Source organism: Aegilops tauschii, chromosome 3 (assembly GCF_002575655.3).
Source record: "Aegilops tauschii subsp. strangulata cultivar AL8/78 chromosome 3, Aet v6.0, whole genome shotgun sequence".
Lineage (NCBI taxonomy): Eukaryota > Viridiplantae > Streptophyta > Magnoliopsida > Poales > Poaceae > Aegilops > Aegilops tauschii.
Window position 1 is genome coordinate 530,068,943 of NC_053037.3, and position 143,250 is coordinate 530,212,192.

Below are 143,250 nucleotides of genomic sequence, written 5' to 3' on the forward strand. Positions count from 1 at the left end.
GATGAATCGAACACCCATTGCGTCCTGGTGTTGATCATGTTTTGCTCTAGGGAGAGGTTTAGTCAACGGATCTGCTACATTCAGGTCCGTATGTACTTTACAAATATCTATGTCTCCATTTTGAACACTTTCACGAATGGAGTTGAAGCGACGCTTGATATGCCTGGTCTTCCTGTGAAACCTGGGCTCCTTCGCAAGGGCAATAGCTCCAGTGTTGTCACAGAAGAGAGTCATCGGGCCCGACGCATTGGGAATCACCCCTAGGTCGGTAATGAACTCCTTCATCTAGACTGCTTCCTGTGCTGCCTCCGAGGCTGCCATGTACTCCGCTTCACATGTAGATCCCGCCACGACGCTTTGCTTGCAACTGCACCAACTTACTGCTCCTCCATTCAAAATATACACGTATCCGGTTTGTGACTTCGAGTCATCCAGATCTGTGTCGAAGCTAGCGTCGACGTAACCCTTTACGACAAGCTCTTCGTCACCTCCATAAACGAGAAACATATCCTTAGTCCTCTTCAGGTACTTCAGGATATTCTTGACCGCTGTCCAGTGTTCCATGCCGGGATTACTTTGGTACCTTCCTACCAAACTTACGGCAAGGTTTACATCAGGTCTGGTACACAGCATGGCATACATAATAGACCCTATGGCTGAGGCATAGGGGATGACACTCATCTTTTCTCTATCTTCTGCCGTGGTCGGGCATTGAGCCGTGCTCAATTGCACACCTTGCAATACAGGCAAGAACCCCTTCTTGGACTGATCCATATTGAACTTCTTCAATATCTTGTCAAGGTATGTACTCTGTGAAAGACCAATGAGGCGTCTTGATCTATCTCTATAGATCTTGATGCCTAATATATAAGCAGCTTCTCCAAGGTCCTTCATTGGAAAACACTTATTCAAATAGGCCTTTATACTTTCCAAGAATTCTATATCATTTCCCATCATTAGTATGTCATCCACATATAATATGAGAAATGCTACAGAGCTCCCACTCACTTTCTTGTAAACACAGGCTTCTCCATAAGTCTGTGTAAACCCAAACGCTTTGATCATCTCATCAAAGCGAATGTTCCAACTCCGAGATGCTTGCACCAGCCCATATATTGAGCGCTGGAGCTTGCATACTTTGTTAGCATTCTTAGGATCGACAAAACCTTCCGGCTGCATCATATACAACTCTTCCTTAAGGAAGCCGTTAAGGAATGCCGTTTCGACGTCCATCTGCCACATCTCATAATCATAGTATGCGGCAATTGCTAACATGATTCAGACGGACTTCAGCTTCGCTACAGGTGAGAAAGTCTCATCGTAGTCAACCCCTTGAACTTGTCGATAACCCTTAGCGACAAGTCGAGCTTTGTAGATGGTCACATTACCATTCGCGTCCGTCTTCTTCTTAAAGATCCATTTGTTTTCTATGGCTCGCCGGTCATCGGGCAAGTCAGTCAAAGTCCATACTTCATTTTCATACATGGATCCTATCTCGGATTTCATGGCTTCTAGCCATTTGTCGGAATCCGGGCCCGCCATCGCTTCTTCATAGTTCGAAGGTTCACCGTTGTCTAACAACATGATTTCCAGGACAGGGTTGCCGTACCACTCTGGTGCGGAACGTGTCCTTGTGGACCTACGAAGTTCAGTAACTTGATCCGAAGCTTCATGATCATCATCATTAACTTCCTCCCCAGTCGGTGTAGGCACCACAGGAACATTTTCCCGCGCTGCGCTACTTTCCGGCACGGAAGGGGTGACTATCACCTCATCAAGTTCCACTTTCCTCCCACTTAATTCTTTCGAGAGAAACTCCTTCTCCAGAAAGGACCCGTTCTTGGCAACAAAGATCTTGCCTTCGGATCTGAGGTAGAAGGTATACCCAATAGTTTCCTTAGGGTATCCTATGAAGACACATTTCTCTGACTTGGGTTCGAGCTTTTCAGGTTGAAGTTTCTTGACATAAGCATCGCATCCCCAAACTTTTAGAAACGACAGCTTAGGTTTCTTCCCAAACCATAATTCATACGGTGTCGTCTCAACGGATTTCGACGGAGCCCTATTTAAAGTGAATGCGGCAGTCTCTAAAGCATAGCCCCAAAATGAAAGCGGTAAATCGGTAAGAGACATCATAGATCGCACCATATCCAATAGAGTGCGATTACGACGTTCGGACACACCGTTTCCCTGAGGTGTTCCAGGCGGCGTGAGTTGTGAAACTATTCCACATTTCCTTAAGTGTGCACCAAATTCGTGACTTAAATATTCTCCACCACGATCTGATCGTAAGAATTTTATTTTCCTGTCACGTTGATTCTCGACCTCACTCTGAAATTCCTTGAACTTTTCAAAGGTTTCAGACTTGTGTTTCATTAGGTAGACATACCCATATCTACTTAAGTCATCAGTGAGAGTGAGAACATAACGATATCCTCCGCGAGCCTCAACACTCATTGGACCGCACACATCGGTATGTATGATTTCCAATAAGTTGGTTGCTCGCTCCATTGTTCCAGAGAACGGAGTCTTGGTCATCTTACCCATGAGGCATGGTTCGCACGTGTCAAATGATTCGTAATCAAGAGACTCCAAAAGTCCATCTGCATGGAGCTTCTTCATGCGCTTGACACCAATGTGACCAAGGCGGCAGTGCCACAAGTATGTGGGACTATCGTTATCAACTTTACATCTTTTGGTATTCACACTATGAACATGTGTAACATCATGTTTGAGATTCATCAAAAATAAACCATTGACCAGCGGGGCATGACCATAAAACATATCTCTCAAATAAATAGAACAACCATTATTCTCGGTTTTAAATGAGTAGCCATCTCGAATTAAACGAGATCCAGATACAATGTTCATGCTCAAAGCTGGCACTAAATAACAATTATTGAGGTTCAAAACTAATCCCGTGGGTAGATGCAGAGGTAGCGTGCCGACGGCGATCACATCGACCTTGGAACCATTCCCGACGCGCATCGTCACCTCGTCCTTCGCCAGTCTCCGTTTATTCTGTAGTTCCTGTTTTGAGTTACAAATATGAGCAACCGCACCGGTATCAAATACCCAGGAGCTACTACGAGTACTGGTAAGGTACACATCAATTACATGTATATCACATATACCTTTGGTGTTGCCGGCCTTCTTTTCCGCTAAGTATTTGGGGCAGTTCCGCTTCCAGTGACCACTTCCCTTGCAATAAAAGCACTCAGTTTCAGGCTTGGGTCCATTCTTTGACTTCTTCCCAGTAACTGGTTTACCAGGCGCGGCAACTCCCTTGCCGTCCTTCTTGAAGTTCTTCTTACCCTTGCCCTTCTTGAACTTAGTGGTTTTATTCACCATCAACACTTGGTGTTCTTTTCTGATCTCCACCTCCGCTGATTTCAACATTGAATATACCTCAGGAATGGTCTTTTCCATCCCCTGCATATTGTAGTTCATCACAAAGCTCTTGAAGCTTGGTGGAAGCGACTGAAGGATTCTGTCAATCACCGCGTCATCCGGGAGATTAACTCCCAGCTGAGTCAAGCGGTTGTGCAACCCAGACATTCTGAGTATGTGCTCACTTACAGAACTATTTTCCTCCATTTTACAGCTGAAGAACTTGTCGGAGACTTCATATCTCTCGACCCGGGCATGAGCTTGGAAAACTAATTTCAGCTCCTCGAACATCTCATATGCTCCATGTTTCTCAAAACGCTTTTGGAGACCCGGTTCTAGGCTGTAAAGCATGCCGCACTGAACGAGGGAGTAATCATCAGCACGCTGCTGCCAAGCGTTCATAACGTCTTGGTTCTGTGGGATTGGTGCATCACCTAGCGGTGCTTCTAAGACATAATCTTTCTTGGCTACTATGAGGATGATCCTCAGGTTCCGGACCCAGTCCGTATAGTTGCTGCCATCATCTTTCAGCTTGGTTTTCTCTAGGAACGCGTTGAAATTGAGGACAACGTTGGCCATTTGATCTACAAGACATAGTGTAAAGATTTTAGACTAAGTTCATGATAATTGAGTTCATCTAATCAAATTATTTAATGAACTCCCACTCAGATAGACATCCCTCTCGTCATCTAAGTGAAACATGATCCGAGTTTAACTAGGCCGTGTCCGATCATCACGTGAGACGGACTAGTCAAGATCGGTGAACATCTCCATGTTGATCGTATCTTCTATACGACTCATGCTCGACCTTTCGGTCCTCCATGTTCCGAGGCCATGTCTGTACATGCTAGGCTCGTCAAGTCAACCTAAGTGTATTGCGTGTGTTCCGAGGCCATGTCTGTACATGCTAGGCTCGTCAACACCCGTTGTATTCGAACGTTAGAATCTATCACACCCGATCATCACGTGGTGCTTCGAAACAACGAACCTTCGCAACGGTGCACAGTTAGGGTGAACACTTTCGTGAAATTATTATAAGGGATCATCTTACTTACTACCGTCGTTCTAAGCAAATAAGATGCAAAAACATGATAAACATCACATGCAATCAAATAGTGACATGATATGGCCAATATCATCATGCTCCTTTGATCTCCATCTTCGGGGCACCATGATCATCTTCGTCACCGGCATGACACCATGATCTCCATCATCATGATCTCCATCATTGTGTCTTCATGAAGTCGTCACGCCAACGATTACTTCTACTTCTATGGCTAACGCGTTTAGCAACAAAGTAAAGTAATTTACATGGCGTTATTCAATGACACGCAGGTCATGCAAAATAATAAAGACAACTCCTATGGCTCCTGCCGGTTGTCATACTCATCGACATGCAAGTCGTGATTCCTATTACAAGAATATGATCAATCTCATACATCACATATATCATTCATCACATCTTCTGGCCATATCACATCACATAGCACTTGCTGCAAAAACAAGTTAGACGTCCTCTAATTGTTGTTGCAAGTTTTTATGTGGTTTGTAGGTTTCTATCAAGAACGTTTCTTACCTACGTATGACCACAACGTGATTTGCCAATTTCTATTTACCCTTCATAAGGACCCTTTTCATCGAATCCGTTCCGACTAAAGTAGGAGAGACAGACACCCGCTAGCCACCTTATGCAACTAGTGCATGTCAGTCGGTGGAACCTGTCTCACGTAAGCGTACGTGTAAGGTCGGTCCGGGCCGCTTCATCCTACAATGCCGCCGAAACAAGAAAAGACTAGTACCGGTAAGAAGAATTGGCAAACTCAACGCCCACAACTGCTTTGTGTTCTACTCGTGCATAGTAACTACGCATAGGCCTGGCTCATGATGCCACTGTTGGGAATCGTAGCATAATTTAAAATTTTCCTACGCTCACCAAGATGCATCTATGGAGTATACTAGCAACGAGGGGAAGGGAGTGCATCTACATACCCTTGTAGATCGCGAGCGGAAGCGTTCCAATGAACGTGGATGACGGAGTCGTACTCGCCGTGATCCAAATCACCGATGACCGAGTGCCGAACGGACGGCACCTCCACGTTCAACACACGTACGGTGCAGCGACGTCTCCTCCTTCTTGATCCAGCAAGGGGGAAGGAGAGGTTGATGGAGATCCAACAGCACGACGGCGTGGTGGTGGATGTAGCGGGTCTCTGGCAGGGCTTCGCCGAGCTTCTGCGAGAGAGAGAGAGAGGTGTTGCAGGGGAGGAGGGAGGCACCCAAGGCTGTGTGTTGCTGCCCTCCCTCCCCCCTTTATATAGGCCCCTGGGGGGCGCCGGCCCAGGGAGATGGGATCTCCAAGGGGGGCGGCGGCCAAAGGGGGGAAGGGGTTGCCTTGCCCCCCAAGGCAAGGGGGACGCTCCCCCCTAGGGTTCCCAACCCTAGGCGCATGGGGGGATGCCCAAGGGGGGCGCCCCAGCCCACTAAGGGCTGGTTCCCTTCCACTTTCAGCCCACGGGGCCCTCCGGGATAGGTGGCCCCACCCGGTGGACCCCCGGGACCCTTCCGGGTGTTGGAAATATGCCCTAGAGGCAATAATAAATGGTTATTATTATATTTCTTTGTTCATGGTAATTGTCTATTGTTCATGCTATAATTGTATTGTCCGGAAATCGTAATACATGTGTGAATACATAGACCACAACGTGTCCCTAGTAAGCCTCTAGTTGACTAGCTCGTTGATCAATAGGGGGTTACCGGTATTGTACCGGGACCACCGGAAGGGTCCCGGGGGTCCACCGGGTGGGGCCACCTATCCCGGAGGGCCCCGTGGGCTGAAGTGGGAAGGGAACCAGCCCCTAGTGGGCTGGGCGCCCCCCCATGGGCCTCCCCCCATGCGCCTAGGGTTGGAAACCCTAGGGTGGGGGGGCTTCCCACTTGCCTTGGGGGGCAAGGCACCCCCCTGGCCGCCGCCCCCCCATCCAGATGGGATCTAGGCCGGCGCCCCCCCTTCCCAGGGGGCCTATATAAAGGGGGGGAGGGAGGGCAGCAATATCTCAGCCTTGGGCGCCTCCCTCCTCCCCTGCAACACCTCTCCCTCTCGCAGAAGCTTGGCGAAGCCCTGCCGAGACCCGCTACATCCACCACCACGCCGTCGTGCTGCTGGATCTCCATCAACCTCTCCTTCCCCCTTGCTGGATCAAGAAGGATGTGACGTCGCTGCACCGTACGTGTGTTGAACGTGGAGGTGCCGTTCGTTCGGCACTCGGTCATCGGTGATTTGGATCACGGCGAGTACGACTCCGTCATCCACGTTCATTGGAACGCTTCCGCTCGCGATCTACAAGGGTATGTAGATGCACTCCTTTCCCCTCGTTGCTAGTATACTCCATAGATGCATCTTGGTGAGCGTAGGAAAATTTTAAAATTATGCTACGATTCCCAACAGTGGCATCATGAGCCAGGCCTATGCATAGTTACTATGCACGAATAGAACACAAAGCAGTTGTGGGCGTTGATGTTGCCAATTCTTCTTGCCGCTACTAGTCTTTTCTTGTTTCGGCGGCATTGTGGGATGAAGCGGCCCGGACCGACCTTACACGTACGCTTACGTGAGACAGGTTCCACCGACTGACATGCACTAGTTGCATAAGGTGGCTAGCGGGTGTCTGTCTCTCCTACTTTAGTCGGAACGGATTCGATGAAAAGGGTCCTTATGAAGGGTAAATAGAAATTGGCAAATCACGTTGTGGTCATACGTAGGTAAGAAACGTTCTTGCTAGAAACCTACAAACCACGTAAAAACTTGCAACAACAATTAGAGGACGTCTAACTTGTTTTTGCAGCATGTGTGATGTGATGTGATATGGCCAGAAGATGTGATGAATGATATATGTGATGTATGAGATTGATCATATTCTTGTAATAGGAATCAGGACTTGCATGTCGATGAGTATGACAACCGGCAGGAGCCATAGGAGTTGTCTTTATTATTTTGTATGACCTGCGTGTCATTGAATAAACGCCATGTAAATTACTTTACTTTATTGCTAAACACGTTAGCCATGTAAGTAGAAGTAATCGTTGGCGTGACAACTTTATGAAGACACAATGATGGAGATCATGATGATGGAGATCATGGTGTCATGCCGGTGACGAAGATGATCATGGTGCCCCGAAGATGGAGATTAAAGGAGCATAATGATATTGGCCATATCATGTCACTATTTGATTGCATGTGATGTTTATCATGTTTTTGCATCTTATTTGCTTAGAACGACGGTAGTAAGTAAGATGATCCCTTATAATAATTTCAAGAAAGTGTTCACCCTAACTGTGCACCGTTGCGAAGGTTCGTTGTTTCGAAGCACCACGTGATGATCGGGTGTGATAGATTCTAACGTTCGCATACAACAGGTGTTGACGAGCCTAGCATGTACAGACATGGCCTCGGAACACACGCAATACACTTAGGTTGACTTGACGAGCCTAGCATGTACAGACATGGCCTCGGAACACGGAGGACCGAAAGGTCGAGCATGAGTCGTATAGAAGATACAATCAACATGGAGATGTTCACCGATCTTGACTAGTCCGTCTCACGTGATGATCGGACATGGCCTAGTTAACTCGGATCATGTTTCACTTAGATGACTAGAGGGATGTCTATCTGAGTGGGAGTTCATTGAGTAATTTGATTAGATGAACTTAATTATCATGAACTTAGTCTAAAATCTTTACACTATGTCTTGTAGATCAAATGGCCAACGTTGTCCTCAATTTCAACGCGTTCCTAGAGAAAACCAAGCTGAAAGATGATGGCAGCAACTATACGGACTGGGTCCGGAACCTGAGGATCATCCTCATAGTAGCCAAGAAAGATTATGTCTTAGAAGCACCGCTAGGTGATGCACCAATCCCACAGAACCAAGACGTTATGAACGCTTGGCAGCAGCGTGCTGATGATTACTCCCTCGTTCAGTGCGGCATGCTTTACAGCCTAGAACCGGGTCTCCAAAAGCGTTTTGAGAAACATGGAGCATATGAGATGTTCGAGGAGCTGAAATTAGTTTTCCAAGCTCATGCCCGGGTCGAGAGATATGAAGTCTCCGACAAGTTCTTCAGCTGTAAAATGGAGGAAAATAGTTCTGTAAGTGAGCACATACTCAGAATGTCTGGGTTGCACAACCGCTTGACTCAGCTGGGAGTTAATCTCCCGGATGACGCGGTGATTGACAGAATCCTTCAGTCGCTTCCACCAAGCTTCAAGAGCTTTGTGATGAACTACAATATGCAGGGGATGGAAAAGACCATTCCTGAGGTATATTCAATGTTGAAATCAGCGGAGGTGGAGATCAGAAAAGAACACCAAGTGTTGATGGTGAATAAAACCACTAAGTTCAAGAAGGGCAAGGGTAAGAAGAACTTCAAGAAGGACGGCAAGGGAGTTGCCGCGCCTGGTAAACCAGTTACTGGGAAGAAGTCAAAGAATGGACCCAAGCCTGAAACTGAGTGCTTTTATTGCAAGGGAAGTGGTCACTGGAAGCGGAACTGCCCCAAATACTTAGCGGAAAAGAAGGCCGGCAACACCAAAGGTATATGTGATATACATGTAATTGATGTGTACCTTACCAGTACTCGTAGTAGCTCCTGGGTATTTGATACCGGTGCGGTTGCTCATATTTGTAACTCAAAACAGGAACTACGGAATAAACGGAGACTGGCAAAGGACGAGGTGACGATGCGCGTCGGGAATGGTTCCAAGGTCGATGTGATCGCCGTCGGCACGCTACCTCTGCATCTACCCACGGGATTAGTTTTAAACCTCAATAATTGTTATTTAGTGCCAGCTTTGAGCATGAACATTGTATCTGGATCTCGTTTAATTCGAGATGGCTACTCATTTAAATCTGAGAATAATGGTTGTTCTATTTATTTGAGAGATATGTTTTATGGTCATGCCCCGCTGGTCAATGGTTTATTTTTGATGAATCTCGAACGTGATGTTACACATGTCCATAGTGTGAATACCAAAAGATGTAAAGTTGATAACGATAGTCCCACATACTTGTGGCACTGCCGCCTTGGTCACATTGGTGTCAAACGCATGAAGAAGCTCCATGCAGATGGACTTTTGGAGTCTCTTGATTACGAATCATTTGACACGTGCGAACCATGCCTCATGGGTAAGATGACCAAGACTCCGTTCTCCGGAACAATGGAGCGAGCAACCAACTTATTGGAAATCATACATACCGATGTGTGTGGTCCAATGAGTGTTGAGGCTCGCGGAGGATATCGTTATGTTCTCACTCTCACTGATGATTTAAGTAGATATGGATATGTCTACCTGATGAAACACAAGTCTGAAACCTTTGAAAAGTTCAAAGAATTTCAGAGTGAGGTTGAGAATCAACGTGACAGGAGAATAAAATTCCTACGATCAGATCGTGGTGGAGAATATTTAAGTCACGAGTTTGGTGCACACTTAAGGAAATGTGGAATAGTTTCAAAACTCACGCCGCCTGGAACACCTCAGAGAAATGGTGTGTCCGAACGTCGTAATCGCACTCTATTGGATATGGTGCGATCTATGATGTCTCTTACCGATTTACCGCTCTCATTTTGGGGTTATGCTTTAGAGACTGCCGCATTCACTTTAAATAGGGCTCCGTCGAAATCCGTTGAGACGACACCGTATGAATTATGGTTTGGGAAGAAACCTAAGCTGTCGTTTCTAAAAGTTTGGGGATGCGATGCTTATGTCAAGAAACTTCAACCTGAAAAGCTCGAACCCAAATCGGAAAAATGCGTCTTCATAGGATACCCCAAGGAAACTATTGGGTATACCTTCTACCTCAGATCCGAAGGCAAGATCTTCGTTGCCAAGAACAGGTCCTTTCTGGAGAAGGAGTTTCTCTCAAAAGAATTAAGTGGGAGGAAACTGGAACTTGATGAGGTGATAGTCACCCCTTCCGAACCGGAAAGTAGCGCAGCGCGGGAAAATGTTCCTGTGGTGCCTACACCGACTGGGGAGGAAGTTAATGATGATGATCATGAAGCTTCGGATCAAGTTACTGAACTTCGTAGGTCCACAAGGACACGTTCCGCACCAGAGTGGTACGGCAACCCTGTCCTGGAAATCATGTTGTTAGACAACGGTGAACCTTTGAACTATGAAGAAGCGATGGCGGGCCCGGATTCCGACAAATGGCTAGAAGCCATGAAATCCGAGATAGGATCCATGTATGAAAACGAAGTATGGACTTTGACTGACTTGCCCGATGATCGGCGAGCCATAGAAAACAAATGGATCTTTAAGAAGAAGACGGACGCGGATGGTAATGTGACCATCTACAAAGCTCGACTCGTCGCTAAGGGTTATCGACAACTTCAAGGGGTTGACTACGATGAGACCTTCTCACCCGTAGCGAAGCTGAAGTCCGTCCGAATCATGTTAGCAATTGCCGCATACTATGATTATGAGATATGGCAGATGGACGTCAAAACGGCATTCCTTAACGGCTTCCTTAAGGAAGAGTTGTATATGATGCAGCCGGAAGGTTTTGTCGATCCTAAGAATGCTAACAAAGTATGCAAGCTCCAGCGCTCAATCTATGGGCTGGTGCAAGCATCTCGGAGTTGGAACATTCGCTTTGATGAGATGATCAAAGCGTTTGGGTTTACACAGACTTATGGAGAAGCCTGTGTTTACAAGAAAGTGAGTGGGAGCTCTATAGCATTTCTCATATTATATGTGGATGACATACTGTTGATGGGAAATGATATAGAATTCTTGGAGAGTATAAAGGCCTATTTGAATAAGTGTTTTTCAATGAAGGACCTTGGAGAAGCTGCTTATATATTAGGCATCAAGATCTATAGAGATAGATCAAGACGCCTCATTGGTCTTTCACAGAGTACATACCTTGACAAGATATTGAAGAAGTTCAATATGGATCAGTCCAAGAAGGGGTTCTTGCCTGTATTGCAAGGTGTGCAATTGAGCACGGCTCAATGCCCGACCACGGCAGAAGATATAGAAAAGATGAGTGTCATCCCCTATGCCTCGGCCATAGGGTCTATTATGTATGCCATGTTGTGTACCAGACCTGATGTAAACCTTGCCGTAAGTTTGGTAGGAAGGTACCAAAGTAATCCCGGCATGGAACACTGGACAGCGGTCAAGAATATCCTGAAGTACCTGAAAAGGACTAAGGATATGTTTCTCGTTTATGGAGGTGACGAAGAGCTCGTCGTAAAGGGTTACGTCGACGCTAGCTTCGACACAGATCTGGATGACTCAAAGTCTCAAACCGGATACGTGTATATTTTGAATGGAGGAGCAGTAAGCTGGTGCAGTTGCAAGCAAAGCGTCGTGGCGGGATCTACATGTGAAGCGGAGTACATGGCAGCCTCGGAGGCAGCACAGGAAGCAGTCTGGATGAAGGAGTTCATTACCGACCTAGGGGTGATTCCCAATGCGTCGGGCCCGATGACTCTCTTCTGTGACAACACTGGAGCCATTGCCCTTGCGAAGGAGCCCAGGTTTCACAGGAAGACCAGGCATATCAAGCGTCGCTTCAACTCCATTCGTGAAAGTGTTCAAAATGGAGACCTAGATATTTGTAAAGTACATACGGACCTGAATGTAGCAGATCCGTTGACTAAACCTCTCCCTAGGGCAAAACATGATCAACACCAGGACGCAATGGGTGTTCGATTCATCACAATGTAACTAGATTATTGACTCTAGTGCAAGTGGGAGACTGTTGGAAATATGCCCTAGAGGCAATAATAAATGGTTATTATTATATTTCTTTGTTCATGGTAATTGTCTATTGTTCATGCTGTAATTGTATTGTCCGGAAATCGTAATAAATGTGTGAATACATAGACCACAACGTGTCCCTAGTAAGCCTCTAGTTGACTAGCTCGTTGATCAACAGATAGTCATGGTTTCCTGACTATGGACATTGGATGTCGTTGATAACGGGATCACATCATTAGGAGAATGATGTGATGGACAAGACCCAATCCTAAGCATAGCATAAAAGATCGTTTAGTTTCGTTTGCTAGAGCTTTTCCAATGTCAAGTATCTTTTCCTTAGACCATGAGATCGTGCAACTCCCGGATACCGTAGGAGTGCTTTGGGTGTGCCAAACGTCACAACGTAACTGGGTGACTACAAAGGTGCACTACGGGTATCTCCGAAAGTGTCTGTTGGGTTGGCACGGATCGAGACTGGGATTTGTCACTCCGTGTGACGGAGAGGTATCTCTGGGCCCACTCGGTAATGCATCATCATAATGAGCTCAATGTGACTAAGGCATTAGTCACGGGATCATGCATTGTGGTACGAGTAAAGAGACTTGCCGGTAACGAGATTGAACAAGGTATTGGGATACCGACGATCGAATCTCGGGCAAGTAACATACCGATTGACAAAGGGAATTGCATACGGGATTGATTGAATCCTCGACACCGTGGTTCATCCAATGAGATCATCGTGGAACATGTGGGAGCCAACATGGGTATCCAGATCCCGCTGTTGGTTATTGACCGGAGAGGCGTCTCGGTCATGTCTGCATGTCTCCCGAACCCGTAGGGTCTACACACTTAAGGTTCGGTGACGCTAGGGTTGTAGAGATATGTGTATGCGGAAACCCAAAAGTTGTTCGGAGTCCCGGATGAGATCCCGGACGTCACGAGAGGTTCCGGAATGGTCCGGAGGTGAAGAATCATATATAGGAAGTCAAGTTTCGGCCACCGGGAAAGTTTCGGGGGTTACCGGTATTGTACCGGGACCACCGGAAGGGTCCCGGGGGTCCACCGGGTGGGGCCACCTATCCCGGAGGGCCCCGTGGGCTGAAAGTGGAAGGGAACCAGCCCTTAGTGGGCTGGGGCGCCCCCCTTGGGCCTCCCCCCATGCGCCTAGGGTTGGGAACCCTAGGGGGAGCTTCCCCCTTGCCTTGGGGGGCAAGGCAACCCCTTCCCCCCTTTGGCCGCCGCCCCCCCTTGGAGATCCCATCTCCCTGGGCCGGCGCCCCCCAGGGGCCTATATAAAGGGGGGGAGGGAGGGCAGCAACACACAGCCTTGGGCGCCTCCCTCCTCCCCTGCAACACCTCTCTCTCTCTCGCAGAAGCTCGGCGAAGCCCTGCCGGAGACCCGCTACATCCACCACCACGCCGTCGTGCTGTTGGATCTCCATCAACCTCTCCTCCCCCCTTGCTGGATCAAGAAGGAGGAGACGTCGCTGCACCGTACGTGTGTTGAACGCGGAGGTGCCGTCCGTTCGGCACTCGGTCATCGGTGATTTGGATCACGGCGAGTACGACTCCGTCATCCACGTTCATTGGAATGCTTCCGCTCGCGATCTACAAGGGTATGTAGATGCACTCCCTTCCCCTCGTTGCTAGTATACTCCATAGATGCATCTTGGTGAGCGTAGGAAAATTTTAAATTATGCTACGATTCCCAACAGCGGGTCCCAGCCGTCAGTGTCTATGCTCGCCGGCTTCTCCGCCGGTCGTTGGGGCCCGCCGGCTGCCGGCCTCTTGGCCGACAGGCCGGCCCCACCGCCTGGGGGCCTTGTCGGCGGCTGGTTACTGTTGCCTCGCCCCTGATGACGAGGGCTTTGTCGAGGTAAGCGTGGCTACAGTGCCGCCGCCTCGCGGGCTCTCACTGTAGCCTCACCTCGTCTTGTCTCCTTAATGATGCACATGTTTTGAGGGAGAGAGGTAGCCGGCTATCGGGAGCCGGCTACGCCCCAGGCCGACTAGGGGAGGCCGGGCCGCCTTCGAGCGTCTCTCTGGCTAAAGGGGCCCGCCGCCCGCGGGCCGTACTGGCGCCTGTCGTGGGTGACGTCGAGGTCAACATGGCTACAGTGCCGCGCCGGACGGGGGATGGCTGGCCCATATGGCGCCCTGTGGCCGTGCATGTTCCGAGATTCGGGGGTGGTAGGCTGTACTGCGGCCACGCCCCGTCTTATCACCGTTATGTGGGTGCAGCCCTGGTGGGTGCAGTCTTGGCCGGCTTCTGGGAGTCGGCCTTCTTCATGGCCGGCTTCTGGGAGTCGGCCCTCTTAGGACCGGCTTTCTGGAGTCGGCCATCTCGTATCTTTCTTCGGGAAGGTTTTTGAGGCCGGGTCGCCTTCTGGTAGTCGGCCCTGGGGATAGCCGGCCAGAGGAAGGCGGCCCCATGCTCTGGATGCTTGAAGGCTCGATTGGCCTGATAATTTTTCGAACAGCCAGGGGGAGTCGGTTAGGCTACCCGTGGCCATTTACTCCGACAAAAGTCCTTGTCTCTATCAGAGAACCTATGAACAATCGGCGCGAGGGTCGCTGCGACAGCGAGTTTAGATAGCATTACCTGATCCAGAAGGAATTGGGTGTGGCCGCACAAGAGTTTGTCATAGTACTTATAGCCCAAGATGTTGTGTCGAGGTTCACCGACATATTTTGTCCTACATGGCATTGCTGTTACGCTGCGTGAGCTGGGACCGCACCCACCCAATGGTGTGTGTTCCTTGGAGGGTGACGAGGTTAGTGTCATTGGGGCCCATGTTTCTGAACTACTCCTATAGCGTCTCCAAAGAGTCAAAAATGATTGTGAGATTATTGGTGCTCTAGACATTGATGGTCATGTCATCACGCCGCTTCAACGACACACTCTAGGGCGGTCCTCCAGCAAGCTCAACGGAGATCAGGGCGACCACGGCTTGGATGTTGGCGCAAGACACAATGCCAGGGGAATGCATTCTCCAACGTGCGCTTGGCGATATCGTCCACCTCAAACCCACAGGTCAATCTGTCATTGACATGGACCTGCTTTTCAATTTCGATCATCAGGAGGTCTTTGTCCCGCTAAAGTGAGCCAACAAAGCCCTTGACAAAGTATTCATGGAAGTGGAGACAGATGAGGCTGGTTGGGATGCGCACGTCGGCGAGGCGGGTGTTCTGGATAATGCATCGACAATGTCACACACACTAGGGCACCTGTCATCATAGAAGGGTGAGCTCAACCTGGCATAGACATCACCATGACTATGGGTTCCGTGACTCGGCGCTAGGACTAGTGTTGCCATGAGCAAGAGGTTGTTGTGAGCAGCTAATGACATGCAAGAGGAAGCGACGTGCACGACCCTTTCTATATAGCGCGTAGGTCGCTGGCAAGCGACATAGCGCATACCCCCTTGCGCGCTGCTATTTCTATGGGCCAGCCCATTTCGGGGTTTACCCCAACCGGTTTTGGGAAGGGAACCGGGTTTTCCAGATTTTTTTTCCTTCTTTCCTTTTTTCATTTCCCTTTTTCCTTTTTACCCCTTTACTGCTTTATTTTCATTTTTTCTTTTCTCTATTTTCATTTTTATTCTTGTCTTTCAATTTGTGAAAATCTTTAAATTCGTGATATTTTTCAAATGATGAATATTTTTTAAATACGTGAACATTTTTGTCGAAATCATGGTTTTGCTTTAACAAATTCGTGAACATTCTCTTAAATCATGAACATTTTTTAAAACTCACGAACATTAATCGTGAAATTGTTTTAATTTTTTTTGAAATCATGAACATTTTTCACAAATTTGTGAACATTTTTTAAATTCAATACATTTTTAGAAATCATGAACATATTTTGAAAATTGATGAACATTTTTTATTTGTGAATATTTTTTACAAATTTGTGAACATTTTTTGAATTCCCGAGCATCTTCTTGAAACCATGAATATTTTTTGAATTCATGATTTTTTATTCAAAATTAGCAACTTTTTCTCAACTTTAGAACCTTTTGATATCCCGAATAATTGAAAAAAGAAAAGAAAAGAAAAAGGAAAAGAAGAAAAAAATAGGCGGCGTCCTGGCCGCAGATGAGCCGGCCCAGAAGGGCGCGAAGGGGGAGTGGGGCTGCACTCGTTTCCTTCAGTTGTCCATGTCCTATTCGGCGCTGTAGGCGCCCGAACCTAGAAATGGCGCCTACAGCGCGCCCACTGTGGGCTTTTTAAGCGCGGCCCAGGAAGAGCTACGGTCGCGAAAAAACAACGCCAAATATGCGCCATCGGGAATAGATCTCACGCCGCACAAGCCTCTCGCTGCTTAGCTTAACCACTAGGCCAACTGAATGCTAGTAAACAAAACCAACGCGAAATGTATTAGAACTACTGCAGCCACGCTATTTATTGTTCAACCATTTACTACACCGCTTAGAAAACAATTTGGAAAATGTCTATTTTATTTAATGAAAAAAGTTCATTAAATTTAAAAAAATTATGAATTTCAAAAAAGTTCATCGATTTTGAAAATAAATTCATCAGTTTTTGAAAAGTTCATTGAATTTGAAAGAAATTCATCGGATTTGAAAAAGTTCACCAATTTTGAAGAAAAGTTCATCAAATTTGAAAAAAGTTCACCAATTCTAAAAAAAGTTCATTCGATTTTAAAAAGTTCATCGATTTTAATAAAAAGTTCATCGGATTTGAAAAAAGTTCACCGATTTTTAAGAAAAGTTCACTTGATTTTGAAAAAAGTTCATTCAATTTGAAAAAAGTTCAGCGGATCTGAAAAAAGTTCATTGTATTTGAAAAAAAAGTGCATCGGTTTGGAAGAAAAGTTCATGAACTGGAAAACCGCGCATTTGAGGGAAAAATAAAAGAAAAAGGAAAAGAAGTGGAAAAAAAGAATAAAACAAACTGGAGAACTAATAAATAGGGGAACGAAGAACTAGTGGTCATGTGAGTTAGTGTTCTAGTGGTTGTTGCATGTCCTTTAGAACGTGCGGGTTGTGAGTTCGATCCCCAAATGGGCAGCATTTTTTTGAATTATATCGGTACACCAACGATGCAGATTGGTAATAATAATGGGCCGAGCCCAGCTAACGCGCTGCAGGTGCCGGTTTGTAGAAATAGTTGTAACCGGCGCCTGCAGCGCCAAATAGGAAATGCCGCTGTCCATGTGCACTACTGCTGAAGCTGCAGGTGCCGGTTTGTAGAAACAGTTGTAACCGGCGCCCGCAGCGCCAAATAGGAAATGCCGCTGTCCATGTGCACTACTCCTGAAGGAGGGGTAGGGAGGTGGTGCACGGGCCCATGCACACACCCCATGGGCCAGAAGGAGAGGGTGTGGTGGGCCAGAAGGAGAGGGTGTGGGCCCACGTGGCTCCTCTCTGGCCCTCCTTTGACAGGTGTGTTGTCTCCAACGTTATTCACTAACCCTCTCAAAAAAAAAATAACGTATTTTATTTTTATTTTAAAAAAGCGAGACCAACCCGAGCTAGACTAGCCTGTTGGCATTTTTTATAGAAGAAAACTTCGTGAGCACCAAACGCTCAAGTCGAGACTTGAACTCTGGTGGGCTGGCTGCGAACTCCCGCGCCTTGCCAACTAAGCTACACTCAGTTCTCTTTATTTTTATTTTCATTTTATTTATTTCTATTTTTCAAAGTCCGGAAAATCCTGAAATCAGAGACACAAAAACTTGCCTCCTTTGTGTCACTTTGTTAATAGGTTAACTAAATAGATACAGTATAAAACTATGCATGTTTTAATAAGGCAATGAAATGAAAACTAAAAAAGACAGATACGTGGTTCCATGACCTGTCATTTTATAGCAGTGGTAAAGTGATATGAATATGTTTATCCAAGAAAATTTATTTGGTATGAAAATAATTGGTTTGCGGCAATCACATGCTGAACACTTACATTTGTTTCCAAAACAAAATAATAAGGGAGCACTTTACAGTTGGAATGAATTAAAAGAATGATTTACACAAAGACAACAAGTTCACAACTCATAACATCAATCGCATTCGTCAATATGGTTTTCTGTTCACCCTCCGACAGTTGTTCCTGATCTCCCCGGCCCTTCCGGTGAGCGGGCTTATGTTCCCCATTTTGATCATCGAGGCCGCGAAATTCTTGAAGAAGTCCTTCTGGCTTTCAGAGAACCTACGAACGATCCGTGCGGTGGTCGCGGCGGCAACGGGATCAGACAACATTACCTGGTCCGACGGGAGAGGGGCGCGACCACGCAAGAGGTTGCCGTAATACTTGTTGTCGAAGACGTCGGGGGTGACTGTGTCGAGATTCACGAGCGTCTCCTCGTCCTGCCCGGCGCTGCAGTTCCGCTGCGTGAACTGGCATTGCGCCCGCCCAAAGGTGTGTGCTCCTTGGAGGGCGACAAGGTCAGTGTCGTCGAGCCCCAAGTTTTTGAACTTCTCCTGGAGCATCTCGAGAGAGTCGAAAGGGCTCGGGAGATTGTTGGCACTCTCGATGTTGGTGGTCGTGCCATCTCGGCGGCCCAGCAGTACACTCCAGCGCGGCCCTCCAGCTAGCTCGACGGATATCTCGGAGGCGAGGGCAAGGATGTCGGCGCAGGACACGATGCCGGGGCATGCTTTCTCCAGCACACGCTTGATGTTGTCAACCACCTTGAACCCGCGTGCTGACCTATCGTTGGCAGGGACCTCCTTCTCGGTCATGATCGCCGGGAGGTCGTTGTCTAACAACAGCGAGCCATCACAGCCCTGAACAAAGCAATCGTGAAAGTGAAGGCGGATGAGGCTGGCTGGGATGCGTGCGTCGGCGATGCGGGCTTTCTGGATGACGCGCCGGACAATGTCGCCCGCTCCGGGGCACGAGTCGTCGTAGAAGGACGAGCTTAACCCGGCACCGGCATCGGCACCTGCATGACCGTGGGCTCCAAGGCTCAGCGCTAGGACCAGCGCTGCCGTGAGCAAGAGGCTGCAGCGAGCAGCTAACGGGAAGCAAGAGGAAGCAGCCATGGATTAATTTGCAAGCTAGCTGCTAGAAGGGAATGAAGGAAATATCGCAGCGATGGATGTGACGGAAACCAGAACGGTATGGAAGCTATATATAGTCTCGCCATTTTGCTTGATGTTGAACTTCTTGGTAGGATTTCGTGGAAGCGTGTTTGATATGTTCCACATGCCGTTGTCAACTTGAGTATTAACGCTGCCGTACGTCGCCTATGGCCTACCGCAGCTTTCCTTTGCTGCACGAGGCTGCTCATATTATTTTACTACTGTATATGATTAGCGCCAACAAATTGGAAGAGGTCGTTCTGATCTAAGAGAAGAGGTCCTTCTCACGAAATATACGAAATATTGTGTTGTACTCCCTCCGTTCTATAATATAAGAACTTATTATATCTGATTTGCCCTGGATAAAGTTTAATTTTCCTTATTCAACATGTGATATGTCGACGACTTTGTATGTAGTTGCCACTTGCCAGGAATGGGCCGATAGACTAAGACCGGATTATCCACGCCGTGTAATCCTTACATTTCTTCTATCCTTCTCCCATTTCTTTATTTTCTTTATACAATGAGAGACCTTTTGCTTCTATTTGTATACACGGGAAGTCTTCAACAAGCAACGCTTTTGGTTTAGAATACTACTAGCCATTCCGCGGAAAGTCTTTTAAGATTTTGTAGAGGGTGGGAAAAGGAAGCATGTGCGCATTTTGTGACTAATTATTCCTGTGGAAAGTCTCCTTTGATTTTGAGTGGTGTGTGTTAAATATAAAAATAGTTTGAAGAGTAAATGATGTAAAAAAAACTGAGTTCTATATCAATTCCACACTTACCGTTTGAAACCCTGATACTCCGTCAGAGAGTGTTCGGTTTGTACACGAAGTGCATTCGGTTTTTCTCGTAATACTCTCAAATTTTTACCACATCCTATGAGGGTCATATCATGACATCATGCCAAGTTTCAACATTTTCTAAGATTAGCTGCATGTTATTTTGAACCAAGGAGTGTTTTTTCTTTTTAATGGTCAGAAAATCAATTAATGCTTTAAGAATAGCAAATCAACCTAGAATAGTCGTAATTTGATCATGAGACTTTTCACTATGTATAATAAACATAAAAAAAAAGTTTGAAAGCGAAATGATGTAAAAAAAATTGAGTTCCATATGAATGATACTTTGTCTCAAAGTGTATAGTTTGTACACAAGGTGCATCAATTTTTCTCCGTAAGAGCATCTCCAACACCGATCCTGAAAACGTCCGCATACGTCCAAACCGCGCTATCCGGATGTGTTCTGCCATCCGACACAGGCCTGTAACTGTCTGCCGAGCGGTCTGTCCGTGTTCTCTCCCGCAAACCGGAGACAAACGTGTGGGGGGGGTGAGGGGGGCTTTGCGGGCTTCCGGACCGCTGCCACACCCGCGTCTGACTGCCCTGGCCCACCCAAACCCCCTCCCTCGCCCGCACGCGCTTCCCATCCAGAACGGTCAACAGCACTGCAGAGCGTCAGTGCGGCATTCATGCCTGGCCAGAGCAGACATGACCTCTCACTAGCGTCGGCATTGAGGTGGCACGCCGACCGAGACAGTGGCATCCGCGCCTCTTCCCGGTGCAGGCAACTGTTCTGCGTTCAAACGACACGCCGACCATCTGTCCGTCCATTTACTGCCAACATTAAAGACACCCGATTGCCGAGGCGGCTACTCCGACACCACCCCTCCGTCCTCTGCCGCCCACCATTGCTATATAAACTAATGCCTCAGTCATAGCCGAGTCATCAACCTCCGATCCCTTTATCATCTCTGCACCACACCCTCCATTGCTTCCTCGCGCTCCAAAGCTCGCTTGGACGGGCTGACGACGAAGCACAAGAAGGAGCTGCCGGCTGGATGGTCGGCAGGTAGCCGGAGGACGATCCCAATGAAGGACATGGTCGATGACGAGCCAGCGCCACCCTCCTCATCCACGCCGCCATCGTCGAGGCATGTGCCCATTACATGGACATGGTGCGGGGCGAGCGGGAGGAGTAGTTCTGGGAGGCGCAGGCCGACGTCGCCTATGACCCTCAGCTCCTCCAAGAGCACCAGCATGCAGAGGAGCAGCTCGCCGCCGGTAGAGGATATCGCCGGCTCGGCCAAGGCCGTGCCCCGCCGCCCCGACCACGAAGCAGACACGTCCACGGGTACCGCCGTCCATGACGAAGAGTAGAGAACGGTAGGTCGCCGCTGCTTGGGTCCCAAGAAGGCCAACGCCCCTCCCCTCCCATTAAAGCCAAGCTTGGTGGGCTCAACATTGTCGGCCGATTAACCGCTTGGTGGCGTTGTGGAGGTAGACAACTTCACTTCCCATGGCTCCGGAGTTGGAGGCTGTGGAGGCGTAGCTTGAGAGCGACGAGGCAGAACTGGAGGCGAAGCTTCAATTTTTAGGGCTCATGGCCAGACACGGGGAACGGGCGCCGAAGATCATAGATTTGGTAAATTAATTATACCTCCAGAGCTAGATGAACACTACTTTTAGTTGAAGTGTGTCCGAAATGTAATCAAATCCTGCATATTTATATGAAATCCGGCCGTGTTTGAACGAATTTTATGTGGTTAGTTTGAATCGTTGTCCTAATGTATGCATGAAGTGTTGGATGGCCGCCCCCGCATCCGTGTCCGCGGACTGGTCCACCTTACCCGCAGGCGGATCCGTGAGGAAATTTGCGGGTTGTCGTTGGAGATGCCCTAAGAATCTCACATTTTTACTACACCCTATAAAGGGCATATGATGACATCATAACAAGTTTCATCCTTTCTTGAGATCGTTTGTATATTATTTTGAACCGAAGAGTGTTTATCCTTTTTAATGGTCAGAAAATCAATTAATAGTTTAAAATAGTTAATCAAACCAGAATAGTCCCCAATTTGATCAAGAGACTTTTAGCAATGCATACTAAACATTGAAAAAGTTTAAACATGAAATGATGTAAATACATTGAGTTCTCTGTGGCAACTCTGATACTTCGTTTGAGAGTGTTCACTTTCTACACGAAGTGCATTAAGTTTTTTTCTCTTAATTTTTTATCACACCCTATAGAGATCATATAGTGAAACCATGCCGAGTTTCATTCTTTCAGAGCTCATTTGCTCATTTTAGTGGCTAGAAATTATTTTAATGCTTTAAAAATAAAAAATAAAACCAATATAGTCCCAAATTTAGGCGACAAGTAGCAAGAAGTTACTTTAAACCCCACAAATAAATGGGAACCAAAATTTATCCCTAAACTAAAAAACCTAAGATTACTACAAATGTAGGAAATATTTGCTCTCGCGGGCGCCCTAGATTGCCCACCACTGTTAATATGCATGACTAGCGGGGCCTCGATGCCGCCTTCCACTACTAAATCTGGGTGTGCATAAGCCTTCGCCATTCTTGAACATTTCCCATCAAATGCCTAGCTACCGGACCGCGTCGTTGCCTCCAAAGCCCGCGCGAATCACCGAATGTGCCGTCGGTACGTAAGCCACCCCGCCCTTTCCCCTCGCTCCTCAACCTTCATCTCTCTAGATGCATGAACCGCGCCGCCGCCAAGGGTAGCGTGTCCAGGCCCATAGCGGTTGCTCGCCGCGCCTCCCCACCTACCCATCCTAACGAAGAAGAAGTCGACTACCACCACGGTCGTTGGGTCCTTACTCGCCACCCCATTCATGGGCACTGCATGTGTTCGTTTATCACATTAGATGTTCACACATTTTACTTTTAGAACCCAGAAGGCCGATGCTTAATTTCCTCACCTTTAGATGTGGGGTCGTCGATGCATAAGTCATGGTGAGGGTTAGGGTCGAAAGCTCGCAGGGACATTTCTGTTACAAGTCGAGTTTAGGGTTCACAGAAATGTTTCTGTTTCATACAAATCAAGTTTGTGTTTGCTCATGTATGTATTGGTTCGTTTAGCAAAGTACGTATAGATTACCTTAATTGACCCCTTTTGATTAAATAGCATAGGTATTCAAAATTCTTCAATTTTTAAAAATTTACAGGGATTCAAGAATGAGTGCCGACGTTTTGGTGAAACGTTGATTAATGTCAGTTTCATCAATTTTCTGGCACTCAATTTGTTCGATTTTCAGCAAAGCTCATGCCGATTTTTCCCGTTGATTTTTAACCCTTTTAAGCCGCCAGCCTCTTCGCTTTGGTGATGAGCTGAGATGTTCTCAAATGTTAATCTGATAAACTAGTATGTCGAATATTTACTATAGGGATGCACTTTCAAAGTCATGTTTGACCTTTCTTGATTGGTGTTTGTGATAATGATTGTATAGAAGTAAATACTTAGAAATTGTGTCAATCTAAGACACATGCGAATGATGATTTTTGATAATGTTTGTTGGGATAAAATGAGTCATGCGCGTAATAGGATGATGCCTTGAATCTGCAAATCTGACTGCACAAACAGCTTTGTTATGTGGAGTGACTTTTGGCTCTACTTGGTGGAGGGATTCAAAAAATCAATGGTAACAATTTTATTTCTTTTAGTTTCTTTACCATTAATTATTTACTGCATTTTCTCTATTGTTGTATAGTGTATCCCATGCAACTTTAGGGTGAAGTTCAATGATGCAACATGTGACATTGTGCTCTTTAAAGATGACACGGAGCGGTCATTAAAAGTTCAAGGTCATAAAGAATAGGAAAGGACCCTCATATGCGGCCGTGTATGCGAGAAGATCTTTTCAAAGAATGAGCTCATCGAGAGAGTATATATGGTTTTTCTTGAAAGGAGTCCCCAGATTAAGGAAAATCTATATAAGCGACCCTTCTGAGGATGATCCATTATATTCTACATATTTCTCTCAAAGAATGAAGATACTAAGGATGAGACAAACAATATCTCTGGTAACCCCTCCCACCCACTGAGGACTACATGGGTGCCTTTTGTGCACTGTTTTAGTTAGCCAAACATGGTCACACACGTTATGGCATGTTTTTTAGTATTCCTTTTTGCGTGCATTATATGGCGATGCCTAATATTTTGTGCTAGTGTGCTCCTTTTGCTTTTAATCTAGGGGATCTTAGAAATTACTTTTTGTAGAACACATTGCACACATAGGCGCTCATATATACACGCGTACACTCATCCCTATGAACACACACAGGTACACCCTATTTTTATGAGCACCTTCGAAAGACTAAGCAGACATATCATCTTGAGATTGACGAAGCCACAGTAGGCGTGTTGTTGCCACCCTAGACTAACTCTCTCTAGTTAACTCACGGACGGAGGTAGACTATGGCAAGATGGACAGTTTTCCGGCGACCAATGCCCCGGCGCCCAAACGCCTTCTTTTGTATTCAGCACAAAACTGCCTCACTACAAACATGATTATAGCCGGCTTTATAGCCCTCGGCGGCGACGCAGCGCCCACGCTTCTAACGCCCACGCACGCACCCTCGCTAACAGCCTCCACGTTCGGCCATGAAAACTAATTCCACCATGCACTAACAACCACGCATGGCTAGCCGAAAGCACTGGCTCTTACGCCTGCCCAGCGACACACACGCACGCCACAGCCTAGCTATTGCCACGAGCCCACACGCGCATGCCACACACGTGAACCCATGGCTTATTCCTAACATTCTCCTCCTTCTCCTAACATTCTCCTCCTAAGCCATGATCTCGTCGTCGCCGGAGTTGTTGCAGCTTCTGTTATTGTCGTCGTCACGGTCGTGACCCAGCCCGCAGACCCGACCCGGCGCATCGACGCCGGTCGCACTGCCATGGACCCGACCTGGCGCACTGACGCCGGTCGGACCGTGCTCCGTTACGACCCCGGCGACAAACGCCGAGCTCCTTCTCCGCCGGCGACAAACACCTGGCGTCCCTCTGTGCCCCGCACGTCCTGCGCGCCCCCGACGAGCCCGACCGCACCAGTGCGTCCCGCACGTCCCGCGCGCATCCGACGCGCCCGACGAGCCCGACTGCATCAGTGCGTCCCGCACGTCCCGCGCGAATCCGTCGCGCCCGACGAGCCCGACCATACACGCCTACACCGCGGTCCCGCCGCGCCTGACACGCCCGGCGCGCGCCCATACACGCGCCCGACCCGTCCGACACTGGCGCCGCGGCTTATTCCGGCCAACACTCACCCCCTAAGCCGTGGCCTCGCCACACGGCCTGCCGACAGGGGCCCTGGCTCGTTGTCGTCGCCATGTACGCCTCCGCTGCGTCTCCGGCACAAGCCACCGCTCGCTGCCGCTGCTGCAGCCCGCAGCCCCGTGCGCCGCCACGCCGCGTCTCTGTGCCACGCGCCTCCACGGTTGTCGCGCCGAGCCGTCGCGACCTCTGCGCCACCACGCAGGTCCTTCGCGACCTCCTCGTCTCCACGACCGCCGTGCCCTTCGTGCGCACGACATCACACCGCACAGCCGTGGACTCGCCGCGCGTTGCCGTTGCCACGCGCTCGCCGCGCGCCGCAGCCGATGCCTCCATGTCGGCCGCGCACGCCGCGCTCGCCGCGGCCGCCACCGCACGGCACGGCCGCCCCTCGAACCTTGTGGCTCTGAATACCAATTGTTGTTGCCGCCCTAGACTAACTCTCTCTGGTTCACTCACGGACGGAGGTAGACTACGGCAAGATGGACAGTTTCCTGGCGACCAACGCCCCGGCGCCCAAACGCCTTCTTTTGTATTCAGCACAAAACTGCCTCACTACAAACATGATTACAGCCGGCTTTGTAGCCCTCGGCGCCGACGCAGTGCCCACGCTTCTAACGCCCACGCACGCACCCTCGCTAACAGCCTCCACGTTCGGCCATGCAAGCTAATTCCACCATGCACTAACAACCACACATGGCTAGCCGAAAGCACTGGCTCTTACGCCTGCCCAGCGACACACACGCACGCCACAGCCTAACTATTGCCACGAGCCCACACACGCATGCCACACACGTGAACGCATGGCTTATTCCTAACAAGGCGCCTCGTAGTTGATAAAAACATCACCTCTCATTAAATGCAAATCGCCGAAAATTCTAAAATAAATCCAGAATAATGCATGCGAGCATTAGAACTTGAACCCAGGTGGGCTGGGATACCATTGGCCTCCTACCTATGATGGTGATTTCTGTTTTGAACATCCCAGAAATAGGCCTTGCTGGAGTACGCCTTGGAGAACGGCCCATCACCATCGTTGAGTACAAGACGGAGAAAGACGGGCACATACCCTTTAATGAGGTCGTTTGGGAGGAGTTCCTCACAGGAAAGGGATTGAAGGTTGGCACACCTGTGTTAATCACAATACGGAACGACAGTAGGAACGACTTGTTACAGATGGGTTGACTTTGACCTCGTTTAGAAATTATCCCAAAGTGGTAGTTTGTTTGTTAAGATGTTAATAAATATATATTGTTGTTTGTTTGTTTGTTTGTTTGTTAAGATGGATGATACACTGTTGTTTTTGTTTGATTCTAGTGGAACAAATATGAAGCTTAGTCGTTTCCATTCAAAATAGATAAAGACTTGTTCAATTATATTAAGAATTACTCCCTCCGTTCCTAAATATAAGTCTTTGAAGAGATTTCACTATGGACTACATACGGAGCAAAATGAGTGAATCATACTCTAAAATGCATCAATATACATCCGTATGTGGTCAATAGTGGAATCTCTACAAAGACTTATATTTAAAAACGGAGGGAGTATATAACTATTTTACTCTTTATAAGTCATGTGTACAAATGTTGTCGTGGCAGCCATATTTTTTTTACCAGGACGTCTATCAATGGCGAGCGCTCTGGTTTGCTCGCCATTGTTACTTTCACCCACCAGTAACGGGTGATCAGTGCTACCCACCATAGGAAACCTAGTTAGCGGTGTTGGGCGCCATGCCCGCCACTGCTGACATATTCGCAGTGGCGGGCTCCCTCCATGGCAACACTCGTCATTAATGGCCTTTTTGGGTCCGTGTCTTGTACCCAATATTATTCTTTAACATATGTTTCTTTTATTTTTCGGAGTCCGAAAACTCCTGAAATCAGAGACATAAAATTGTGCATGCTTTTTGACTTTGTAAATACGTTATTGCAAATAGATATAAAACTATGCATGTTTCGGTAAGTTAATGACATGAAAACTTAAAAAAAATAGATAAGTTCCATAACAGTCATTCTGTAGCACTGATCTTACACAAGATTAGATTGAATGACGGTAGAGTGATATGAATATGTATATTGAAAACAAGTCATCTAGTATGAAAAAAATGGGTTCGCGAGACAATCACGTGTAGTGAAGAAAAAAAGAACATTTACATTTGTTTCCAAAGAAAATAATAAGGAACACTTCACAGTTAGAATGAATTAAATGAATGATTTACACAAGGACAACTATTTCACAACTCATAACGACATCAATCTCATTCCTCAATATGGTTTTCTGTTCACCCTCCAACAGTTGTTCCTAATCTCCCCAGCCCTTCCAGTCAACGGGCTTATGTTTCCCATTTTGACCATCGAGGCCGCGGAATTCTTGAAGAAGTCCTTCTGGCTACTGGAGAACCTGTGAACGATCGACACGGTGGTCGCGGCGACGACGGGCCGGATCGGACAACAATACCTGGTCCAAAGGGAGAGGGGCGCGGCCACGCAAGAGGCTGCCGTAGTACTTGTTGTCGAATACATTAGGGCTGTCTGTGTCGAGAATCACCAGTGTCTCCTTGTCCTGCCTGGCGCTGCAATTCCGCTGCGTCAACTGGCATTGTACCCACCCAAAGGTGTTTGCTCCTTGGAGATCGACATGGTCAGTGTCGTCGAGGCCCAAGTTTTTGAACTTCTCTTGGAGCATCTGTAGAGAGTCGAAGGGGCTCGTGAGATTGTTGGCGCTCTCGATGTTGGCCCAGCGGCAGACTCCAGCGTGGCCCTCCAGCTAGCTCGATGGATATCAGGGCAACCACGGCTTGGATGTTGGCGCAAGACACAATGCCAGGGGAATGCATTCTCTAGCGTGCCATTGGTGATATCGTCCACCTCAAACCCACACGTCGACCTGTCATTGACATGGACCTATTTTTCAATATCGATCATCAGGAGGTCTTTGTCCAGCCAAAGCGAGCCATCAAAGCCCTTGGCAAAGTATTCTTGGAAGTGGAGACAGATGAGGCTGGTTGGGATGCGTGCGTCGGTGAGGCAGGTGTCTGGATAATGCATCGACAATGTCACACACACTAGGGCACCAGCCATCATAGAAGAATGAGCTCAACCTAGCACGAATATCACCATGACCAAAATCCTACACTTACGGAAACTATCTACGAAAAGCAACTCACAGAAATAACTCCACGTTAATCCCCCCCCCCCCCCCCCCCCCCCCCCCCATTTGCAGGGTGGGGCCTTCTCCCCTGGTGTCTCAATCATGCCTTGCCAACTCATCCCGTAACTTCCATTCCATGAAAAGTTGCTCGTAAGTGTAGTAAAGTTCATGACATGCAAAAGGAAGCAGCCATGTGGACTACTACACATTTAGAAGGACGGTAGGGAGGTGGTGCACGGGCCTATGCACACACACCACGGGCCAGAAGGAGGGGGTGTGGGCCCACGTGGCTCCTCTAGGGTCCTCCTTTGGCAGGTGTGTTGTCTCCAACGTTATTCATTAATGTAATTTTCATTTATATTTCAAACTCCAGAAAATCTTGAAATCGGAGACACAAAAACTTGCCTCCTTCCTGTCAATTTGTTAATAGGTTATTCCAAATAGATATAAAACTATGAAAGTTTTGTTAAGGCAATGTCATAAACTTCAAAAGACATAGATATATAGTCCCATGAAATGCCATTTTGTAGCAGTGGTAAAGTGATATGAATATGTTTATCGAAGACAAGTCATTTGATATGCAAATATTTTTTTGCAACAATCACATGCTGAACATTTACATTTGTATCCAAAAAATAATAATAAGGGAACACTTTACAGTTGGAATGAATGAAAAGAATGATTTACACAAAGACAACGAGTTCACAACTCATAACATCAATCTCATTCATCAATAGGGTTTTCTGTTCACCCTCCGACAGTTGTTCCTAATCTCCCCGGCCCTTCCGGTCAGCGGGCTTATGTTCCCCATTTTGACCATCGAGGCCGCGAAATTCTTGAAGAAGTCCTTCTGGCTTCCGGAGAACCTGCGAACGATCCGTGCGGTGGTCGTGGCGGCAACGGGATCAGACAACATTACCTGGTCCGAAGGGAGAGGGGCGCGGCCACGCAAGAGGTTGCCGTAGTACTTGTTGTCGAAGACGTCAGGGGTGACTGTGTCAAGATTCACGAGTGTCTCCTCATCTTGCCCGGCACTGCAGTTCCGCTGCGTGAACTGGCATTGCGCCCGCCCAAAGGTGTGTGCTCCTTGGAGGGCGACAAGGTCAGTGTCGTCGAGCCCCAAGTTTTTGAACTTCTCCTGGAGCATCTCGAGAGAGTCGAAAGGGCTCGGGAGATTGTTGGCGCTCTCGATGTTGGTGGTCGTGCCATCTCGGCGGCCCAGCAGCACACTCCAGCGCGGCCCTCCAGCTAGCTCGACGGAGATCTCGGAGGCGAGGGCAAGGATGTCGGCGCAGGACACGATGCCGGGGCATGCATTCTCCAGCGCACGCTTGATGTCGTCAACCACCTTGAACCCGCGTGCTGACCTATCGTTGGCAGGGACCTCCTTCTCGGTCATGATCGCCGGGAGGTCGTTGTCCAACAAAAGCGAGCCATCACAGCCCTGAACAAAGCAATCGTGGAAGTGAAGGCGGATGAGGCTGGCTGGGATGCGCGCGTCGGCGACGCGGGCTTTCTGGATGACGCGCCGGACAATGTCGCCCGCACCGGGGCACGAGTCGTCGTAGAAGGACGAGCTTAACCCGGCACCCGCATCGGCACCTGCATGACCGTGGGCTCCAGGGCTCAGTGCTAGGACCAGCGCTGCCGTGAGGAAGAGGCTGCAGCGAGCAGCTAACGGGAAGCAAGAGGAAGCAGCCATGTGCACTACTGCACGTTCAGGAGGAGAAGGCTAGAATTAATTTGCAAGCTAGCTGCTAGTAGAAGGGAATGAAGGAATATGGCAGCGATGGATGTGAGGGAAACCAGAACGGTATGGAAGCTATATATAGCCTTAGCCATTTTGCGGCATGTTGAACTTCTTGGTAGGATTTCGTGGAAGCGTGTTTGACATGTTCCACATGCCGTTGTCAATTTGAGTATTAACGCTGCCGTACGTCGCCTATGGCCTACCGCAGCTTTCCTTTGCTGCACGAGGCTGCTCATATTATTTTACTACTGTATATGATTACCGCCAACAAATTGGAAGAGGTCGTTCTGATCTAAGAGAAGAGGTCCTTCTCACGAAGTATACGAAATATTGTGTTGTACTCCATCCGGACCTTATTATATCTGATTTGCCCCGGATAAAGTTTAATTTTCCTTATTCAACATGTGATACGTCGACGACTTTGTATGTAGTTACCACTTGCCAGGAATGGGCCGATAGACTAAGACCGGATTAGCCACACAGTATAAACCTTACATTTCTTCTATCCTTCTCCCATTTCTTTATTTTCTTTATACAATGAGAGACCTTTTGCTTCTATTTGTATAAACGGGAAGTCTTCAACAAGGAACGCTTTTGGTTTAGAATACTACTAGCCATTCCGCGGAAAGCCTTTTAAGATTTTGTAGAAGGTGGGAAAAGGAAGCATGTGCGCATTTTGTTACCAATTATTTATGTGGAAAGTCTCCTTTGATTTTGAGTGGTGTGTGTTAAATATTAAAAAAAAGTTTGAAGAGTAAATGATGTAAAAAAATTGTGTTCTATATCAATTCCACACTTACTGTTCGAAACCCTGATACTCCGCCAGAGAGGGTTCGGTTTGTACACGAAGTGCATTCGGTTTTCCTCGTAATACTCTCTAATTTTTACCACATCCTATCGGGGTCATATTATGAGACCATGCCAAGTTTTATCCTTTTCTAAGATCAATTGCATCTTATTTTGAACCAAGGAGTGTCTTTTTCTTTTTAATGGTTAGAAAATCAATTAATGCTTTAAGAATAGCAAATCAACCCAGAATAGCACCCAATTTGATCATGAGACTTTTCACTATGTATAATAAAAACAGAAAAAGTTTGAATGTGAAGTGATGTAAAAAAATTGAGTTCTCTATGAAGTCCAAGGCTCCTGTTCGTAACCCTCATATTTAATCTCAAAGTGTTCAGTTTGTACACAAGGTGCATCAACTTTTTGCCGTAAGGGCATCTCCAACACCGATCCTCAAAACGTCCACATACGTCCGGACCGCATTGTCCGGATGTGTTCTGTTATCCAACACGGGCCTGTAATTGTCTGCCGAGTGGTCCACACGTGTTCTCTCCCGGAAAACGGAGACAAACGTGTGTGTGTGGGGGGGAGGGGGGCTTTGCGGGCGTCCGGACCGCTGCCACGCCCGCGTCTGACCACCCTGGCCCACCCAAATCACATCCCTCGACTGCATGCGCTTCCCACCCAGAACGTCCAGCGCCGCTGCAGAGCGTCAGTGCCGCATTCGTGCCCGGCCAGATCAGACACAACCTCTCACTAGCGTCAGCATCGAGGCGGCACGCCGGCCGAGACAACACCATCTGCACCTCTTCCTGGTGCAGGCAACTTTTCTACGTTCAAACGGCATGACGGCCATCTGTCCATCCATCTACCGCCCACATTAATGACACGCGGTTGCCGAGGCGGCTACAACGACACCACCCGTCCGTCCCTCTATCGCCCACAATTGCTATACAAACTAATGCCTCGGTCATAGCCGCTGCCATCCGCCTCCGATACCTTTCTCCTCTCTGCACCACTCCCACCATTGCTTCGTCGCGCTCCAATGCTCTCTTCGACGGGCTGACGGCGAAGCAGAAGGAGCTGCCGGCTAGATGATTGGCACACAGCCGAAGGACGATTCCAATGAAGAAATCAGGCGGTGACAAGCCGGTGCCATGCTCCTCGTCCACGCCACCATCGTCGAGGCATGTGCCCATTACATGGACATGGTGCGGGACGAGCAATGCCGGGAGGTGCAGGCCGACGTCGCCTACGACCCCCAGCTCCTCCAAGAGCACCAGCAGTCGGGGGAGCAACTCGCCGCCGCTAGGGCCATCGCGCCGGACACGAACCTCACGGAGCAGGCAGCACTGCTTGAGTCCTACCACTCCGCCCAGAGATCTGCCTCGCCCACTGGTGGTACTTCTAGCATCAAAAGGAACTGGAGACCACCTACAAGGAGTTCGGCGAGGCGGCGGACGAGGTATGGGGAAAGACCGACGAAGAGGCGGAGGATATGGCTGGCTCCGCCAACGCCGTGCCCCGCCGCCCCGACCACGAAGCAGACACGTCCACGGATACCACCGTCCACGAGGAAGAGTAGAGCACTGTAGGTCGCCGCTGCTTGGGTCCCAAGAAAGCCACCGCTCCTCCCCTCCCGTTGAAGGTAAGCTTGGTGGGCTCGGCATTGTCAGCCGGTTAGCCGCTTGGTGGCGATGTGGAGGCGGACAACTTCACCTCCCGTAGCTTGAGAGCGTCGAGGCAGAACTGGAGGCGAAGCTTCAGTTCTCAGGGCTCATGGCCGGAACGGGGAAAGGGCGCCGACAATCATAGATTACGTAAATTAATTATACCTCCAGAGCTGGAGGAGCACCGCTTTTAGTTGAAGTGTGTCCGAAATGTAATGAAATCCAACATGTTTATATGAAATCCGACCATGTTTGAACGGATTTTGCCTGGTTAGTTCGAATTGTTGTCCTAATGTATGCGGAAAGCGTTCGATGGCCGCCCCCGCATCTGTGTCCGCGGACTGGTCCACCCTACCCGTGGACGGATGCGGGAGGAAATTTACGGGTTGTCGTTGGAGATGCCCTAAGACTCTCACATTTTTACTACACCCTATGAGGGTCATATGATGACATCATAACAAGTTTCATCCTTTCTTGAGATCGTTTATATATTATTTTGAAGCAAAGAGTGTTTTCCAATTCAATGGTCAGAAAATCAATTAATATTTTAAAAATAGTTAATCAAACCAGAATAGTCCCCAATTTTATCAAGAGACTTTTAAGAATGCATATTAAACATAGAAAAAGTTTAAACATGAAATGATGTAAATACATTGAGTTCTCTGTGGCAACTCTGATACTTTGTTTGAGAGTGTTCACTTTGTACACAAAGTGCCTTAAGTTTTTCCCTCTTAGTTTTTTATCACACTATATAGAGATCATATAATGAAACCATGCCGAGTCTCATTCTTTCAGAGCTCATTTGCATCTCTTTTCAAATAGAAGAGCATTTTGCTCATTTTAGTGGCTACAAATTATTTTAATGCTTTAAAATAACAAACAAGGCCAATATAGTCCCAAATTTGGGCATGACAGGTAGTAAGAAGTTACTTTAAACCCCACAAATAAATGGGAACCAAAATTTATCCCAAAACTAAAAAAAAAACCTAAGATTACTACAAATGTACTCCCTCTGTTCCCAAATATTTGTCTTTCTAGAAATTCAAATGGACTACAACATACATATGTACGTAGACACATTTTAGAGTGTAGATTCATTAATTTTGCTTCATATGTAGTCACTTGTTGAAATCTTTAGAAAGACAAATATTTAGGAACGAAGGGAGTAGGAAATATTTGCTCTCGGGGCACCCTAGATTGCCCACCATTGTTAATATGCATGACTAGCAGGCCCTTGAGGCCGCCTGCCCCTACTAAATCTGGGTGTGCATAACCCTTCGCGGTTCTTGAACATTTCCCATCAAATGCCTAGCCACCGGACCGCGTCGTTGCCTCCAAAGCCCGCGCCCATCATCGAATGCGTCGTCGCTACGTAAGCCACCCTGCCCTATCCCCTCGCTCATCAACCTTTATCTTTCTAGATGCACGAACCGCGCCGCCGTCAGGGGTAGCGTGTCCAGGCCCATAGCGGTTGCTCACCGTCCCTCCCAGACCTACCCATGCTAACGAAGAAGAAGTCGCCTGCCACCGCGGTCGTTGGGTCCTTGCTCGCCACCCCGTTCATGGGCACTACACGTGTTCGTTTATCACATTAGATGTTCACACATTTTACTTTTGGAACCCTGAAGGCCGATGTTTAATTTCCTCACCTTTAGATTTGGGGTCGTCGATGCATAAGTCTTGGCGAGGGTTAGGGTCGAAAGCTTGCAGGGACATTTTTGTTACAAGTTGAGTTTAGGGTTCACAGAAATGTTTCTGTTATATACAAATCAGGTTTGTGTCTGCTCATGTATGTATTAGTTCGTTTAGCAAAGTACGTATATTATTACCTTAATTGACCCCTTCTGATTAAATAACATATGTATTCAAAATTCTTCCATTTTTTAAAATTTACAGGGATTCAAGAATGAGTGCCGATGTTTTGGTGAAACATTGATTAATGTCAGTTTCATCAATTTTCTGGCACTCAATTTGTTCAATTTTCAGCAAAGCTCATGCTGATTTTTCCCGTTGATTTTTAACACTTTTAAGCCGCCAGCCTCTTCGCTTTGGTGATGAGCTGAGATGTTCTCAAATGTTAATCTGATAAACTAGTATGTCAAATATTTACTATAGGGGTGCACTAGCAAAGTCATGTTTGAGCTTTTCTTGATTGGTGTTTGTGATAATGATTGTATAGAGGCAAAAACTTAGGAATTATGTCATTCTAAGACACATGCGAATGATGATTTTTGATAATGTTTGTTGGGATAAAATGAGTCATGCGCGTAGTAGGATGATGCGCCGAATCTGCAAATCTGGCTGCACAAACAGCTTGTTATGTGGAGTGACTTTTGGCTCTACTCGGAGGAGGGATCCAAGAAATCAGTGGTAACAAAATTTCTTTTAGTTTCTTTACCATTAATTATTTACTGCATTTTCTCTATTGTTGTATAGTGTATCCCATGCAACGTTAGAGCATCTCCAGCCGTTCGGCCCCCCAGGGCGCCGAAAAGGAGCGGCCTGGGGGCGAGCCGGCGCTAGATCGCCCCCTGTGGTTCGGTTCACTCCGAGTCACGCGCCCTCGGTCGCTGCGGGTTCGGCCAAGTTCGTTTCAATTTTTTTGCAAACTCGACGACTTTTGCATGAACTCGGCCAATTTTCGACGAAATTTGTAAAAAAACTTAAAAACATGCATGGACTAACTTAAAAACGAACTAAAAAACCTACTACTGCCGCCACCGTCGCCGCCGCCGCCGTCTACATGCCGAGAAGCCTGTAGAAGCGGGTGTAGTTGCCGCCGACGTCGTCGTCGTCGCCGCGCGCCTCACCTGCGGCGCCCCTGTTGCATCCCTCATCGGGGTCGCCGACAGCACTTGACGGCCCGGCCTCGCCCTCGTCGTTGCTGTCGATGATGATAACGCCGCCCTCCACGGCGACGCGGCGACGCTGCTCGGCGCGGCTACGGGCCTAGGTCTCCAGGTACGCCCGACGCTGGCGGCGCACCTGCTCGCGGACGTAGTCCTCCCTCGCCCATTTGAGGGCGGACTCGTCGTCGGGGGCCACCATGTCGGCGTGCTCCGGCTTCACGGGGAGCATGTCCGGCTCGGGCTTCGGCCGGACCAGGCGGAGGGAGCGCCTCGTCGGTGCCGTCGCAGGCGAGGGCACGTTGATGACGAGGGCGCCGCTGCGAGCACGACGCCCGAGCGGTGTCTCCTCCGGCTCGGGCTTGACGGGGCGGAGGGCCGGCGAGCCAGAGCCCGACGATGAGGACGACCCCGGCTCCATTCATCGCGGCATCCACGAACTGCTGCGGCGGCGAGAGAAGGAGGGTCGCGTCGGGTACTCCAGCCGCGGCACATTGCCGGTCTCGATGTGGTCGAGGACGGCGTCGAATGTGCGGCCGGGGACACCCCACCACTCGCGCCGTCCTTCGGAGTTGAGGCGGCCGCGGGGGATGATGCCGTTGACGGAGGCGATCTGCTCCTCGCGGCGACGCTGGAAGTACAGCGTTTCGCTGTCGGGCGCGTACCTCGGCTCGTTCCGCTGCTCCTCCGTTAACGAGGAGCGGACGCGGGCGATCTCCGCCCGCCGTGCCGCCCCTTCGGGCACCGGCGGCACCGGGACGCCGTCGGCGCTCAGTCTCCACGAGCCAGGCACGCGCATGTCGGGGGGGCGCCGGGTACTCGGCCTCGTACAGAAAGCGCACCTCCGGCTCCTGGAGGTGTCGGCGGCCGAAGCCGTTCGCCGCTGCGCCGTCGCCTGGGTATCTCTCCGCCACGGTTTCGCTCGTCGGCGGGCAGGGGAGTGGTGGGAGAGTTCGCCGGCGGGGAAAAGGCTTTCACTAGAGGTAGAGGGGGAGGCTGTGGCGCTCACCAGCAGGGAGGGGTGGCTTTTATAGCCGAAGCGGGGTGGCCGAGGGGCGGCATGCGGGCGGGACGCGCGTCGGCGGCACCTTCACTACGCCGCCCGTGAGGCATCAATGGAGGGCGACCGGCGCGGCAGCCTTCGCATTGATTCCCGCGGGAACCGAGGCGTTGAGGTCGACGAAGCGGCTGTCTCGCTGACTCGGCGGGCCCGCGGCTGTTTTGTGCCAAAACACTCGCCCCGGCGCCCCTGAGCGCCCCCGGCGCGTCGGGTTCGGCCTGGGTGTGCCGGCGCTGATTTCGGCCCAAGCCGACGAAAAGCGGGCTCCTGGAGGCGCGACTGGGCGGTTTTTTCGACGCCGGCGCAAAAAAATCGCCTTGGGAGGCCGTTCTGGGGGCGCGGCTGAAGATGCTCTTAGGATGGAATTCAATGATGCAACAGGTGACATTGTGCTCTTTAAAGATGACACGGAGCGGTCATTCAAAGTTCAAGGTCATAAAGAACAGGAAAGGACCCTCATATAGTCATATGCCGCTGTGTATGCGAGAAGTTCATTTCAAAGAATGAGCTCATCGAGAGAGTATATATGCTTTTTCTTGTAAGAAGTCCCCAGATTAAGGATAGTCTATATCAGTGCCCCTTCTGAGGATGATTCATTATATTCTGCATATTTCTCTCAAAAAATGAAGATACTTACTAAGGATGAGACCAACAATATCTCTGGTAACCCCTCTCACCCACTAGGACTAGATGGGTACCTTTTGTGCACCGTTTGACTAAGACAAACATTGTCACACACGTCATGATATGTTTTTAGTATTCTTTTTTGTGTGCACTATATGGCGATGCCTAATATTTTGTGCTAGTGTGCTCTTTTTGCTTTTAATTTAGGGGATCTTAGAAATTACCTTCTTTTAGAATACACTACAGACGCAGGGGCTCATATATACGCGTGTACATTCATCCCTATAAACACACACAAGCACACCCTACCCCTATAAGAGCACTTTCAAAAGACTGAGCGGGCACATCATCTTGAGATTGACGAAGTCACCGCAGGCGTCTCGTAGTCAATAGGAACGTCTCCTTCCATTAACCGCGCATCGCCGGAAATCCTGAAATAAATCCAGAATAATGCGAGCACCAGGACTTGAACCCTGGTGGGCTCGGATACCATTGTCCTGTGAAGGTGATTTATGTTTTAAACATCCCAAGGATAGGCCCTGCTGGAGTACGCCTTGGAGAAGGACCCATCAACATCGTTGAGTACAAGACGGAGAAAGACGGGCACATATCCTTTAGTGAGGTCGTTTGGGAGTAGTTCCTCACAGGAAAGGGATTGAGGGTTGGCACACATGTGTTATTCACAATAAGGAACGACGGCAGGAACGACTTGTTAGACACGATGGTTGACTTTGACCTCTTTTAGAAATTATCCCGAAGTGGTAGTTCGTTTGTTAAGATGTTAATAATATACTCCCTCTGTACCGAAATGTAGGTCGCTGGGGCAAATGTTCCGACCAGGTGAAAATGGGCAAATGGACATTTATACCCTTAGTTTAAATTTTGAATCAGGTCGCTGGATCGTCTTCCACCTCCGCCACCGCCCCTGCCCTCCACCTCCGCCTCCGGCCCCGCCCTCCACCTCCGCCTCCGCCCCCGCCCCCGCCTCCGCCTCCGCCTCCGCCTCCGCCTCCGTCCCCGCCCTCCACCTCCGCCTCGGCCCCCGCCTCCACCTCCACCCACGCCGTCCTGGGGCTCCTCCTGGACCGCGCGCGCCCAGGTGATGCTCTGCTGCCGCCTGCTCGTGGAGGCGAGCTGGTGCTCTGCTGCTGTCCGCTGGTGGAGTCGAGCTGCTGCTCTGCTGCCGGCTGCTGGTGAAGGCGAGCTGGTGCCCGCACGCGCCCAGGGGAGCTGCTGCCGCTGAAGCACTCACCGCACACAGGAGCTGCTGCCGCTGAAGTACTCGCCGCTGCACAGGAGCTGCTGGCCTAGGTTCATCTCCTCGCCCAGTACCCGCTCTGCATCAATTTGATGATCATAAGCAATCAGATGATCATAAACTAAGACTTGCTCATACGAGTAAACAATTTGATGATCATAAACAAGAGTAATTCAAAGAAATATTTGTTGCCAATAATTCAAGACAAGAGTAATTCAAGAGATAATTGCTGCCAATGATTCGAGTGAATACTCCATCAGAATTTGTTCAAATTATTGAGATGACGACGGATAGACGACATGTAATTAACCTGGGGAGAAAAGGCCACCAATAACCATGAGTTCATGTATTGGTTTTGATCTCAGGAAGCAAGGTTTTGATTTCTTACAACATGCCACTACTCTAGGAGAAAATTTTGGTATCTCATGAAGAAATTATGAGGTTTACTCTGCCAATAGCCCTGATCTGAATGGCCTTGACCTTGGGTTCTTCAACTCGTTGCAATCTCTAACAGATTGTCTAAGCCCTAGAACGCTTCAAGATCTTATCAAGGGTGTGCTAGATGAATTTGAAAACTATGAGGTTTACAAGCTGAACAGAGTTTTCCTATCTCCACAAGCTTGCATGGTTGAAATCTTGAACCATGCAGGGGGCAATGGGTATAAAATACCCCATGCGAACAAGGAAAGGCTAGAGAACCTTGGGATGCTACCTCCAAGACTTACATGCCCTCCAGAGGTATATGCAAATACCCTGCACAATCTTGGGATAATGGAGAGAGTTGCTTGTTGAGATGCTTGTCGAGATGCTTGAGGAGTTGCTTGTTGAGATGCTTGTCGAGATGCTTGTTGAGATGCTTGAGGAGTTGCTTGTTGAGATGCTTGAGGAGTTGCTTGTTGAGATGCTTGAGGAGTTGCTTGTTGAGTTGCTTGTCGAGATGCTTGTCGAGATGCTTGAGGAGTTGCTTGTTGAGATGCTTGAGGAGTTGCTTGTTGAGTTGCTTGTCGAGATGCTAGTTGAGATGCTTGAGGAGTTGCTTGTTGAGATGCCTATCGAGATGCTTGTTGAGATGCTTGAGGAGTTGCTTGTTGAGATGCTTGTCGAGTTGCTTGTTAAGATGCTTGTGATTATTTGTGTGGAGTATGTGTAACTCCTTGTTTGTGTGGAGTATGCGTAACCCTAGAGATGTGGCTTGTGTGGAGTATATGTAACTCCTTGAGAAGAGACTTGTGTGGAGTGCATCATTTGTATGATCATTTTCGGAAACCCCATGTGAAATTACTCCATATGTTTGCAAAAGGCTTCTATGGACTGGATTTTACTCCATACATATGATCATTTTTGTTTGAAAAGTTTCATTTAATTTTGTGTGGAGTACATCATTTGTGTGATCATTTTTGTTTAATTAAGAGAGAAGAGGAGAGGGCACTGGAAGAGAGAGAGAGAGAGAGAGAGAAGAGAAGAGAGGGAACCGGAAGATAATCCAGTTTCATTTGATTTAGGTCTCATATTGTTGCACTATTGTAAGAACTACTCCTACTCCAAGAACTACTCCTACTCCTATTTTTAATTAAAACTAAACAGCAGGTCCACATGATTCTAATTTTAATTTAAGGAAAATTCCACACGATTTTACTTGTATGGCCTATCGCGATTTTACTGAAACTACTCCTGATTTTACAGAAACTACTCCTATCATGATTTTGCTGTCATTAATATGCAAGCAACAATTAAGTTCACAATATTATGCAAGTTAACAAGCTTCAGTAGCCCAAGTTTCAGTACATAAGTTAACAGAAGCTACAGACGACAACTTTTAAAAGAAGCTACTCTGCACTCTACCTGCAGTAGATAAACAAATTGTATACAGGGAGTATGTACTGAGATTGCAGTGAAAACAAATAAGAAGAACACATTTAGTCTGATTGTGTTATTGACAATTTAAAGCATTTTTTGATACACACATTGTGAATGATGGCATGGTCTTACAGTAGCTGGAGCTTCCAAGACACTCAGGGCATTCCTCTTCAACTTCACCTCCACACCATTCTTCAGAACCTGCTTTTATGATAATATCTCAGGAATTAGAACAAGATACCACATTTGGTTGCTTGACTAGCTAATTTCTGAAAAGAAAAGTGAAGTCAAAAGACATTATTTCTTTCACTCCATTGCAATTGTCAATCATTATAGAGAACCAGCCACTAGCTAAGCAGAGTTTCAGTGGGATGCCCAAATAATAATTGGAAGCAAGAATCACTTTATAAGCAGAGTTTCAGTAGAATCTCAAGATTCATAGCAGAGTGAGAATCCAGCATCTGATATCTGGAGGATTGGTGAACACTGAACATTTGATGCAGTTACATAAATCCAAAGCTATACTAAGTTACCAGCAGTAAGAATCACTTTATAACACAGCAAAAAATTGCAGCACAAGGTAACTATTCCAAGACTGAACTTAGCGCAGTAGGTGAACCTGCCTCAGACATCATAACAGACGGGATATCACTTCAGCAAGGTCGATAACAGCCTGAATTTAGCGCAAGAAAACAAAGGTTCTTGGCACCGAAACAACCAAGACTGGATGTCCTGCTGCAATGGGGATAAGACTGGTTCTTGGCACCAAAACAAGACGAATCGCTCACCTGCAGTAATGGGACAGGAACTCCCTGTAGTCCCCGTAGTCCGGCGCCGCCGCCACGGAATTGTTCGCCACTAGTGGCTCCCTGCGCTCGCCGCGGACTGACGGCATGGGCAGCCCGCCCAAGGACGCGGCGGAGGCCTCCTCCCCCAGTGCCTCCCCCGGGGGCCTCCACCACCAGCAGCAGCTCCGATTCCGCCTCTTCAAGCGCCCGAGCGCCGGCGGGGGCGCCGGCGACGTCGTGCTGGGCCTGGGGATCCGGGAGAGGAGGGAGCTGGGCCGAGTCTTCTTCGCCTTCTGTAGGGGTGGAGGTAGGAGCTAGGGAGGGGTGGATCCACCGGCGCACGTAGATCGAGCGCCCGCGCGCCTCCACCGCATAGAAGCTCGTCACCGGCGGAAAAAAATCAAATTTTTCAGCGGCGCATACAGACTGTGACTGGAGGACGGGTGGTGGAAGAGGCCGGCGACGTCGAGAGGGAGAGGCAGAGGGGAGACCGACGTCGAGGGGGAGTGGCAGAGGGGAGGCTGGCGATGGGGACGCGGGCCGCCGACGAGCGGATCTGGGAGAGTGACTGGGAGAGCGAATGGAGCTAGCGCTGTGAGCGACTGAGCGAGCGAGCGGTGCGGACAGTGAACGAACGATGCGGGAGGGCAAATTGGGAAAGTGAAAGAATTTCGTAACGTGACGAAAATTACAGTACGATCGCTTAAACGACCTACATTTCGGAACAGAGGGAGTATATTGTTGTTTGTTTGTTTGTTAAGACGATGGATGATACACTGTTGTTTTTGTTTGATTCTAGTGGAACAAATATGGAGCTTAGTCGTTTCCATTCAAAATTCATAAAGACTTGTTCAATTATGTTAAGAATTATATAACTATTTTACTTTTTTTTTACCATAGAACAGTAGGGCAAACTACTATTTTACTCTTTACAAGTCATGTGTACAAACGTTGTGTCGCCGCAGCCATATTTTTTCACTAGGGCGTCTATCACTGGCGAGCGCTCTGGTCTGCTTGCCATTATTACTATCACCCACCAGTGTCGGGTGATCAGTGCTACTCGTCAGTGAGCAAGTATAATAAGGCTGACTCAGCTGGCTATAAGCCCTTCCACGTCAGCCAAATCACATTTGGAGGGGAGAGAAAGAGGGAGAGAGAAGCGAACGGGCGCTTCGTCAAGCGCCGGGCTGCAGCACAAGATACGAGAGCTTTGCGCCCGCTTGCAGCCCGTGGCGAGCGCTAGAGCCGGCGCTCTCGATCCCCTGCGCCTCTCCCGCCTCCGGCGCTTCTCCTTCCTCCTTCGCGCGCGAAAATCAGCCCATGCCGTCGCCCCAAATAGCTTCCTCGCGCCAAATCAAGCCTTCCAAATTTCCCCAAATCGCCACCTCTCCCGAACCCTAGAACTTTCGCCGGCGCACATCAAGGAGATGGGTCAGCAGTCCAAACGGACGCGCGCGCCGGCACCTCATGAAGCCCCTCCACCAGCGCCTCTGCTCACCCCGCCGCCAGCGCATCTCCTGGTCCCGCCGCCGGCGCATCTGCTGGTCCCGCCACCGGCGCATCTGTTGGTCTCGCCGGCGCCTAAGTCCGCCCCGCCGCCGGGGATCCCGTCGGCCTTCCCTTCAAAGCAGAGAACAAGCACTTGGATCCCCACAAGACCACAAGAGTCTCTGGCGGCTAGTCTGCGGCAACCAAGTGAATCGGGTCCTACGGCTCAAGGTCCTTGCTGGGCACCGCCTGCTTGCATCGGTGACTCTACATCACCTTGATACATCGCTGGCAATATGGACTACTCTGATCCACAAGTATGGTATGAATTTTCTCCATTGCTTAACTCTGAATCGTGGTGTCATTTCTTAGAGCTGCTGACACACTTGTATGATATGCTAGTTAGATGATACACTATTTTTCCTTTAAATAGTTGCTGTGATCAATTCAGATTTTTCCTTTAAATAGTTGCTGTGATCAATTCAGATTTTTCCTTTAAATAGTTGTTGTGATCAATTCAGATTATTTTTCCTTTAAATAGTTGCTGTGATCAACTAGTATGCATCTCAAATGTATTGTATTCAGATTTTACAAATTTGAGTATATACTTGCATGTAGTTCGGTGTTGATCGCTCTTCGTTTCTTTATGTCGTTGAGCAGGGGAGTGGATTCTCACCCACCTGGTGGTTACCTTAGTTACTTTCAGAACACGGCATTGATTGCTAGGAAGTATTGATTGCATGCATTGGCGATGGGAGAAGTGTCCTCTTGCATGGAGGGGGCAATTCACCCGCGGCGATTATGGAGTACCAACGATGATCCTAGAAGCCGTTGCTTCCCAGGACCTTCGTATTTGGCATGCTTTTTTTGGAGTTGCTGGGTCAAATAATGATCTGAATGTGCTCAATCAATCCCCACTGTTTTTTGATGCACTGAAAGGAGAAGCCCCTCAAGTCCAATTTTCTGTCAATGGGAATGAGTATACCACAGGTTACTACCTTGCTGATGGTATATACCCAGAATGGGCTGCCTTCATGAAGACTATACCACTTCCCCAAATAGAGAAGCACAAGTTGTTTGCCCAGAAGCAAGAAGGGGCAAGGAAAGATGTCGAGCGCGCTTTTGGGGTATTACAGTTCCGTTTTACCATTGTCCGTCGGCCTGCACGTCTATGGAAGAGAAAGAGTGTTGGAAGGATCATGAGGGCTTGTGTGATTCTCCATAATATGATAATCGAAGATGAGACAGAGCAGGCAAAAATTCATATTGACTTGAATGAGATTCCGGGGGCTTCATTTGCTCTACCTCCCGAAGTGAATGTTGGTGGTAATCTATGTTTCGCAGATGTGTTGCGTAGAAAAGCTACTATTCGTGCTCGTCCACAGCATGCCCAACTTAAAAGTGATTTAGTCGAGCATATCTGGCATAAGTTTCAAAACAGCCATCATAATTAATCATGGTGGAATATTGATATCTGCATGTTCATATTCCTTTTTTTACTGTAACCTTGATATCTGACATGCATTTTTATTTCAGGAGTGAGCTGTGATGTGGTGATTGCGGCAGCTGTTACTTATAGGTATGCTTTCTCTGATCTTAAATTGTTCTTTTCGTTAACCAAATAGTTCTGTACTCTATAGTTTAGTCCGTGTGAATGTATTAGTGCTCAAGAAAATTTATTTGATCTGCCAACATGCTTGTATAGAGAGTGAGGTCTTCTTTATAGCTTGTTCCTCTTCCTATTGTTACAGTATTTGTTTTTACTGAACCTGTGTAGCTATACAGGATTTATAGAAGTGATTTTCTCCAGCATTACTACTCAGTGTTACTTCTTGATGTCACATGCTGTAAGTTAGCATTGGCTAAATTTTTAAGCTTGACCCGGTTCCTTTTCCATACAGTGGTTGAAGGTTATTGATGCAAATGAGTGGTTGCTCCTTTCCAGCGAAGTACCCTCCATGCTTTGTGACTTTTGTCATCGTCCAGATCAAAACTATGATTGTTGCTTGTGGTCGTGAACGGCTTGTTTGCCGGAGATGTTATCTATTATGTTTGCTGAATGCTTTCTTAAAGACTTATGTAATCTTAAGTAATTACTCATGATGCTATGGAGTAGTATGATGCTGTGTGACGTGTTTGGAGTACTATGATGCTGTATGACATATGTTTGTTGCCTAAATGCCAGTCAGTCTTCCTATTTCCTGGTTGCATGGATGGCATGTATATGTATGCTCTTTGAAATGGCCACAAAGATGTTGTTTACTATAGATCACAGCAGATCATATGCACCTGCAAGCAATAAATACTTCATATTAAATGGAGCCATGCTAATAGCCAGCCAAAACGCCAGACTACTATATGAGAGAAGGCTTTATGATGACATGGCATTGCTATATAGCCAGCAGCCGGTTGTGCTATTATCTTTGCTCTTGAAACCTAGTTACCGCTGGTGGGCGCCACCACGGCTGACATATTCGTAGTGGTGGGATCCCTCCACAGCAAAACCTGCCACTAATGGCCTTTCTGCCCCCGTCACGGCTAGCTTGTTCTGCTCAAGTGGGCATGGGGCCCACATGAATCCCCTCCGGCCCTCCATTGGCATGTGTCTTGTACCCAATGTTATTCTTTAACATACTTTTTTATTTTTTTAGTCCGGAAAATCCTGAAATCAGAGACATAAAAATGTGCATGATTTTTGATTTTATTAATACGTTATTGAAAATAGATATAAAACTATGAATGTTTCGGTAAGTCAATGACATGAAAACTTCAAAAAATAGGTACGCAGTTCCATGACATGTCATTCTGTAGCAGTGATCTTACACAAGATTAGATTGAATGATGGTAGAGTGATATGAATATGTTTATCGAAAACAAGTCATCTGGTATGCAAAAAATGGGTTCGCGACAATCACGTGTAGTGAAGAAAAAAATTACATTTGTTTCCAAAGAAAATAATAAGGGAACACTTTACAGTTAGAACGAATTAAAGGAATGATTTACACAAGGACAACTATTTCAAAACTCATAACATCAATCTCATTCGTCAATAGGGTTTTCTATTCACCCTTGACAGTTGTTCCTAATCTCCCCGGCCCTCCCGGTCAATGGGGTTATGTTCCCCATTTTGACCATTGAGGCCTCAAAATTCTTGAAGAAGTCCATTACGGTGGCCCACTAGCACACTCTAGTGAGGCCCTCCAGCCGACTCAACTGAGGTCTCGGAGGCAAGGGCGAGGATATCAGCACAGGACACGATGCCATGGCACGCGTTCTCTAGCGCATGCTTGATACTGTCGACCACATCGAACCCGCGTGCTGACCTGTCATTGGCAGGGACCTCCTCCTCAGTCATGATCGGCGGGAGGTCGTTGTCGAGCAAAAGCGAGCCATCACAGCCCTTAACAAAAGCAATTGTGGAAGTGAAGGCGGATGAGGCTGGCTCGGATGCGCGTGTTGGCGAGGCGGGCGTTCTGGATGACGCGTCGGACAATGTCACACGCACTGGGGCACGAGTCGTCGTAGAAGGATGAGCCCAACCCGGCACCGGCATCGCCATAACCGTAGGTTCCGTGGCTCAGCGCTAGGACCAGTGTTGCCATGAGCAACAGACTGTAGCGAGCAGCTAATGGGAAGCAAGAGGAGGCAGCCATGTGCCCTGCTACACGTTCAAAAGGGGGAGGCTAGAATTAAGCTGCTTAATTTGCCACTGATGGATGGATTGGCAAGTTAGCTGCTAGAAGGGAATGAACGAATATTGCAGAGATGGATGTGAGGGAAAACAGAACGGTATGGAAGCTATATATAGTCTAGCTCCACTGTTCAGGGTGTTGAACTTCTTGGTAGGATTTTGTTGAAGCGTGTTCACCACTTTATTAGTTAGAAATAATGATTACAATAAGAAGAGGTACAAATATTCTCCATAGGCTTCTCAAACCAATCTCTAGTTGCAGAAATTTCACTAGCCTAGCAAGTTTATGAGCAACCTTATTAGCTACCCTATTACAATGTTTAAATCTAGTCAAAGGAAAATCACATGCCATGAATTAGCAATCATCGCAGACTGCCGCCGCTCCTGCAGGTTGTCCTTCATTCTTCATTGTGTCAATGACTTTCATATTATTAGAGTTAATAACAAGACGATTACATCTCGTCTTTAGTGCAAGAATAAAGCCAAACCTAAGAGCCATCGCTTCTGCTCTCAGTACATAAGCATACCAATCGATCTCCCAGTTTTTTCCAACAACGAATTTTCCTTTGTCATCTTTGAGGACAACCCCAACCGTGCCCCTGAGCAAATCATGGTCAAAAGAAGCATCATCATTCAACTTAAAAAACCGTAGGTGGTATGCTCCATCCTTCTTTTTTACTAGTCGCACAAGGGGGGTGAGGAAAACATTATGCCGTCATATCACGAACCCCTGTCAAAATTTGGTATACATATTGAGACTTTTCTTCTTAAACCAACATGCGTCTATCCCACCATAAGTACCAAGCGGTTATGCAATTAATTCACGTGCATTCTGGAAACCCAATATAGATAGTTATTGGTGTGGCATATGAAGTAAGAATTCAAGAACTGCCTCACCCTACTATCAATAACACAAATTTTTTTAATCGCCTCGCACATCCCCAACTTACCCCAAACCTCTTTTACCTTCTGCCACAAAAACAATACATGTTTTGTATCTTACCATTCGAGCATGATGGGCAGATGGGTGTGATGTCTACTACGCAACCTTCTTCTTGTAGATGTTGTTGGGCCTCCAAGTGCAGAGGTTTGTAGGACAGTAGCAAATTTCCCTCAAGTGGGTGACCTAAGGTTTATCAATCCGTGGGAGGTGTAGGATGAAGATAGTCTCTCTCAAGCAACCCTGCAACCAAATAACAAAGAGTCTCTTGTGTCCCCAACACACCCAATACAATGGTAAATTGTATAGGTGCACTAGTTCGGCCAAGAGATGGTGATACAAGTGCAATATGGATGGTAGATATAAGTATTTGTAATCTGAATTTATAAAAACAGCAAGGTAGCAAGCGCTAAAAGTGAGCGTAAATGGTATTGCAATGCTAGGAAACAAGGACAAGGGTTCATACTTTCACTAGTGCAAGTTCTCTCAACAATAATAACATAATTGGATCACATAACTATCCCGCAACATGCAACAAAGAGTCACTCCAAAGTCACTAATAGCGGAGAACAAACGAAGAGATTATGGTAGGGTACGAAACCACCTCAAAGTTATCCTTTTTGATCGATCTATTCAAGAGTCCATAGTAAAATAACACGAAGTTATTCTTTCCGTTCGATCTATCATAGAGTTCATACTAGAATAACACCTTAAGACACAAATCAACCAAAACCCTAATGTCACCTAGATACTCCAATGTCACCTCAAGTATCCGTGGGTATGATTATACGATATGCATCACACAATCTCAGATTCATCTATTCAACCAACACAAAGAGCTTCAAAGAGTGCCCCAAAGTTTCTACCGGAGAGTCAAGACGAAAACGTGTGCCAAACCCTATGCATAAGTTCACAAGGTCACGGAACCCGCAAGTTGATCACCAAAACATACATCAAGTGAATCACGTGATATCCCATTGTCACCACAGATAAGCACATGCAAGACATACATCAAGTGTTCTCAAATCCTTAAAGACTCAATCCGATAAGATAATTTCAAAGGGAAAACTGTTGGAAATATGCCCTAGAGGCAATAATAAAATGGTTATTATTATATTTCCTTGTTCATGATAATTGTCTATTGTTCATGCTATAATTGTGTTATCCAGAAATCGTAATACATGTGTGAATACATAGACCACAACATGTCCCTAGTGAGCCTCTAGTTCACTAGCTCGTTGATCAACAAATAGTCATGGTTTCCTGACTATGGACATTGGATGTCATTGATAACGGGATCACATCATTAGGAGAATGATATGATGGACAAGACCCAATCCTAAGCATAGCACAAGATCGTGTTGTTCGTTTGCTAGAGCTTTTCCAAATGTCAAGTATCATTTCCTTAGACCATGAGATTGTGCAACTCCCGGATACCATAGGAGTGCTTTGGGTGTGCCAAACGTCACAACATAACTGGGTGGCTATAAAGGTGCACTACGGGTATCTCCGAAAGTGTCTATTGGGTTGGCACGAATCGAGACTGGGATTTGTCACTCCGTATGACGGAGAGGTATCTCTGGGCCCACTCGGTAATGCATCATCATAATAAGCTCAATGTGACCAAGTGTTTGGTCACGGGATCATGCATTACGGTACGAGTAAAGTGACTTGCCGGTAACGAGATTGAACAAGGTATTGGGATACCGACGATCGAATCTCGGGCAAGTAACGTACCGATTGACAAAGGGAATTGTATACGAGATTGATTGAATCCTCGACATCGTGGTTCATCCGATGAGATCATCGTGGAACATGTGGGAGCCAACATGGGTATCCAGATCCCGCTGTTGGTTATTGACCGGAGAGTCGTCTCGGTCATGTCTGCATGTCTCCCGAACCCGTAGGGTCTACACACTTAAGGTTCGGTGACGCTAGAGTTGTAGAGATATTAGTATGCGGTTAACCGAAAGTTGTTCGGAGTCCCGGATGAGATCCCGGACGTCACGAGGAGTTCCGAAATGGTCCGGAGGTAAAGATTTATATATGGGAAGTCCTATTTTGGCCACCGGAAAATGTTCGGGATTTTTCGGTATTGTACCGGGAAGGTTCTAGAAGGTTCCAAAGTGGGGCCCACCTGCATGGGGGGACCCACATGAACGTGGGTAGTGGGGGCAAGGCCCCACACCCCTGGTCAAGGCGCACCAAGATCCCACCTTAGAAGGAATAAGATCATATCCCGAAGGGATAAGATCAAGATCCCTAAAAAAGGGGGATAACAATCGGTGGGGAAGGGAAATGATGGGATTTCTTTCCCCCACCTTTGCCAACGCCCCAATGGACTTGGAGGGTAAGAAACCAGCCCCCTCCACCCCTATATATAGTGGGGAGGCGCATGGGAGCAGCACCCCAAGCCCTGGCGCCTCCCTCCCTCCCGTGACACCTCTTCCTCCCCGCTTGCGCTTGGCAAAGCCCTGCCGGGATCCCGCTACTTCCACCACCACGCCGTCGTGCTGCTGGATCTCCATCAACTTCTCCTCCCCCCTTGCTGGATCAAGAAGGAGGAGACGTCCCCGCTCCGTACGTGTGTTGAACGCGGAGGTGCCATCCGTTCGGCGCTAGGATCATCGGTGATTTGGATCACGACGAGTACGACTCCATCAACCCCGTTCTCTTGAACGCTTCCGCTCGCCATCTACAAGGGTATGTAGATGCACTCCTTCCCTCTCGTTGCTAGTAAACTCCATAGATTGATCTTGGTGATGCGTAGAAAATTTTAAATTTCTGCTACGATCCCCAACAAAAACTCAATCCATTACAAGAGAGTAGAGGGGGAGAAACATCATAAGATCCAACTATAATAGCAAAGCTTGCGATACATCAAGATCGTATCATCTCAAGAACACGAGAGAGATAGATCAAACACATAGCTACTGGTACATACCCTCAGCCCCGAGGGTGAACTACTCCCTCCTCGTCATGGAGAGCGCCGGGATGATGAAGATGGCCACCGGTGAGGGTTCCCCCCTCCGGCAGGGTGCCGGAAGAGGGTCCCGATTGGTGGCTACAGAGGCTTGCGGCGGCGGAACTTCCGATCTATTCTGTTCTCCGATGTTTTTAGGGTATATGGATATATATATGCGAAAGAAGTCGGTCAGGGGGGCCACGAGGGGCCCACGAGGGTGGGGCGCGCCCAGGGGGCAGGCGCGCCTCCCTGCCTCGTGGCCACCTTGAAACTTCCTTGACTTCAACTCCAAGTATCCTGGATCACGTTCATTCCAAAAATCACACTCCCGAAGGTTTCATTCCGTTTGGACTCCGTTTGATGTTCCTTTTCTGCGAAACACTGAAACAAGGAAAAAAAACAGAAACTGGCACTGGGCTCTGGGTTAATAGGTTAGTCCCAAAAATAATATAAAAGTGTTTAATAAAGCCCTTAAACATCCAAACAGATAATATAATAGCATGGAACAATCGAAAATTATAGATATGTTGGAGACGTATCAGCATCCCCAAGCTTAATTCCTGCTCGTCCTCGAGTAGGTAAATGATAAAAATAGAATTTTTGATGTGGAATGCTACCTAACATATTTATCAATGTAATCTTCTTGAATGTGGCAAGAATATTCAGATCCATAAGATTCAAGACAAAAGTTTAATATTGGCATAAAAATAATAATACTTTAAGCATACTAACTAAGCAATCATGTCTTCTCAAAATAACATGGCCAAAGAAAGTTTATCCCTACAAAATCATATAGTTTGGTCATGCTCCATTTTCGTCACACAAGAATGCTCTCATCATGCACAACCCCGATGACAAGCCAAGCAATTGTTTCATACTTTAGTACTCAAACTTTTTCAACCTTCACGCAATACATGAGCGTGAGCCATGGATATAGCACTATGGATGGAATAGAATATGATGATGGGGGTTGTGTGGAGAAGACAAAAAAAAGTCTCACATTGACGCGGCTAATCAACGGGCTAGGGAGATGCCCATCAATTGATGTCAATGCAAGGAGTAGGGATTGCCATGCAACGGATGCACTAGAGCTATAAATGTATGTAAGCTCAACAAAAGAAACTAAGTGGTGTGCATCCAACTTGCTTGCTCATGAAGACCTAGGGCATTTGAGGAAGCCCATCGTTGGAATATACAAGCCAAGTTCTATAATGAAAAATTCCCACTAGTATATGAAAGTGACGAAACAAGAGACTCTCTATCATGAAGATCATGGTGCTACTTTGAAGCACAAGTGTGGAAAAATGATAGTAGCATTGTCCCTTCTCTTTTTTTTGGCCTTCCTTTTTTTTGGCCTTTCTTTTTTTTATTCTTTTTTTTGCCTTTCCCTTTTTTTGGCCTTTCTTTTTTTTTCTTTTTTTCTTTTTTTGGGACAATGCTCTATTAATGATGATCATCACACTTCTATTTATTTACAACTCGATACTAGAACAAAATATGACTCTATATGAATGCCTTCGGCGGTGTACCGGGATGGGCAATGAATCAAGAGTGACATGTATGAAAAATTATGCATGGTGGCCTTGCCACAAATACGATGTCAACTACATGATCATGCAAGACAATATGACAATGATGAAGCGTGTCATAATAAACGGAACGGTGGAAAGTTGCATGGCAATATATCTCGGAATGGCTATGGAAATGCCATAATAGGTAGGTATGGTGGCTGTTTTGAGGAAGATATAAGGAGGTTTATGTGTCATAGAGCGTATCGTATCACGGGGTTTGGATGCACCGGCGAAGTTGGCACCCACTCTCAAGGTGAGAAAGGTCAATGCACGGTACCGAAGAGGCTAGCAATGGTGGAAGGTTGAGAGTGCGTATAATCCATGGACTCAACATTAGTCATAAAGAACTCACATGCTTATTGCAAAAATCTACAAGTCATCAAAAACCAAGCACTACGCGCATGCTCCTAGGGGGATAGATTGGTAGGAAAAGACCATCGCTCGTCCCCGACCGCCACTCATAAGGATGACAATCAAAGAACACCTCATGTTTCAAATTTGTCACACAACGTTTACCATACGTGCATGCTACGGGACTAGCAAACTTTCAACACAAGTATTTCTCAAATTCACAACTACTCAACTAGCACAACTTTAATATTACCACCTTTATATCTCAAAACAATTATCAAGTATCAAACTTCTCATAGTATTCAATGCACTCTATATGAAAGTTTTTATTATACCCATCTTGGATGCCCATCATATTAGGACTAAATTCATAACCCAAGCAAATTACCATGCTGTTCTAAAGACTCTCAAAATAATATAAGTGAAGCATGAGAGTTCATCTATTTCTTCAAAATAAAACCACCGTCGTGCTCTAAAAGGATATAAGTGAAGCACTAGAGCAAACAACAACCTACTCTGAAAGATATAAGTGAAGATCAATGAGTAGTCGAATAATTATGCAACTATGTGAAGACTCTCTAACATTTAAGAATTTCAGATCTTGGTATTTTATTCGAACAGCAAGCGAAACAAAAGAAAATAAAATGATGCTCCAAGCAAAACACATATCATGTGGTGAATAAAAATATAGCTCCAAGTAAAGTTACCGATGAACGAAGACGAAAGAGGGGATGCCTTCCGGGGCATCCCCAAGCTTAAGCTCTTGGTTGTCCTTGAATATTACCTTGGGGTGCCTTGGGCATCCCCAAGCTTAGGCTCTTGCCACTCCTTATTCCATAGTCCATCGAATCTTTACCCAAAATTTGAAAACTTCACAACACAAAACTTAACAGAAAACTCGTAATCTCCGTTAGTATAAGAAAAATAAAACCACCACTTAGGTACTGTTGTGAAATCATTCTAAATTCATATTGGTGTAATATCTACTGTATTCCAACTTTTTATGGTTCATACCCTCCGATACTACTCATAGATTTATCAAAATAAGCAAACATCACATAGAAAACAGAATCTGTCAAAAACAGAACAGTCTGTAGTAATCTGTATCATTTGAATACTTCTGGAACTCAAAAAATTCTACCAAAATAGGACGACATAGATAATTTGTTTATTGATCTACTGCAATTGGAATCAGTATTTTATCACGTTCTGGTGATTTTAAACAATTGTTTTCGTGAGCAGAAAGTTTCTGTCTTTTTCAGCAAGATCAAATAATTATCATCCAAGAAGATCCTATAGGTCTTACTTGGCACAAACACTAACTAAAACATAAAACCACATCTAACCATAGGCTAGATGATTTATTTATTACTAAACAGGAGCAAAAAGCAAAGAACAAAAATAAAGTTGGGTTGCCTCCCAACAAGCGCTAATGTTTAATGCCCCTAGCTAGGCATGATGATTTCAATGATGCTCACATAAGACATAAGAATTGAAACATAAAGAGAGCATCATGAAATATATGACTAGCACATTTAAGTCTTACCCACTTCCTATGCATAGGGATTTTGTGAGCAAACAACTTATGGGAACAATAATCAACTAGCATAGGAAGGCAAAACAAGCATAACTTCAAAACTTTAAGCACATAGAGAGGAAACTTGATATTATTGCAATTCCTACAAGCATATGTTCCTCCCTCATAATAATTTTCAGTAGCATCATGAACGAATTCAACAATATAACCAGAACCTAAAGCATTCTTTTCATGATCTACAAGCATAGAAATTTTACTACTCTCCACATAGGCAAAATTCTTCTTATGAATAATAGTGGGAGCAAACTCAACAAAATAACTATCATGTGAGGCATAATCCAATTGAAAACTAAAATCATGATGACAAGTTTCATGGTTATCATTATTCTTTATAGCATACATGTCATCACAATAATCATCATAGATAGCAACTTTGTTCTCATAATCAATTGGAACCTCTTCCGAAATAGTGGATTCATCACTAAATAAAGTCATGACCTCTCCAAATCCACTTTCATAATTATCACAATAATATTCAACATCCTCCAAAATAGTGGGATCATTACTTCCTAAAGTTTACACTCTTCCAAACCCACTTTCATAAATATAATCATCATAAATAGGAGGCATGCTTTCATCATAATAAATTTGCTCATCAAAACTTGGGGGGACTAAACATATCATCTTCATCAAACATAGCATCCCCAAGCTTGTGGCTTTGCATATAATTAGCATCATGGGTATTCAAAGAATTCATACTAACAACATTGCAATCATGCTCATCATTCACATATTTTATGCCAAGCATTCTATGTAATTCTACTTCTAGTACTTGAGCACAATTTTCCTTCCCATCGTTTTCACGAAAGACATTAAAAAGATGAAGCATATGAGGCACCCTTAATTCCATTTTTTTGTAGTTTTCTTTTATAAATTAAACTAGTGATAAAAAAAGAAACTAAAAGATTCGATTGCAAGATCTAAAGATATACCTTCAAGCACTCACCTCCCCGGCAACGGCGCCAAAAACTGCTTGATGTCTACTACGCAACCTTCTTCTTGTAGACGTTGTTGGGCCTCCAAGTGCAGAGGTTTGTAGGACAGTAGCAAATTTCCCTCAAGTGGATGACCTAAGGTTTATCAATCCGTGGGAGGTGTAGGATGAAGATAGTCTCTCTCAAGCAACCCTGCAACCAAATAACAAAGAGTCTCTTGTGTCCCCAACACACCCAATACAATGGTAAATTGTATAGGTGCACTAGTTCGGTGAAGAGATGGTGATACAAGTGCAATATGGATGGTAGATATAAGTATTTGTAATCTGAATTTATAAAAACAGCAAGGTAGCAAGCGGTAAAAGTGAGCGTAAATGGTATTGCAATGCTAGGAAACAAGGCCTAGGGTTCATACTTTCACTAGTGCAAGTTCTCTCAACAATAATAACATAATTGGATCACATAACTATCCCTCAACATGCAACAAAGAGTCACTCCAAAGTCACTAATATCGGAGAACAAACGAAGAGATTATGGTAGGGTACGAAACCACCTCAAAGTTATCCTTTTTGATCGATCTATTCAAGAGTCCGTAGTAAAATAACACGAAGTTATTCTTTCCGTTCGATCTATCATAGAGTTCGTACTAGAATAACACCTTAAGACACAAATCAACCAAAACCCTAATGTCACCTAGATACTCCAATGTCACCTCAAGTATCCGTGGGTATGATTATACGATATGCATCACACAATCTCAGATTCATCTATTCAACCAACACAAAGAGCTTCAAAGAGTGCCCCAAAGTTTCTACCGGAGAGTCAAGACGAAAACGTGTGCCAACCCCTATGCATAAGTTCACAAGGTCACGGAACCCGCAAGTTGATCACCAAAACATACATCAAGTGAATCACGTGATATCCCATTGTCACCACAGATAAGCACATGCAAGACATACATCAAGTGTTCTCAAATCCTTAAAGACTCAATCCGATAAGATAACTTCAAAGGGAAAACTCAATCCATTACAAGAGAGTAGAGGGGGAGAAACATCATAAGATCCAACTATAATAGCAAAGCTCGCGATACATCAAGATCGTATCATCTCAAGAACACGAGAGAGAGAGAGAGATCAAACACATAGCTAGTGGTACATACCCTCAGCCTCGAGGGTGAACTACTCCCTCCTCGTCATGGAGAGCGCTGGGATGATGAAGATGGCCACCGGTGAGGGTTCCCCCCTCCGGCAGGGTGCCGGAACAGGGTCCCGATTGGTTTTTGGTGGCTACATAGGCTTGCGGCGGCGGAACTCCCGATCTATTCTGTTCTCCGATGTTTTTAGGGTATATGGATATATATATATATAGGCGAAAGAAGTCGGTCAGGGGAGCCACAAGGGGCCCACGAGGGTGGGGGCGCGCCCAGGGGGGCAGGCGCGCCTCCCTGCCTCGTGGCCACCTCGAAGCTTCCTTGACTTCAACTCCAAGTCTCCTGGATCACGTTCGTTCCAAAAATCACGCTCCCGAAGGTTTCATTCTGTTTGGACTCCGTTTGATATTTCTTTTCTGCGAAACACTGACACAAGGGAAAAAACAGAAACTGGCACTGGGCTCTGGGTTAATAGGTTAGTCCCAAAAATAATATAAAAGTGTTTAATAAAGCCCATAAACATCCAAAACAGATAATATAATAGCATGGAACAATCAAAAATTATAGATACGGTTGAGACCCATCAGGGTGAAACTTTCATGTGTCTATTGGCAAGCGTAATTCGACAAAGTAGAGTTCCATGCAACATACGTCAAATAAAAAACATTACCTTTCCCGGATACGATAATTTCCAAATCTCACCCCAGATAAGATTGACACTGATTCGGCCCATATATCATTAGTATATTGCAATGTCCTCCCATGTTGTTGGTTCCGTTCCTCCAAATAAGTTGATCAAACAGTGAACATATCATTTTTTGTATAGCTCCATGCAATGAAATCCACTATATTATGCGTAGGGAGGGGAACCGCGAGGAACCATTGTGCATTGATACGTCTCCAACGTATCTATAATTTATGAAGTATTCATGCTATTATATTATCCATCTTGGATGTTTAATGAGCTTTACTATGCACTTTTATATTACTTTTGGGACTAACCTATTGACCCAGAGCCCAGTGCCAGTTTCTGTTTTTTCCCTTGTTTCAGTGTTTCGAAGAAATGGAATATCAAACGGAGTCGAAATGGAATGAAACCTTCCGGAGTAGTTATTTTTTGGAAGGAAAGCAACCCGGAAGACTTGGAGTCCACGTCAAGAAAGAAACGAGGGAGGCACGAGGCAGGGGGCGCGCCCTCCACCCTCGTGGGCCCCTCGTGGCTCCCCTGACGTACTTCTTCCGCCTATATATATCCATATACCCTAAAACGATCGGGGAACAGAATAGATCGGGAGTTCCGCCGCCGCAAGCCTCTGTAGCCACCAAAAACCAATTGGGACCCTGTTCCGGCACCCTGCCGGAGGGGGATCCCTCACCTGTGGCCATCTTCATCATCCCGGCGCTCTCCATGACGAGGAGGGAGTAGTTCACCCTCGGGGCTGAGGGTATGTACCAGTAGCTATGTGTTTGATCTCTCTCTCTCTCTCTCTCTCGTGTTCTTGATTTGGCACGATCTTGATGTATCGCGAGCTTTGCTATTATAGTTGGATCTTATGTTTCTTCTCCCCCTCTACTCTCTTGTAATGGATTGAGTTTTCCCTTTGAAGTTATCTTATCGGATTGAGTCTTTAATGATTTGAGAACACTTGATGTATGTCTTGCCGTGCGTATCTGTGGTGACAATGGGATATCACGTGACTCACTTGATGTATGTTTTGGTGATCAACTTGCGGGTTCCGCCCATGAACCTATGCATAGGGGTTGGCACACGTTTTCGTCTTGATTCTCCGGTAGAAACTTTGGGGCACTCTTTGAGGTTCTATGTGTTGGTTGAATAGATGAATCTGAGATTGTGTGATGCATATCGTATAATCATACCCACGGATACTTGAGGTGACATTGGAGTATCTAGGTGACATTAGGGTTTTGGTTGATTTGTGTCTTAAGGTGTTATTCTAGTACGAACTCTAGGGCTGTTTGTGACACTTATAGGAATAGCCCAACGGATTGATTGGAAAGAATAACTTTGAGGTGGTTTCGTACCCTACCATAATCTCTTCGTTTGTTCTCCGCTATTAGTGACTTTGGAGTGACTCTTTGTTGCATGTTGAGGGATAGTTATATGATCCAATTATGTTATTATTGTTGAGAGAACTTGCACTAGTGAAAGTATGAACCCTAGGCCTTGTTTCCTAGCATTGCAATACCGTTTACGCTCACTTTTACCACTTGCTACCTTGCTGTTTTTATATTTTCAGATTACAAAACCTATATCTACCATCCATATTGCACTTGTATCACCATCTCTTCGCCGAACTAGTGCACCTATACAATTTACCATTGTATTGGGTGTGTTGGGGACACAAGAGACTCTTTGTTATTTGGTTGCAGGGTTGCTTGAGAGAGACCATCTTCATCCTACGCCTCCCACGGATTGATAAACCTTAGGTCATCCACTTGAGGGAAATTTGCTACTGTCCTACAAACCTCTGCACTTGGAGGCCCAACAGCGTCTACAAGAAGAAGGTTGCGTAGTAGACATCAAGCAGTTTCTGGCGCCGTTGCCGGGGAGGCTAGGTAAGCGGCACTCACACCCCGTCAACTAAGCTCTTTTCTGGCGCCGTTGCCGGGGAGGTGAGTGCTTGAAGGTATATCTCTAGATTTTGCAATCGAATCTTTTAGTTTCTTGTTTTATCACTAGTTTAGTTTATAAAAGAAAACTACAAAAAAATGGAATTAAGGTTGCCTCATATGCTTCATCTTTTTAATATCTTTCGTGAAAATGATGGGAAGGAAAATTGTGCTCAAGTACTAGAAGAAGAATTACATAGAATGCTTGGCATAAAATATGTGAATAATGAGCATGATTGCAATGTTGTTAGTATGAATTCTTTGAATACCCATGATGCTAATGATATGCAAAGCCACAAGTTTGGGGATGCTATGTTTGATGAAGATGATATGTTTAGTCCTCCAAGCTTTGATGAGCAAATTTACTATGATGAAAGCATGCCTCCTATCTATGATGATTATTGTGATGACACGTATGCTATAAAGAATAATGATAACCATGAAACTTGTCATCTTGATCTTAATTTTCAATCACATGATAGTTATTTTGTTGAGTTTGCTCCCACTACTATTGATAAGAATAGATTTGCTTATGTGGAGAGTAATAAAAATTCTATGCTTATGCATCATGAAAAGAATGCTTTAGGTGCTGGTTATATTGTCGAATTCATTCATGATGCTACTGAAAATTATTATGAGGGAGGAATATATGCTTGTAGGAATTGCAATAATATCAAGTTTCCTCTCTATGTGCTTAAGGTTTTGAAGTTATGCTTGTTTTGCCTTCCTACGCAAGTTGATTCTTGTTCCCATAAGTTGTTTGCTCACAAAATCCCTATGCATAGGAAGTGGGTTAGACTTAAATGTGCTAGTCATATTGTTCATGATGCTCTCTTTATGTTTCAATTCTTATGTCTTATGTGAGCATCATTGAAATCATCATGCCTAGCTAGGGGCGTTAAACAATAGCGCTTGTTGGGAGGCAACCCAATTTTATTTTAGTTTCTTGCTTTTTGGTTCTGTTTAGGAATAAATAATCCATCTAGCCTCTGTTTAGATGTGGTTTTATGTTTTAATTAGTGTTTGTGCCAAGTAAGACCTATAGGATCTTCTTGGATGATAATTATTTGATCTTGCTGAAAAAGACAGAAACTTTCTGCTCACGAAAACAATTGTTTAAAATCACCAGAACGTGATAAAATACTGATTCCAATTGCAGTAGATCAATAAACAAATTATCTATGTCGTCCTATTTTGGTAGAATTGTTTGAGTTCCAGAAGTTTGCGTTAGTTACAGATTACTACAGACTGTTCTGTTTTTGACAGATTCTGTTTTTTGTGTGTTGTTTGCTTATTTTGATTAATCTATGGCTAGTAAAATAGTTTATAAACCATAGAGAAGTTGGAATACAGTAGGTTTAACACCAATATAAATAAATAATGAGTTCATTACAGTACCTTGAAGTGGTGTTTTGTTTTCTTTCGCTAACGGAGCTTACGAGTTTTCTGTTAAGTTTTGTGTTGTGAAGTTTTCAAGTTTTGGGTAAAGATTCAATGGACTACGGAATAAGAAATGACAAGAGCCTAAGCTTGGGGATGCCCAAGGCACCCCAAGGTAATATTCAACGATAACCAAGAGCCTAAGCTTGGGGATGCCCCGGAAGGCATCCCCTCTTTCGTCTTCGTTCATCGGTAACTTTATTTGGAGCTATATTTTTATTCACCACATGATATGTGGTTTGCTTGGAGCGTCGTTTTATTTTCTTTAGCTTTGCTTGCTGATTGAATAAAATACCAAGATCTCAAATTCTTAAATGAGAGAGAGTCTTCACATAGTTGCATAATTATTTAACTACTCATTAATCTTCACTTATATCTTTCGGAGTAGTTTGTCGTTTGCTCTAGTGCTTCACTTATATCTTTTAGAGCACAATGGTGGTTTTATTTTGAAAAAATAGATGAACTCTCATGCTTCACTTATATTATTTTGAGAGTCTTAAACAGCATGGTAATTTGCTTAATCCTAATATGCTAGGTATTCAAGACTAGTAAAAACTTTCTTATGAGTGTGTTGAATACTAAGAGAAGTTTGATGCTTGATGAGTGCTTTGAGATATGGAGGTAGTGATATTAAAGTTGTGCTAGTTGAGTAGTTTTGAATTTGAGAAATACTTGTGTTGAAGTTTGCAAGTCCCGTAGCATGCACGTATGGTAAACGTTATGTAACAAATTTGAAACATGAGGTGTTCTTTGATTGTCCTTCTTATGAGTGGCGGTCGGGGACGAGCGATGGTCTTTTCCTACCAATCTATCCCCTAGGAGCATGCGCGTAGTGCTTGGTTTTTGATGACTTGTAGATTTTTGCAATAAGTATGTGAGTTCTTTATGACTAATGTTGAGTCCATGGATTATACGCACTCTCACCTTTCCACCATTGCTAGCCTCTTCGGTACCGTGCATTGCCCTTTCTCACATTGAGAGTTGGTGCAAACTTCACCGGTGCATCCAAACCCCGTGATATGATACGCTCTTTCACACATAAACCTCCTTATATCTTCCTCAAAACAGCCACCATACCTACCTATTATGGCATTTTCATAGCCATTCCGAGATATATTGCCATGCAACTTTCCACCATTCCGTTTATCATGACACATTCATCATTGTCATATTGCTTTGCATGATCATGTAGTTGACATAGTATTTGTGGCAAAGCCACCATTCATAATTCTTTCATACATGTCACTCTTGGTTCATTGCATATCCCGGTACACCTTCGGAGGCATTCATATAGAGTCATACTTTATTCTAGTATCGAGTTGTAATCATTGAGTTGTAAATAAATAGAAGTGTGATGATCATCATTTTCTAGAGCATTGTCCCAAGTGAGGAATAAAAAAATAAATAAAAAAGAGAAAGGCCATAAAAAAAGAGAAGGCCCAAAAGAAATGAGAGAAAAAGAGAGAAGGGACAATGTTACTATCCTTTTACTACACTTGTGCTTCAAAGTAGCACCATGATCTTCATGATAGAGAGCCTCTTGTTTTGTCACTTTCATATACTAGTGGGAATTTTTCATTATAGAACTTGGCTTGTATATTCCAACAATGGGCCTCCTCAAGTGCCCTAGGTCTTCGTGAGCAAGCAAGTTGGATGCACACCCACTTAGTTTCTTTTGTTGAGCTTTCATATATTTATAGCTCTAGTGCATCCGTTGCATGGCAATCCCTACTCCTTGCATTAACATCAATCGATGGGCATCTCCATAGCTCATTGATTAGCCTCGTTGATGTGAGACTTTCTCCTTTTTTGTCTTCTCCACATAACCCCCATCATCATATTCTATTCCACCCATAGTGCTATATCCATGGCTCACGCTCATGTATTGCGTGAAAGTTGAAAAAAGTTTGAGATTACTAAAGTATGAAACAATTGCTTGGCTTGTCATCGGGGTTGTGCATGATGAGAGCATTCTTGTGTGACGAAAATGGAGCATGACTAAACTATATGATTTTGTAGGGATGAACTTTCTTTGGCCATGTTATTTTGAGAGGACATAATTGCTTAGTTAGTATGCTTGAAGTATTATTATTTTTATGTCAATATGAACTTTTATCTTGAATCTTTCGGATCTGAATATTCATACCACAATTAAGAAGAATTACATTGAAATTATGCTAAGTAGCATTCCACATCAAAAATTCTGTTTTTATCATTTACCTACTCGAGGACGAGCAGGAATTAAGCTTGGGGATGCTGATACGTCTCCAACGTATCTATAATTTATGAAGTATTCATGCTATTATATTATCCATCTTGGATGTTTAATGGGCTTTACTATGCACTTTTATATTACTTTTGGGACTAACCTATTGACCCAGAGCCCGGTGCCAGTTTCTGTTTTTTCCCTTGTTTCAGTTTTTCGAAGAAATGGAATATCAAACGGAGTCGAAACGGAATGAAACCTTCTGGAGAAGTTATTTTTGGAAGGAAAGCAACTCGGGAGACTTGGAGTCCACGTCAAGCAAAAAACGAGGGAGGCACGAGGCAGGGGGCGCGCCCTCCACGCTCGTGGCTCCCCTGACGTACTTCTTCTGCCTATATATATCCATATACCCTAAAACGATCGGGGAACAGAATAGATCGGGATTTCCGCGACGCAAGCCTCTGTAGCCACCAAAAACCAATCGGGACCCTGTTCCGGCACCCTGCCGGAGGGGGGATCCCTCACCTGTGGCCATCTTCATCATCCCGGCGCTCTCCATGACGAGGAGGGAGTAGTTCACCCTCGGGGCTGAGGGTATGTACCAGTAGCTATGTGTTTGATCTCTCTCTCTCTCGTGTTCTTGATTTGGCACGATCTTGATGTATCGCGAGCTTTGCTATTATAGTTGGATCTTATGTTTCTTCTCCCCCTCTACTCTCTTGTAATGGATTGAGTTTTCCCTTTGAAGTTATCTTATCGGATTGAGTCTTTAATGATTTGAGAACACTTGATGTATGTCTTGCCGTGCGTATCTGTGGTGACAATGGGATATCACGTGACTCACTTGATGTATGTTTTGGTGATCAATTTGCGGGTTCCGCCCATGAACCTATGCATAGGGGTTGGCACACGTTTTCGTCTTGATTCTCCGGTAGAAACTTTGGGGCACTCTTTGAGGTTCTATGTGTTGGTTGAATAGATGAATCTGAGATTGTGTGATGCATATCGTATAATCATACCCACGGATACTTGAGGTGACATTGGAGTATCTAGGTGACATTAGGGTTTTGGTTGATTTGTGTCTTAAGGTGTTATTCTAGTACGAACTCTAGGGCTGTTTATGACACTTATAGGAATAGCCCAACGGATTGATTGGAAAGAATAACTTTGAGGTGGTTTCGTACCCTACCATAATCTCTTCGTTTGTTCTCCGCTATTAGTGACTTTGGAGTGACTCTTTGTTGCATGTTGAGGGATAGTTATATGATCCAATTATGTTATTATTGTTGAGAGAACTTGCACTAGTGAAAGTATGAACCCTAGGCCTTGTTTCCTAGCATTGCAATACCGTTTACGCTCACTTTTACCACTTGCTACCTTGCTGTTTTTATATTTTCAGATTACAAAACCTATATCTACCATCCATATTGCACTTGTATCACCATCTCTTCACCGAACTAGTGCACCTATACAATTTACCATTGTATTGGGTGTGTTGGGGACACAAGAGACTCTTTGTTATTTGGTTGCAGGGTTGCTTGAGAGAGACCATCTTCATCCTACGCCTCCCACGGATTGATAAACCTTAGGTCATCCACTTGAGGGAAATTTGCTACTGTCCTACAAACCTCTGCACTTGGAGGCCCAACAGCGTCTACAAGAAGAAGGTTGCGTAGTAGACATCATGCATCAATTGGCCAGAACTCGTGTGTCTCGCCAAATCTTCATCCCAACAATTCGTGACTGGATCAATAAGATCAGGAACCTTTGACAGAAGGTGCTCTCTTCTAGGAGTTATAATTTTTCTATTCGCACAATTCGGGATCTATGCATCTCTCTAAATATCGATATTTTGTCCATTTTCAACTCGCTAGATATAATCATTTCTCAAGCAGTTGACTCCCGCCATAATGACTTGCCAAGTAATAGAGGATCCCTTCCTTAAACTTGCATCCATCAATCGCCGATAGGGAAATACTTATCTCTCAAGATAGTGGCACATAAAGAATCGGGATTATCAAGAGACGCCACGCTTGCTTAGCTAATAATGCCATGTTGAAACAGTGTATATCTCGGAAGGCCATACCTCCTTGATCTTTTGGAGCACACATCTTCCACCACACCATCCAATGTATCATCTTCTGATAGTCCTCGTCACCCCATCAAAATTGTGACATCGCATCTATAATTTCTTGCTATGTTTTTAAGACTTTTAAAGACGGACATGGTAAAAAGAATTAGAAACTTTTTGTGGAAATGCGTTTGACATGCCATTGTGAACTTGAGTATTAGCATTGTGGTATACATCGCCTGCTACCTACCGCTGCTCATATTATTTTATCGAAAAATGCTTTCGCCCCGCTTTATATATAAAGCACCGATCCACAAGCATCACGATACAAACTCACGCCACCACCACACACGACACACACACCCAAGGCAAGATACAAGGGTGCCGAGCACCGCCACACCACCCCAATGACTACGAAGCCACTACACATGCGCCAGGATGATCCGCTTGGAGCCAACGGAGACCTCCAATCCTCCGAGGAGAGGTGAGACGGAGAACGACGGAACAAGGACTCCAAGCTGGTGCCTCCTAGAAGGGAGCGACCACTGATAGCCGCCATCATCTGATCCCAAAGATCGAGTTTTCACCCAGAGCAACTCGAAGGAGTAAGGGCACCGCGACGGAGCCTTCATGAAGGATACGGTATCCACGGACGCCGCCGCCGTCGGCCAATTCAAGATTGGACAAGTGATGTACCCCGGCACGCCCGCCCCTCCGACGCATTCCAGCTCCGCCAACCACCAGCGACCACCCACCCGCGTGGCCATGGCCACTCGCCCGCACCCGAGGCGCAAGTTCCGCCCACGAACGTCGTGCCTCCCACCGCCAGGGCCGCTGCCCTGCATCCAGACACCCCCAAGATCGACCAAAGTGACCGGCTTTGAGCCAAAGGGCACACCCAGCCAAAGAGACCGCATCATACATCCCGCCTCGAACAACGCCGGAGCCGTGTCAGCCGACACACGGCCGGGGAACGGGGGAGGAGGGGGAGCGGACTCATCCGGCCCGGCACACCCCTGTGCCAGCGACGGGTGGCCCGAGCTCGTCGATGCCTCCCATCCCTCCAGCCTGCCTCCCCACCGGACACCTCCTGTGTCGCCCCACCTCGGCGGCGAACACAGCTCCACACGAGGCCACCAACGTACACCCACCCACCTGCAAGAAGAGACCCGAAGGACCGCCGCCAATCACGAAGGAAGCCCACCGAGGAACCCAACTGCGCTGACTGCCGTCGTCCAGCCGCCGTAGCCTCCGGATTCCAGCCGGCCCGCCCACCGACCAGCCGCTGCTGCGGCGCACCACCACCCGCCGTGGCCATGGCAGGGGCGGAGACCAGCAGCCTGCGCTGCCTGGGCCCAGATCTGTCCTCGACCTCGCCAATCTCGGCGAACCAGGCACGCCCTCCACCACCGCGCCGCCCAACGCACCACCGTCGAGCCGCCGCCGCCGACCAGCCACGGCGCGCCGTCATGCTGCTCCGCCCGGCGCCTAGCGCAACACCCAGGCCCGGGTGAGCCGCCCCGCGCCTCGCCACCCGCACGAGAGGAAGAAGAGCACCCCTAGCCGCCGCCGCCGCCGCCCGAGCTTCGCCCAGCCGCGCCCCCTGGCGGCGGCGAGGGAGGGGAGGAGGGGCCCCCCGCCGGCGGCTAGGGTTGGCCTCCTGTGCGCCCGCGGGGGCGTCGCGGGAGGAGGCGAGGGGTCTTTGTCCCGTCTCGCTCATATTATTTTACTATATACATATATGATTAGCGCGAACAAAATAGAAGAGGCCGTCCTGATGATCTAAGAGAAGAGGTCCTCCTAACGAAATATTGTGTTGCACATGTTGCGTGTGGCGGCGACGACGGATTGCGTAGTTTAATTTTTCTTAATCAACATGTGATATATCGTGACTTTGCATGTAGTTGCCACTTGCCAGGAATGGGCTGAGACCGGAACAGCCACATTGTGTGATCCTTACATCTATTATACTCCTAATACATGATTTCTCTTGACATGCAACCTGTGACATCATAAATCAACATGTTCTAACTTTCTCCCATTTCTTTATTTTCTTTAGACAACGAGGGACTTTTAGCTTCTATTTTATACACGGAAAGTCTTCAACAAGCAACAGTTTTGATTTAGAATACCTACTAGCAATTCCACGGAAAGTCTTTTAAAATTTTGTATGTATGGTGGAAAAAGAGGCATGTGCCCATTTTGTCCGTGGAAAGTCTTTTTTTGATTTTGCATGGTGTGTATTAAACATAAAAAAAGTTTAAAGAGAATGATGTAAAAAATTGAGTTCTGTATCAAGTCCACACTTTCTGTTTGAAATCCTCATACTTCGTCGAAGAGTGTTCTGTTTGTACATGAAACACATCCCGTTTTCTTGTAACACTCCAAAAATATTGGTTTGCAACAATCACATGATGAACATTTACATTTATTTCCAAAACAAAATAATAAGAAAATACTTTACAGTTGGAATGAAATACAAGAATGATTTACACAAGGACAATGAGTTCACAACTCATAACATCAATCCCATTCATCAATAGGGTTTTCTGTTCACCCTCCGGCAGTTGTTCCTAATCTCCCCGGCCCTTCCGGTGAGCGGGCTTATGTTCCCCATTTTGACCATCGAGGCTGCGAAATTCTTGAAGAAGTGCTTCTGGCTTCCGGAGAACCTACGAACGATCCGTGCGGTGGTCGCGGCGGCAACGGGGTCAGACAACATTACCTGGTCCGAAGGAAGAGGGGCGCGGCCATGCAAGAGGTTGCCGTAGTACTTGTTGTCGAAGACGTGAGGGGTGATTGTGTCAAGATTCACCAGCGTCTCCTCATCCTGCCCGGCGCTGCAGTTCCGCTGCGTGAACTGGCATTGCGCCCGCCCAAAGGTGTGTGCTCCTTGGAGGGCGACAAGGTCAGTGTCGTCGAGGCCCATGTTTCTGAACTTCTCCTGCAGCGTCTCCAGAGAGTCGAAGGGGCTCGGTAGATTGTTGGCGCTCTCGATGTTGGTGGTCGTGCCATCACGGCGGCCAAGCGGCACACTCCAGCGTGGCCCTCCAGCCAGCTCGACGGAGATCTCGGAGGCGAGGGCGAGGATGTCGGCGCAGGACACGATGCCAGGGCATGCGTTCTCCAGTGCACGCTTGATGCTGTCGACCACCTTGAACCCGCGTGCTGACCTGTCGTTGGCAGGGACCTCCTTCTCGGTCATGATCGCCGGGAGGTCATTGTCCAGCAAAAGCGAGCCGTCACAACCCTGAACAAAGCAATCATGGAAGTGGAGGCGGACGAGGCTGGCTGGGATGCGCGCGTCGGCGACGCGGGCGTTCTGGATGACGCGCCGAACAATGTCGTGCGCACTGGGGCACGAGTCGTCGTAGAAGGACGAGCTCAACCCGGCACCTACATCGCCATAACCGTAGGCTCCATGGCTCAGCGCTAGGACTAGCGCTGCCGTGAGCAAGAGGCTGCAGCGAGCAGCTAACGGGAAGCAAGAGGAAGCCGCCATGTGCACCACTGCACGTTCAGAAGGAGAAGGCTAGAATTAAGCTGCTCAATTTGGCACTGATGGATGGATTGGCAAGCTAGCTGCTAGAAGGAAATGAAGGAATATCGTAGACGATGGACGTGAGGGAAACCAGAACGGTTTGTAAGCTATATATAGTCTAGCCATTCTGCAGGATTTTGTGGAAGCGCGTTTGACATGTTCCCCATGCCGTTGTCAACTTGAGTATTAGCAGTGCCGTACGTGGGCTACCGCCTACCGCAGTTTTCCTTTGCTGCACGAGGCTGCTCATATTATTTTATATGAATGATTAGCGCGAACAAGTTGGAAGAGGTCGTCCTGATGATCTAAGAGAAGAGGTCCTCCTCACGAAATATTGTGTTGTATATGTTGCGTGTGGCAGCCACGGCGATTTGCGTCAGACATAGCTTATCGTGACCCGCGTTCCTAAATGTGAGGTGTATTTTTTTTTAAAGTCTAATTTGTCAAACTATGACCAATTTTATAGAAAAAAATGCCAATGTCTAGAATACCAAATTACTATCACTAGTTTCATCATGAAATATATTTTTATATTTTATTATTTAGTATTGTTGATCTTTATATATTTTGCTATAAACTTGATCAAACATAGATATCATTTTACTTCTAGAAAAACTAATACACCTTATATTTAGAAATATTATGTTGTATATGTTGCGTTCGGCGGCGACCATGATTTGTGTCAGACATAGTTTATCTTGACTTTGTATGTAGTTGCCAGGAATGGTCCGGGAGACCAGATCAGCCACACCGTGTGATCCTTAGCTTACATTTCTTCCATCTTTCTCCCATTTCTTTATTTTATTTAGACAAGGAGAGAGACCTTTTCTTCTAGTGGGTTAATTGCCCTCCGTTGCAAAAGAGTAATATTTCTTTTTTGTTTCAGTACTAATTGTATCTAGTAATATATGCCTATAGTATCCTCATGTTGTGGTTGTATTTCTTTTCTTATTCCAGTATGCATGGTCGTCTTTTTTCTGCCCTACTGTGTCCGACCTTCTCATTCTTGTTGAGTAGCTCGATTAAGAGGGCATTCTTCTTCTTGTTGAGTAGCTCGATTAAGAGGGCGTTTTTCTTCTTCTTCCCTCTTGTAATGTTAGTTGTGCACCATAGCCGCCTCAGCGTTCATGTCTGACAGCGCAAGTGACATGCCCTCTTCACTCCGCTCCATCTCATTTGTCTTTACCAGTCTGTGGTTGCATGATTCCTGTTTGATGATTTTTTCGAAGGTTTGCTCTTGAATTCATCCATAAGCTGGAGGAAAAATGTATGCATGGACTTGTCTATACCTTTGGTTCGCTGCCTGCCTCCTATTTTATGGAATGCTTGCAAACGTGCTGCATAGTATTGAAATCAGATATACGACTTCAAATCTTTTCCCCATTTGATTCCTCTCCTGTTGCAATTTTGGTTCCAGCCTATGTAAGTGTGAAGCTGATTTCATGTAAACATGTTGCTCTTTCAGCTTCACTTCCTGCTGCCATACAAATGTTTTTTGGTTTAGTGGAGTGTAATCAGTTTGAGAGCAGGGAACATGTGAAATAAGAACAGAGAGGTCTTATAAGTTCATCTCCTGCAATTTGTTTTAGGACGTGCAAAATAGACTCACACTGCTCAGCTCCATAGAAGCATGAGAGTTGAACATACCCTGAATCTTAAGGCAATGATTAGAATTTGTCTTAAACATTGTTAGTATTTGTGGATGCATGCCAAGGCTTTAATCATAACTATATGTGAGCGAACGTTTTTGCAGCATATAAGTTAGGCTATATCCACATGAGAGCAATCAAGCAACAAAAATCAATGCAAATACTTATGATCTTAAGAACTAGGTGATATTCCTGTCGTCCTCGAGAACAATCTAGTCAATATAAGAAACACAATCGGCTTGTCCTTATAACAATTAAGGATTGAGTCAATTGTTGCACTCATTTACTTTCATTTGATTGTTTTTTTTTTTTTGCATATTTGCAACCATCCAAACACTCGAAACACACAAATGCCACTATTTTTAAGCTTTTGCAGTGATTCCTATATAATTTCCATAGGCTGATTCCTTTTGTTCCTCATTGGGTTCGACTCTACTTATCAAACACCACCCCCCCCCCCCCCTCTACCTTCTACATTATGCATGTCAAATGTAGTGTTAATCATTACTTCTCCATAATGTCTTGACACTAAATTGAATGATTTCAAAGCGATGTTAATGTGTGTATAAAAAACTAAGCCGTTCAGTATGAAAAGAATGGATTCATGTGTAGTTAAGGGAAAAAGGAACACTTGCATTTGTTTCCAAAGAAAAGAATAAGAGGACACTTTACTGTCAGAACTAGATGATACCCCACACATTGTTGCGAGAATGTTTCGCAATATAATTCAGTGAGATTTGGTTGTATTGAGCATGAATATTTAGAGTAATAATATCAGAACTAAACTGAAAATAAATATGATTTATTATGTTTGATTATTGCATAGTTGTAAAATCTGCAAATTCTCATGCATGTTTGCATGTTGAGGTGTGGCATTTACTATGCATAGTTGCATGTTGAGTGGTCATTTTCTCATGCATGTTGTCTGGTGAGGTAACATGCTTGCATGTTGAAAAAAATAGATTAATGGGTGCTAGCTAACTCCCTATCCCTCTTGCACACTCCATAATGCGCCGACAGTAAATTGAATGATTTCAATGTGATGTGATATGTGTATCGAAAAGCAAGCCGCTATGTATGAAAAGAGTGCGTGCACGTGTAGTTAAGGAAAAAACGAACATTTGCATTTGCTTCCAAAGAAAAGAATAAGAGGATAATTTACTATTAGAACTAGATGACACCCCGCATTTCATTGCGAGAATGTTTTGCATATATCAATGATATTTGGTTGTATTGAACATGAATATCAGGAGTAATAATATGAGAACTAAAATGACAAATAAATATGATTTATTATTTTAATTATTGTATAGTTGTAAAATTTATAAATTCTCATGCAAACAGGTGTGACATTTACTATGTAGAGTAGCATTGAGTGAGCCTTTTCTCATGCATGTTGTATGGTGAGATGGCATGCTTGCATGTCGAGAAAATTAGGTTAGTAGAGGCTAGCTATTTAGATATAGAAGATGAATCAAAACAATGATTTACACAAGCATCAAGAGTTTGCTAGTCATAACATCAATCTCGTGCATGAATAGAATTTCCTATTTACCCTCCAATAGTTGTTTCTAATCTCCCCATCTCTTTTGGTCAGTAATCTTATGCCCTCCATTTTAATCCTCGAGGCAGCGAAATTCTTGAAAAAGGTCCTTCTGGCTACTGGAGAACCTGTGAACAATCTACGCAGCGGTCACAGTGGCGACGAGGTCAGAGAGCATTACCTGGTCCATGGGGAGCGGGGTGCAGCCACACAAGAGGTTGTCGTAGTACTTGTTGCCGAAGACAGTTTGCCGAGGTCACCGATGTTTTTTCGTCGATCCTGACGATGCAGTTTCACTGTATGAGTTGGACTGCGCCTGCCCAATGGTGTGCGATCCTTGGAGAGCGACAAGGTCAGTGTCGTTGGTGCCCAAGTTTCTTAACTTCTCCTATAGCATATCCAGAGAGTCAAAGGGGCTTGCAAGATTGTTGGTGTTCCCAACATTTGTGGTCATGCCACACTCCATGAGGGTCCTCAAGTCAGTTCAACAGAGATCTAGGCGGCGAGAGCGAGAATGTTGACACATGACACAATGCCAGGGGCGCTCATTCTCCAGTGTGCTCTTGATGACATCGACCACCTCAAACCCTAGCATCAATCTGTCATTGGCATGGACCTACTTTTCAACCTCAAACGTCGGGAAGTCTTTGTCCAACAAAAGTGATACATCAAAACCCTAAAAAAGCATTTGTGGAAAAATAGATGAGGCTGGCTCGGATGTGCTTATCAACGAGGTAGGCATTCTAGATAACACATGTGACAATGTCACGTGCACCGATGCACCAGTCATCCTAGAAGGATGAGATCAACCCGGCACGGACACCGCAATGACTATGAGTTTCGTGACTCAGCGCTACGACCTGCAATTGACATGGGCAAGAGGCTGCAGCAAACAGCTAATGATACGCAAGGGGAAGAGCCCATGTGTACTACTACATGTTCAGAAGGAGGGCAACGGAGGGCGGTGCATGGGCCCACGTAGACACCCCACATGTCCGAAGGAGGGGGCATGTGGCCCACGTGGCTCCCCTCTGGTCCTCCTTTTGCTGGTGTCTTGTCCTAAATGTTATTATTTAATGTTTTATTTTACTTTTTGAGTCCCAAAATCCTGAAATCAGAGACATAAAAACGTGTTTGCTTCCTGTCACTTTGTTAATACGTCATTCCAAATAGATATAAAACTATGCATGTTTGATAAGTCAATGACACCAAAACTTCAAACAAAAATAGATACGTGGTTCAATGACATGTCATTCTGTAGCAGTGATCTTACACAATATTTAATTATATGATGGTAAAGTGAGATGAATATGTTTATCGAGAACAAGACATCTGGTATGAAAAGAATGGATTCACGACAATCACGTGTAGTGAAGAAAAAAAGATTTACATTTGTTTCCAAAGAAAATAATAAGGGAACACTTACAGTTAGAATTAATTAAAAGAATGATATACACAAGGACAATGAGTTCACAACTCATAACATTAATCTCATTCTTCAATAGGGTTTGTTGTTCACCCTCTGACAGTTGTTCCTAATCTCCCCAGCCCTTCCCGTCAATGGACTTATGTTCCCCATTTTCACCATCGAGGCCGCGAAATTCTTGAAGAAGTCCTTTTGACTACCGGAGAACCTGTGAACGATGGGTGCGGTGGTCGCAGCAGCGACAGGATCAGACAACATTACCTGGTCCGAAGGGAGAGGGGCGCGGCCGTGCAAGAGGTTGCCATAGTACTTGTTGTCGAAGACGTTAGGGGTGACTGTGTCAAGGTTCACCGGTGTCTCCTCGTCCTGCCCAGCACTGCAGTTCTGCTGTGTGAATTGGCATTGCGCCCGCCCAAAGGTGTGCGCTCCTTGGAGGGCGACAAGGTCGGTGTCGTCGAGGCCCATGTTTCTGAACTTCTCCTGGAGCGTCTCCAGAGAGTCGAAGGGGCTCGGGAGATTGTTAGCACTCTCGATATTGGTGGTCGTGCCATCACGGCGGCCCAACGGCACACTCCAACTAGGCCCTCCGGCCAGCTCGACGGAGATCTCGGAGGCGAGGGCGAGGATGTCGGCACAGGACACGATGCCAGGGCATGCATTCTCTAGCGCATGCTTGATGTTGTCGACCACATCGAACCCGCGTGCTGACCTATCGTTGGCAGGGACTTCCTTCTCGGTCATGATCGCCGGGAGGTCGTTGTCCAGCAAAAGTGAGCCATCACAGCCCTGAACAAAGCAGTCGTGAAAGTGGAGGCGGATGAGGCTGGCTGGGATGCGTGCGTCAGCGACGCGGGCATTCTGGATGACGCGCCGGACAATGTCACGCGCACTCGGGCACGAGTCGTCGTAGAAGGACGAGCTCAACCCAGCACCGGCACCGCCATGACCATGGGCTGCATGGCTCAGCTCTAGGACCAGCGCTGCGGTGAGCAAGAGGCTACAGCGAGCAACCAACGGGAAACAAGAGGAAACGGCCATCGGCACTACTGCACGTTCAGAAGGAGAAGGCTAGAATTGATTTGCCACTGATGGATGGATTGGCAAGCTAGCTGCTAGAAGGGAATGAAGGAATGTCGCAGAGATGGATGTGAGGGAAACCAGAATGGTATGGAAGCTATATATAGCCTTAGCCATTTTGCGGGATGTTGAACTCGGTAGGACTTTGTGGAAGCGCGTTTGACATGTTCCCCATGCCGTTGTCAACTTGATTATTAGCACTGCCGTACGTCGCCTACCGCCTACCGCAGCTTTCCTCTGCTGCACGAGGCTGCTCATATTATTTTATATGAACTAGCAAAAAGGCCGTGCGTTGCAACAGGAGAAAAAAAAAATCTCGCATATCTCTAGCTGGGTCAGTTGAACAAACTGTGTGTGGCCGATTGGCGGATTATGAGATCGAACCCTGCCATCAGCTATTTTATTTTTTGTCAGCTCTCTGGACGTGGGCCACAATGCACCGTCAGGTGGGCTTCCTCTGTTGGGCCAAAACAGGTGGCAAGTAACGAAACCAAATAGTATACGTGAAAATTAATTGAAGCGGACCAAATCAAGCGGGACGAAACCAAAAATATCACCTCCCTTTAATAGTAGGTATAGATGTAGGTATAGATGATTGGCCGAACAAGTTGGAAGAGGTCGTCCTGATGATCGCCTACGAGAAGAGGTCTTCCTCACGAAATATTGCGTTGTATATGTTGCGTATGGTGGCGACGACAGATTGCGTCAGACAGATTTTTTTAGTACAAGACAGAGTTTAATTAATCAACATGCATGTGATATTTTCCTCCCAAAAATAAACATGCATGTGATATGGCGTGACTTTGCATCTTAGTTGCCAGGAATGGGCCGAGGGACCGGGCTAGCCACGTGCTTCTTTATTTTCTTTCGATAAAGAGAGAGAAGAGAGAGAGCGAAAATTCGTTTCTGAGCTCGAGCTCGGATGCTCCCGAAATCCATACCGCAAGCTGGCGTGGGGATCTATGCTCCACCCTGTATTTCCCTACTGTATTTCACGGAATTGACGATAGCTCTGGGGCGCAATGAATGCGACGACCCGTCGCATATCTCTCGCGGATCAGGTAGTATTGCACGGCTCGGTAACTTTTCTGAGGCCGGCTGAGCCGTTCACTCGACGGACTCATAAACAGCTACCACCCGAGCCCGTATTAAATTCATCACCCAATGGCAAGTCTTTTCTCTTTACTGCTCACTGTGACGCGCAGCCCGAATTACACCTCCCCTTCTACTCGGTTTTTCTAATCCCCTCACATCATTTGCTCCCATAAATGATCACGCTTTTTGGTAATTTTAAATTAAAGCAGCACCGTTTGCTACATTGGGATCAAACACCAGTCAACTTAAACTATAGAGGCCGAGTTGTTTTAAACCTAATTAATACCACAGTCGGTTTATTAAAGTGGGAGCAGATAATCCAGTAAGACAAATCATTGTCCACATGACCATACTTAAGTCTTTGAAATAAAGACCAAACGTTATACTTTGCGAATAAGAACAGTTGACACAAACATGCAGCAACATTTCTAAAACACAAATGACATCTAAAATTCTAACACACAGACACCTCAACTCCTGAAGCATTTTACCTGCAAAAGAAAAGAAAAAATCCTGAAGCATTTTAGAAGGAGCGATTACACGGAATGGGAGGCTGTGTGTGGACGTAAGGTTCAGGTGGTGAAGCAAAGGCACAAGGAAAAATGGAACCCGCCGGAGAAGGTTGGATCAAGGCTAATGTTGATGGCCAACTGACAAAAAATGGAAACAATGGAGGAGGAGGAGTGATCTACAGAGATCACGAGAGGGCCTACAGAGGGGTTGCATGTGCGTTCTTTGCAGCCGTCGCTTCGGCTGAGCACGTGGAGCTGCTAACCCGCAAAAGGGCAGTTAAATTAGCCATAGACTTAAACCTTCAGAAACTGCACGTCGAGATGGACTGTATGGCTGTCGTACGGATGCTCAATGATCCGGGTAAAAACATGTCAGTTGCTGAACAGGTCATTGAAGAGATAAAAGCAATGCTCAGGACAAGGCAAGAGTTTAATGTAACTTGGGTGAGGAGGTCTGCTAATAGTGCAGCTCATTATTTAGCAAGAGAGGGAGTTTGTAATAAAGTTTGTAGGGAGTGGCTAAACTATCCTCCAGATTGTATTCTGGGCATTGTAGCAGACGAGATCCCTGTAGTTGCTTAGTTAAGTAATACTATATCTGAACTTCAAAAAAACATACGTTGTTACGAATTCATCCTTCCATCTCATACTACGCCTGCGTACGCCGTAGCTTAGGACCCCTGCTGCTCACTTCCTCCTCTTCAGCTGATTCAGTTTCTTCCACCGCACCCGCTACATGAGATCCGTGGTCCACATCGGTGTCACCGCCGTTGCATTCTGCATAGCTAAAGTATCGTGGTCGCCGTATCCTTCTTCTCTGTAATATTGTGCCATCTTCTTGAACATGATAATCCCACGACAATCTCCTTGGATAACCTCTCCCTGAAAATGCATCGAGCTCATCTGTTTCAGTGAAAAAGTCTGTACCAGAACACACAACCAGCGACAGTGCCATGCTACTTTACCTTGTCCACTCCGCCACCGTCTTGCGCAGGCAGCTTTGACGAAGAGGAAGATGACTGCGAGCAGTGATAGATTAGTAATCCTCCATGGCTGAAAAAAATGCCCGATGGGCGCGAGAACATGAAACTTCCTCACCTGAATCTCCAATCCGCCACTAGAGCCACCAATTCGGATCTCATCGCCGTGGCACACCTGGCGGCTTCAGCAGGCGTTGGCGCCATCGCAAGCAACACTAGCTTCAAATGTTTTTGAATGTGCAACTATGGTGAAAGGCAACACGACATCTGCCGGATGTTACACTCTTATACTGCTTTGAGGGATGGCATCCTGCCACCTGCCTTATAGTACTTGCATTTAACCTTTCTAGCAGTTCAAAGTTTGAATCTAGCCGTGCGCACAGTTCACTCAAAAACTGGCAAACACATTGTTGTATTCCGCATGTTGGCCAAGTGTCAGTAGCAAAACACATTTCAGCATACCAGTCGGCAGTCCATGTTCTAAACCTGAGACGTTAACACTAGCTAGTTGAGGCAACTGAAGGAAATATGCCCTAGAGGCAATAATAAAGTATTATATATTTCCTTATATCATGATAAATGTTTATTATTCATGCTAGAACTGTATTAACCGGAAACATAATACATGTGTGAATACATAGACAAACAGAGTGTCACTAGTATGCCTCTGCTTGACTAGCTCGTTAATCAAAGATGGTTATGTTTCCTAGCCATAGACATGAGTTGTAATTTGATTAACGGGATCACCTCATTAGGAGAATGACGTGATTGACATGACCCATTACGTTAGCTTAGCACCCGATCGTTTAGTATGTTGCTATTGCTTTCTTCATGACTTATACATGTTCCTATGACTATGAGATTATGCAACTCCCGTTTACCGGAGGAACACTTTGTGTGCTACCAAACGTCACAACGTAACTGGGTGATTATAAAGGTGCTCTACAGGTGTCTCCAAAGGTACTTGTTGGGTTGGCGTATTTCGAGATTAGGATTTGTCACTCCGATTGTCGGAGAGGTATCTCTGGGCCCACTCGGTAATGCACATCACTATAAGCCTTGCAAGCATTGTGACTAATGAGTTAGTTGCGGGATGATGTATTACGGAACGAGTAAAGAGACTTGCCGGTAACGAGATTGAACTAGGTATCGAGATACCGACGATCGAATCTCGGGCAAGTAACATACCGATGACAAAGGGAACAACGTATGTTGTTATGCGGTCTGACCGATAAAGATCTTCGTAGAATATGTGGGAGCCAATATGGGCATCCAGGTCCCGCTATTGGTTATTGACCGGAGAGGTGTCTCGGTCATGTCTACATAGTTCTCGAACCCAAAGGGTCCGCACGCTTAAAGTTACGATGACAGTTTTATTATGAGTTTATATGTTTTGATGTACCGAAGGTTGTTCGGAGTCCCGGATGTGATCACGGGCATGACGAGGAGTCTCGAAATGGTCGAGACGTAAAGATTGATATATTGGACGACTATATTCGGACACCGGAAGTGTTCCGGAGAAGTTTCGGATTAAACCGGAGTGCCGGAGGGTTACCGGAACCCCCCGGGGAAGTATTGGGCCTTAGTGGGCCTTGAGGGGAGAGAGAGGGCAGCAGCCAGGAGGTGGTGCGCCCCCTCCCAGGAGGAGTCCTAGTTGGACTAGGAGAGGGGGGCGCAGCCCCCTTTCCCTCTCCCTCTCCCTCTCTTTCCTTCCCCCCTTCTTTTCCTAGTAGGACTAGGAAAGGGGAGTCCTACTCCTACTAGGAGGAGGACTCCCCCCCCCTCTCCTTGGCGCGCCCATAGGCAGCCGGCCTCCCCCTTGCTCCTTTATATACGGGGGCAGGGGGGCACCTCTAGACACACTTGATATACGATATTTTAGCCGTGTGCGGTGCCCCCCTCCACCAGATTACACCTCGATAATACCGTCGCGGAGCTTAGGCGAAGCCCTGCGTCGGTGGAACATCATCATCGTCACCACGCCGTCGTGCTGACGAAACTCTCCCTCAACACTCGGCTGGATCGGAGTTCGAGGGACATCATCGAGCTGAACGTGTGTAGAACTTCGGAGGTGCCGTGCGTTCGGTACTTGATCGGTCGGATCGTGAAGACGTACGACTACATCAACCGCGTTGTGATAATGCTTCCGCTGTCGGTCTACGAGGGTACGTGGACAACACTCTCCCCTCTTGTTGCTATGCATCACCATGATCTTGCGTGTGCGTAGGAATTTTTTTTGAAATTACTACGTTCCCCAACAGCAACCACAAATTTGTACTCCTGATAGCTCCAGCCTGCCATATTATGGTTTAGTTTTTTTTATCCGTCAGTCAAACATGTGAACAGAACGCTTAACATGGTTCGTACTGTGCATGCATTCCTCTGAGCTACTGAAATTGTACATGAAAAAATACTTACAAATCATCATCCTCTTGTCCTCGTGGCTTTCTTCACGTTCGCAGTCAAACTGTAACCTCATGTACTGCCTAACAAAAATATGCATTGGGCTTGAGGAGGCATGTACGTCTCCAACATTTGATGGTCGCCAACGCCTGATGTTAGGCCAACCAGACATAACATCAGACACTACCGTCCATGTAAGAACACATCAAGGGACATGGCATTTCTCTGAAAATAAAATAAATTTGAATAAAGCTCATTACTTACCAAACAACCACATACGATCTCCTGCAAGCATTTGTCCTCTCGACATTTAATCTCCTTTTACCATATGTGATACCAAACCGGATCTCCCAAGAATAGAGATTCTATAAGTCATACGCCTCACCCAGTTAATCGAAGCTCAGGTCAAGGTGTCCTGTGAGGTGTATTACACTTTTTGTAGGTTCCTCTGCGTATTTGCGAATCGATTGCTCCAAAGGGCTCAACCGAGAGGGACATGGTGTCCTGTCAGGTGGTGCACTGCCCAGCCGTAATCTGCACTTTTCCAGGCGTTCATTATTCAGACTATGAGTTCTAATACAAGAATAGTATTCCATCTATTAGTTCTACTGCAAAATACTAACAGTATGGTGAATGTGATTCTAACAGTTAAACTAGGCACAACTACAGATTGGCTGCAATGCCACGGCTTACTATTTGAATATGGTCTTTTTGCTAGCGATTATTGCAAACTAAGCTCATTTTACTGACAAAACATGTGCACTGGAGACGAACGTTCAGTCACAGTTAAACAAAATACAGACTAACCCCGGGAGGATTTCTGCTCAGACCTTTTTGTCCACCCAGGTGCCTCTCGATTGACTCGGTCAGTCGCCTGCGCCGACCTTGTTGCAGATGCATCTGGATGACGGTCAGACCCCAACTGCTGCCCTACCAGTCCCATCGCCGCCAAGCTGTTGAGCGCATCCAGACACAGCATTCGAGTCTGCAGGGACGGAAAGGCCGGCTCCGCTGTTGGGCAATAAGACCAGAGGAACCGGATCTGGGTGCACAAGGTTCTCGGCTAACTCCCCTCGTAACCTGCAAGAAGATAGCAATGATCACCACCAAGATCCGGTTGTTAGATTTCTTCTACAAGTAAGGTAGCATACAGAACAAATCCTCAAAAACTATTTGCAGATCTGCGGGAACAAACCTGTCAACGACATCGGGCAGGAACTCAAGCCCAGAATCATCAATTTTTCCAGTAGCCGCCGGTGCAGAACTAGCGCCGCCGCAAGGAACTACTCAAACCGGGGACAAGGGGCGACGAGGGTTTCCAGATTGAGCGAGCTTAGATGAGGGTGACGTTCGACAAACGGCTCAGTTGTCCACTACCTTATCTGATCCCTGGCTCGGTTGGCCTGTCACGGACCAGAGTTCCCATGCGCGAATGCCGTCCCACCCTTACGTTTTGGGCCCACGAATACGCTACTGTTTCCCACCGTATTTCACTGCCCGTTCAATTTTCCAAGCTCCGCGTCAGACGCGTCAGAGCCAATTTCACGGATCCCAAGCGACGAACAGACGCCCACGATTTCAGGTGCAGCTGGGCTCGGGCACCAAATCGACGCGTCCGAGAGAGAGAGAGACTTTCTGCTTGTTATGCCTAGCCTAAGAAACGTCTTATATTTTGGTACGAACGAAGGTAATATTTTATATACAGGAAAAGTCTTTAACAGACAACAGTTTTGGTTTACAATTCCACTAGCCATGCTGAGCGCGGCCACACACTGGTAGAAAAAAGCCCTTTAGTCCCGGTTCGCAACAGCCTTTAGTCCCGGCTGTGCAACCAGGACTAAATATGCGCGACTAAAGACCCCCCCCCCTTTAGTCGCGCCTCTTACGGACCACGACTAAAGGCTTTAGTCCCGGTTCTTGTGGCTGACCGGGACTAAAGGCCCGTCCACGTGGACGCCCGTGGTCCGTCGGGGCGGAGGACCTTTAGTCCCGGTTCTCGTGCCCACCCGGGACTAAAGGGCTCCTCCGCAGGTTTAGGGTTTTAGCCCCCCTAAACCTGGTTTCTTTTTAGTTTGGAGTGTTTTATTTCTTTTATATTATATTTTGTGTTTTATTTTAATTTTGATAAAGTTTCAGTACACATATTCTACGCTACTATATACATGCATATGAAATTTCAAACAAGAAGAATTCAAGAGGAATATATAATATATATTCAATCTCGGGTGACCATATACAACTTCGAACAAGTTTCCATACACAATTAGGATGGATGACCATATACAACTTCGTACAAGTTTCAATCTCGGGTATGCATATAAATTTCTTCGTCCTCGGTATAGTGTTCTCCTTTAGGATTGATGACTTCCCTCATGAAAAATCCTGCTAATTCTTCTTGAATTGGTCGGAAGCGAGCTTCTGGACTAAGCCTCCTCCGCAAGTTATCCGTCGCGTTCCGCACGCTATCCGATGCCTTCCGCTCAGAGGTGTGTCTCCGGATGTTCTCACAAACATAGTATCCACATAGATTGGTCCCCGGTGGCTGCTTATCCACATTAACTAACCTTCTGAAATCTAGCTCATGTTTGAATTCACCGACAATTTCTTCTGAGAACCGTCTCCAAACCCTACAGGGCAAAGAAAATTAAATGAACAAGGGAGTTATTAGTTACTTGATATTAGGAAATGAACGAAAGAGACCGATCGATATAGAGCTCAAATGATTGAAAATAATTACTTTTGCAGCATTTTTCTCATGTCGGCCCAACGCTTTGGATCCGAATCCATAGAGTCCATGATTAGAACTCTGGAGGTGTGAAGTTCAATATTTAGCAGAATCCAGTGGAACCTGCGGACACGTTACATGCACAGTCATGCATAACTCATCGATTAGACATACCATGCATGGAGTAAACAAAAGAGAATGGGCACAAGAGAGAAACACTCACCCAAAATGGTAAGGAAATAGAATATGACTTTTGAGTTGATGCTTTCTAAGAAACTTGTACAAGTCTTTCTCCACGTCTTCGGGGTGATGTTGTAACACATGTCCATTAACGATATGTGGGTCAATGAACCCAACATCATGGATGTTTCTTATTTTGCATTCCCAAATCTTCAATCTGCATAATAGCGTACGCAACAATATAGTTAGGACAATATATATATATATAGTGCAGGCAATGAAGAACGAGATGAGGTAGAAATAAATCACTTACAGAACGTAGCAACTCAGCATAGATTTGTCGAGGTCGCGCAGATTGAACAGCTGGAACAATTCACTCATATGAACTTCTACAGAGTACCGTTTGGTGTGATGCTCATCTGTAACATCCGCATAAATATATTCTTTGTCGGCCCATGTTATGAATTGCTTGTACCAACGTAGCAGATTTCGCATTTGTGGTGGTAGACTCTTTTCCCGCGCAGGCTCGACGAGAGGCCCATTCCGCACATATTGTAATGCTATCTCACATACTGGCGCATCCTCAAGGCCTAAGAAGGCACGAAGAGTCAAACCCATCTCGGACGCTTGTTTCATGGCACTCGCTACAGTCAATCCAAGTGCTGCCGCAGCTGCTATGATCTCGGGGTCCTCTTCCGGACCGGCTTTCACTATGAGCGGGGGGATCGATTGTTTCTTCTGCATCCCGAGCTGGTCAACTTGTTTCCTGCTTTTTTTACTTTCTTCTTTCTCCTCCTTCAATATTTTTGCTTGCCTACGAAGTTCATGTCCATAGTCGTCAGGCATATTCAGCTCGGCTTGGGACGGTGTCGTCAAAAAATCCTTAGCCCACTTCTTTTGCTTCTCAGTGAATACTTGCTTGGGCTCAGGCTCTTTTTTCACCTTCATATCCGCCTTCCATTTCTCATAATCAGCAGACGCGGCCAATTTGGTTTCAGCTTCACTAAGTTCCCCGGGCCTTGGTAGGAGAGGCTTCAGTGATGGCTCCGGTACCCTTGTGGTCTTAGGTACATAAGGGTCCGGGTTAATAGTCCAGGAGCGGGTTTCCTTGCTGTCCGCCTGCTTCTGCTTCTTCGCCGGAGGTGGATTGGGGGGCGTCGTACCCGCCGGAGGAGGATTGGGGGGCGTCGTACCCGCCGGAGGTTGTGAATCGGGGGACGGCGTCGAATGGCGTGAAGGAGGTGTAGGTGAACCACCACGACCACCACCACCGCCACCACCGCCACCACCATCGGAGGGGGGTGGACTTGCTAGCCTTGGCGCCTCGCCTGGAAACACTATGTACTTCTTTTTCCATAGAATGAACTGGCGCTTGACATCTCCAAGTCTTCTCTCCCCTTCGGGTGTAGGTTTGTCAATCTCCAGGTCCTCAAACCCTTGGACTATGTCTTCCACCGTGACACGAGCATAGCCATATGCAATGGGGTTGTTGTGGTGGAGTGCTCCAGGTGTACAGGGTAAAGCACTGCCGCTAGCTACCTTCATGGAAACGTTCCCCACGGGATAATGCAGATCACATTCTTTCATCTCCTTTACATCATCCACGGGGTAGTGAGGCTCCGGTGCACGAATCTCGATCATCGGTGCACTAGCAGCAGGCGGGGCATCCGTGGAAGCCACGCTGCTTCTCCGCTGCTGGCTTCCGCGATCCGCTTCATGATCTTCATGCGGCCCTGCAGCCGATTTTTCTTTCACTAGTTCATGCACGGTCTGCTTCAACTCATGGAGTTCCGATGCAAACTTCGTCATAAGATCTGCATCCCGGTCCGTCTTTCTCTTACGGCTTCTGTAACAGTACGGGTCATTGTCCTGGGAAAACCCTACTTTCCACGGAACTTTGCCTTTGCCTCGTACACGTCCTCCGTGTTCATCATTCCCGAGGGCTGTTGTCAGTGCGTCTTTCTCTCTGTTGAACTTGATCAAGCCCTCTTGAGCTTGGGTCATTGCGTCAATAAGGGCTTGGGTGGGAGCAAACTGTCTCTGCCGGTGAACACACACCCCTGTCTCTGGGTCTAGCGATCCCCCATGCCCGTACCACCAGATTTTGGCCCTTGGGTCCCATCCCTCTGTACCTAGAGGGATTCCTCGCACCCTCAGGTCCTCCTCCATCTTCTGCCACCTAGGCTCCGAAAGGCGGTATCCTCCTGGCCCCATAATATGATGGAACTTTTTCTTACTCGCATTATCCTTATTTTTTTTCGATATTTCCTTGAAATGCTCCGATTGCTTTTGCCTCACAAATTCTGGCCAATCATCTTTCAGTTTCTCATGTTGTCCATTGAAATCCGGAGTCTTGCCATTGTTGACATAGTCACGGGTTAAATTTTTCTTGAAGTTCCGGAATGCTTCGCCCATCTTCTGAAGAGCGAACTCTTTAACTAGCCTCCTCCTCTGACGTCCACCCGGAACCTCGTTACCGAATTCATCGACTTTGTTGTATTCCGAAGGTAGAATGAAATGTTCCATAAGCTTTCTCCAGCAATCCTTTTTCGTTCTCTTGTCGACAAAACTGAAACCAAGACGTGCCTTCTTTGGCTCCTTCCATTCCTGGACGGTGATCGGGACGCTGTCTCTAACAACGACTCCGCATTGGTTGATAAACTTTGAGGTGTGTAGGGGCTTGCCGGTTTCACTGACAAACTCAATGGCATATGTTTCTCCTGTTTTCATCGCCTTGGATTTGCCACGCTTTGTCGTACTCGATCCGGAGGGCTAAAAAAAGAAAGAGAGTCGCGCGCGTTAATACATATGTATTCACATTTTAGTAAGTTTGTATCACGAGAGGCTCAATGTATATATATACCTCGCCGGAGGTGGTTGCTACTTGCAATTCGAGATCGTCGGTTGTTGACGGTTGACCTCCGTCGACAATGTCCGTTCCTTCACCTTCTTGATCATCGACAATCTCTGTTCCACCGTCAAGGTTTAGAAAAGAAGAGACTACATCCTCTTGTTGCTCATATTCTGAGCCCGGCACATAAGGAATCTCGTTGTTGATGATGTCCATTAAATAACGTTCAGCCTCCGGATCCCTAAGCGGCTCGGTTCTATCGTCCGCCATATGTCACTCCTGCATGTAGTAAAAATTCTTTAAGTATAAAGGAATTAAAAATAAGATTAAGGGGACATAGAGGAGGAGGAATTAAAAAATAAGATTCTTTAAGTAAAAATTCTTTTCTTCTTCTTCTTCCTTTCTTCTTCCTCTTTCTTCTTTCTTTCTTCTTCTTCCTTTCTTCTTCCTCTTTCTTCTTCCTCTTTCTTCTTCCTTTCTTCTTCTTCCTTTTTCCTTTCTTCTTCTTTCTTTCTTCTTCTTCCTTTCTTCTTCTTCCTTTCTTCTTCTTCCTTTCTTCTTTCTTTCTTCTTCTTCCTTTTTCTTTTTTCTTTCTTTCTTCTTCTTCCTTTCTTCTTCCTTTCTTCTTCTTTTTTTCTTCTTCCTTTTTCTTTCTTCTTTCTTTTGGTTTTCATTTGGTTTTCATTTTTTTCTTCTTCCTTTTTCTTTCTTGTTTTTTCTTCTTCCTTTTTCTTTCTTCTTTCTTTTTTTCTTCTTCCTTTTTCTTCTTTCTTTTTTTCTTCTTCCTTTGTTTTTCTTCTTCCTTTGTTTTTCTTCTTCCTTTTTCTTTCTTGTTTTTTCTTCTTCCTTTTTCTTTCTTCTTTCTTTCTTCTTTCTTTTTTCTTCTTCCTTTTTTTCTTCTTCCTTTTTCTTCTTTCTTTCTTCTTTCTTTTTTTCTTCTTCCTTTTTTTTTCTTCTTTCTGTTTTTCTTCTTCCTTTGTTTTTCTTCTTCCTTTTTTTTTCTTCCTCCTTTGTTTTTCTTCTTTCTTTTTTTCTTCTTCCTTTTTCTTCTTTCTTTCTTCTTTCTTTTTTTCTTCTTCCTTTTTTTTTCTTCTTTCTTTTTTTCTTCTTCCTTTGTTTTTTTCTTCTGTTTGTTTTTCTTGTGTTTTCTTTTGTTTTCTATTTTCTTTCTTTTTCCTTTTTCTTTTTTCTTGTGTTTTCCTTTTTTTTGTTTTTTTCTTCTGTTTGTTTTTTTGTTTTCTTTTGTTTTTTCTTCTTCCTTTGTTTTTCTTCTGTTTTTTTGTTTTCTTTTGTTTTTTTTCTTCTGTTTGTTTTTCTTGTGTTTTCCTTTTTTTTTTCTTCTTTCTTTTTTTCTTCTTCCTTTGTTTTTCTTCTATTGTTTTCTTCCTTTTTCTTTTGTTTTCTTTTTTTTCTTCCTTTTTCCTTTTTTCTTCCTTTTTCTTGTTTTTCTTCTGTTTTTCTTTTGTTTTCTTCTTCCTTTTTCTTTCTTCTTCTTCTTCCTTTTTCTTCTTCCTTCTTCTTCTTCTGCCGGCGCGCGGAGGACGGCAGGCAGGGCCAGCGGGCGGCGGGCGGCGGGCGGCAGGGCGTCGGGCGGCAGGCGGCGGGCGGCGGCCGGCGGGCAAGGGCAGGGCACGGGCGGCGGGCAAGGGCAGGGCACGGACGGAGGCGGCGCTCACTAGGGACGGAAGCGGCGGCGTCGGCGTCGGCGTCGGCGTCGGGGCAGGGCTTCGGCGTCAATCGGCGTCGGGGCAACGCTTCGGCGTCGAGAGAGAGAGGAGAATGGGAAATGGCGAAACTGCTAAGTGCAGTATTTATAGACGCACCTTTAGTCGCGGTTGGGGAGGAGGACCGCGACTAAAGGTACCCTTTAGTCGCGGCTGGCCACACCAACCGCGACTAAAGGGTACCCTTTAGTCGCGGTCCGCCTCCCCAACCGGGACTAAAGGGTTTTGGCGCCGCTTTCGTTCCCGCGCAGAAAGACCCTTTAGTCGCGGTTGGGGACAACAACCGCGACTAAAGGGTACCCTTTAGTCGCGGTCCGCCTCCCCAACCGGGACTAAAGGGTCTGTGCTGGAACTGGCGCGGTGCGGTGGGATGTTTAGTCCCACCTCGCTAGCCGAGAGGCTTCGACAGTGGTTTATAAGCGCGGCTGCGCTCACCACTTCGAGCTCCTCTCAAATGCAGGCTTACGGGCCTATTCTGTCACTATGTGCCTGTGGGCCTACTGGGCCTTCTGCGGGCCTGAATCCTGGCCCATTAATGGGTTTCTAGTCGTATTCAGGCCGTGGTGGCCTAGTAGGTGGCATATTATTTATTTTGTTTCTAATTACTTATTTATTTTACTTTATGATAATTATTTTTGCTATTAAAGTTTCTAATTACTTATTTATTTATGTTATTAAAATTTATTTTATTTTGCTTGTACTTATATATTTTATTAAAGTTTATATTATTTTGTTTTTCTTCTGTTTATTTTATTCTTGTTTTTCTTCTGTTTTTTTTCCTTTTTTCTTCTGTTTGTTTCTTCCTTTTTCTTGTTTTTCTTCTTTTTTCTTCCTTTTTTCCTTTTTCCTTTTTTCTTCTGTTTTTTCTTCTGTTTTTTTCTTCTGTTTGTTTTTTTCTTCTGTTTTTTTCTTATGTTTTTCTTCTGTTTGTTTTTTCTTCTGTTTTTCCTTTTTTCTTCTGTTTTTTTCTTCTTTCTTCTTCTTCCTTTTTCCTTTTAAAATCAGAAAAATAAAACTAATTCATTTTAAAATCTTAAAAATACAATTATATATCAAAAAAATCAGAAAAATAAAACTAATTCATTTTAAAATCCCTTGAAGGTTTGATACATCATTCAGTTCATCGACCAAATACAAAGTTTGGTACAATAAATTATTACACATCAATTCTTCCCTTGTGTCCCTGCTTGCTTACGATTGTGCCGTATCCATGGAGCATCCTCATCATTTAACTTAATGCTTGGGTCAGTGTTCACTTTGAAGGGCGGAATTTCACCAAACATATTATAATCTTCTGACATGTCTGTCTTGTCCTCCACTCCCACGATGTTTCTTTTTCCTGAAAGAACAATGTGGCGCTTTGGATCATCGCATGATGTACTGATCGTTTTCTTATCTTTCCGTTTCCTCGGTTTGCTACTCATGTCCTTCAAATAAAAAACCTGAGCGACATCTTTGGCAAGGACGAATGGTTCGTCAAGGTAACCAAGATTGTTGAAATCCACCATTGTCATTCCGTATTGCTCGTCCACCTTTACCCCACCTCCTGTTAGCTTGAACCATTTGCACCGGAACAAAGGGACCTTAAAGGAGGGTCCATAGTCAAGTTCTCATATCTCCTCTATGTAACCATAATATGTGACCTTTTGCCCATTCTCGGTTGCTGCATCAAAGCGGACACCACTGTTTTGGTTGGTGCTCTTTTTATCTTGGGCGATGGTGTAAAATGTATTCCCATTTATCTCGTACCCTTGGAAAGTCGTTATAGTCGAAGATGGTTTCTTGGCCAACATGTACAGCTGATCTCCAACATCATTGTCATTCATTAAATGTTTTCGCAACCAACTGCCGAAAGTCTCCATGTGGGCCTTTCTAATCCAGGATTCAGGCTTCCCCGGGTTGTCCGAGCGTAAAATATTCTTGTGTTGCTCGAAGTACGGAGCCACCAAGCTGGAATTTTGCAGAACTGTGTGGTGTGCTTCAGTCATAGAATGACCGTCCATACATATCGTGGATTCCCTTCCGATCTTGCCTTTTCCACTTAGTCTCCCCTCGTGCCACGATTGAGGAATACCAATCGGCTTAAGGTCAGGAACATAGTCAATACAGAACTCAATTACCTCCTCATTTCCATAGCCCTTGACGATGCTTCCTTCTGGCCTAGCACGGTTACGAACATATTTCTTTAATACTCCCATGAACCTCTCAAAGGGGAACATATTGTGTAGAAATACAGAACCGAGAATGGAAATCTCTTCGACTAGGTGGACCAGGAGGTGCGTCATAATATCGAAGAAGGATGGTGGGAACACCAACTCGAAACTGACAAGGCATTGGACCACATCGTTCTGTAACCGTGGTAGATCTTCTGGATTGATTACCTTCTGAGAGATTGCATTGAGGAATGCACATAGCTTCACAATGGCTACTCGAACATTTTCCGGTAGGAGCACCCTCAAAGCAATCGGAAGCAATTGCGTCATAATCACGTGGCAGTCGTGAGACTTCAGGTTTTGGAACTTTTTCTCCGCCATGTTTATTATTCCCTTTATATTCGACGAGAAGCCAGACGGGACCTTCATACTGCTCAGGCATTCAAAAAAAATGACCTTCTCTTCTTTGGTAAGAGCGTAGCTGGCACGACCTTGAAACCATTCCGGATGCCGGTCATCTGGGTCTTTCAAAAGTTGCTGGTCCTGCCGTGCTTCCTTTGTATCATTTGTCTTCCCATACACGCCCAAGAAGCTTAGCAGGTTCACACAAATATTCTTCGTAACATGCATCACGTCGATTGCAGAGCGGACATCTAGGACTTTCCAATATTCTAGCTCCCAAAATATAGATTTCTTCTTCCACATGGGTGCGTGCCCGTCAACTCCCCGCGGAACTGATTGTCTGCCAGGACCCTTTCCAAAGATGACTTTCAAATCCTTGACCATATCAAATATCTCAGCACCAGTACGTTCCGCAGGCTTCGGCCGGTGATCTGCCTTGCCGTTGAAATGCTTGCCTTTCTTTCTTACGTTATGATTTCGGGGAAGAAATCGACGATGACCCAGGTACACGTTCTTCTTACAATTAACCAAACGTACACTTTCAGTCTGATGTAAGCAGTGCGTGCATGCATTGTATCCCTTATTTGTCTGTCCCGAAAGGTTACTGAGAGCAGGCCAATCGTTGTTGGTTACAAAAAGCAACGCTCGTAGGTCAAATTCCTCTCCTTTGTGCTCATCCCAGACACGTGCACCAGGTCTGGCCCACAACTGTAAAAGTTCTTCAACTAATGGCCTTAGGTACACATCGATGTCGTTGCCGGGTTGCTTAGGGCCTTGGATGAGAATTGGCATCATAATGAACTTCCGCTTCATGCACAACCAAGGAGGAAGGTTGTAGATGCATAGAGTCATGGGCCAGGTGCTATGGCTGGAGCTCTGCTCGCCAAAAGGATTCATGCCATCAGTACTTAGACCAAATCTTATGTTCCTTGCGTCAGCTGCAAAATCTTTGAACACTCTGTCGATCTTTCTCCATTGTGTTCCATCAGCGGGGTGTCTCAACTCCCCGTCGGACTTACGGTCCTCTTTGTGCCATCGCAACGACTTGGCATGCTTTTTGTTCATGAACAGATGTTTCAACCGTGGTATTATAGGAGCATACCACATCACCTTGGCGGGAACCCTCTTCCTGGGTTTCTCGCCCTCAACATCGTCACCAGGGTCATCGCCTCTGATCTTATAACGCAATGCAGTGCATACAGGGCATTCATTCAAATTCTCGTATTCACCGCGGTAGAGGATGCAGTCGTTAATGCATGCATGTATCTTCAGAACCTCTAAACCTAGAGGGCAGACAACCTTTTTGCTTCGTACGTACTGGCGGGCAACTCGTTATTCTTCGGAAACATATTCTTCAACATTTTCAGCAAATTTTCAAATGATGAGTCACCTACACCTTTCTGTGCCTTCCATTTTAGCAAATCCAGTGTGCAGCCCAGCTTTTTCAGACTATTATCGCATCCTGGATACAATGACTTTTTGTGATCCTCTAACATGCGATCCAAATTCTCCCTCTCCTTGTCAGTTTCGCAGCGTCTCCGTGCATCAGCAATGGTCCGACCAAGATCATCAGCGGGCTCATCATGTGCCTCTTCTTCACCTTCACCTAACCCTTCCCCACCTTCAGCATCATCCTCCATGAAAGTATCACCGAAATGATCATGATAGTTGTCATCGATATCATCCCCTTCTTCATCTTCTTCCATTCTAACCCCTCTTTCTCCATGCTTGGTCCAACAATTATAGCTTGGCATGAAACCGTGCCGAAGCAGGTGCATGTGAACGTCTCTTGAGGAGGAGTAACCCTTCTGATTCTTACAGACAGCACATGGACAAATAATAAAACCTTGCTGCTTGTTCGCATTTGCCACTACGAGGAAATCTTTCAAACCCGTAGTGAACTCGCCGGAGACTCGAGGACCGTACATCCATTGCCGATTCATCTGCATTATTATTATATAAAGTATATAATTAACCATCATGCATTTGTTAAACTAACTAGCTAGAAATAATACAAATTAAACAATGAACTACACACATGCATATTTTATCAATGACACATGAAAGGTTCAAGTTGCTAACCGCGATCGCGGAGGAAAAATAAATGAGAAAGCTCAAGTGTGGCTCGGACACTTCATATCATGTTTGTTTCAGGCTCTCGGGCATTTCATCAAACACCTTGTGTGCATAGGAGGAACCAAAAGCAAACCCACCCCCCCTTCTGAAAATTGTGAAGTGAGCTGAGTGAAGTGAAGTGAGCTGAGTCCTATATATAGGGATGGGCCTTTAGTCCCGGTTGGCCTGGCCAACCGCAACTAAAGGCCTTCGGGGACCTTTAGTCGCGGTTGGCCAGGCCAACCGGAACTAAAGCCCCTCCCGTCCGCCAGCTGGATGGGCCTTTAGTCCCGGTTGGCCTGGCCAACCGCGACTAAAGGCCTTCGGGGACCTTTAGTCCCGGTTGGCCAGGCCAACCGGGACTAAAGCCCCTCCCGTCCGCCAGCTGTCGACCGAGCGCGCTGGGCCCAGATAGTTGGTCGCGGGTCTCCTCCCGAACCGCGACTAAAGACCCCTTTGGTCGCGGTCCGATTGTTTTGGGGACTAATGGGGGCGTATGGAAGCCTCTTTTTCTACCAGTGACATGTTATGTTAAGATTTTGTACATGGTAGGAAAAAAGAACCATGTGTTAATTTTGTGACTAATTAATTGATTGCTATCGAGCTATGTTGCCATCTTTTCATTTGCATTTTTAACTTTGGTTGATGCGTGTAATTACTGTTTGTATGTGTCAATTTCCTGCAAAAAAAAGTAAAATGAACTTGGTTTGGAAACCATGGACTAGCATTTTTCTGATGGGTAGGTATAGTTCTTTACATAAATAGAAGGTTTACCTTTTCAGTGAGTAGTAAGTTGGGATAGAGAACATAGTGCTTAAAAAGGTAAAGCTTTATATCACAGAAAACAATCAGTACATTTGACATCGGAAGGACACATTTTGGTATCACATGATAAAGTTTCCTAAAAAATATCACATGATAAACTTGATTTTGCCGTGGTTTTGCTGATCTATATCATTCTTGTACGACTGTTTGCCGGTTTGGTATACCAGTGATGAAATAGTAAAGAGCTTGTGCGAACTCTCAAAGGCGGTCTTGTGGTGGTTTAGAACCGGTGTATGTGAATATTGGATCGTTAGTGCGTGGACGCTGTAGATATAGATACATGTGTGGTGGTATGATATCTGAAAACTTATCATATATTTTTGCTAGCATTTTAGTTTGCCTTGTGAATTCCTTTGGCTGAGAGGCCGCCGTTTTGGTGTGTCATCTTTTTTCTTTTGAGGGCCCATGCTAGTGTTGAGTATAGGCTTCTTTTCACGACATCAAAAGCTTGGTAGTTATGGTCATTGATGATCACGTTGTAGTTGCTGCAAATGTAGGGCAGGGCTGCTTGGGCGGCATTTTCTTCTACCATGTTCATGTGTATGGACGAGTCTTTTTTTTTCTTTTTGAGCAAAATGGATGGGTCTGTATAATTGGATCGAATGTGTAAATGTTTATTCCCGCCCTTCTAGAGATGATAGCATGATGTTCTTCAGGATCATATAATGTCTGAGCCCAGGATCATGATAGTATAATTGGGTCTATATAATGTCTGAGCCCAGGATCATATGCTCCTGATGAACAGTAAATTCAAAACAATAGCAAAAGAAAAAACTGAAATTTTTGGCATCAGAGATGCCAGGATGCGTGAAATTTTTTGTGGTGTTTGGACATCCGAGGAGGTCGTGGCAGAAGAACAAAATCAGGTTTAAGCAGTGCATTTTTTTAAAGTTTCTTTGAGCACCATTTTTTTTTTGCCACAACCTCCTCAAATCTCCAAACACCACGAAAATTTGCACTCACATTGTGCACCCAAACATCTTGGATACCAACAAGGTTTAGATAATTTTGACTTTATTTTTCCTATTTTTTTTCTGATTTTAATGTTCATGGGCAGGAGCGGCTGAGCCCAGGCTCCGAATCACTCTAACCAGGTCTATATAATTGGATTGAATGTGTACATGCTTATTCCTGTTCTGAAATCAGAGGCACAAATACTTGCTTCCTTTCTGTCACTTTGTTAATAGGTTATTTCAAATAGGTATTGAACTATGCACGTTTTGACAAAGGCAATGGCGCGAAAAGTTTCAAAAAAAAGGTATGCAGTTCCATGACATTTCATTCTGTAGCAGTGATCTTACACAAGATTTGATTGAATGGTGGTAAAGTGATATGAATATATGTTTATTGAAAACAAGTCAGCTGGCATGAAAAGAATGGGTTCGCGACAATCACATGTAGTAAAGAAAAAAAGAACATTTACATTTGTTTCCAAAGAGAATAGAAGGAACCCTTTACAGTTAGAATGAATTAAAAGAATGATTTACACAAGGACAATGAGTTCACAACTCATAATGTCAATCTCATTCATCAATAGGGTTTTTTGTTCACCCTCCGACAGTTGTTCCTAATCTCCCCGGCCCTTCCGGTCAACGGGCTTATGTTCCCCATTTTGACCATCGAGGCCGCGAAATTCTTGAAGAAGTCCTTCTGGCTACCAGAAAACCTGTGAACGATCGGCGCGGTGGTCGCGGCGGCGACAGGGTCGGACAACATTACCTGGTCCGAAGGGAGAGGGGCGCGGCCGTGCAAGAGGTTGCCATAGTACTTGTTGTCGAAGACGTCTGGGGTGACTGTGTCGAGGTTCACCAGTGTTTCCCCGTCCTGCCCGGCACTGCAGTTCTGCTGTGTGAATTGGCATTGCGCCCGCCCAAAGGTGTGCGCTCCCTGGAGGGCGACAAGATCAGTGTCGTCGAGGGCCAAGTTTCTGAACTTCTCCTGGAGCGTCTGCAGAGAGTCGAAGGGGCTTGGGAGATTGTTGGCGCTCTCAACATTGGTGGTCGTGCCATCACGGCGGCCCAACGGCACACTCCAGCGAGGCCCTCCAGCCAGCTCAACTGAGATCTCGGAGGCAAGTGCGAGGATGTCGGCACAGGACACGATGCCAGGGCACGCATTCTCCAGCGCATGCTTGATGCTGTCGACCACATCAAACCCGTGCGCTGACCGGTCGTTGGCAGGGACCTCCTTCTCGGTCTGGATCGCCGGGAGGTCGTTGTCCAGCAAAAGCGAGCCGTCACAGCCCTGAACAAAGCAATCATGGAAGTGAAGGCGGATGAGGCTGGCTGGGATGCGCGGGTCGGCAACGCGGGCGTTTTGGATGACACGCCGGACAATGTCGCGTGCACTAGGGCACGAGTCGTCGTAGAAGGACGAGCTCAACCCGGCGCTGGCACCGCCATAACCATGGGCTCCGTGGCTCAGCGCTAGGACCAGTGCTGCCGTGAGCAAGAGGCTGCAGCGAGCAGCCAACGAAAAGCAAGGGGAAGCGGCCATGTGCACTACTGCACGTTCAGAAGGAGAAGGCTAGAATTAAGCTGCTGAATTTGCCACCGATGGATGGATTGGCAAGCTAGCTGCTAGAAGAAAATGAAGGAATATGGCAGAGATGGATGTGAGGGAAACCGGAACGGTATGGAAGCTATATATAGTCTGGCCATTGTGCAGGGTGTTGAACTTGTTGGTAAGATTTTGTGGAAGCGTGTTTGACATGTTCCACATGCCGTTGTCAACTTGAGTATTAGCACTGCCGTACCACCTGCCGCAGCTTTCATTTGCTGCACGAGGCTGCTGACATTATTTATTCGTATATGATTAGCGCGAAAGTTGGAAGAGTTCGTCCTGATGATCCTCTAAGAGAAGAGGTCACCTCACGAAATATTGTGTTGTATATGTTGCGTGTGGATTGCGTCAGACAAAGTTCAGTTTTCGTTATTCAACATGCGATATGTCGTGGCTTTGCATGTACTCAGTTGCCACTTGCCAGGAATGGGCCGAGAGACCGGATCAGCAACACCGTGTGATCCTTACATTTGTTCTATTCTTCTCCCATTTCTTTATTTTCTTTACACAACGGCAGACTTTTTGCTTCTATTTTATACACGGGAAGTCTTCAACAAGCAGCACTTTTGGTTTAGAATACTACTAGCCATTCCACGGAAACTCTTTTCAAGATTTTTTATATGGCGGGAAAAAAAAACCATGTGCCAATTTTGTGACTAATTAATTGGTTGTTTTCTAACACCATAACACAGCCATGCCACGAGCCTGATCTGGTTGATGTGCATCCTATATCCTATATTCTTACAAAAATTATGCCTATTACAAGCAAAAAAAATAAAATAACATGCAGCCTTTCACCTCACCAAGTATGCCATGCCAGCATCCAATAGCATTATTTTTGAGACATGCACCACATTCACTACTTCTAATTCTTACAACATGCATTCTCCTACTTCACCAGCTCATGAATGTCATACATGTCTGTCACATCATAATTATTCACATGCTTATCCACGTTATGCCTCTTAGACAAACTCATAGCATGTCATCTTATTCATGTGGCATGAAATTTTACTGAAATTAGTGGTAGATATTGATAGTTAGGGTGGACTAAAAAGTGAAAATATGAATTGAAGAAGGCAGTGTGTGCATACAAGTATTGATTGGTGTGTCGTATACTCTTCTAAAATATATTTTCTTGAAAAACTCTACAATGGTACAGGAGTTTTTGTAGATACGTTTATGAAAATTTTAAAAAATACTAAATATTAATCTGGTAGTCTGACTTTGATTTTTTCCATTGAAAAATCAAATCTAATTTATTTCAAAATTTCTCAAACCTTAAGTTGCCAACTTAACAAAATAAACGTTAAGATGCAGTAATAAATGCATAAACGTTAAGATGCAGTAATAAATGTTGATGTGTATGGATGGGTCTTTTTTTTAGCAAAATGGATGGGTCTGTATAACTAGATTGAATGTGTACATGCTTATCCTATATCCTATATATTCCTATATACTTGAACCCCACTAACTCAATTATCTTGACATGCAACTATGCCAACTCATCACGCATGCATCACAAATTTAATTCTCTCAACATACAACTATGCCAACTCACTATACCATTGTGCATGAGAAAAGACCCACCTTAAAATAGGTATATAGGAGTTTCTAAAAAAAGGTATATGGGATATTTTTCTACAACTATATAATAATCAAGTATATTAAATTATATGTGCTTGAGTTTCAGTTCTCATATTGTTAGTCAGAACACTAAAGTTCTATACCGTCAAATCTCATAGAAATCACCGCATCCAATTCCCGCTGCAACGTGCAGGTATATCTCTAGTTCCTCAAATATTCAATTTTATGCCCGAGTTCATCTGATCTCGGTGAACAGTAAAATCAAAACAAACACTAGAAAAAATCAAGAAATTCTGAATTATTTTTGCATGGAAGATGTTTGAGTGCGTGATGTCCGTGCCAATTTTCAGCGCGTTTGGACATTTGAGTAGCTCTCAAATCACGACTTGCGCTGTCCCCTCCCCCTCCAACATAGCTTCTTGCCGCACTTCCTCAAGAACGGGCCTGATTCCCCCTACAACCTTGCGCCTTCTTCTCATAGGTTCCCTCCTTGACCCCGTCATGTCTCCCAACTCGATCCTCAATGAGATCTCATGCCCTCTCCTTTAGGTCCGCCACCAGTGGCAGCAAGTTGTCGTCGTTCCGTTCCGTCTATCGCCGGATCACCACACCACTCCTCTTAGCCCTAGCCATGATCATGCCCAATCGACGCTTGAGATCCTCCACATCCAGGAGAGGGCACACCGGTTGTGCCTTCACACCCCGCATAAGGCGCCCTTGCCGGAGAGTCGCTCTTCATCGGTGGTGGCCCCACCTTGCCAAGCCCAACTCCGCCACCATGGGCTGTCACCCTAATCGCCTCCTCCGGAAATTTTAGTGGCTAAATAAAAAAATTGAACTAGCGAAAAATGGTGTGGCGAAGCATGCATGTCCCTCTAGTCCCAATTTCCATATCCCCCTCCGCCGATGTAGCAATGCAGGTGGGAATATAGTATAAAAAGAACTCTAAAAGTTCAACACTAGTGCATAAACCAAAGCCAATATATAGATCTAGCCCTCGTATCATGACGGACTCGTTACATGAGGCAAAAAAGCTTCAGTAGTTGATGAGATACTTTTCCCATACAAAAGGGAAGACACACAATGATAATGTTTTGTCAATTCCAAGGAACTGAAAATAATACTGTAGTAGGGAGGAAACAATTATAAAACACTCAAATTCACGGAACTAGTAGATGGGAATCAGCTCAAGATTGAGGAAAGAGCACCAACCAAACTGCTGGTTCAGGCTTCAGGGCAAGCAAGCTCGGATGGTGGAGTAAATAGCATAAAACTACCACTTTTCGTGTTAGGGTTCCAAAAAACTACCGAAAATTTGTTTGTGACTGATAACTACCACTTTTGGCATCGACTGTTTCAAAAAACCCAAAACGCCCGTTGCTAAGAAACTAAACCAGTTTATGACAGGTCGGGCCCGCACCTAAATGAACCGTCAGTTCGACCATTTGTTTGACCGTTAGCTGACATGTGGGCCCACATGACAGTGTCTCTTCCTCATTTAAAAGCACTTGGGTCCCTGTAAATGTTTCAAAAACGCAATCGAGTCCCTGTAATCTTTTGAAAAAAAGCAATCGAGTCCCTATATCCGGCAAGTCAATCCCGCCGGCCATCCCCGCCTCGATTCCGCCGGCCATCTCCATACCAGGTCGCCGCCGCACGCCATGGCGCTGCCTGGAAACGATGCAGCGAGCCATGGGTCGCCGCCAACCTCTTCCTCTCCCACGGGGCCGGCGAGATCCGGCACAGGCAGCGCCGCCGCGCGCTGCTCCCTCCTCACCCGCTCCAGCCCTCCACCACCGTGCGGGAGGTCGTGCTCCGGCCAGAGAGGCACCGCCGCCGTTCGGGAGGCCAAAGAGGCACCGCCGCTGTTCGGGAGGCCGTGCTCCGGGTAGAGCGGCGCCGCCGCGCGCTGCTCCCTCCTCACCCGCTCCGGCCCTCCACCGGCGTCCGGGAGGCCGTGCTCCGGCCAGAGGGGAACCGCCGCGTGCCATGGAGGGATGACCGGGGGGAAGGGAAGATGGGACGGGGGAGGAGGAGGCCGGTGCATATCCGGTGTGTTCGAGCTGCCATGGCTCGTGCGGGGAGAGAAACGGGAGGAGAGGAGGAGAAGAAAGAGAAGAGGAAGGAAGAGATAACTGACATGTGGGCCCCGCATGCCAGTTAACAGTCAAACAAACGGTTCGGTTAGATGCGGGCCCGAGCTGTCATAAACCGGTTTATTTTCTTAGCAACAGGCAATTTGGGTTTTTTGAGACAGCCGACGCCGGTTTTGGTAGTTATTAGTCACAAACAAATTTCTGATAGTTTTTTAAAACCCTAACACAAAAAGTGGTAGTTTTATGCTATTCACTCCGGTACATGAAAGGCCATGGAAGCTGGTACATGTACGCTGGCGCGTAGTACTTGTTCCCATCGTGAAGGCGCTCCGACTCCATGGTGGCGAGGTCGACGGAGACGAGCCCCACGCCTTTCTCCGTGCACAACACGACGGAGCCCTCCCCCACCGAGACAACCTTCTTCGGCATGTTGAGCTTCAACCAACCGTGACCTTGAACCTCGCCGATCAACTGCGGCAGTGGGACACTGTTCTCCAGCACCCATTCATGTCTGCCTTGCATGAGGACGAAAACGTTGAGATCTCTATGGTCCAGGCGGGCAATGCTCACCTTGCCGCCACCACAGCCTACGAACTCAAGCCCATAGCAGAAATACATGTCGTCCGGGAACAAGGAGCAGGAGAACTGCGCCGTGTCCTTGTCGAGGGTGATGATTTCCGTGCGCAAGGTCGTCCAGTAGACAGAATTCCCGACATGCCTCGCCAAGCATAACTCTGTCATGGGCTTCACGCGGCGGTCTGCCGCGACCGGCGCCATGGTCCAGCAGCCGCCGTCGCGGCCTGTGCCGGAGGAGAACACGCAGGCCCTGGCAACGACGTTCAGTCCGAGCGCGATCATTATCCTGAAATTTGACAGGCTGATGCGCTGGCCAGCCGCCTCGTCAGCGGCGGCGCCGTCGAGCAGGAAGGCGCCGCGGTAGAGGCGGCCGCGAAGGCTCGCCGGGGGAGGGACCACCCTGTAGCGCCGCGTCGTGGGGTCGCAGACGACGAGGTCGCGGAAGCGACGCGACGCGCACTTGTTCAGGACGAGGAGGCCGCCTCGACTGTCGGCGATGTGCCACGAGCCGCCGTCGCAGCCCGGGAGGAAGTCGAGCGACAGGCGCTCAGGCCGCAGGCCGACGGCGTCCGCCAACAACGGCGAGGGGAAGAAGACGGGTTGCAGACGGGCCGGCACGCCCCGTGCACAGGCTCGTCGACGCGGTAGTGTCCGGCGACGAGAGGGGGCGCGCGGAGAGACCGCAGGCGGCCGAGGAAGGCGCCGTCAGCGATGATGCGGCGCCAGCGCTTGCACGCACACGCGGCGCGGACGAGGCTGCGAGGACAGAGGAGGCGCAGGAACACTAGCTCGAGCAGCTCGTCGGGGATGTCGTGCTCGATCGCCGGCGGCGGCGCCGAGATCTCGCTGCGATCTCCCATGTGGCCACCGGAAACCCAAGGCCTCGTCTTCGTGGTGCGATGTTCTTCCGGCGGCGGAGGAACGCCTTTCGAGGGTTAGGAACGCCTTTGAGGTTCTTCTTCTGCTTGGGCAGGCCTCACGATGGGCTTCTCGGCCGGGGAAGACTAGTATAGAAAAACGGAAGATACTGGGCCGTTGGATCAGCCATATACGCCACAGATTCAAGAGGATGGATCTGTACCCTTAACTACACAACTCTGTATTCTAAAAAAAAAACTACACAACTCTGTGAGCGGAGGTAGGGTTTCTCGCCCCGCCACCGTCGTCATATGAGAAACTAGAACATGAAGGCGCGCTTTGCCGCGCCCGCCCTCGACAACAAATAATTGAACTATTTAGAAAAAAACTCAAAGAGTACAATCAACTGAGAAAAATTGAACAACTTGGATTAGTCCACATATATATGTTTCCAAGATAGCAGTTCTAAGCTTTAACATTTTATATAGTTAAATAGACAAACATATCATAAGCGGTGGTTGGTAACGGTGAATCCCAGTGATACACTAAGACCATGACAAATCATAATCTCAACTGCGGCACAGATTGGACAATTAAGTTGCATTCTGTTACGCAGAATGTGGACGTTTGGATGTGAGTCCGTCAGCAAGTAAACAAATTAGCTCCACTGGAAAACAATGTTGAGTTAATGGATCTGAGAATGTAGACATTTGGATCTGAGTCCGTCAGCAAGTAAACTTTAATGACATTCTTAGCTCCAAACAGAAAGCAACATCACAGTGCTAAGTAATGCAGGCATCTACATGGCCCTCATTATCGAGCAAACGGCTTCATCTTCAGCAATATCCTGAAGACCTGAACTACTTGTCAAAAATAGAATTTACGTCTCAGAAGCTTAAAAACGGCAGATCAGGCCATAAATACTTAATACACAACACTTCAGTCAAGCTTTCTTAACCAAATTAAGAGCCTGTTTGGGACTGCTCTGCTCTTTGAAATTCAGCTCTACTCCGAAAAGCATAAGCCAAACGGGGTAACTCCACGATATGCCGCTCCGTAAAAAAAAGTAGAATCTGGGATACAACTCCCAGATTTTTATGAAGCTCTTCACGGGGTGCTCCAAAAAACTCTAGAAGCTAGAGTTGGGGGAAAATTACCCACCACTACCATCAGTAAGTGGATACCCGTCGTTTCTTCCCCTTGAACCAATCAAATGGATCATTTTCACCAAATTTCCCATTCTTGAAGCTGGAGCTGCATGAAAGCCAAACTTTCTCTTCGGTGGTGCTACAACTCCTGTATAAAACTGCTCCAAAGTGAATTTGGTGGAGTGAAGCTGATTTTGATGAAGCGGAGCAGTCCTAAACAAGCCCTAAGTCCTAAATCTTGAAAAGGAGAAGAATGGTGAGACATGGGAACTAAGCTTGTACTCCACGTAAATGTAATTTGTGCCCGGCAAAAAGAACATCTACTTTCAGGAATTAAGTCTGCACATAGACTCTAAAAAATGGGACAAAACACTTGCAGCAATAAATTGTGAGCATCACCACTTTCACGAGTAATACGTAGAAACTTGAAAAAAAATAGCAAAGGAAACAAACCTTGGTTTAGTCAAAAAGTGTAAACAAAGAGCACTCTGCACGTGAGATCACATTTATCAGAGTCCAATAAAGGATAAAACAACGAAATATTTCTAATAGTAGCACAAATCTAACATTAGCATGATCATGAAAAAAACTGTACGGATGACCACATCAGCAGCACTTACTCATTTCGAAAATCAATTCCAAGATGGTCCAAAATAGGCACAACCTTGCACAAACAGAATAAAAATCTTTGGTCACTTGGACAATTTCATGCAAAATTCCTTCGCCGCTGTGAGGATGAACAGGAGATAGTGGTAACAGGAGGGAGACGGTCGACCTATATATGAGGAGATAATCAGGAGCCGGAAACGGTTTATTCTTTGCACATTCTGAAGGCGTCGTATAGAATGGGAAAGGGCGCGGATATGACTTGGTGTTACAGCTGCAAGGGCATGGAGGCGGCCGCCGGTGGAGGACGTCCAAGGATGGACGCCAGTGGCACGTGCAGCCACCGCGGCCGCCATGAAGGAACGCAGCAGGGAACAAATGGGAAAGAAGGGACCCACCATGGGGGCTGCGGAGGAACAGTACAGGGCGCCGATGTCGAAGTACACCGGCAATATAATCTCGCCGCCGGGACACATGACGACGGCGGCGGCGTAGCTTTGAGAAGGTGAGAAACTCGGGATAGAGCTGACGATTGGACAAACCGCCGAAGGAAGGAATCAGGCTGGGAAAGAAAGAATCGGGTGGTCCTCATGGGCCTTCAACCTCTATGGCCCGATTACCCACGTGAAGCCGAGCTCGTTCCGCGGAGCAGCGGCCCGTGAGACGGTTACTCAAGCGGATCAGAATGGTGTACTTGTTTAATTAGCGCCTGTGGGGAAGTGGGATGATCGAGCAATGATCATGAACGCATATAACAGTGATCCGATGGTGGAGAACGCCAAATCGCTGTGGTGGCTCCTAGCTCGCCCCGTTATACTGTTTCTTAATTTAGGTCCCTTCGCCTTTGGCTGCCATCTTGACGCTGAGAGGTGGGGGACCTCAGTTCTTCAAGACTTGTATATTATTCAACATCGTCTAGTGATCATCATAGTTTTATGAGAATAAATTTCCTCTTGTTCTTTTGGCGGTGCCATGAGGTTAGAGAGTTTTCTGTCATCACAGATCTGATTATTTAGGTACGATGAGTTTGTATTGTTGTGTCCAGCCTTTTTTGTTGGTCTGATTCTTTGTGGAGATAAAAAATTTAATCGACAACATGGTGAAGATATAATAATTCAACGGCCTGTGCACTTCTAGGGGATCATCCCGGCCCAAGTACGTTCATCGATCAAGGCTTCCCATCTGTTTAGGTGGGCGACTCAAGGCGCTTTCAAAAACCATTATTGATAATGTTCATATGGTGAAAGAGCAACAACGTCGTTGCTCCAGTCCAATTACAGCCTCTTTACTGAAGTCTTTGGTGCATTTCTTCGAGCAGAGATAAACGCCGTGAAGGTGTTTTTAGAAAATTTCATTGTAATTCTTAGGCATAAAAGTTACTTTGTATTTTTTTGAATCTCAAGTCCATGAGCATGAATAAAATTACATGTGTTTCTTAAAAAGAGTCAATTAAACCGGTGGTGCTAGAACTTGGCACAAATGGTCACTTTGGTGCTACAACTTTCCGGTGTACATCGAAGTGGTGCAAAAACTTGGCTCAGCTGTGCAAATATAGTGCTTATCCCGTTTGTATACGGAATCTCTGGTGACTAGGGACGTGGGGTCCGCTGTCAGCCGCTGGACCAGGAAGAACGCGCGTGTGGCCTGGTTTTTTCTGAAAACCCCCTGTGAATATTTTTTTTTTCACAAAAGTCTCTGTGGATGTAGCATTTTGCACCTCTAAGCCCAGTTTTAAGCTGGTTAACCACTAAACTGATCAAGTTGTACTGTGTAATATGGATAACAACGGTATATATATTTAGCAAGCACGCATGTGGAGTTAAATGGGCAGCACATATGGCGGCCCATTTTGCACGAGCTATTTTTTAAGATATTTGTAAAATGTAAGTAACAAAATTTATGTTCAAATATTTGTGTGTTATAAATATTATCTAAACAAAGACATTTAGATATATAACCGTCTATTATACAAATGTGGTATAATATTTGCAATGTTTGTATAATTAAAAATATTATAATATTTTCAGTCGTAATTTTAAAATTTTGTATTATTTTTAGTTATACAAACATTTTTACAATTGATAAATACTTTTTTCAATACATGAATGTTTTCGAAATAATACGTGATTTAAAAAAATTTAAGTTATTTTTTGTATGTAAGTAGTTTTAAAAAATATGATAATATTTTTAAAATAATACGTGAATATTTTTATTTAATATACATTTTATATGTCCATATTAACTAACTATTTTATCAATACATGAGTGTATATTTAAATGTTTCTATTTACTAATCATGGTTTGTTTGTATAAAATTTATAACACACAAAAATTTGAACATAATTTTTATTACTTATTGTTTTTAGCACAACATAATTTTCATTACTTACACTTACAAATATCTGCAGCCATTTAAGCTTTAGGTGCATCACTGCTACATACATATAGGTTTGCATCATTGCAGATTCGATACTTGGTCGTTACCTTTTTCCGTTTAATTTTACATGCGGGACCCTCTGGTCGTAGAGGTGAAGAATGCCATGTCAGACCGGGTCCTTTTTGTGAAATATATATACTTCGAGGGGGAAATTTGAAAACATCAGGCCACACACCCCTTCTCCTGGTCTAGTGGCTGACAGCGGCCCCCACGCGCCTAGTCAGCACAGATTTTGTATACAGACTGTATTTGTACGTGGAAGTAAAGTTTTTGCATCATTTCAATGTACACCGCAATTTCTAGCATCAAAGTGACCGCTTACTCAAGTTCTAGCACCACCAACGTAATTGATTCTTCTTAAAAAAAAAAGCTACACAACTATGTGCAAATATGTCCCTTTTCTCCCAACTAATTTGCTTCAGGTCCCTCTCCTTCAAAACGACTGTCCCTGTCGCTCGCTCCCCTGTTCCCCAATCTCTCGTCGACGGTGGCGGCTGCCCAAATACGCAGATCCGGTGCTTCCGTGGTGGACGACGGCTACTCCGACGGCACCTGCTCCCTGCCTCCTCCCACCCTACTCCGGCATCCAGGTCGCTTGGCTCCGTCCCCAGGCCACCCCAACATCGTGTTGCGCATCCTCGTCAGCGAACGCGCCGCCGCCGCCACCGGCCACCCGCCACGGCTCCTCCTCCCTGGTGGCCGCAGGCGCCCCGCCAGCTCAGCTGCACGTCCCTACACCCGGAGGCAAGCTAGCAGTGGTCTAGTCCAGGATTGCTGCTCCCCGTTGCTCCTAGATCCAGCAATAGCTCACCGGAGGCAAGCCGGCGGTGGTGCTCGATCTCCTCGCCTCCTGGGCCTCGCAGGATTAGCAACAAGGTCAGCTCCGTTTCTCCCTCCTCGGCCCATCACATTCATCGGGAAAAAAATGTATAACCGGCCGCAACGCGGGCCCATATTTCAGCAGGCTGACTACTGTACCAGCAAAGCCAGCTGATTCCTTCCCCAATTCCGGCCGCTCGAAAAATGGCGGAGATCGCCGGCGACGAGACCCCGCCGCTACCTTCGTCTTCCGGCGCCGAGGAGTCCTCTCTCCTCTCGTCCCCTCCCTCGCCTACCGCCATCAGCGGGGACGAGCCGCCGCCGCGCACGAGGAAGCCCGGCACGAAGCGCCTCGTCCTCACCGCCTCAGTCCTCCTCTCCTTCCTCGTCGGTACTACCCCTCACCTCCCCAAATCTACCAGAGTTTTAGGGCTTTTTTCTCTTCTCTTCTCCGTATAACCCGCGCGCATCTCGCTTTCTCTCTCCATAGGACTGCCCTTGCTGCTCAAATCCACCGAGATCCACCGGTCGCCGCTGCCCTCCGACGCAATCGCCGACCTGTCCCGCCGCCTCCAGTCGCACCCTCCATCCTTCCCCTGCGGTCTCCACGCGGTGTTCCTCCGCTCCGGCCCTGGCTCCCCCGTCGCCTCCCTTGCCGACCAGCTCGAGCGGGCAATCTCGACCCAGCACCACCTCCTCCCCGCGTCTTCTACTGCTGGGAACATCTCAGTGTCAGTCACCATCCAGTCGGGCGGTGGCTGCACCAGCAGCACGGCTGCTGCTTCGCCTTGGCGATGTGGGTTGTTGACCGCTGCGGACTCGGTCCGTGATGACGAGGTGTTCGATGAATTGCTGCACTCCGCATTGGGTGGTCGTGATGGGGATGGGATGAAGGTTTACACTATTGTCATTGCTGAGGATGATGATGGGAAGGGGACGAGGGTTGTGATCGGAAAGCACCGTCATGCTTGGGTTGTTGGGAAGGTTGATGAGGCCGAGGCTCTGTCACTTATTGGCAACGTGTTCATCAAGTATTTCATGAATGGCGGTATTGAAGAGGGTGAGACAGGCATTGGGAAAGGAGAGTTCATGCCAGTTGGTTCAGATGGGAATGTTGTTCTTTCATTCAGCTTGTTGAATGCTGATCCAAATGATTGGGTCTATGATTGGTAAGAACAGAAACTTTGCATTATGTAATTCAGGTTATTGCTGCATGTCTGCTATGGGTTCAAATATAACTTTGTCCTGTGATGTGATAAATTGTTTAAGTAAAGTACAATGACAGTAATATTACTGAGGAATTATGGGAACATATGTCAGCACTAACTATAGACATCTGTTAGCTCCCTCATTAGAATCAATTACAGTTTATTTGGTTGTAGTTCGCTAGTACTCCCTCCGTTCCATAATTCTTGTCGTGGTTTTAATTCAAATTAGTACATGCTATTATTGCTGCTGCTGTTAGAAACTTTACTTTACACTTAAGCCTCCCACATGCAGGGAGTTCAAAAATATTGGCGAGAGAATCCTTACTCCTGTGGTTGAGGCCCTGCGACCAGTTGCTGATATCAATATAGAGAGTCAGGTGCATATTTTGCCTTGTTTGGGCCAAGCTTGCCTCCTCTATCTCTTCTAAAGGTGTCAATATTAATAAGTACCATACAACTTCTCCTGTTCTTTCCAGGTTCTCTACCACACTCCGAAGTCATCCTATTCTTATTCTGACGATAAATTGGGTGGCAATGTCCTTAGTATGGGAGACATTCCTTTCTTTGTATGTTTCTGACTTACTCTGCATATGAAATCTAGTCTTGCTCATTGCTGCATTATTTGGATAACTGCTTGTTAATGCCTGCTTTTTTAAGTGTCAGCTGTACTAATTTAGCGGTGCAATCAAATTGATAGGTAAACTCAAATGAGTGGCACTTGGATACATCGATCTCAGCTACAGGACGATCAAAAGTTCTTCAGTTTGTGGTGTATGTTTATTTAGATCACATCCGCACCTTTGAACTTTTTCTGTTCTTTACTTTGCAAGGCATGTCATGATATCAACGTTCTTAAACATATTACAGAAAAATACAAGTAGGACAATGCTGGCTTGCTACTCTGAATTTGCTTCATTTTGTGATCATACTCACTTTTCATCTGCCAAACTGCTGGTAGATATATGTGATCCCATTGTCTTTTGATGATGCTCTGTCCCCATTGCTGGATAGTTATTTTTTTTTTCTCTTTCACTAAACAGCACCCTTTACAGAATATGTCGTATTTTAATCCAGTATTCTGGTTTTCCAAGCATACGCAGACATAGGATAATATCTTTAAAGTTTCTGAATACTAAGTGTAATATATATTTTATGAACTTTGTGGATGGTCATTAGTCATCTGAACTGCTTGTTCTATAATGAACAGGTATATTCCATCTGCAAGGGAATGCCCTTTGTATTTGCAGCTTCCAGATGGGGAGCTTTCGAAAACTAATGCATTTATTTCCCCAGTAAGTACTATGCACCTTTCTTGTGCTGTCCAGCTTACCGTTTTTCTTGACAGTGTTATCCTATTATGTAGATGTGGGGAGGTGTTGTTATTTGGAACCCACCAGGCTGTTCAGTTGGTTCAAAGAAGGCGCATGGGACTCGGAGACAAATGTCATCACAGGTGTGTAGGATTCATCATCTTTTGTCTTTGCCTTCTTATATGTTTGCAAGTTCATTGTACGCTGAAGCATTGATGTGCAACAGGAACTTATGGAGACTCTGGAAATCTTCATTGGGCAGCTAAGACAGTTATTTGGTCTAAAACCAAACTATCATGCACAAGGCATGGATGTGGCAACTAAATTCCTAGTTAGTGAAAAGGGGTTTGCGCAATGGTGAGAATATCACCCTGCTTTTTTAATAGGATACCATGACACAAAATCATTTTGTTATGACAGCACGATTTCACAAAATCTGGATTGCATATTTCGTTTATCTGTAGTCACATTGGACTTGAGAACATATTTGGCATCATTATTATCAAATTCTTGTTAAAACAGTTTTCAGATTTCCAAATCATCGGCATTGTAGTATGCATAATATCAGGGAACACATTCATCAAGTTCAGTGCTTGTCTAAATATCATATCTGGAATTATATGATTACTTTGTAATTGGCGTGGGAAAGTCTGTCTATTTTTTATACTTTATAACTACACGGTTCAAGGTCACAGCCGTTCTAAGTTCAGACACTTAGTTTTGGTTAACTGTTGAACCTGTTGATCTCTAAGGTTCTTTACAGGAGTTATCTTCGAAGACTAACAATTATTATTGGTTTCTTGTTTCATAACTCTTACAGGGAATTGGATTTACTATACAGACATCATGCATGTTCCAACCTTTTGTCATGTGTCGCCACCTTGGAATCTCTTTCCAGCTTGGTACTACATCAGAATTTCTGAATGAGATAATATAAATTGTTGTTCTTCACACAGATACTCATGAATGTTGTTTGTGTTGGTAGGTCCAGTCGCTCCCAAGAATGATTGTTATGGATGAAATTGGGAGGCAGGTTTGTTCCTCTACCACTCTTGCTGAATGGATAGTTCACGGTCATCTGTTGCAGTACTTCTTTATTTATTTTTCCGCTACTGTTTTTGACTCTGAGTAAGCAGCAGAATATTCAGAGAAAACTCCACATGCCTCATGACCCTGAACATTCATGGAATCCATTGTTATTATCTCTAGTCCTTTACTTGGTTGTAGTATAAAATCACATCATAAGTTCATAGTGAGGTCAGGTTTTTTCTGATGTTTGACAAGTAATGTTTTCCAGGTAGAGCTTTCGCTTGAAGCCGCAAGCTTAGCTCAAAGGAACGCCACACTTGGAATAGGTGACTCTTCTGCAGGCAAGTTTGGCACACATTTTATTGCACATGTTAGGTGGAGACTGTGAAGGTTTTATTAACATTATGCTGTTCTGCAGTGTCTGCAACGAGAGCGAGGGCTTTGGCCGAGGACGCATTTTTCCATCCGTCCATTATGTCAATCAGTTATGCTTCCGTGGAGCACTACTTCGCCATTTACATGGTCAGTATTCACTGAATTATAGACCTCACTTAAGTTTACATTTGGCAGGTTGGTAGTACTTTGGAATTGTTTGTCCTAAACAAAAAAAATAAAAATAAACTAGAGCGTTATCGCTCAATTCTTCAACCTTGGATTTTGAAGCAAGGCTGTAGCATTGTAGTCAGCAGCCGTAGCCACCTCCTCTTATGTGAGTTGTGTAAATGTTGAACGAAAGCTGTCTCATGTTCCTTCAACAGTTCCACCTTTGAAGCGTTGTCTAATAATACAGGAGTAGTATAGATTTAACCATGAATGGAGCGTCGTTGAAGACTTGAAGCCCACACAAGCTGCCCTGTAAACTGACATGTTTTTCAAAAATGTTTTTGCAGCCATTCTTTGCGCCAGTGTGTTTGCATGTGCTGCTGGCGGCGATCAAAGAGCTGAAACGGTACAAGGTGGAGCGGGCCAAGTACTCGGCGTTCCTCCTCGCTTCCCAGTCCCGGGCGACGACTTCCTCCTGATCGATCCATCCATCCATCAAACAATCCATCATCGGTGACAGGCTGCAAAGCATTGCTGACTGCTCCGCGCTTGGCATCGTCATCCATCGTCCCACGGAGTCTGACAGGTGACCGAAGGCAGTAGATAATGATGATCTGTAGTGGCATCCTAGGCAGACGAGTAGGGCTTGCGCGCATGTAAATCTGTATAACTTGCAAGTATACGGTGGATTTTGCTTGCTTATAGTCCGGGCTGAGGACCCACATTTTTGTTCGTAAAAGAAGACTTGCCCTCTCACATGAAGAAATCCGTGTCAATTTCCAAGTTCGCCGTTTTTTTCCCCTTTTGGTTGAATCAATCATCTCTACTGAAAAGAAACTGGCGCTTTTGTTTCGCCGAAAATGGTAAGGCATCTTCGTTAGGGAAAAAAAAGAAAGGAAAATGGAACTGATCGCCGTTACGTTCTTTTTAAATGGCCGTTACCTATTTCTGTGACTGAGAGTATGCGGTTCTTCTCCGCGAAGGCCCCAAGCAACCGCAAGCGAGAAAGAAACCGCACGCTCGCGTAGTTAGTTACCGACTAACCGCGCCACCGGCGCTGGCGCACGGTCACAGTGACAGGCGGACGGGCGAACGACCCACCCAAGACTCGAGTCCACAGGCTGCGGTTCGGCAAAAGCGCGCAGGCTTTACTTTCGACGCTCCCTCCCGTCCCCTTCGCCTTCGCCTTCCTCTGCCTGCGCTCTCGACGCAAACCCCCGGGGCCCCAAAACGGCAAAACCTCTCCGCTCCTCCCCTCTGCCCCGCCTCCCACCCCATCCCAATGCGCGAGTAGCGTCGCAGCGGAAACCGCCCGCCGAGCGCGATGCCGTCGTCGTCGTCTCCCCCGCCGCCGCCCGGGGCGTCGGGCGACGCGGTGCCGCCGTGGCTGAGGGCCCTGCCGCTGGCGCCCGAGTTCCACCCCACGGCGGCCGAGTTCGCGGACCCCGTCGCCTACCTGCTCAGGATCGAGCCCGCCGCGGCGCCCTTCGGCATCTGCAAGGTCGTCCCGCCCTGCGCGCGCCCGCCCCGCAAGGCCACCCTCGCCAACATCGCCCGCTCCCTCGCCGCGCTCCGCCCGGACAAGGCCCCCGACGCCGACGACCACGCGCCGTCCTTCCCAGTCGGCCACCAGTACCTCGGCCTCTGCCCGCGCCCCGCGCTCCAGACCGTCTGGCTCTCCGCGCGCCGCTACACGCTCCCGCAGTTCGAGTCGCGGGCCGCCGCCGCCCGCGGCCCGCTCCTCGCCCGCCTCGGCGTCCCCGCCTCCAGGCACCTCCAGGGCGACCGCCTCTCCCCGCTCGACCACGAGGCGCTCTTCTGGCGCGCCGCCTCCGCCGACCGCCCCGTCACCGTCGACTACGCCAGCGACATGCCCGGCTCCGGCTTCCCCCCCTGCGCCGCGCGCCCCGTCCAAAGCGCCCAGCCCGCGCACGTCGGGGAGACCGCCTGGAACATGCGCGCCGCCGCCAGGGGCCCCGGATCGCTGCTGCGGTTCATGCGCGACGAGGTGCCCGGGGTCACCACGCCCATGCTCTACGTCGGCATGCTCTTCAGTTGGTTCGCCTGGCACGTCGAGGACCACGACCTCCACAGCCTCAACTACATGCACCTCGGCGCCGCCAAGACCTGGTACGGGGTGCCGCGCGACGCCGCGCTCGCCTTCGAGGACGTCGTGCGCGTGCACGGCTACGGCGGGGAGGTGAACGCCTTAGGTGAGGAGGCGTCCGCGGCCGTTTGTTTTGTTTTCTGCACTAGTTCTGCCGTGTCCTCTGTTGTTCTCACTGCATTGTGGTTCTGTCGAATTGCGGTGCAGAAGCATTCGCGACGCTGGGGCAGAAAACGACCCTGCTGTCCCCTGAATTGCTCGTCGGCTCGGGGGTGCCCTGCTGCAGGTGCTGCTTTCTCTCGGTTTTGAACGATTTGATCTCATGATACGTGTGTGTGGTTGTTGACGGGGGCCTGGTTCTGTGCGCTGGAACAGGTTGGTGCAGAATGCAGGGGAGTTCGTGGTCACCTTCCCAGGATCATATCACTGCGGTTTCAGCCATGGTGAGCGCTCGCACCAGTTAACATCACCGAAAATCCTCCTTTCGGACACTGCATTTCTGGTTGATGCATGCATACGCAATTATGCATGTACAGTGTGTGCCAAACATCATGTCCAAAACCTGTAGTTGTCTTAAACATAGGTTTTGCTAGATGATTTTTGCAAGCACGACCCTGGGTTTATATATAGTTATATTAACGTATCCCTGTCCTGAGTTTGTTTATGCATCTTGACATGGCGCCTTCGTCAATTCATCTCACCTAGGCAGGTGTGCAATATGCAAATGCACGATGTGTATTTGTAGTGAACACATGAAGGAACTCGTTCCTATGGCATGCCATTGGAAAACTGAACTTAAGCTGTTACTTGGCCATCACTTTGTTGGCTCTTGCCATTTATAATAACCCCATGTGGACCAATTCGATTTGGGCAGGTTTCAACTGCGGCGAGGCATCAAATATAGCTACTCCTGAATGGTTGAGAGTAGCGAAAGAGGCAGCAGTCAGGAGAGCCTCAATCAATCAACCTCCATTGCTGTCGCACTATCAACTGCTCTACGAACTTGCACTGTCAATGTGCATCAGGTATTTGACACAAATTGCATGCTTCATGATGCACTGTTCTTATGAGATATTCTGTTAGCTTCCTGCCTCAATTCAGAAAATATGCCGTTCTTATAATTCCTTGTCATTGTCCAACTTATATCATGTTTTCACCTGAAAATAATTGGTCTGCAGGTGTGCAATCTGCAACTTCCATGTATGTTAAATCATAATATATGGTTCTGTGACCAGTGTTTGACAATATTTGATGTTCCACTTTAAGTTTCTCTGACCCAGTCAAGGAAGTATATTTTTCATTTGTGTGTCTTAAAGTAGCCCTGGTTTAATGATATTGTCTGGTAACCATGAAAGGAAGTTGTATATTTTTCCGTTCTGTGTCTTACAGTAGCCATGACTTAGTGACAACGCTTCAATCTGGGAATTTTGTTCACGTATATATCGTTGGAGCTCTCTTTCTGTGCTTGGAATTGGCACCCAGCGCAATGCTTTTTGTATATTTTTTTGGACCTTTTACTTATTGTTTTCCAACTGTTATATATCTAGGGACCCGTCCATTGGGGCAATGGAACCACGCAGTTCTAGACTGAAGGAGAAGAAGAAGGGTGAAGGGGGACAATTGGTCAAGAAGTTATTTGTCCAAAATGCTATTCAAGATAATGAACTGCTTAGTTGTCTTCTGAATGATGGATCTTCTTGTATTATTCTTCCTATAAATGCTCATGATGGTCCTGTTCTTTCAGCTTTGCGTTCAAGATCCCAATTAATACCTAAATCCAAGTTGTCAAGATGTACACATGATTCACATAATGCAGAAGGTGACAAGGCGGATGTAATCAGTGCTGCTGGGCTCTTAGATCAGGGCTTATTATCCTGTGTCAGCTGTGGGATTTTAAGTTTCTCCTGTGTTGCTGTCATCAAACCAAGAGAGTGTGCATCAAAATACTTCATGTCTTCTGATTATAATTCAATCAATGATCAGATTGTTGGTTCTGGAGGGAGTCATCTGGCAAATGCAGCTGGAAGTGAAGGGACCAATGGTGGCATTCTACGTAAGTTGCATATTTTACAACATATAGCATCAAGTTTTTATGTTGACTTATCTTCCCTTTTTCCTGATCAGCATGGGCTTCTTTATTCGCCGAGTTACTGATATTTGCATAAGTTCTTGAAGTAGTCAACAGATTAAAGAAGTTATAACTAGACCATTCGGACTCTCAAAAATAAATAAATAACTAGACCATTCGGAATTCAGTGGTTAAAATGGATGCAGATTTGGCCTTCTGATTTGATTTTATTGGAAACGTACAACCTTCTTTAAAATTTCACAGCTAAAAAAGAGCATAGCCTTGAAACTTCCATTCCTTGATCATGCTACGTTGCCAACCACAGAATAATGTATGTTATTCTTTCAGAGACGGTATCCAGAATTACAGGATGCATTGCTTATTACATGGAAAATGGGCCACTTGATAAATTTGCTTTTTAAGTCATTCTTGTGATGGATATGAATAGTTTGTGATACTTATGACCTATTTGATTGCTCATTGTGTAATACTCCCTCCGTTCCTAAATACTCCCTCCGTCCCAAAATAAGTGTCTCAAGCTTAGTACAATTTTGGACCGAAGTTAGTACAAAGTTGACTCTTATTTTGGGACAGAGGGAATATAAGTCTTTGTAGAGATTCCACTATGGACCACATACGGATGTATATAGTTGCATTTTAGAGTGTAGATTCACTCCATAGTGGAATCTCTACAAAGACTTATATTTAGGAACAGAGGTAGTATTAGTTTATGAGCATATCTCCTAGGAGACCAATGGACTATCACATTAATTCAAAACAGAGAACAGTCGCAGATGTCTTCGATGCTTGTAGAGACAAACATACATGGATGTAACTTGTGTAGCTCTAATTGGTTTTCTTGCTCATTTGCTATGCTAAAGTGGATTTCATCTTAGTTTCTTTATCTTACAACATTTTTTGTGTTATCTGATGCAATGTATGTATTCCTCATCAACATGCAGGACCCAGTTTTGAACCATATGGCAATGCAATACTTCCTGATGCTGGACCTGTCACTAGAAATTCTGCTCCTGATCTTCTGGCATCTCCTTATGGGAATCAACCGGACACTGATGAAGATAATCGGAACAAAAAAATTAAGGTCTCTCATGACTCCAGCGAATTAGACGGAACGAAGATTCCCTCAAGTAGCATTAAATGCCAACAAAGACCATCATCCCAGAGCTCTCAGTGTATTGGTGGCTCAAGTATTTCGAATGGACCAAGAGGTGTTCGCACAAGAAACAAATATCGACTTAAGATGGCACTGTCTCAAGGTTTTCAGCTAAAGAATAATTATTGGACAATGGAACAGAAGGTTCAACCTGAACCGTCAAGGTCAAAAGAGACTGTGAAGGAGCCACTTGATGTCAACGGTGCAGAAAATGATGCTACATGTAACAGCGCTGCAATCTCTGTGGGTGACCCTAGGATCTCTACAACCACGATGGACAACTTAAATAAACCAATTGTGAAAATTGATAAGGATTCATCGAGAATGCATGTATTTTGTCTTGAGCATGCTGTCGAGGTTGAGAAGCAACTCCAAGCAATTGGTGGAGCCCATGTTATTCTTTTATGTCGTCCAGGTCAGCCATCAAGCTGCTTACTCAGCATGATCGAGTGCAATGCACCTTTTTATAAATCTAATGTGTTTTGAACTTGTGGCATCCTCTCTAATGCTTCATCTACTACTCGGTATGACTGGGCAGTGGCTCATTGTGATTGTACTTGAATATGTTAATGCAGTTATTATTGTTCAAAAGCACATTATACTCGCATCAACGTTGGTAATATCACGAATTAAATTTAGACCTGTTGTGCTTGAGGTGTTCATGATACTGATTCTTGGTTCTGAAAGCATAATTGACTTGTTTGTTATGGTTTGTACAGAATATCTTAAAATAGAAGCAGAAGCAAGGTCGTTAGCTGCCGAACTGGAAGTTGAGCATGGCTGGAAGGACATCCATTTCAGGGAAGCCAACATGGAGGACAGGAAGATGATAGAAGAGCTCCTGCAGGATGAGGAATCAATACCAACAAGCAGTGATTGGGCTGTGAAACTGGGAACTAATCTTTACTACAGTGCAAATCTGGCCAAATCTCCTTTACATAACAAACAAATACCATACAACAGGGTCATCTATAGGGCATTTGGCTGCAGTTCTCCTGATAACTCACCAGTAAAACTGGAAAACTGCGAGGGGAGTCAAGACAGGCAGAAGAAAATAGTCTTGGCTGGCCGATGGTGTGGGAAAGCATGGATGTCAAACCAGGTCCATCCATTCCTAGCTCAGAGAATTGAAACCAGTGAACTGGAGGAGGCTGACAAGTCTAGTGGAGTGGAAGCCTCCAAAAGAAAGAGTAGCACTATAACAAATGTACCAAAATCAAGCAAGAAAAGGGAGAACATGGCTGTGGAGGTAACAACAGACACCAAGAGGCCCAGACTAGCTGAGGGGCACAGCTCCAAAGCATTAAAAGGTGTTGCTGAAGTGTCCCACCCGGCACCAACTGCAGTGGTTCCCCGTGTTAGCTCTAGGATTGCCGATAGAGCAAACAAGCTAAAATCAGAGATGACAGAAGAGGATGATGATCCTGCTTGCCGTCCAAAGCCAAAGGTCACTTCCCATTCGCGAAGAAGGCCACCAAAGAAGATTGAGGTTGAAGCAAAGAAGCAAATGAAGATGAGCAAAGGAGACAAGATGATGGTTCCAACTGCTCCAAACGATGACGAGGAGCACCCATCTGCTGCCAAGGGGGGTCCTTCTGCGGGCCCTGCCACTAAGCTGGAGTTGTCTCCGCGTAAGCACAGAACCAGAACCAAAACGATGAAGCAACTGAAGAAAGCCACAGGAGAGGAGAGGACTCCAAGAGATCATCCAATGCACGTCGAAGGGTACACATGCAGCATCGAGGGCTGTTCGATGAGCTTCGACACGAGAAATGAACTGTCCCTGCATGAGCTCGACATATGCCCGGTCAAGGGCTGTGGAAAGAAGTTCTTCACGCACAAGTTTCTGCTGCAGCACCGCAAGGTTCACACCGAAACGATGAAGCAACTGAAGAAAGCTACAGGAGAGGAGAGGGCGCCAAGAGATCATCCGATGCGCGTCGAAGGGTACACTTGCGGCATCGAGAGCTGCTCGATGAGCTTCGACACGAAAAAGGAACTGTCCCTGCATGAGCGCGACATCTGCCCGGTCAATGGCTGTGGGAAGAAGTTCTTCACGCACAAGTATCTGCTGCAGCACCGCAAGGTTCACACCGAGGACCGTCCGCTCAAGTGCCCGTGGGAGGGCTGCGACGTCGCGTTCAAGTGGGCATGGGCCAGGACAGAGCACCTTAGGGTTCATACCGGCGACAGGCCCTATGTTTGCCGTGAGCCAGGGTGTGCAGAGACGTTCAGGTTTGTATCAGATTCCAGCCGCCACAAACGCGAGACAGGCCACTCAACCAAGCAGACTAAAACCAAGACATGAAGCAGGAGAAAAGGTTATGGTATACTAGAAGCGACAGGGGTAAGTTTGTATATAGTGCACCAGTACCCGGAGCTCACGATTATCTTCATTTAGCGAATTCTATTAGTAAGCACCACAATGGGTGTGCTTTATTTTCTATGTATCTAATTACGATCATTGGTCATTTCTATGATTACTAATGTAGCTAGTCTAGCAGTTTAGCGCTGATGTTATGTCTGATGTATTGACGTTGTCACTTATAAATGTCATGTTTAGTATGATCACCCTCTTTTGGCTCCGCTTCTTTGCTGTGTTAACCTTTGTGACATGGATGATAGTTTTGCTGCGGTGATTATTATGTTTTGAATAAAAGAAGGGAAACCATCTGATCCGAAGCCACTTTTGCTGCGGTGATGCCGCGATGGTATGGTGACACTGTAGTTGTGAGCTCGTTTTTTTTTTTTGTGCCGGGGGTAGTTGTGAGCTTGTTGGAGGCGGTAGTGCACAGAAGAAAGGCACAGATCCGTTGGCTGTCGTGGATCCGTTTGTGCTGTTGGGCTGCCCACCCAGTTTGTGGGATGGCATGCTTGCATTGCTTTTTGGTGCTGTCAGGATTGAGACTTGGGAGTGGGACTGAAACTGAAATAGCTGCCTGGTGCGTCAGCCACGCAAGGGGTTCCTCCGTTCCTGAACCTGAAAGTGCTTGGAGTTGGAGAGCCCGCAAACAGTGTGCACCCCGTACCAAGTTCTGTTTCAACTTCAGTCCTTCACCTCTTGTATTTACTACACGTTTGTGCAAGCAAAATCAAACAAATGAATTGAGCAAGGCATAACAAAATTTGCCCAGTGCCTATTAACACTCACTATACAAACACCAGAAAAGAGATCGTACTCAAACTTGAGCCCAAGCTCACCTCCCCTGCCAAGAATTATTTATTTGTTTTTTAGAAAAAAAGGTTCAAAAGGAGATTTCTTTAGGAGAAACGTGTGCGTGCATATTTTCATGGACGAAACAACATTCGTAGTGCTCCCCGCATCCGTCTGGAACAGTCATGCATCGACGTATACTCCCTCCGTGTTTCATAATATGTCGTGCACACTTTTTGTTTTTCAAAGGCAAACGTGCCTACGTTTGGCAAAATTTATAGAATAAACTATTTGACATCTAAAATACAAAGTAAAACGTAGTTCATGATGAATATGGTGATTTAATTTTGAATTTTAGATATTGATATATTCTTTTCTATAAATTTGGACAGATATAGACTTATCTTACTTTCTGAAAACCTAATATGCACCGCAGCGCGGAACGAAGTATGAATCTCCACGCCCAACGTCAAATAGGACAGTTGGGGTTTGAGTGTTGCACGGCTCACTCGCAAAAAAGTGCACAATTAAACTTCTAGGAGGCGTTTGGTACGTTGTATCTTTTTTGGGTATTTGCATCTGTGGCTAAGCTGAACGTGGTTGAGTGAATACATGCCAAAAATCATGTTTTGCGCATAATTTGTTAGCTACATTGCACCACTGAGCAGTTTGGTTGGCAACATTTCTAGGTTATGGATGTCAACGTGCAAAACATGTCGTTTGGTTGTGCACGGCCTATGTTATAGTCACCCTTTCTCACTGGCGATGATCTTACCACACAACACACAGGACAACTTGCTCTTCCATAGAGATGTGGATGCTATTTTGTAGAAGCCCCCTACTCATAAACATCTCAGCAAGCATGGCAGAAGGTAATATTCACACCCGAAGCATGATCACAGTCTCTACGTCGTTGCTGTTGTAGATGTAGTTCATATTCTTCATTCTATCCCTATCTCAGATCATTGGACCATAACGGATGATAGACTTATCACTCTGACAAACATCTCTCTTGTTGACCAACATGACCCGGGGCTGAATCACAGCTATGACAGTTCCTGCTTGAACAACAAGCTTCATCACCCGTCCATAATGACCTAACAGCAACATCGATGTTGCAGTAAGGGCGAAATCGACCTACACCATACCTAACAGGGGGGGGGGGGTGGTTGTATGCTGCTTACACCCTTTGGCGTCGACAACCAGTCCATGGTGAAGACAAGGAGGACATGACGAAGGGCGGAAAGTATGTCCTGCCGTCGGAGATTGAAGTCACCACCGTCGCCACAATTTTCTCAGATCGGAGTCGCCGCCGTCGCCGGTGCCAAGAACTGAGGTTGGGTTTGTCCTAGCGGCATCTGAGAGAGTAAATGAGTGGGCAGGAGAGGGGTTGATGCAAGATTTCGCGCCATCCACGTCGGCGGATATTTCGGTCTCCCGGCATCTCCGCGCTCATTCCTCCATTCACCGCCGCATACGCCGTGCCCCCTTTTTACCCTAACTCGGTCTGGTGGTTCCGAGCTGCTTTAAGAGCAACTCCAACGCGCTGACCCAAACAGACGGTGCTTTTGTCCGCTTTTTATCCGTTTAGGTCGGCCGCCCGCCAGGCGTCCGCCCTGTTTGAGATTTGGGTCGGCAGTGCGCTCAACGCGCCGACCCATATGTGTCGGCGTGGCCGGCTGGCTGCCATTTTTCAATAAATAGCAGACATTTTGCATTATTTCGCACACAACTTTTGCATTTATTTCAACCAAAATAAATAGCATAGTTTCAACCAAATAAAATAGCATAGTTTTACAATCCGAATAAAAGTGAAAATGTCTTCCATAGTTTTGCAAGCTGAATAAAAAAGATACATCTATTGGTTGCCAACATGAGCCCACATATGCTCAACCAAATCATTTTGCAGTTGCATGTGAGTTTCCCAATCACGCATGTCATGATGAAATTGGGTGAATTGTTCAAACGTTGCCGCTCCTCCATGCTCAGGCACAACATTCTCACCCTGAAACTGAAACCCTTGATCATAGAGACGTTCCGGGCGCTCATATTCTATGATCATATTGTGCATGATCACACAAGCAATCATCACCTCCCACAGTTTTTGCGTGCTCCAAGTATTAGCAGGATACCAAATAATGCCCCATCGAGATTGCAGAACACCAAAGGCACGCTCGAAGTCCTTCCTAGCACTCTCTTGCTCTTGGGAAAATCTTTTCCTTTTCTCTCCGACAGGGTTGGGAATTGTCTTCACAATAGTGGTCCACTGAGGACAGATACGGTCACCCAAGTAGTATCCTTTGTCATAGTTGTGGCCGTTGATAGTAAAGTTCACCGGTGGGCTATAGCAAACACCGGCAAGCGCTAAAGCACGTTGATGTCATTGTGTGATCCGGCCATGCCAAAGAAAGAGTTCCAGATCCAGAGATCTTGAGACGCCACGGCCTCAAGTATGACAGCGCAAGCCCTGACATGGCCCTTATACTGCCCTTGCCAAGCAGAAGGGCAGTTCTTCCACTCCCAGTGCATGCAGTCTATGCTGCCAAGCATCCCCGGGAAGCCCTTAACTACTGCAGGATGCTGCTAACGCGACACTACGATCAGAGACCCTTCGACGAAACTGTGTGCGATGCAATCATTGCAAACAGTGGTGTAAAAGAACCGTCAAAAAAGGTGCAAAATGTTTGCAATGCCGGAGCCATCAAACACAGTTCAGATTTTAGTTGCGTGTGCGATGCAGGGCATACGGTTCAATTCAATGAACTGTTTGCGATGAGGAGGAACAAAAAAAGGGCAACCAGATGAAGGCGTGTGCGATATACAACATACGGTTCACTCGGATGAGCTGTTTTTTATGAGGAGGAGCAATAGAAACGGGCAGCTAGATAAAGGTGTGTGCGATTGAGGGCATACGCTTCAGAAGGATTAACTGTTTGCGATTAGGCAACAGAACAGAAACGGGTCAGCCAGATCAAAGTGTCTGCGGTTATTAGCAAAAAAAGTGTTTGCGATTGATGGCATACACTTCACACGGATGAACTGTTTGTGATTAGCCACAACAAACTGAAATAGTTAGATAGATTAACGTGTGTGCGCTAGACGGGCACACGCATTCTAATTAAAAGAAGCGTGTGCGATGGTAATAACAAGCGCGCACGGTTGTTGGAACAAGACATGTGCGGACGTTGCCTATTGCGGTGCACCCTATGGTGCAAACGCCACGTACGCGGCCGAGAAGGCGTACGTGCCCACGTTACGCCTTTTGGGAATAGTGCCGCACTTATAACCGTCAGTAAATTTTGAGCTGCGTCCCGTCACATTCCAAATTGCAAACTTGTTCACACCGATCAAAACCTAAATGGTTTCCCACTTAGGAGCGTATTAGTACTCGGTTATAAATACTACTACTCCAAAATGACTGCACATTTCTCCTCAACTCCTCATCCACAAAAACAAACAAGTCATTCATCATCGTTCCCTTGCGTCTGCCATGGCCAGCGTGAGTTCTTGGTCGAGAGATTGCCACCAGGGAGATGCGACCATGGAAGCGGAAGCACGTGAGATGTCCCGACTCACCGCGAACGTAGCCCGCATGTCCCGCCGCGCGGCCGTAGCAGCACAAAGGTCCGGCCGCGCCGCCGAAGCAGCATGGAGGTCCCGCCGCGCAGTCGATGGAGCAGACTGGTCCGGCCGCGCCGCGGAAGCAGAAGAGATGTCCCGCCGCGCCGCGAATGCAGCAGAGATGTCCTCCCGCGCCATGGCGGCCTGGGAAAATGTCTCGCGGGCAGGCGAGGACTCTTACAGGCGCATGCATGCGATCGTCCATAGCCAGATGGATCGGATCTCCGGCTGGGCGAGGTTGCAGGACGACATGAAAGCATCTTTTGAACAGGTTACCGGCGTCATCCGGCAACTAAATGAGAGCAATGCGAAGCTCCGGGCCGAGCGCGACCTGCTGAGGGCGAAGATCGTCGGAAGTGTGGAGCAGCAGGAGGAGACCACTGCCTTGTTGAAGAGGACCGACGTCATTGTCGAGAAACTTATGTACGAGAATGCCATGCTGCGCATCGAGCGTAGAAGGCTGGTGGAGGAATCCGTGGATGCTCTCAAGCAGCATCTTGAGGACAAGAAAAGAGCTCATCGCCGCTCACCGGGGAGACTAGTTCCTGCGGCCTGCAGCAACGCATCAAGAAAGTAGAGATCAGCGAGCCAGATCGTTGTCTTCCTTCTTCTTTTTCCCTTGTGTATTTCGGGCGTTGCCGCATGTGGCTTTTTTTAATTATGTTCCTAAATATGTAAGACAATGCTTGCTATAAGTCACAGTCGATGCTATATAGGTCCGTCGGATCTTACATCAAGATCCGTGCAAAACTTTCTTTTCAGATTTTCATTTTTCTCTCTTAAATCTCAGTCCAGTGAGACATATAGCCACATCGTAGAACAGGGGCTCGGGTGCCATTAATGGAGACGTTGGGAGGGAGGTGCGCGGCGGGTAGCGGTCAAAGGGCTCTCCTCCCGATGAGCACGCGCAGGGGTCTGATCGCACGCCTCCCATACTCAAATAGCTACCCCTCACGACACCTCCTAGCCAATAAAAAAGGGGACGCGTGGCGGCACGTAATTGGTAAGTAGAACGCCCACGGTTTCAATAATACTTGTGTTTCCAATTTGTAACGTGACAGCACTTGTTCCAAAATGACTTTCTTGATTGTTAATGTGTGCGCCTTCGCAAATCGGACAGAAAAATTACCACAACATGTTGGTGCCATGTCATGACACCATGCCAAGTTTCATGATTTTTAGGCGTGTTTTGGATTTACAGGAATTAAAAAACCAAGTTTCTCAATCTTTCCGGCTGAGCCACGACGCCCAGATGTTTGAATTTCATTCCCATCTCTTGCATGGGACCTACAAATTCACCCAAGGACACACATGTGATTTTTCAACCAACTTTGGTGCACCAGAGCATGTGCTTGTAGTTCAAATTTGAATTATGCACATTAAATGTCCAGAAACTCAATTAATGTATAAAAAAGTGAAGGAAATATGCCCTAGAGGCAATAATAAAGTTGTTATTTATATTTCCTTATATCATGATAAATGTTTATTATTCATGCTAGAATTGTATTAACCGGAAACTTAGTACATGTGTGAATACATAGACAAACAGAGTGTCCCTACTATGCCTCTACTTGACTAGCTCGTTAATCAAAGATGGTTAAGTTTCCTAACCATAGACATCAGTTGTCATTTGATGAACATGATTACATCATTAAAGAATGATGTGATGGACAAGACCCATCTGTTAGCTTAGCACTATGATTGTTTAGTTTATTGCTATTGCTTTCTTCATGACTTATACATGTTCCTATGACTATGAGATTATGCAAATCACGAATATCGGAGGAACACTTAATGTGCTATCAAACGTCACAATGTAACTAGGTGATTATAAAGATGCTCTACAGGTGTCTCCGATGGTGTTTGTTGAGTTGGCATAGATCGAGATTAGGATTTGTCACTCCGTGTATCGGAGAGGTATCTTTGGGCCCTCTCGGTAATGCTCATCACTATAAGCCTTGCAAGAAATATGACTAATGAGTTAGTTGCGGGATGATGCATTACGGAATGAGTAAAGAGACTTGCCGGTAACGAGATTGAACTAGGTATGGTGATACCGACGATCGAATCTCGGGCAAGTAACATACCGATGACAAAGGGAACAACATATGTTGTTATGCGGTTTGACTGATAAAGATCTTCGTAGAATATGTACGAGCTAATATGAGCATCATGGTTCCGCTATTGGTTATTGACCGGAGATGTGTCTCGGTCATGTCTACATAGTTCTCGAACCTGTAGGGTCCGCACGCTTAACGTTCGATGACGATTTGTATTATGAGTTATGTGATTTGATGTAGGGAAGGTTGTTCGGAGTCCCGGATGAGATCACGGACATGAAGAGGAGTCTCAAAATGGTCGAGACATAGAGATTGATATATTGGACCATGTTATTCGGACACCGGAAGTGTTCCGGATAGTTTCGGGTAAAACCGGAGTGTCGGAGCGGTTACCGGAACCCCCCGGGGAAGTAATGGGCCTTAGTGGGCCTTAGGGGAGAGAGAGGGCAGCAGCCAGGAGGTGGCACCCCCCAAGGGGAGTCCGAATAGGACTAGGGGAGGTGGGCGCGACCCCTCTTTCCCTCTCCCTCTCCTTCCTTCTTCCCCCCTTCCACCAAGTGGAATCCTACTAGGACTTGGAGTCCTAGTAAGACTCCTCTCCTTGGGGCGCGCCTCTAGGGGCCGGGCGGCCTCCTCCCTCCCTCATTTATATACGGGGGAGGGGGCACCCCATAGAGACAGAAGTTGATCTTTTAGCTGTGTGCGGTGCCCCCCTCCACAGTTACACACCTCGGTCATATCGTCGTAGTGCTTAGGCGAAGCCCTGCGCCGGTAACTTCATCATCATCGTCGCCACGCCGTCATGCTAACGGAACTCTCCCTCGGCCTCAACTGGATCAAGAGTATGAGGGACGTCATCGAGCTGAACGTGTGCTGAACACGGAGGTGCCGTACGTTCGGTGCTAGGATCGGTCGGATCGTGAAGACGTATGACTACATCAACCACATTAATAAAACGCTTCCGCTTTCGGTATACGAGGGTACGTGGACACACTCTCCCCACTCATTGCTATGCATCACCTAGATAGATCTTGCGTGATCGTAGGAATTTTTTTGAAATTACTGCGTTCCCCAACAGTGGCATCCGAGCCAGGTCTATGCGTAGATGTTATATGCACGAGTAGAACACAAAGAGTTGTGGGCGATAATAGTCATACTGCTTACCAGCATGTCATACTTTGGTTCGGCGGTATTGTTGGATGAAGCGGCCCAGACCAACATTACATGACCACGTTCATGAAACTGGTTCTACCACCGTGCTTCGCACACAGGTGGCTAGTGGGTGTCTGTTTCTCCAACTTTAGTTGAATCGAGTGTGACTATGCCCGGTCCTTGTTGAAGGTTAAAACAACACACTTGACGAAAAACCGTTGTGGTTTTGATGCGTAGGTAAGAACGGTTCTTGCTAAGCCCGTAGCAGCCACATAAAATTTGCAACAACAAAGTAGAGGACGTCTAACTTGTTTTTGCAGGGCATGTTGTGATGTGATATGGTCAAGACGTGATGATATATAAATTGTTGTATGAGATGATCATGTTTTGTAAAAGTTATCGGCAACTGGCAAGAGCCTTATGGTTGTCGCTTTATTGTATGAAATGCAATTGTCATGTAATTGCTTTACTTTATCACTAAGCGGTAGCGATAGTCGTAGAAGCAATAGTTGGCGAGACGACAACGATGCTTCGATGCAGATCGAGGCGTCAAGCCGGTGACGATGGTGATCATGACGGTGCTTTGGAGATGGAGATCAAAGGCACAAGATGATGATGGCCATACCATATCACTTATATTGATTGCATGTGATGTTTATCCTTTATGCATCTTACTTTGCTTAGTACGGCGGTAGCATTATAAGATGATCCCTCACTAAGTTTCAAGGTATAAGTGTTCTCCCTGAGTATGCACCATAGCGACAGTTCGTCATGCCGAGACACCACGTGATGATCGGGTGTGATAAGATCTACGTTAACATACAACGGGTGCAAGCCAGTTTTGCACACGCAGAATACTCGGGTTAAACTTGACGAGCCTAGCATATGCAGATATGGCCTCGGAACAGTGAGACCGAAAGGTCGAGCGTGAATCATATAGTAGATATGATCAACATATAGTGATGTTCACCATTGAAAACTACTCCTTCTCACGTGATGATCGGACATGGTTTAGTTGATTTGGATCACGTGATCACTTAGATGATTAGAGGGATGTCTATCTAAGTGGGAGTTCTTAAATAATATGATTAATTGAACTTTAATTTATCATGAACTTAGTACCTGATAGTATTTTGCATGTCTATGTTGTTGTAGATCAATGGCCAGTGCTATTATTCCTTTGAATTTTAATGCGTTCCTAGAGAAAGCTAAGTTGAAAGATGATGGTAGCAATTACACGGACTGGGTCCGTAACTTGAGGATTATCCTCATTGCTGCACAGAAGAATTACGTCCTGGAAGCACCGCTAGGTGCCAGGCCTGCTGAAGACGCTACTGATGACATTAAGAACGTCTGGCAAAGCAAAGCTGATGACTACTCGATAGTTCAGTGTGCCATGCTTTACGGATTAGAACCGGGACTTCAACAACGTTTTGAACGTCATGGAGCATATGAGATGTTCCAAGAGTTGAAGTTAATATTTCAAGCAAATGCCCGGATTGAGAGATATGAAGTCTCCAATAAGTTCTATAGCTGCAAAATGGAGGAGAATAGTTCTGTCAGTGAACATATACTCAGAATGTCTGGGTACCACAACCACTTGACTCAACTGGGAGTTAATCTTCCTGATGATAGTGTCATCGACAGAGTTCTTCAATCACTGCCACCAAGCTACAAAAGCTTCGTGATAAACTATAATATGCAAGGATGGATAAGACAATTCCCGAGCTCTTCGCAATGCTGAAAGCTGCGGAGGTAGAAATCAAGAAGGAGCATCAAGTGTTGATGGTTAACAAGACCACTAGTTTCAAGAAAAAGGGTAAAGGGAAGAAGGGGGACTTCAAGAAGAACGGCAAGCAAGTTGTTGCTCAAGTGAAGAAGCCCAAGTCTGGACCTAAGCCTGAGACTGAGTGCTTCTACTGCAAAGGGACTGGTCACTGAAGGCGGAACTTCCCCAAGTATTTGGCGGACAAGAAGGATGGCAAAGTGAAAGGTATATTTGATATACATGTTATTGATGTGTATGTGACGCCCCCGATTCAATCGTACACTAATCATACACACAAATTTGTACGATCAAGATCGAGGACTCACGGGAAGATATCACGACACAACTCTAGACACAAATTAAAATAAAACAAGCTTTATATTACAAGCCAAGGGCCTCGAAGGCTCGAATACATTAGCTCGAAAACACAAGAGTCAGCGGAAGCAATAATATCTGAGTACAGACATAAGTTAAACAAGATTGCCTTAAGAAGGCTAGCACAAAAGTAGCAACGATCGAAAAGGCAAGGCCTCCTGCCTGGGACCTCCTAACTACTCCTCGAAGCCGAACTCCACGTAGAATCATCCTCGGGATCTCTAGCTACTGGACTCCCGCATCTGGTTGCGACAACCAGGTATAGAAAGGGGAAAAGAGGGAGAAAAGCAACCGTGAGTACTCATCCAAAGTACTCGCAAGCAAGGAGCTACACTACATATGCAAGGGTATATGTGTAAAGGGCCATATCGGTGGACTGAACTGTAGAATGCCAGAATAAGAGGGGGATAGCTAATCCTGTCGAAGACTACGCTTCTGGCCACCTCCATCTTGCAGCATGTAGAAGAGAGTAGATGGTAAGTTCACCAAGTAGCATCGCATAGCATAATCCTACCCGGCGATCCCCTCCTCGTCGCCCTGTTAGAGAGCGATCACCGGGTTATATCTGGCACTTGGAAGGGTGTGTTTTATTAAGTATCCGGTTCTAGTTGTCATAAGGTCAAGGTACAACTCCGGGTCGTCCTTTTACCGAGGGACACGGCTATTCGAATAGATAAACTTCCCTGCAGGGGTGCACCACATAACCCAACACGCTCGATCCCATTTGGCCGGACACACTTTCCTGGGTCATGCCCGGCCTCGGAAGATCAACACGTCGCAGCCCCACCTAGGCTCAACAGAGAGGTCAGGACGCCGGTCTAAATCCTATGGGCGCAAGGGTCTGGGCCCATCGCCCATTCCACACCTGCACGTTGCGTACGCGGCCGGAAGCAGACCTAGCCCCCTTAATACAAGCGCGAGCTTACGGTCCAATGCGGCGCGCGCCACTCAGTCGCTGACGTCAAGAAGAGCTTCGGCTGATACCACGACGCCGAGTGCCCGTAACTGTTCCCGCGTAGTTGGTTAGTGCGTATAGACCAAATGGCCAGACTCAGATCAAATACCAAGATCTCGTTAAGCGTGTTAAGTATCCGTGAACGCCGACCAGGGCCAGGCCCACCTCTCTCCTAGGTGGTCTCAACCTGCCCTGTCGCTCCGCCAGAAAGTAACAGTCGGGGGCCGTTAGGAACCCAGGCCCACCTCTACCGGGATGGAGCCACCTGTCCTTTCAGCCCCCTTATCAGAATCACTTGCGGGTACTCAATGAACTGACCCGACTTTAGTCACCACATGTGTCATGTATATAAAGTATATAGTATATACCTGTGATCACCTCCCGAAGTGATCACGTCCCAGTAGTATAGCATGGCAGACGGACAAGAGTGTAGGGACACTGATGGAACACTAGCGTCCTATACTAAGCAGTAGGATAGCAGGTAAGGGTAACAACTGTAGCAACAATGACAGGCTATGCAACAGAATAGGATTAACCGAAATCAATAACATGCTACACTACTCTAACGCAAGCAGTATAGAGAAGGAATATGTGATATCTGGTGATCAAGGGGTGGCTTTCCTGGAAGCTCAGCCGAGAAGGAGGGGTCGTCAACACCGTAGTCTTATTGGGTAGCAGCGGCGTCCGTCTCGGTGTCTACCGGAGAAGAAGAGGGGGAAGAACAGTAAAAACGGAGCAAACAAAGCATCACACAAAATATAACAAGGCAATACGCGGTGCCAGGGGTAATCTAACGCGGGGATGGTGATATCGGCAAAGGGGGAAAACAACCGGGAAAGTATCCCCAGTGTTTTGCGTTTTCGGACATATGGACCGAGGGGGAAAGTTGCGTGTTCGCTATGCTAGGGATGTGTGGCAGACGAACGGGCTGCATATCCGGATCCGTCTCGTCGTTCTGAGCAACTTTCATCGACAAAGTTTTTCCATCCGAGCTACGGTTTATTTTATATTGATTTTAAAAAGGTTTTAATCAATTTTCGGAATTATCAGAATTTAATTAGAAAAGGCAATTATGATGTCAGCGTGACATAAGCATGATGTCAGCAGGACCAAAGGTTGACTTGGTCAACCCTGTAGGTGGGTCCCGTTCGTCATGGTCACAGGTTAATTAATTAAACCTGGTTAATTAATTTAACCAAAAGAGTAGGTTAATTAAACAACATTAATTAAGTTAATTAATTAACTAATTATTTTAATTATTATTATTTTAGACGTTCTGGGCCGTGGGGCCCCATGGTCAGTGGCACACGGCCAGTGGGCGTGTGATTACGGGCGAACGGGCAGTGGGGTTCGGGCGCTGGGCGTCGGATGCCGGAGCGCTCGATGCGCGCGGTCGGGGCGCTGGAGGCGATGGCGCGGTGGCACAAGGGCAAGCCAGAGCGGGGAGGGATGCGGGAGGCCGGGGCGAGGCCAGGGGTCGACCGGAGCAGGGGGAAAAGGGGCGGCCGGCGCGCTGAGCGCGGCGCTGCAGCGGCAGCGACCGCGGCCGCGGGCGAGGTCGCAGGGTGCGAGGCGTGTGGGCTGCGGGGCTGGCGGTGGCCGAGCGCGACCACGGCGGCTAGGACGCAGAGGAGGCATCGGCCACGAGCAGAGAAGGGCAGGGGGCGCGGACGCGACCAAGGCGCGGGTGGCACGAGCGGGGCTCAGGGGGGCGTGGCCAGAGCGCGACGCGGACGGCGACGGGCGCGAGCGTGCGTGGAAGGCAGCAAAGAGGGGGTGCGCTCACTTTCGTTGCAGGGGAACAGGGGGCGGCGAGGCTCGTTGTAGCCGTTGGGGAGGAAGGACGGGGACGACGGGTCGACGGGGAGGCAGTCCGGCAAGATCCAGGCGGGATGAGGCGGCGACGGCGGCGTAGGTTCGCGGTCGATCCGGGCGGCATCGGGGTCGGGCCTCTCCCCAATCCAGATGGGATCGAGAGGAGAGGGGGGAGAGGGAGTGGCGTCGTGGGGGAAAAGTGGGTGAGCGGTAGTGGGTTAGGGTTTTCCCCCAGTGGGGTGGATAAGGGGGAGGGTGTGGGGGTGCGGCTGGGCCGGCCTGGCGGCCCGATGGCCTGCTGGGCCGTGGCCCAGTGGGGGGGGGAAGGGGGTTTCCTTTTCTTCTTCTTTTTGTTTGTTCTGCCTTTTTTTATCATTCTATTTCTTTTCTGTTTTCTTTTATTTTTGTTTTATAAAATTTAAAAGCGACAACTAATTTGGTGTTATTAAATAAGTCACAGCCCCAAATACTTTGGCACTTTAAATAAAGTATTTTGCATTTGCTTATTACTTTAAAAGCACTTTAGATAATTGTTTTATCGTTGTTTTAGTTTATTTAGTGCATTTAAGTATTTTATTAAAAGATGATTTCTTCACCAACATTTATTATGGATTATTTGACACATTAGGAACAATTTAGTTTTGACTTTTGAAAACTTTAATTGTTTTGACTTTGATTCAAACTTGAATTTGGATCGGTTCTAAACTAACGCGAGATTATCAACAGTAATCGAGGTGACATGGCATCATTACCAGAGGGTTACTGTAGCTTGATTACCCGGGCGTCACAATTCTCCTCCACTACAAGAAATCTCGTCCCGAGATTTAAGAGGTGGAGTAAGGGGAAGGAATTGATTACGAAATTCTAAGGGATCTTCTCGGTCTTGGTTGCTCTTCTCGAAGAGGTCGATCCATTACGTTGAGGTCTTCATTTCTCCGCTTCAGGTCATCATGATGAAGTCGTCATCATTCCTTCGGGATTTCCATCGTACTTACGAAAGAATAAAGGGTGGGTATTCCGGGAGAACAGACCTCTGCAAGGTCGACTATCTGGTCGATAACATCGGGGAAGGTGGCGGAAAGTAACTCTCGAATTGAACTTAAGAAGATATCGAGAGCCAGTAAGAAGGTACCATGAGAAGTTTAAGCGGGTAGACAATCGTTCGATGCCTGAACAAAGTGTGAAAGGGGTCCAGAGCAACGAGAAATAGTATTGCACCTGATACCAGAATAGATGACTAGGAAGGTGGCCCATGAATTAAATACGAAGCCAAGCGTGGGGAATAACCATTAGAAACAAGGTTGTATAGGAGAGTCAGGTTTCGATCCTGTGGAACTGTGGGTTATGGGCCCACCATGTGGGTTAAAAGTAGGAAGGGTGGAGACGTCTTGCGTGATCATGCAAGCAAGGCATGTCAGAGGGTAGCCTGTCGATTATGTCGGCAACAACGTCGATACCAAGGGCGAGGGACGAAGAGAACCATTTTCCTGCTCGTTGAACGAGGCGGACTAATAGGCAAAGTTCTTGTCCATCGGTGGCTACCGGAATGTCATCAACAGTAGAAACAGGGTCTCACTGACAGAGTTGTACACCTAGGTGTTTACATAAGCAGAAGAATATTACTGCTTAGATCATATAGAACACCAGAAAGGTTAAACAAAACAATGGAAAGGAAAATGTGTTTAAACACATATTTCAGGGTATATCCTTCCCAAGGACAAGCGGAGCATGATATCCATGACAGGATAGAAAGTAGAAAACCATTTAGGTAAGGGGGGGAGGAATCTCATGATATTACCCATACAACGGTGTTAGGATAAATGATAAGGAAAATTTAGCATTGTGCTTCAAATGCTCTTATTGAAAATCGGATTACCACAGACATGCTTCGAGATAGCATTGACATGGCCTTCAAGCAAAGGTCAGACTTTGGATACAGGAAGGATCCATCAGGAATAACTTGTAGAATAAGTCTTACAATTTCCTCATGGAAGAATGGATAACCTTGCTAATAAGGAAACTATAACAATAGGTCCTCCGGCCAGGTGTGCTAGGCACGACATCACCTTACCGGGTCACATAAAGACCAATGTTACGACTTTTGGAAAATGCCCCAACCATCATATCTGACCGAGATTCAGTTCGGATTGATGTCAGGATACCTCATACTCAGGATACCTGAGAAGGAAAAGTGCAACACAAATTGACGAGACGACATTGTAAGATTCTCGGTAAATGAACTATGGAAGCAAGTTCCGAATCATGAGTTCGTTATTAAATCAAGGAGAGAATGAGGAGGTGGCTGATGAACTCAGCGACAATTCATCGAGATTTCCAAAAGATGGATTTCCACAATTATGTGAACAAGGAGATAGCTTTTGTCAGTTCAAATGATATAATGAGGTATGCTCGAGGAAACATACATGATTAAACATTGGTTGACGGTGCACCCGAAATGCGGACTTAGGTAGCACAAACAATGTTAGAATGGCGATTCGATAACCAATGGTCTAAGAATGAAATGTTGACCATTAACTTCAAAGCAATAAGGTTGCTAGAAGTTTTAAAATTACTAGTCCATCTGTCGGTATTCCTGTTAGGATCAACACGGGGACCAAGAAAAGAATGGTGATGGTGAAGTATCACTTATATCAAGAATTCTCAAGAGGTGGTGAGATTCTCACAACATCCTTGACAAAAAGGCAGTAATACTACAAGGTAGATCATAATACAAGCTGGATAGCAAGTTGCATCCATAACATGAACAAGTTTGTGATGAAAGGAAGGTAAGGATGTTGTTGATGGTAACTCAAATTACCAAGGAACAAGGATGGCACTTATCGTCTAGAATTCCATTGATATCCTGGAAGGAGTCAAAATGTTGATGATGATCACGACAATTTGTTGTCCAGAGGATCCACAAAGAAGCAATTGAACAGCGACTGCATCACGCAAAAGGACTGATGCAACAAAAGATTATTGGAGCCACAGATACGACACAAACTCAAAATCAAGCTTGCTGTTTTTAAGGCAAAATTATATGAGGAGGAAGATCGACGTAAGGTTAGCTCATCGTCGAAAATTGTGCTTCGGAAAGAAGGACCCGGTAGCATAGTGAAAATCGGCACGATAATGACATAGCCGAGCAGGCTAGGAATGACGTGATCGAGTTCAAACTCGTAAGTAATGGAGGTTACTAAGAGTTGTTGAATCGCAGTGTGGACTCGATTCAGTTGTCGGTGTCTTTGAGTGTTTTAATAACTCGGAGCCCGTGAAAAAATTGGAATCAGTGAGGATGTAGTACTTGATGAAGAACTCATAAGAGGTTATGCAGTTCGGTGATAATCTCGAGATACCAGGGGGTAATACTTGACGACAGATCAAAATAGAGGTTGGATTGGGTATTGCTCTGCAGAAGTCAAGTGCTTAAACTTGCACGAGAAATGGTATTTAAAGGAGAACATGGTCGGAACCACGATTGCAAAAGGCCAGATCCCAGATATAAGATGAACTTATACCAAGGGAATACTTAATTTAAGAGAAGCTTTCATGATAAGTTCTACATCGTGTCCATGGGCATGAACACAAAGTTCAAGGTCGACTCACACTTCTCCAGTGCATAATCTTTCATTCACAGCTCTAATAAAACAATTTCAGTGTGAAAACCTACCGGGTGAATTACTAGAGGAGTATGACCCGTGAAAAGTTTTCGGGTTCACACAGATTAAGGAAGGCATAAGGTTCAACCCATCGGGGTATCTTAGAAACATATTCCACAAGTTTCAAGAGTAAATATCACCAGCTCGAAAGCAGAGCATGGTTGACAAAGCAGAGGATACAATTTACCAAAGGCATTATGTATCCGAGAAAAGACTCACAAAGTTATTGAATATGAAGGACGCTGCTGGTGGTCCACAAGAGATCTGACGTGAGCATCGGTACTCAACCAGCAGAAGAAGGAAAGCAAGGAGATTGGATTATCAAAACAACTGACTAATTCAAAGCTCAAATGTAAAGGAATTATGAGCTCCAAAATCAAGGGATCAGAAGCAAACACTCTTATCAAGGATGGATAAGTTGAGTAGGCTTAAGGGTACAATCGATGGCAATTTCATCGATCGAGAACCAACTCATGTTTAATATGCCACCTGAGCCGGAAGGATGAATTCTAGGATCTGATTGAGGATTGCGAGCATTCGCAACATATTGAATCAAGGGACTCGAAATGATAATGACAAAGGATACTAATGAATATTGCTAGTCATATGGAACGCAACCATAATGCAAGCAGACAAGTATTTGCCGAGTAATAGCGGGCAGAGGATTATCAAAAGATCAGATAGTATTTCAATGTGTCTTGTAAATCATATAAACAACGGGGGAAGAGCGGATACTCGGTAAGTGCGAGAATTATCCGTAGGGGTATTCAGGTGACAAAGAACAGCAAGGCAGTAAGCTCAAAGGATTCTCGGAACAACAGAGAGAATTTCGGGGTATCTTGTAATAACATGATCAACTGGGAAACATTGTATGAATGGCGAGTATACGTGGTTATCCATAGGAGTTTATCGATGGAAGGGAATTGCAAAAGTGATGAACACAAGTTCTCGGGTTAACAGCGGAGAGCATCTTCAGGGTCCTCACGTGCAGCAGACGATCATCAGTAATAAGGGGCTCTCCGGGTGAAAGTGATAACGAGATCCTAATGTTAGAATTAGCAAAATTCATTTAACTCGAATAGAAGAGAGGTGAGAGTCCCAGAGTATAGACAAGGAGTCAAAGATCCTAATACCACCCAATGGCGACGTGGGCCCGTAAGCCACACAGCCATGTTAGTAAAAGTTTTTCAATGACTAGACTCGACTTCGGCCAAGGAGTTGGATAGGGGGATTCCTACAGGCAGTCGGCTCTGATACCAACTTGTGATGCCCCCGATTCAATCGTACACTAATCATACACGCAAATGTGTACGATCAAGATCGAGGACTCACGGGAAGATATCACAACACAACTCTAGACACAAATTATAATAAAACAAGCTTTATATTACAAGCCAGGGGCCTCGAAGACTCGAATACATAAGCTCGAAAACACAAGAGTCAGCAGAAGCAATAATATCTGAGTACATACATAAGTTAAACAAGATTGCCTTAAGAAGGCTAGCACAAAAGTAGCAACGATCGAAAAGGCAAGGCCTCCTGCCTGGGACCTCCTAACTACTCCTCGAAGCCGAACTCCACGTAGAATCATCCTCGGGATCTCTAGCTCCTGGACTCCAGCATCTGGTTGCGACAACCAGGTATAGAAAGGGGAAAAGAGGGAGAAAAGCAACCGTGAGTACTCATCCAAAGTACTCGCAAGCAAGGAGCTACACTACATATGCAAGGGTATATGTGTAAAGGGCCATATCGGTGGACTGAACTGTAGAATGCCAGAATAAGAGGGGGATAGCTAATCCTGTCGAAGACTACGCTTCTGGCCACCTCCATCTTGCAGCATGTAGAAGAGAGTAGATGGTAAGTTCACCAAGTAGCATCGCATAGCATAATCCTACCTGGTGATCCCCTCCTCGTCGCCCTGTTAGAGAGCGATCACCGGGTTATATCTGGCACTTGGAAGGGTGTGTTTTATTAAGTATCCGGTTCTAGTTGTCATAAGGTCAAGGTACAACTCCGGGTCGTCCTTTTACTGAGGGACACGGCTATTCGAATAGATAAACTTCCCTGCAGGGGTGCACCACATAACCCAACACGCTCGATCCCATTTGGCCGGACACACTTTCCTGGGTCATGCCCGGCCTCGGAAGATCAACACGTCGCAGCCCCACCTAGGTTCAACAGAGAGGTCAGCACGCCGGTCTAAATCCTATGCACGTAGGGGTCTGGGGCCATCGCCCATTGCACATCTGCATGTTGCGTACGCGGCCGAAAGCAGACCTAGCCCCCTTAATACAAGCGCGAGCTTACGGTCCAATGCGGCGCGCGCCACTCAGTCGCTGATGTCAAGAAGAGCTTCGGCTGATACCACGACGCTGAGTGCCCATAACTGTTCCCGCGTAGTTGGTTAGTGCGTATAGACCAAATGGCCAGACTCAGATCAAATACCAAGATCTCGTTAAGCGTGTTAAGTATCCGCGAATGCCAACCAGGGCCAGGCCCACCTCTCTCCTAGGTGGTCTCAACCTGCCCTGTCGCTCCGCCAGAAAGTAACAGTCGGGGGCCGTCAGGAACCCAGGCCCACCTCTACCGGGATGGAGCCACCTGTCCTTTCAGCCCCCTCATCAGAATCACTTGCGGGTACTCAACGAGCTGACCCGACTTTAGTCACCACATGTGTCATGTATATAAAGTATATAATATATACCCGTGATCACCTCCCGAAGTGATCACGGCCCAGTAGTATAGCATGGCAGACGGACAAGAGTGTAGGGCCACTGATGGAACACTAGCATCCTATACTAAGCAGTAGGATAGCAGGTAAGGGTAACAACTGTAGCAACAATGATAGGCTATGCAACAGAATATGATTAACCGAAATCAGTAACATGCTACACTACTCTAATGCAAGCAGTATAGGGAAGGAATAGGTGATATCTGGTGATCAGGGGGGGCTTGCCTGGAAGCTCAGCCGAGAAGGAGGGGTCGTCAACACCGTAGTCGTACTGGGTAGCAGCGGCGTCGGTCTCGGTGTCTACCGGAGAAGAAGAGGGGGAAGAACAGTAAATACGGAGCAAACAAAGCATCACACAAAATATAACAAGGCAATACGCGGTGCCAGGGGTAATCTAACGCGGGGATGGTGATATCGGCAAAGGGGGAAAACAACCGGGAAAGTATCCCCGGTGTTTTGCGTTTTCGGACATATGAACCGAGGGGGAAAGTTGCGTGTTCCCTATGCTAGGGATGTGTGGCAACGAACGGGTTGCGTATCCGGATCCGTCTCGTCGTTCTGAGCAACTTTCATGTACAAAGTTTTTCCATCCGAGCTACGGTTTATTTTATATTGATTTTAAAAAGGATTTAATCAATATTCAGAATTATTAGAATTTAATTAGAAAAGGCAATTATGATGTCAGCGTGACATCAGCATGATGTCAGCAGGACCAAAGGTTGACTTGGTCAACCCTGTAGGTGGGTCCCGTTCATCATGGTCACAGGTTAATTAATTAAACCTGGTTAATTAATTTAACCAAAAGAGTAGGTTAATTAAACAACGTTAATTAAGTTAATTAATGAACTAATTATTTTAATTATTATTTTTTAGACGTTCTGAGCCATGGGGCCCCATGGTCAGTGGCACAGGGCCAGTGGGTGTGCGATTACGGGAGAACGGGCAGTGGGGTTCGGGCGCTGGGCGTCGGATGCCGGAGCGCTCAATGCGCGCGGTCGGGGCGCTGGAGGCGATGGCGCGGTGGCACAAGGGCAAGCCAGAGCGGGGAGGGATGCGGGAGGCCAGGGCGAGGCCAGGGGTCGAGCGGAGCAGGGGAAAAAGGGGCGGCCGGCGCGCTGAGCGCGGTAGCGACCGCGGCCGCGGGCGAGGTCGCAGGGAGCGAGGCGTGCGGGCTGCGGGGCTGGCGGCGGCCGAGCGTGACCACGGTGGCTAGGACGCAGAGGAGGCATCGGCCACGAGCAGAGAAGGGCAGGGGGCGCGGACGCGACCAAGGCGCGGGCGGCACGAGCGGGGCTCAGGGGGGCGTGGCCAGAGCGCGACGCGGACGGCGACGGGCGCGAGCGTGCGTGGAAGGCAGCAAAGAGGGGGGTGCGCTCACTTTCGTTGCAGGGGAACAGGGGGCGGCGAGGCTCGTTGTAGCCGTTGGGGAGGAAGGACGGGGACGACGGGTCGACAGGGAGGCAGTCCGGCGAGATCCAGGCGGGACGAGGCGGCGACGGTGGCGTAGGTTCGCGGTCGATCCGGGCGGCGTCGGGGTCGGCCCCTCCCCGATCCAGATGGGATCGAGAGGAGAGAGGGGAGAGGGAGTGGCGTGGTGGGGGAAAAGTGGGTGAGCGGTAGTGGGTTAGGGTTTTCCCCCAGTGGGGTGGATAAGGGGGAGGGTGTGGGGGTGCGGCTCGGCCGGCCTGGCGGCCCGATGGCCTGCTGGGCCGTGGCCCAGTGGGGGGGGGGGAAGGGGGTTTCCTTTTCTTCTTCTTTTTGTTTGTTCTGCCTTTTTTTCTATTTCTTTTCTGTTTTCTTTTATTTTTGTTTTATAAAATTTAAAAGCGACAACTAATTTGGTGTTATTAAATAGGTCACAGCCCCAAATACTTTGGCACTTTAAATAAAGTATTTTGCATTTGCTTATTACTTTAAAAGCACTTTAGATAACTGTTTTATCGTTGTTTTAGTTTATTTAGTGCATTTAAGTATTTTATTAAAAGATGATTTCTTCACCAACATTTATTATGGATTATTTGACACATTAGGAACAATTTAGTTTTGACTTTTGAAAACTTTAATTGTTTTGACTTTGATTCAAACTTGAATTTGGATCGGTTCTAAACTAACGCGAGATTATCAAGAGTAATCGAGGTGACATGGCATCATTACCAGAGGGTTACTGTAGCTTGATTACCCGGGCGTCACAGTGTACCTTACTAATGCTCGTAGTTGCGCCTGGGTATTTGATACTGGTTCTGTTGCTCATATTTGCAACTCGAAACAGGGGCTACGGATTAAGCAAAGATTGGCTAAGGACGAGGTGACGATGCGCGTGGGAAATGGTTCCAAAGTCGATGTGATCGCCGTCGGCACTCTACCTCTACATCTACCTTCGGGATTAGTTTTAGACCTGAATAATTGTTATTTGGTGTCAGCGTTGAGCATGAACATTATATCTGGATCTTGTTTGATGCGAGATGGTTATTCATTTAAATCAGAGAATAATGGTTGTTCTATTTATATGATTAATATCTTTTATGGTCGTGCACCCTTGATGAGTGGTCTATTTTGGTTGAATCTCGATAGTAGTGACACACATATTCATAGTATTGAAGCCAAAAGATATAAGTTTAATAATGATAGTGCAACTTATTTGTGGCACTACCGTTTGGGTCATATTGGTGTAAAGCGCATGAAGAAACTCCATGCTAATGGGGTTTTGGAATCACTTGATTATGAATCACTTGATGCTTGTGAACCATGCCTCATGGGCAAGATGACTAAAACTCCATTCTCCGGAACAATGGAGAGAGCAACAGACTTGCTGGAAATAATACATACTAATGTATGCGGTCCGATGAGTGTTGAGGCTCGCGGCGGGTATCGTTATTTTCTGACCTTCACACATGATTTGAGCAGATATGGGTATATCTACTTAATGAAACATAAGTCTGAAACATTTGAAAAGTTCAAAGAATTTCAGAGTGAAGTGGAAAATCATCGTAACAGGAAAATAAAGTTTCTACGATCTGATCGTGGAGGAGAATATTTGAATTACGAGTTTGGTCTTCATTTGAAACAATGCGGAATAGTTTCGCAGCTCACGCCACCCGGAACACCACAACATATTGGTGTGTCTGAATGTCGTAACCGCACTTTATTAGATATGGTGCGATCTATGATGTCTCTTACTGATTTACCGCTATCGTTTTGGGGTTATGCATTAGAGATGGTTGCATTCACCTTAAATAGGGCACCATCTAAATCCGTTGAGACGACGCCATATGAACTGTGGTTTGGCAAGAAACCCAAGTTGTCGTTTCTTAAAGTTTGGGGCTGCGATGCTTATGTGAAAAAGCTTCAACCTGATAAGCTCGAACCCAAATCGGAGAAATGTGTCTTCATAGGATACCCAAAGGAGACTGTTGGGTACACCTTCTATCACAGATCCGAAGGCAAGATATTCGTTGCTAAAAATGGATCCTTTCTAGAGAAGGAGTTTCTCTCGAAAGAAGTGAGTGGGAGGAAAGTAGAACTTGATGAGGTAATTTTACCTTCTCCCTTATTGGAAAGTAGTTCATCACAGAAATCAGTTCCAGTGATTGCTACACCAGTTGGTGAGGAAGCTAATGATGATGATCATGAAACTTCAGATCAAGTTACTACTGAACCTCGTAGGTCAACCAGAGTAAGATCTGCACTAGAGTGGTACGGTAATCATGTTCTGGAGGTCATGTTACTTGACCATGACGAACCTACGAACTATGAGGAAGCGATGATGAGCCCAGATTCCGGAAAATGGCTTGAGGCCATGAAATCTGAGATGGGATCCATGTATGAGAACAAAGTGTGGACTTTGGTTGACTTGCCCGATGATCGGCAATCCATAGACAATAAATGGATCTTCAAGAAGAAGACTGACACTGACGGTAATGTTACTGTCTACAAAGCTTGACTTGTTGCGAAAGGTTTTCGACAAGTTCAAGGAGTTGACTACGATGAGACCTTCTCACCCGTAGCGATGCTTAAGTCCGTCCGAATCATGTTAGCAATTGCCGCATTTATGATTATGAAATTTGGCAAATGGATGTCAAAACTGCATTCCTAAATGGATTTCTGGAAGAAAAGTTGTATATGATGCAACCAGAAGGTTTTATCGATCCAAAGGATGCTAACAAAGTGTGCAAGCTCCAGCGATCCATTTATGGACTGGTGCAAGCATCTCGGAGTTGGAATAAATGTTTTGATAGTGTGATCAAAGCATATGGTTTTATACAGACTTTTGGAGAAGCTTGTATTTACAAGAAAGTGAGTGGGAGCTCTGTAGCATTTCTAATATTATATGTGGATGACATATTGTTGATTGGAAATGATATAGAATTTCTGGATAGCATAAAAAGATACTTGAATAAAAGTTTTGCTATGAAAGACCTCGGTGAAGCTGCTTACATATTGGGCATCAAGATCTATAGAGATAGATCAAGACGCTTAATTGGACTTTCACAAAGCACATACCTTGATAAAGTTTTGAAGAAGTTCAAAATGGATCAAGCAAAGAAAGGGTTCTTGCCTGTGTTACAAGGTGTGAAGTTGAGTCAGACTCAATGCCCGACCACTGCAGAAGATAGAGAGAAAATGAAAGTCATTCCCTATGCTTCAGCCATGGCTTCTATCATGTATGCAATGCTATGTACCAGACCTGATGTGTGCCTAGCTATTAGTTTAGCAGGGAGGTACCAAAGTAATCCGGGAGTGGATCGCTGGACAGCGGTCAAGAACATCCTGAAATACCTGAAGAGGACTAAGGATATGTTTCTCGTTTATGGAGGTGACAAAGAGCTCGTCGTAAATGGTTATGTCGATGCAAGCTTTGACACTGATCCGGATGACTCTAAGTCACAAACCGGATACGTATTTATATTTTACGGTGGAGCTGTCAGTTGGTGCAGTTCTAAGCAAAGCGTCGTGGCGGGATCTACGTGTGAAGCGGAGTACATAGCTGCTTCGGAAGCAGCAAATGAAGGAGTCTGGATGAAGGAGTTCATATCCGATCTAGGTGTCATACCTAGTGCATCGGGTCCAATGAAAATCTTTTGTGACAATACTGGAGCAATAGCCTTGGCGAAGGAATCCAGATTTCACAAGAGAACCAAACACATCAAGAGACGCTTCAATTCCATCCGCGATCAAGTCAAGGAGGGAGACATAGAGATTTGCAAAATACATGCGGACCTGAATGTTGCAGACCCGTTGACTAAGCCTCTCTCACGAATCATTACTATGTAATCTAGATTATTAACTCTAGTGCAAGTGGGAGACTGAAGGAAATATGCCCTAGAGGCAATAATAAAGTTGTTATTTATATTTCCTTATATCATGATAAATGTCTATTATTCATGCTAGAATTGTATTAACCGGAAACTTAGTACATGTGTGAATACATAGACAAACAGAGTGTCCCAAGTATGCCTCTACTTGACTACCTCGTTAATCAAAGATGGTTAGGTTTCCTAACCATAGACATGAGTTGTCATTTGATGAACGGGATTACATCATTAAAGAATGATGTGATGGACAAGACCCATCTGTTAGCTTAGCACTATGATCGTTTAGTTTATTGCTATTGCTTTCTTCATGACTTATACATGTCCCTATGACTATGAGATTATGCAACTCACGAATATCGGAGGAACACTTAGTGTGCTATCAAATGTCACAATGTAACTAGGTGATTAGTGTGCTATCCGATGGTGTTTGTTGAGTTGGCATAGATCGAGATTAGGATTTGTCACTCCGTGTATCGGAGAGGTATCTCCGGGCCCTCTCGGTAATTCTCATCACTATAAGCCTTGCAAGCAATGTGACTAATGAGTTAGTTGCGGGATGATGCATTATGGAATGAGTAAAGAGACTTTCCGGTAATGAGATTGAACTAGGTATGGTGATACCGACGATCGAATCTCGGGCAAGTAACATACCGATGACAAAGGGAACAATGTATGTTGTTATGCGGTTTGACTGATAAAGATCTTCATAGAATATGTAGGAGCCAATATGAGCATCCAGGTTCCGCTATTGGTTATTGACCGGAGATGTGGCTCGGTCATTTCTCGAACCTGTAGGGTCCGCACGCTTAACGTTCGATGACGATTTGTATTATGAGTTATGTGATTTGATGTACGGAAGGTTGTTCCGAGTCCCGGATGAGATCACGGACATGAAGAGGAGTCTCAAAATGGTCGAGACATAGAGATTGATATATTGGACCATGTTATTCGGACACCGGAAGTGTTCCGGATAGTTTCGGGTAAAACCGGAGTGCCGGAGCGGTTACCGGAACCCCCCGGGGAAGTAATGGGCCTTAGTGGGCCTTAGGGGAGAGAAAGGGCAGCAGCCGGGAGGTGGCGCGCGCCCCCCCAAGGGGAGTCCGAATAGGACTAGGGGAGGTGGGCGAAGCCCCTCTTTCCCTCTCCCTCTCCCTCTCCTTCCTTCTTCCCCCCTTCCACCAAGTGGAATCCTACTAGGACTTGGAGTCCTAGTAAGACTCCTCTCCTTGGGGCGCGCCTCTAGGGGCCGGGCGGCCTCCTCTCTCCCTCATTTATATACGGGGGAGGGGGCACCCCATAGAGACAGAAGTTTATCTTTTAGCCGTGTGCGGTGCCCCTCCACAGTTACACACCTCGGTCATATCGTCGTAGTGCTTAGGCGAAGCCCTGCGCCGGTAACTTCATCATCATCGTCGCCACACCGTCATGCTAACGGAACTCTCCCTCGGCCTCAACTGGATCAAGAGTACGAGGGACGTCATCGAGCTGAACGTGTGCTGAACACGGAGGTGCCGTACGTTCGGTGCTAGGATCGGTCGGATCATGAAGACGTACGACTACATCAACCGCGTTGATAAAACGCTTCCGCTTTCGGTCTATGAGGGCACATGGACACACTCTCCCCAGTCGTTGGTATGCATCACCTAGATAGATCTTGTGTGATCGTAGGAATTTTTTTGAAATTATTGCGTTCCCCAACAAAAAGGCAAAACGAACTCCGAAAAATTCCAAAATTAAACACAACACTCCTATTGTTCTTTGTTGACACTAGAATTTTTTTGAAAGCAATAAGAGGCAACAGATATCGTTCCTTCCCCAAAGGTGGCACGTTCCCTACCGAAACCATCATGCTTGTTGTGAGAAGCTCTGGTTTGTGAGAAGCTTATACCCAAACCTGCCCAAAATGGGACAAAAAATTTACCACGGCATGTTGATGCCGCTCCATGATAGCATGCCAAGTTCCATGAATTTTAGACAAGTTTTGGATTTACTAGAATTTAAAAACCAGGTATCTCAATGTTTTGCCGGCAATCAACAGTGCCCTGGTGTTTGAATTTCATTCCCATCTCTTGCATGGGACCTAGAAATTCACCCAAGGACACACATATGATTTTTCAACCAACTTTGGTGCACTGGAGCATGTGCTTGTAGTTTAAATTTGAATTATGCACATTAAATGCCCAGAAACTCAATTAATGTATAAAAAAGGCCAAACAAACCCCAAAAATTCCAAAATTAAACACAACACTCCTGTTGTTCTATGTTGACACTAGAAAATTTTTGAGAGCAATAAGAGGCAACGGATATCGTTCCGTCCCCAAAGGTGGCACGTTCCCTACCGAAACCATCACGCTTGTTGTGAGAAGCTCTGGTTTGTGAGAAGCTTATACCCAAACCTGCCCTAAATGGGACAAATTTTTTACCACGGCATGTTGATGCCACTCCATGATAGCATGCCAAGTTTCATGAATTTCAGACGAGTTTTGGATTTAGTAGAATTTAAAAACCAGGCATCCCAACGTTTTGCCGATAATCAACAGTGCCCTGGTGTTTGAATTTCATTCCCATTTCTTGCATGGGACCTAGAAATTCACCCAAGGACACACATGTGATTTTTCAACCAACTTTGGTGCACTGGAGCATGTGCTTGTAGTTCAAATTTGAATTATGCACATTAAATGCCCAAAAACCCAATTAATGTATGAAAAAGGCCAAATGAACCCCCAAAAATTCCAAAATTAAAGACAACACTCCTGTTGTTCTATGTTGACACTAGAATTTTTTTGAAAGCAATAAGAGGCAACGGATATCGTTTCGTCCCCAAAGGTGGCACGTTCCCTACCGAAACCATCACGCTTGTTGTGAGAAGCTTATACCAAACCTGCCCCAAATGGGACAGAAATTGTACCACGGCATGTTGATGTCGCTCCATGATAGCATGCCAAGTTTCATGAATTTCAGACGAGTTTTGGATTTACTAGAATTTAAAAACCAGGTATCTCAATGTTTTGCCGGCAATCAACAGTGCCCTGGTGTTTGAAATTCATTCCCTTTTCTTGCATGGGACCTAAGCATGCACCCAAGGACACAGATTTGATTTTTCTACCAATTTGTATGCACTGGAGCATGTGCATGTATTTCAAATTTGAATTATGCACATAAAATGCCTAGAAACCCCAGTTAATGAATAAAAATGTCCAAACG

At 46.2% G+C, this 143,250-nt stretch overlaps 9 protein-coding genes, 1 long non-coding RNA gene and 4 pseudogenes across 11 annotated transcripts; 3 read left to right on the forward strand and 11 right to left on the reverse strand.

The window, feature by feature from the left end:
* Nucleotides 1-14,651: 14,651 nt before the first annotated feature.
* LOC109775620 (peroxidase 15-like) lies at nt 14,652-15,576 on the reverse strand (annotated as a pseudogene).
* A 2,301-nt stretch (nt 15,577-17,877) lies between these two features.
* On the reverse strand, nt 17,878-19,189 carry LOC109775663 (peroxidase 2-like). The gene has a single exon (XM_020334380.3). The coding sequence runs from the start codon at nt 19,162-19,164 to the stop codon at nt 18,193-18,195; it is 972 nt and encodes a 323-aa protein (XP_020189969.1). The 5' UTR covers nt 19,165-19,189; the 3' UTR covers nt 17,878-18,192.
* An 8,365-nt stretch (nt 19,190-27,554) lies between these two features.
* On the reverse strand, nt 27,555-28,573 carry LOC109775612 (peroxidase 15-like; annotated as a pseudogene).
* A 554-nt stretch (nt 28,574-29,127) lies between these two features.
* LOC109775654 (peroxidase 2-like) lies at nt 29,128-30,221 on the reverse strand. The gene has a single exon (XM_020334370.2). It carries the CDS (start codon nt 30,140-30,142, stop codon nt 29,171-29,173), a length of 972 nt encoding a protein of 323 aa, XP_020189959.1. The 5' UTR covers nt 30,143-30,221; the 3' UTR covers nt 29,128-29,170.
* A 7,965-nt stretch (nt 30,222-38,186) lies between these two features.
* LOC109775603 (uncharacterized) lies at nt 38,187-41,705 on the reverse strand. The gene is made up of 3 exons (XR_012205533.1): nt 41,080-41,705; nt 40,424-40,492; nt 38,187-38,513 (listed from the first exon to the last, which is right to left on the reverse strand). It is a non-coding gene; the product is annotated as an uncharacterized lncRNA (long non-coding RNA).
* A 1,581-nt stretch (nt 41,706-43,286) lies between these two features.
* LOC109775631 (uncharacterized) lies at nt 43,287-44,764 on the forward strand (the record flags this gene model as incomplete). Its single annotated transcript, XM_073510989.1, has 3 exons — nt 43,287-44,026; nt 44,104-44,146; nt 44,469-44,764. A coding segment is annotated over one exon (735 nt), but the record flags the coding sequence as incomplete, so codon positions are not given.
* Nucleotides 44,765-44,836: 72 nt separating this feature from the next.
* Nucleotides 44,837-46,220, reverse strand: LOC109775648 (peroxidase 54-like; annotated as a pseudogene).
* Nucleotides 46,221-66,363: 20,143 nt separating this feature from the next.
* On the reverse strand, nt 66,364-67,705 carry LOC109750245 (peroxidase 2-like). Its single transcript, XM_020309205.3, has one exon. The coding sequence runs from the start codon at nt 67,615-67,617 to the stop codon at nt 66,652-66,654; it is 966 nt and encodes a 321-aa protein (XP_020164794.1). The 5' UTR covers nt 67,618-67,705; the 3' UTR covers nt 66,364-66,651.
* Nucleotides 67,706-70,818: 3,113 nt separating this feature from the next.
* LOC109750247 (peroxidase 15-like) lies at nt 70,819-71,772 on the reverse strand (annotated as a pseudogene).
* Nucleotides 71,773-72,346: 574 nt separating this feature from the next.
* Nucleotides 72,347-73,312, reverse strand: LOC109750248 (peroxidase 2-like). The gene has a single exon (XM_020309208.1). The coding sequence runs from the start codon at nt 73,310-73,312 to the stop codon at nt 72,347-72,349; it is 966 nt and encodes a 321-aa protein (XP_020164797.1).
* An 18,122-nt stretch (nt 73,313-91,434) lies between these two features.
* On the reverse strand, nt 91,435-94,916 carry LOC109750249 (peroxidase 2-like). The gene has a single exon (XM_040404600.2). It carries the CDS (start codon nt 93,810-93,812, stop codon nt 92,847-92,849), a length of 966 nt encoding a protein of 321 aa, XP_040260534.1. The 5' UTR covers nt 93,813-94,916; the 3' UTR covers nt 91,435-92,846.
* Nucleotides 94,917-97,807: 2,891 nt separating this feature from the next.
* On the reverse strand, nt 97,808-98,997 carry LOC141043084 (uncharacterized). The gene is made up of 2 exons (XM_073512002.1): nt 98,767-98,997; nt 97,808-98,683 (listed from the first exon to the last, which is right to left on the reverse strand). Exons 1-2 carry the CDS (start codon nt 98,995-98,997, stop codon nt 97,808-97,810), a joined length of 1,107 nt encoding a protein of 368 aa, XP_073368103.1.
* Nucleotides 98,998-103,605: 4,608 nt separating this feature from the next.
* On the forward strand, nt 103,606-108,878 carry LOC109750240 (uncharacterized). 2 transcript variants are annotated; one of them, XM_020309201.4, is made up of 14 exons: nt 103,606-104,062; nt 104,151-104,396; nt 104,496-105,174; nt 105,506-105,590; nt 105,690-105,779; nt 105,911-105,984; nt 106,421-106,505; nt 106,577-106,666; nt 106,750-106,880; nt 107,344-107,425; nt 107,509-107,556; nt 107,821-107,893; nt 107,971-108,074; nt 108,443-108,878. In XM_020309201.4, the coding sequence occupies exons 2-14, from the start codon at nt 104,210-104,212 to the stop codon at nt 108,572-108,574; spliced, it is 1,860 nt and encodes a 619-aa protein (XP_020164790.1). In that variant the 5' UTR covers nt 103,606-104,062; nt 104,151-104,209; the 3' UTR covers nt 108,575-108,878. The 2 variants fall into 2 exon arrangements, with proteins under 2 accessions (XP_020164790.1, XP_020164789.1); XM_020309200.4 differs by having other exon boundaries at nt 103,652-104,062; nt 104,148-104,396.
* Nucleotides 108,879-109,281: 403 nt separating this feature from the next.
* On the forward strand, nt 109,282-116,015 carry LOC109750246 (lysine-specific demethylase JMJ705). Its single transcript, XM_020309206.3, has 7 exons — nt 109,282-110,308; nt 110,410-110,488; nt 110,578-110,645; nt 111,077-111,227; nt 111,750-112,255; nt 113,233-113,859; nt 114,164-116,015. The coding sequence occupies exons 1-7, from the start codon at nt 109,420-109,422 to the stop codon at nt 115,750-115,752; spliced, it is 3,909 nt and encodes a 1,302-aa protein (XP_020164795.1). The 5' UTR covers nt 109,282-109,419; the 3' UTR covers nt 115,753-116,015.
* Nucleotides 116,016-143,250: the final 27,235 nt, after the last annotated feature.

Coding starts and splice junctions, on each gene's coding strand:
- LOC109775663 (XM_020334380.3), bottom strand. CDS start 19,164: ATGGCTGCTTCCTCTTGCTTCCCGTTAGCTGCTCGCTGCAGCCTCTTG.
- LOC109775654 (XM_020334370.2), bottom strand. CDS start 30,142: ATGGCTGCTTCCTCTTGCTTCCCGTTAGCTGCTCGCTGCAGCCTCTTC.
- LOC109750245 (XM_020309205.3), bottom strand. CDS start 67,617: ATGGCGGCTTCCTCTTGCTTCCCGTTAGCTGCTCGCTGCAGCCTCTTG.
- LOC109750248 (XM_020309208.1), bottom strand. CDS start 73,312: ATGGCCGTTTCCTCTTGTTTCCCGTTGGTTGCTCGCTGTAGCCTCTTG.
- LOC109750249 (XM_040404600.2), bottom strand. CDS start 93,812: ATGGCCGCTTCCCCTTGCTTTTCGTTGGCTGCTCGCTGCAGCCTCTTG.
- LOC141043084 (XM_073512002.1), bottom strand. CDS start 98,997: ATGGGAGATCGCAGCGAGATCTCGGCGCCGCCGCCGGCGATCGAGCAC. Junction 98,684..98,766: donor ACTACCGCGTCGACGAGCCT/GTGCACGGGGCG, acceptor CTGCGGCCTGAG/CGCCTGTCGCTCGACTTCCT.
- LOC109750240 (XM_020309201.4), top strand. CDS start 104,210: ATGGCGGAGATCGCCGGCGACGAGACCCCGCCGCTACCTTCGTCTTCC. Junction 106,667..106,749: donor GGAGACAAATGTCATCACAG/GTGTGTAGGATT, acceptor GATGTGCAACAG/GAACTTATGGAGACTCTGGA. Junction 107,557..107,820: donor TGGATGAAATTGGGAGGCAG/GTTTGTTCCTCT, acceptor AATGTTTTCCAG/GTAGAGCTTTCGCTTGAAGC.
- LOC109750246 (XM_020309206.3), top strand. CDS start 109,420: ATGCCGTCGTCGTCGTCTCCCCCGCCGCCGCCCGGGGCGTCGGGCGAC. Junction 110,646..111,076: donor TCACTGCGGTTTCAGCCATG/GTGAGCGCTCGC, acceptor CGATTTGGGCAG/GTTTCAACTGCGGCGAGGCA. Junction 112,256..113,232: donor GACCAATGGTGGCATTCTAC/GTAAGTTGCATA, acceptor ATCAACATGCAG/GACCCAGTTTTGAACCATAT.